This window comes from Homarus americanus, unplaced genomic scaffold (genome assembly GCF_018991925.1).
Source record: "Homarus americanus isolate GMGI-L3 unplaced genomic scaffold, GMGI_Hamer_2.0 scaffold54443, whole genome shotgun sequence".
Lineage (NCBI taxonomy): Eukaryota > Metazoa > Arthropoda > Malacostraca > Decapoda > Nephropidae > Homarus > Homarus americanus.
Genome location: NW_024750852.1, coordinates 4,455,695 through 4,599,873, shown reverse-complemented (window position 1 = coordinate 4,599,873; position 144,179 = coordinate 4,455,695). Strand labels below are relative to the sequence as shown.

The 144,179-nt window shown below is 39.6% G+C and overlaps 5 protein-coding genes across 13 annotated transcripts; 2 read left to right on the top strand and 3 right to left on the bottom strand.

Moving 5' to 3' along the window:
* The first annotated feature begins 34,255 nt into the window (after positions 1–34,255).
* LOC121854269 (mitochondrial import inner membrane translocase subunit Tim16-like) lies at positions 34,256–42,391 on the top strand. 5 transcript variants are annotated; one of them, XM_042348812.1, is made up of 5 exons: positions 34,407–34,762; positions 36,351–36,435; positions 38,089–38,297; positions 39,295–39,473; positions 42,017–42,391. In XM_042348812.1, exons 1-5 carry the CDS (start codon positions 34,760–34,762, stop codon positions 42,039–42,041), a joined length of 501 nt encoding a protein of 166 aa, XP_042204746.1. In that variant the 5' UTR covers positions 34,407–34,759; the 3' UTR covers positions 42,042–42,391. The 5 variants fall into 5 exon arrangements, 4 of the variants coding, with proteins under 4 accessions (XP_042204749.1, XP_042204746.1, XP_042204747.1 ...); XM_042348815.1 differs by lacking the exon at positions 36,351–36,435 and having other exon boundaries at positions 34,256–34,762; XM_042348813.1 differs by lacking the exon at positions 39,295–39,473 and having other exon boundaries at positions 34,462–34,762.
* Positions 42,392–44,981: 2,590 nt separating this feature from the next.
* LOC121854425 (collagen alpha-1(I) chain-like) lies at positions 44,982–45,848 on the bottom strand. The gene has a single exon (XM_042349096.1). The coding sequence runs from the start codon at positions 45,846–45,848 to the stop codon at positions 44,982–44,984; it is 867 nt and encodes a 288-aa protein (XP_042205030.1).
* A 5,901-nt stretch (positions 45,849–51,749) lies between these two features.
* Positions 51,750–52,866, bottom strand: LOC121854423 (tetra-peptide repeat homeobox protein 1-like). The gene is made up of 2 exons (XM_042349095.1): positions 52,797–52,866; positions 51,750–52,540 (listed from the first exon to the last, which is right to left on the bottom strand). The coding sequence occupies exons 1-2, from the start codon at positions 52,864–52,866 to the stop codon at positions 51,750–51,752; spliced, it is 861 nt and encodes a 286-aa protein (XP_042205029.1).
* A 649-nt stretch (positions 52,867–53,515) lies between these two features.
* LOC121854272 (dynein axonemal heavy chain 7-like) lies at positions 53,516–123,385 on the bottom strand. Of its 5 annotated transcripts, XM_042348821.1 has the most exons (73): positions 123,345–123,385; positions 122,897–123,087; positions 122,260–122,361; positions 121,235–121,360; positions 120,907–121,013; positions 120,302–120,520; positions 119,386–119,541; positions 118,767–118,977; positions 117,208–117,381; positions 116,373–116,631; positions 115,407–115,572; positions 113,740–113,844; positions 112,349–112,505; positions 111,774–111,878; positions 110,014–110,157; positions 109,602–109,721; positions 109,178–109,311; positions 108,420–108,695; positions 108,021–108,173; positions 107,551–107,663; positions 106,435–106,499; positions 105,655–105,741; positions 104,925–105,100; positions 103,930–104,155; positions 103,262–103,483; positions 102,703–102,989; positions 101,804–102,008; positions 101,507–101,647; positions 100,654–100,833; positions 100,097–100,262; positions 99,486–99,712; positions 98,534–98,668; positions 97,019–97,170; positions 96,507–96,681; positions 95,278–95,507; positions 94,569–94,765; positions 93,964–94,165; positions 93,096–93,270; positions 92,021–92,187; positions 90,568–90,790; positions 89,804–90,009; positions 88,136–88,292; positions 87,275–87,352; positions 84,942–85,120; positions 83,365–83,528; positions 82,013–82,203; positions 80,839–81,018; positions 79,862–79,980; positions 79,289–79,466; positions 78,024–78,116; positions 76,859–76,994; positions 75,120–75,274; positions 74,444–74,674; positions 72,824–73,040; positions 72,447–72,582; positions 71,903–72,082; positions 71,036–71,295; positions 70,130–70,322; positions 69,787–69,946; positions 68,559–68,764; positions 66,987–67,127; positions 66,471–66,628; positions 64,820–64,968; positions 64,436–64,696; positions 64,068–64,283; positions 62,958–63,086; positions 61,075–61,230; positions 58,859–59,179; positions 58,482–58,661; positions 58,063–58,209; positions 57,675–57,830; positions 55,626–56,116; positions 53,516–54,261 (listed from the first exon to the last, which is right to left on the bottom strand). In XM_042348821.1, exons 2-73 carry the CDS (start codon positions 123,065–123,067, stop codon positions 53,715–53,717), a joined length of 13,107 nt encoding a protein of 4,368 aa, XP_042204755.1. In that variant the 5' UTR covers positions 123,068–123,087; positions 123,345–123,385; the 3' UTR covers positions 53,516–53,714. The 5 variants fall into 5 exon arrangements, 4 of the variants coding, with proteins under 4 accessions (XP_042204755.1, XP_042204754.1, XP_042204756.1 ...); XM_042348820.1 differs by lacking the exon at positions 123,345–123,385 and having other exon boundaries at positions 122,897–123,202; XM_042348822.1 differs by lacking the exons at positions 87,275–87,352; positions 123,345–123,385 and having other exon boundaries at positions 122,897–123,202.
* Positions 123,386–124,162: 777 nt separating this feature from the next.
* LOC121854260 (enhancer of mRNA-decapping protein 3-like) lies at positions 124,163–134,586 on the top strand. Its single transcript, XM_042348800.1, has 7 exons — positions 124,163–124,328; positions 125,588–125,776; positions 127,843–128,181; positions 128,904–129,132; positions 129,490–129,658; positions 130,530–130,683; positions 130,966–134,586. The coding sequence occupies exons 2-7, from the start codon at positions 125,613–125,615 to the stop codon at positions 131,549–131,551; spliced, it is 1,641 nt and encodes a 546-aa protein (XP_042204734.1). The 5' UTR covers positions 124,163–124,328; positions 125,588–125,612; the 3' UTR covers positions 131,552–134,586.
* The last annotated feature ends 9,593 nt before the right edge of the window (positions 134,587–144,179 follow it).

Here is a 144,179-nt window from a genome sequence, read left to right as displayed (position 1 = left end):
GAGAGAGAGAGAGAGAGAGAGAGAGAGAGAGAGAGAGAGTAATTCTCCTCCCTTACGGATCAAAAAACGTCACCTCTCACCAGGCAGCCAGCGGGTGCCACTCTGCCTCACCTCTCCTAAGTTATTAACCAAGTAATATGACCCTCGCCAAGTTGGTGCCCCCCCCTCCCCTAGCCTGCAGCACTCTCCCCCCTTCACTGGCATCCCTATAGCCTGTAACACCGCTCCCCCCCCCATCCTTAGCACCCCTGGGACATCTGCCCTCCTGCCTGGAACCCACGCCCCCCATGGAATCTCAGGCTCCTCACCATCTTGAATTCTCTACCTCCCCTATCGTCTGGAACTCACCCTCCCTGAACATTCCTCCCCACCTGACCCCTGTAGACACTCCTCCCACCACCACCAGCTGACTCAGGGTGCCACACGCCGGGAAAATGTAAATTCTTATTAACTTTTTCTTGGTACCCGACCACTGAAGCGAGAGAGGGACTAGGGCTAATCTTCAGTAAACTCTTCCTTCCGTCCGTCCGTCCGTCCGTCCGTCTCAATCACGTTGGTTCGTCCGCAAGTGCCTCCATTGGCTATACACCTTCACATATACAAACATACAAACAAACACGGCTTCCCTTACATTACAAACTAAAATAATTACCACATCAAGTGAACTCATCAAGAGGTGCTATTTTTCGTTAATTTACATCGTATTTGATTTCACTTTCACCTAAATCACATGTTGAAAATTACCTAAACCAGAGGAATAACTTGAAGCACTTAAAACAAAAGAAACTGAAACACATAAGAGAAGACACCTAAGCACATAAAGCCACAAGAAGAAGAGGAGGAGGAGGAAGAGGAGGATGAGAAGAAGAAGAGGAAGGAGAGGAGGAAGAGGAGGAGGAAGAAGAGGAGGAAGAGAAGGAGGAAGGTAACGAGTTATTTTTCTCACGGGATCACAATATCGTTTAGCCGGAAGTAAACAAAAGAGATCAGCGCCCTCTTTCGGTACCAACTCAGGATTCATCTCTACCCCCTAACCTCTACTGGGAAATTAGGGAGTCTTACAGCTCATATGACAGACCCTAGGGATGAGGGGGAGGAAGGGGGGGTACGGAGGGAGGGAGAGAGGAGGGATGGAATGGGTAGTTAGAGAAGATGATGGGAGTGATGGAAAGAGGAATTAGGGAGGGATGGGAGGGGGCGACAGGGAGTTAGGGAGTGATTGTGGGGAGTGTGGGGGAGTCAGGGAGGGTGGGAGAAGGATAAACGGTAACTATGAGGCGAGTGGTGAGGGAGTTGATTGTGAGGGTGAGAGAGGTTGACCGGAGGGAGACTAAAGAGCAGATGGGGGGTGAAGGTGGGGTGAGGGAGAATGAAGGGTGAAGGAAAGGGGAGGTGTGAGGGAGCAGGGAGGAACGAGGAGAAGGGAGGAGCGAGGGAGAAGGAGGATTAGGGCGAGGAGGAGGATAACCGTTAACGTGCACCCCCTCCATACACCTCCCCACCCACACTACTAACGAGACTACAGGAGGCACTGGGTGTTAAGGGGTGACTGGTAAGCATTAATATTCTAAGGTACAGGTATGCTAAGTCTCAGCTCTACCCCGTCTGTTGTGTCTGAGAGAGGAGAGAAGAGGGAGTGATGAAAGTATGGCGGCTCTCTCTCTCTCTCTCAGGAGTGGAGGGGAGACACCACCAGGTCACCCAAGCCGGACTCCGAATGGCCTCATTTGCATATATGAAACTAGCGGCGAACATTAAGGTAGAGCCGACGTGTTACCGCCCAAGGCCGAGTTGGCTGACCTGACCCTGTTGGCAAGGAGTCAGGAAGGAGGGGAGAGAACACACACACACACACACACACACACACACACACACACACACACAGATAGACAGACAGACGCTAAAAATACCAGAGAATGACATAAATAATCCCGCTGTAGCAAAGATGGCGCAACTTAACCCAGAACAAAACGAAAATCATTAAGGTTCGGAAATGAAAAACAGACACACACGTCAGTCACTCAGTCGGTCGGTCTGTGGGCACAAATATCCGCCAACTTTGGGTTAAAATGTTCTGAATAATGAAGGAGTTGATTACACAAACCACAGACCCTCTTGTGTAATGGACGAGCAGACATTGAGGCGGCGAGCAGACAGATGGAAGTGAAGAAAGACGGAGGGAAGGACAGGCAAACAGACTGACAGACAGACGGATGAAGAGACAGAGGAAGACGACATTACAATTCGATGTATTTTTTAAACACTTATTACCCAGAAAATAAAGAAAGACAGAATGACTGACGTACCGAGAGAGAGAGAGAGACAGAGAGAGAGAGAGAGAGAGAGAGAGAGAGAGAGAGAGAGAGAGAGAGAGAGAGAGAGAGAGAGACTTCAGCCATTAGCCTACTCCTCCATCAACAATGCCACCTGATACTATTACCAACTACAATTCTGTGACAGCCAGGCGTTAACAAACAATCATACTGATTATAGTGTGTGTGTGTGTGTGTGTGTGTGTGTGTGTGTGTGTGTGTGTGTGTCAAGCAATATTCAGACAACAGTATACACAGTGATTCACAAACACTTCAAGACATCTACTACACATACACAGTATACATCTACACATCCCCCACCTCCTACCTCTCCTGGGCACCCTCCCAGTCTCTCCCCACCTCCTCACCCTCCTCACCTCTCCCACCTCTCCTCACCTTCCCACCTCCTCACCCCTTCCCCACCCTCCCACTTCCCACCTCACCCTCCTCACCTCCCACCTCACCTCACCTCACCCTCCCCACTTTCTCACCTCACCTCTCCTCACCTCACTCTTTCCCATCGTCTTATCAGCACCACTTTCCCTGCAACTGTTATAAGCCTTTTGTGCGGCGATAAAACCTGATGATGTACCACATAGGAGGCCAAGAGAGAGAGAGAGAGAGAGAGAGAGAGAGAGAGAGAGAGAGAGAGAGATACTGTGTGTGTGTGTGTGTGTGTGCAAATAACAACGTAGTTCGTGTGTGTGTATTGAGTTTGTGTTTTACAAATTCATCTGACTGATGTACGAGTGCAATTAAAAGCAAACTAACAAATAAACAATAAAAAACAACACCGTAACCCATGATTTCACACACACACACACACACACACACACACACACACACACACACACACACACACACACACACACACACACACACACACGACTGGTGCACGCCACACATACGTACACCAAATATATACACAAAAACAACAACAATAATAATAATAATAATAATAATAATAATAATAATAATAATAATAATAATAATAATAATAATAATAATAATAATAATAATAATAATAATAATAATAATAATAATAATAATAATAATAATAATAATAATAATAATAATAATAATAATAATAATAATAATAATAATAATAATAATAATAATAATAATAATAATAATAATAATAATAATAATAATAGTGAGCTGCTGTATTTAAAGCTATACCTGTACAGCACGTGTGTCAGCCTCATTATTTGTACTGTGTGTGAATTAAGGAAATACTGTACCTGCTGTAGGACAACTCCCACCTCACCCGGGCCATGTGACCAGATTACTCGAATGGAATTTGATCCATCTTGTCACTTAGGCAGCGGAGTTATTATTAAGGCTACAATTTGATGACGGCATATTGTCCGGCGAGACATTATCCACTGACTTTTCCTACTGTGATTTTGTTTTGTCCAGTTGAATTTCTCCCACTAGGATTTTGCCAGTTGGGATGTGGTTAGTTGGGATATCGCCTCTTATAATTTTCTCCTTTGGGATTTTCTGCAGTGACATGTTATGCTGTGAGCTGTTGTCTGGGTGTGTGTTGGTCTGTGCACCTGTGTCTCCCAGGATGGACAAGACAACCTTCTCCGGCGGGTGACGTGAGCAGCACTAATACTGATTCTCGGACTTAACTTCTCTCAAGGTTCTTTACTGGTAAACATTACGCTATTAAGGTAAGCTGACAGCTCAGTGGTGTTCTGTTTGTATATATCGATGAAAATAATATTTATTCAAATAAACAGACAGACATCTTAAATGCTATATCCCTCACCATTCCAGTAGGTATTAACAAGGAATCAATGCCTATGTAAATAGATTTCATCGTATATTTTCAGTGTTAATTTAGTTTAACCTAAAAATTACGGTTAACGTTTAAAAATTTAATTAATTGCACGTCCACTTAAAAGGTTTTAATTATGTAATTACCTGAATTTAGTTTATAATTAGCAAACTTTCCTGTGTAATTAAGGCAAAAAGAACAACCGACACACACACACACACACACACACACACACACACACACACACACAGAACATCAAGATGGGTGAGAAAGAGAAACAGGGCCCAGTGTCTCGTCTGTTGTGTGGGGGGAGCAAATTTGTGGCCAGGGAGCTTATCTTACCCAGGGAGAGTAGGGAGAGGGGGAGGGAGGGAAGGAGGAATGAACGAAGGTAGAACAAGGAGGGAAAGAGGTGGAGAATAAGAAAGGGAGGAAGAACAAACAACAACAATAACAACAACAATAACAACAACAATAATAATAATAATAATAATAATAATAATAATAATAATAATAATAATAATAATAATAATAATAATAATAATAATAATAATAATAATAATAATAATAATAATAATAATGACAATAATAATAATAAATCATCTCTGTTAAAAATTCTCTCTTTTTCCCTCCAGGTGACACACACACTGGAGCTACGACCCGCCTCACCTTGGCAGTCCACCCATCAAAAGGCTGCTCTTGTATCGGTAACCATTCAGGCGCAGTTTTCCTCATTCCCTGCCTCGACGTTTCAGGATCTATGTAGTGTTCTCCCTCACTTTACCTCGGGGATTATACCGGCCTCAGATCTTACCTTTCGCAGACATTATTCCCGCCCTCTTTAGTATTCTTTACATGTGGGATCTCTCTGCCGCTGCACCCATCCTTCACAGCAATACAAACATTTACATTCTTGCCTGCTTGAATCTTCCTCTCTTGACACCTCACACACACACACACACACACACACGCTGCTCTGTAACCAAGCGCCAACACTATCTAACGCATCCAAATTAACCGATGGCACTAAGATGGATTCCTTAAGCTTCACAAGCCAATAATTTCCTCTCGTTATTCCCCGCCTTTCCGAGAGAAGGACAAAGAAATACGTGAATTTCCGTACGTGTTTGTTATACTTGCGTCCGTGTCTCATATAAACACGACAAACAGAACACACATCAGAGTACAATTCAACCCAACCTGCTAATGAACGTCAATATAATCCTGAAGGACGGGTATACAGTGACAAACCTAAGTCGATGCGTAAGAACACCCTCTAAGACGCCACGCGGATGACAGCCAAAATATCACTGAAATCACACTAAGACTCCAGATACGTTCTCTTATCCCCAGTCGCTTACGTCACTAGACCTCTTCTCTTCCATCTCCGACTTACAAAAAAAAAATGACATTAAATTTTCAGGGTTTCAGATTTCATTCGCATTGAACCACTCAGAGAAGTTCCCTTGATAATGAAAATTTAACTTAGAACACCTGGGTATTATGACAACTTAATATCAAGGAGAGAGAGAGAGAGAGAGAGAGAGAGAGAGAGAGAGAGAGAGAGAGAATTTCATAACACAGGTGAAAACAAAATCCTCATTACACACCTGTACTAAAAACAAACAACAAAGCACATACGAGTAATGTAACAGGTGCCCACAAGATTAGTACAGTACACGATGCAATAGAGACAGACAGTAGTACAATAGAGGAGTAGCCAAACGGGATAGTACAACACGGAAAGTACACCGAAAGACAGTACATCACCAGAGTACACAGGGTACACCTGGGTATAGTGCCAGGTACACTAGCCAACACTAACTCTAAATTCCACAAGAAGTTTACACGCTTTAATGAACTACTGAAGAATGTTGGTCTCTGTGTGTGTGTGTGTGTGTGTGTGTGTGTGTGTGTGTGTGTGTGTGTGTCCTAATCTGCATGCACGCTGCCTCCTTCTCTTTGTTCTATTCAAATCTATGGTATATTGGCAGAGAGAGAGAGAGAGAGAGAGAGAGAGAGATTTCAGAGTACTCAGAAACAAAAACAACAACACAAACAACAACAAAAACAAAAACATAAATAAAACAGACAAGATCGACAATGGTAACACTTGGGTACGTTCTTCGACCTTGTGCAACAGAACAAAACAAAATCTTGTACGTATAGCACTTTCTTGGTCCTCCTTCTTTAAATGTATCAGTGCCATAGGTGATCCCCATTGGCACTGTTCCCCAAATGGCATATAAGACCCCTCCCCCCACTAGCACTTATCCTTTCTCCTCCAACACACACACACACACACACACACACACACACACACACACACACACACACACACACACAGACACACACACACAGACACACACACACACACACACACACACACACACACTCTCCTTCCCCTTCCTAAACTTTTCTTGCCTCCACTAAACACACTCCTTACCTCCTTCAGCCCCCCAACAATAGACTCCAGCTAAGAGCCTCTTCCCTCCCACTGGCCCCACAAACACCCCAAGACTTCTTTTTTTTTTCTTTTATTATCCTCCTCACGAACGATAAACCAAGTCACCACCTGTCTGTCTCTGTGTCTTTAAAAATAATTGAGTTAAAGACGGTTCTTATTGAGTGTTATCTCCTTGGGGGACAAGATTAAATTTCAGTGTTAAATCCCCCCCAAAAAGTTCGTCTGTTTGTGTGTCTGGTTTTTGGCTGTGTTGATCCTCCAGATCTTTCGCTGAGGACGTTAAAAGCTTTCATGGAGGGTGGGGATGGGGGATGGGGGGGTGGGGGGTGTGGGTCACGCTTGTATTTCTCGATAGTTCCTCCACTTCATAATTTTTTTCTTATTTTTATTTTTATTTTTTTAATATTATTCCATTTCTTTTCTTCCTCTCCGGGTATGTAAGTTAATATATCCGTCTCTTAGTTTTTATTTACACGTTTTTCTCTTTTATTCTTATCTTTCTCAGTACATTATCATCATCATCATCGTCTCTTCTCTAATTATCATTCCTCTTGTTATCTTCTATTATTACTTCTCTCTATATTTATCCTCTTTCTTCGCTTCTTGGTTCCTCTTCCTTATTGATTTTATTTTCTAACTTGTTGCGTCGGTGGCTCAACAAATGACCAATCAATACATGTTATATTTCATCTCTCTCTTATTACCTCTCCTCTTCTTTTCTCCTTTATTTTCTCTCCTATTATCTTCAATAGTTTTATTCTGAATTTATTATTCCTCTCATCTAACATAGTGTTCGTATTGTACTCGGCTCCTACTTCTTCTTCTCCCCGTCATCATCTTTCTGGTCTTCCTCCTTCTCACCCCCCCCCCTCCACCTCCTCTTCCTTCTCTGTCTCCCCCTCCTCCCCCTTTCTCCTGTTTACTGATGTTTCAATTTGTTGTGTGCCGCCGTGGGCTCAACAAATTGTGTTATATTGGAGGACAGAGAGTCGCCGGCGGGGTGTTGGTTCAGTCACAGGTAGAAAACACCTTAATAGCTTGTCAGGGCGGAATTGTCGTAACACCCTGTTGACTTGTGCTGCCACAGTCTGATGCTGGAAGTGTGATGGCTTGTGGTCATGGGACGAAGAGAGAGAGAGACACGACTACACACTGTTGATTTGTACTGTCACAGGAAGAGAGGAAGACAAGGGTGCAAGGAGAGGTCTAGAATGAAAAAAAAAATGGAGGGAAAAAGTTAAAGGGAGAGTGAAGAGGAGGAATGAATGGGAAGGGGGAGGGAGGGAGGGAGGGAGAGAAACACAGATAGACAAAGTCAGAGGAAGAGAGAAATACTAAGACGAATGTGAAGATAGAGACTTACAAAGACTGAGACAAAGAAACAAACAGACGTAAAGTGAGACACACAGCACCACTCACAGACACAGAGCCAAAGTGATGCAGCAACACTTGTTCCCCAGCCCACCCATTAACCGCCCGCCCACCCACTCATCACACCCTACCTGAGACACCCACAACTGCCAGGAAAATGCCAGTATCCGCGAAAAGTAGCAGTACTCCAACGAAAGTACTTTTGCTTCATGGAAAGTACCGATATATGGCGAAGAATACAGACACTCCAGAGACTGTTTTGGGGGGGGGGGGTGTTTGAGACAAGCGCCTTAGGGTACAAGACTCACTATATCTCGCAAAACACAAATCATCTTAAACGTTTGTTATGCCATATGAGGCAGTCGTCAACGGTCGCGCGCGTGTGATTCGATGCGGTACCTTGCCTGCCTTGGTTAAGAGGACAAATTAATGCAATACAGTTAGTGCGTCTCAAGCACGAGCAAGTATCATCTCCCTGAGCCGCCCACACCCACCAGCCGGGAATAGCGACCAATCAACTTTGATGGACGTTGTTTCCTCCATGGCCGCTTCTTCAGTTTTACACATTTCAGTTACATGAACTGGATCTATTTATTAACCGACCATAATCTCGTGTGAGTGTTGTATTAGTGGAACTTTTTAAGGTCAGCCCGCAGATAATGATACTAATATGAAATATCCTTAAATTACTTGTTGTTAAATATTATGGAATGTTGATTCTTATGCCCAGTATTATACGGCACGTTACAGAGATTACTATTTGGTATCTTAGGAGTTAGGTCAGGAAAATATTGTACGTGTTTATGATTTGTGTGTGTGGGGGAGCAACACCCAAAGATAACCACCACCACAACAAACACCAGCACCATCACAACCACCACCACCACCACCACCACCACACCAAACACCAGCACCACCACCACCACCACCACCACCACTACACCCAACACCAGCACCATCACAACCACCACCACCACCACTACACCCAACACCAGCACCACCACCAACCACCACCACACAGCACACCACAACCACCACCACCACCACCACCACACCAAACACCAGCACCACCACCACCACCACCACCACTACACCCAACACCAGCACCACCACAACCACCACCACCACCACTACACCCAACACCAGCAACACAGCTTTAACCCTAGGACATGTTGCCCTCACCACGCACCTCCTCACATCACACCCTCCACACGCACCTTCTCACCACGCACCTCGCCAAACACACTCATCACACACTTCCTTAACACTCATCCTCACTTGACACATTCACAACGCACCCTCACCACACACCTCACTACTTATCTTCTTCTCGCACTCTCACCATGCACCTCAACACTTATCCTTGTCACGCACCCTCACCACACACCTTCACCACACACCTTCTCTTTACCCCCATCAAGAAACTAGTGCATGGATTGTTGATCAACTCGCCACAATTGACATACAGTTAAAATTCAACTTAAAACTAACCAAAACAAGTGTTGACCTGGATAAGATGAGTGAGGCGCCAGACAACAGGAGAGGCGGGAGTGTTGAGACCCGTGTTGTGTGACTGAATACACTAGGAGGAGACCAAAGTACTACACCTGCCTGTTATCCTCTACAACACAATATTTTCAGTTAGGTGTTACTATAGCATGCTGTCTACCGAACTGGAGTTGTGTCTACCGGGATATTTACACTAGCATCTATTAACCCAACTTAACCTAACCTAACCTAGGTTCGGTTAAGATAGATTGGGTTAAAAGTTAGGTTAGGTTAAGATAGGTTGGGTTAAGTTAGGTTAGGTTAATAGACGCTAGTGTAAATATCCCGGTAGACACAACTTCAGTTCGGTAGACCACATACTATAGCAACACCGTCAGTTATTTAAAGTCAATCTGCATTTTCACTCCATGTCTTCATTTAGTAATTGAATCTCTTGTTAAATAATTCACTCCCCAATCCCTTATACCTAATAGTGTAAGCCATTTTTGCTCATTGTATATTTTCGGCCTCTGGCTGCTGTACTTTTCAATTAATCGTTAATTATTATTTATGATTATTCTACACACACTTGTATATATAAACACCATTCACTCCTCCTATACCCCAAAGAAGAAAGAGACAAACAGACAGAAAAGACGAGACATAGTGGATAGGTTGGTGGTAGTGAGGTCTCCCTCTGGTCCCACACATCAGTGCCAGGATAGTGTGGGGGGATGGTCGTGTGAGACAGCACCTGTACATCACTCTCTGTGTTGGCGATGCTCGAATATCTGTGTACACATGTAAAGGTAAACGTACATGTGTATATGTGGTAGTACAGACACACATTGTTTCCTTTTGTCTTCAGCTACGCTATGTTTAAAGACACTTTTGTATGTGCCTGTGTGTGAGACTGGGTGCCTCGTGGGCCCAGGCTAGACCAGGAGGGGATTTCGAAGCAGCAGTGGGCCCCAGAGGGACGGCGCATAGGCCCACTGTTATGTGGACACGTCCTGGCGCCTACCAACCACTGCCCCGCTGCCTTGCGGATTAACCTTGGTAGGTATAATGATACTGGAGTAAACCCCCGAACGAAAATTCTGCGGTGGAGCCCCGCATCAGGCAGACATGCTTACAGAGCTCCAACAAGACCCCAACGGCGGCGTAGGCGGAAGAGGTGACCACTTTGGGAACCCAACGACTACACCAGCAGAGGAAGGCAATGCCTGATGGACAGACTGCTAAGGCGAAACCCAACAAACTGGGCTATAGGCAGTCCATTGCAACTCTCCCTCTCCCCAGTCGTTGCAACACTTGCACCACTGGATCAGGAAAAGGGAGAGCCAAGATGTGTGGTTGCAGCCTGCGCTCCTGCTTCACCACATAAATCAACTCACGCTCAGCCATCATCCAGCTTATCAAACTTACCATCATCATCAATACCTCCAAAAGTCCTATGGTGACTGACGAGTGGCGACGGGGACAGGTAGAGATGACTGCCGGTAGTCTCTAGTCACATGGGCGGCACAGATAAGATGGTCGTTTATGCACTAGGATCTAGGCAGCAGTGCAACCCAGTCCTGTCTATGCGACTCAGCAGCCCTCTCGACTGCATAACGAGGCAGACAAGCACCAACGCCGGAAAGACGCTGCCGCCGCCCCTCCCGCACTAGATGTAGCCCTCTACATGTGCAACAACTGTGAACGACTCTGCCAGTCCCGTATCGGCCTCTTTAGTCACATCAAAACTCACCAACTAAGGTAACATCCTTAATAACTCATATACTTTCACCATAGCTGGATGATCGTCATACTCGATTGCGAGTGACAGCAAAGTAGTAGTAGTAGTGTGTGTGTGTGTGTGTTTCGCTTTCTTCCTAACAAAACGTCATTTTCATTTCCATGTTTTCCAGCAGGAGGTCGTGAGGTGTGTGGTGGCGATGGATCACGCACGTTATGTTGAGGAATTGGGTTGTGTTGTGGCTAGGCTGGGTTATTTGTGGAGTGGTCACCGCAGCCTCCGTCTTTCCCAGCACACCTGCACCATTACCTGTGAGCCCAAGGGATTAGGTGTAAGGTGAAGGGCTGGAGAGCGGGGTGTGAGTGAGTGAGTGGTGAGAATCATTTGCGTGATCGAGAGGTGATGGTCCAGAAACACGTCTTCGCATATGATTGTTTTATCTTTATACTCTTTCCACTGACGTAGTATTACTGCATTGGTCAGTTTATTTTTCTGCTTTTGGGATACCAGCAAGTTACAAGCAAGATCCATAGCTTACCAGGACAACTCGTCAGTGAACGAAAAAGCGTTCACCCTGGGCTGTGTGGGCCGTACCTTTTTGCCTCCTGTGTATACATTAAACTATCAAGATAATCTGAATTTAATTTTAAAGTAAAGAAAGCTTGTACTTAAATATTAGCTTATGTTTCTCCAGTATATATACGATATTAAAGCATTTAAGATAAGCTAAATATAAATGTATAATAAATGAAAACTTGCCTTAGCTTTCGTCTTTATTCAAGACATCTTCAGAGGCTTGTCATATACAAGGAGGTGTTAAATATTTGACTAAAACCTCGGTTAGATGATCTTTAAATGTTGAAGTTAGGTTTAAATTAAGGCTAAATAAAGCTAAATTAATGAAATATTCCAGGGCATCCGTTATATAGGAGGTAAGTACTGGGTTCCCGCAGAGAATTCTATTTTAGAAGCACTCTTATTACTATCCACTCTCCTCACCGCCCACCTTTTTCACATATATTTTGGGGCTCCACAAAGACAGGTAGAGGGAGGGAAGGTGCACTGAGGCAACATCTGCTGACCATCTCTTGGGATTCACAGACTAGGTTATATATACCGTACTTCCCCACGGCCAAGCTTGGTTTTACGGCACGTGCAGCTAGAGCAAGTATAGCTTTACGTATGACACTGTTAGGTGTTGCTTTACAACTGGCTACGTTTAGTTTTGCTAAAATATTGCTAGGGTTTATTTTCCTACAAACTGCTTGGCTTCAGTTTGCTTACAAAGTTCTAAGGCTTAATTCTGTCTACAAATAGTGTTGTTGATAACCATTAGGCTTGAACTACTTACAAAGTTTGAATATCATTGGTTGTCTTAGTTAATTTGTTTGGTTAGATTTAGTTAATGTCTGGTTTGCTTTGTAAATTTTTAACTCGTTTTTGTTTACTTGCCTGTTTGCAGTCTATGTATTTTAAAATATATATTTGTATGGATCCCGTTAAGAAACACATATAAATAACTAAAATAGTGGGAGTAAACATGACATTTACTGTAACATCGGCAAGAGTCAAAAAAATAAAAGCGAGCACAAACTCATAAACGCAGAGCAGAAGAAAAAATACTCATAACTGAAATGTATGCAAGGTCTCTTTGTCGGCTCATTCCCTTTTCACCAGACTCCCTAGAGTGTGGGCCCATGAACGCACCGTTACTTCATTGCTATTGCCTAACATGCAATGGGAAAGTTAGTCCACGGGTGTTAGGGGTGTTTACAGTATTACCGATGGTCATCAACTTATAGTACGATTCCTAACCTAACTCATTTAATTAATGGGATTTTGTGTAATTCATTAATAGATTAAAATAATTTGCCATGTACGTTAATTCATTCTTAGTTATTTGTTTTTTTTCAGTTTGTTTTTATTAGCGTCCACATTGTTCACCTGATCATTACGAGATTCTCACAGCAGGTCGGTCAACACCTGGATATGCATTACACTTATTTGATTAACATTACATAGGTCAAAGTCGTTAACGTTAAATGTTATTACTGTACTCCAACAGTTAAAGTATTTAAAGCGCATATATAAAACGGTTAGTAATTACTCCAGCCTATCATTGACCAACTTCATTTACCAACAGGCAACATGCACCCTTAGCAGCACATGTTTTTCTCGCGATTTTCACTGATATGTTTGTTTTAATACATCTAATATTAACACGATAGGAGAAGTAAGAAAAACGAATCCCTTTTATGTGAAAAGAAGCAAGTACTTTAGGTTTTGAATCCAGGAGGTCCGAGAAGTGCTTATTTGTCCAGTTTGTTTATGTAAAATTTGGGCGCCATAACTTGCGACAAATTGTTTCATTTGTTATTCAGTAGTTCGTTCGTAATAAAATCAGATATAGATCAGGGATGAAATTTGTCCATTCACCCCAGGCGTTGAAGGCGCGGAGGCAGAGGCCTTACCTGTCGTTTAAGTAAATTCAGTCATTTTGTTTCCTTGCTCATCCACCAGGTTAACATTCTATGTATTACAATAAACACTTCGGTAAAAATACTGAAGATGACCAAAATAACCAGCGCACCAGTTTAATAAGCGCCTTTAATACGAAGAAAAAATTTTACTTGTCCCGTGGAGTCGAGGTTTCATCAGGGATCGCTAAGTGAGCAGCCCTTCATTGTGTGCTGGTGGGAGTTGGCCCAATGGGAAAGTCAATAATACTAAAACTATTTTGCGTGGCTTTAATATTTTATGTTTAACCAATTATTTGTTTTAAAGAATTCTTAAATATTAATCCTTACTGCTGACACTAACTGTGAAAAATTATACAGTGTAGAGTATTGCTCCTTATATCATTGTCTTACCCAGTTATCCCGCACTTGAGTGGTCCCTCATACTTTAAGTTGAGATAAAAGATCATTCAGGCTTGCTGCTGTAAATGCTTCTGTTTGTGAGTCAAACGTCCCATACAAATAAAACTGAAAATCAACGATATTTTTTTTCCTTCATAATTCTTATCTAACTTCACAAAACAACGTGGTATGTCACGTCTCTTGGTAGGTTATGTCTGGCTTTACTATCAGCTACACTACCTTCGACAACACAGTCTACACCATCATCTACACTACTCTCTACCACCTACACTACACCATCATCTACACTACTCCCTACCACCTACACTACACCATCATCTACACTACTCCCTACCACCTACACTACACCATCATCTACACTACTCCCTACCACCTACACTACACCATCATCTACACTACTCTCTACCACCTACACTACACCATCATCTACACTACTCTCTACCACCTACACTACACCATCATCTACACTACTCCCTACCACCTACACTACACCATCATCTACACTACTCCCTACCACCTACACTACACCATCATCTACACTACTCTCTACCACCTACACTACACCATCATCTACACTACTCTCTACCACCTACACTACACCATCATCTACACTACTCCCTACCACCTACACTACACCATCATCTACACTACTCCCTACCACCTACACTACACCATCATCTACACTACTCTCTACCACCTACACTACACCATCATCTACACTACTCTCTACCACCTACACTACACCATCATCTACACTACTCCCTACCACCTACACTACATCATCTACACTCTATACATCATACACTACTCTCTACCACCTACACTACACCATCATCTACACTACTCTCTACCACCTACACTCACACCACTACATCATCTACACTACTCTACTACCTACCTCATCACACTACACTACATACATCTACACTACTCCCTACTATCTACTACACCTACACTACACCATCATCTACACTACTCTCTACCACCTACACTACACCATCATCTACACTACTCTCTACCACCTACACTACACCATCATCTACACTACTCCCTACCACCTACACTACACCATCATCTACACTACTCCCTACCACCTACACTACACCATCATCTACACTACTCTCTACCACCTACACTACACCATCATCTACACTACTCTCTACCACCTACACTACACCATCATCTACACTACTCTCTACCACCTACACTACACCATCATCTACACTACTCTCTACCACCTACACTACACTATCATCTACACTACTCTCTACCACCTACACTACACCATCATCTACACTACTCTCTACCACCTACACTACACCATCATCTACACTACTCCCTACTACCTACACTACACTCTCATCTTCCCCAATAAGGGCCTGAGTTTCAAGCTTACTTTAATAAGGTTGGTCAACTGACAGTGTACTGTGCAGGATTATGTCTTACAATAGGATAAAATAATTTTTGCACATCTTATTAAAATGTCTTTAGAGTGTATAACTTGGAGTTTCACGGTGATATTCGTTGCATTGGTAAGACTCAGTGGTCACCAATGCGCGGAATTAAGGATGGTTTTAGATCTGAACCACGAGAATCAGTCGCCCCTCCATTGGTGGACAAGTTTGCAATTGCCCATGGCCGACAAACAAAGGACAGCTCGATATTTTGGTTACGAGCTTAGTCCGATAAAAGAAGAGATGCAGGACTCGCCGTCAAGTGCTGAGGAGGACCTAACTCTTGAAGACTGCCAAGGCAAGGGGATATGGGATGAGGAGGGGTCATCCCACAACTCACTCGACGAGGACTCCAGTGATGAGGGAGACTTTAAATACCCGGACGAGGTCCAGGGACCATTGGAGGACATTATTGATACGTTTATCTTTATAGAAGAGAGGGTAACTAATGTGTCTATATGTTACTTAGAGTATATGGAGAGGTGTACCAGGGTACTGACAAGAATGTACGATGAGCTCCTCCCAAAGTTAAGTAGCAAAGAGATGTGGTTAAACTACGCTCTTGACTTGCTCCAATGCTACGTTATTCGTGAATGTTTATTGAACGAGTTGCTAATAGTATTGGTGGCCGTATGCCTTATCAACTTTTGCCGTTTAAAATTAAGAACCCGACGACTTTTGATAAGTCCCACTTCTCCTGGAACTGTAACCCGCCTCCCACCAGCCGTCAACTTATATAACGAATTTGGCTGGGAAGAAATCCCTACACGGCATGCAATATTATTGTACGAGAACAAAGAGGATTGAGTTGCCTGTGTTACCCTCTCAATCTGGCCTGTGTTACTCTCTCAATCTGGCCTGTGTTACCCTCTCAATCTGGCCTGTGTTACCCTCTCAGGCTAACAAAAAGCGCTTTGCGCGACTGTTTTTATAATGTTCTTATCTATGTAGTGATAAAATGCATAACTATCTTTAAAAAAAATCAAAAGCTGTTAACACTAACCTAATTTAACCTATCCTAACGTTAACCTAACTTAACGCTAACCCAATTTACCTGATTTAGCCTAACCTAATCTAACATAACCTAACCAAACCTAACCTAACCTAACCTAATCTAACCTAATCTAACATAACCTAACCAAATATTCGGACATTGACAACCAACCCACTACCAATTTATTCCACACCTGTACACCAGGCCAAAACCTCCACACCTGCTCTCATACTTCTACCTTGTCACACTTCTCTCCAAACCTGCCCACAAACCTGTACACTTTCCCTTACATCACCTACACTCTCCCTACACTTTCACCAACCTCTAATACAGTCTACACCACCATCTACGCCAGGGGTCCGTATGCGGCCAGCTGGGTGACGTCTAAATTACGGTTTATGTGGCCGGTAAAACTGTTATTATTCCTTATAATTTGTGTGAAAATACAAAGCATGGAATGATAAATGGATCAACATACTAGTGAGGAGACATTCACTATGGTTACCTTTGTGAAGAACAAGTACCGCTCTAAGACCACGAGAAGTCACACCACAGGACTTGTGAAGGCTGCTGTAACACTTTGAACCAACTTTTTCTTAAATTTCAAATCACATCCCGGTTCAGTCCTCACATTAGTTCTGGTATTGTTCTGTGTATTTGTATTTGCAATTGAAGTCGTTATTTTCCTATGCAAAAAGTAAACTTTATTTTACCTGAACATAACACATGGAGGAAAGTTTTGTCGTTTATAAGAACAACACATTATTATTATTATTATTATTTTATCATTTTTTGGGGGATTATTGAACTGTGCACTACTATATAAAGCAATTTTTCCTGTATGCTTGTATTTCATGTATAAATTGGTTATTAAACCGTTATTTTGTACTGCTGACTTATGTTGGCTTACTACACCTGAGGCCGATCACTGATTACTTATACCATAAAGTAGCCGACTAGTTTTGCGGACCCCTGATGTACACTATCCCTCTTCCTACAGTCTATACCGCCATCCACACTATCCTCTACAGTCTACACCATCGACTCCACTACAGTCTACACCATCGACTCCACTACAGTCTACACCATCATCTACACTACAGTCTACACCATCGACTACACTACAGTCTACACCATCGACTCCACTACAGTCTACACCATCATCTACACTACAGTCTACACCATCGACTCCACTACAGTCTACACCATCGACTCCACTACAGTCTACACCATCATCTACACTACAGTCTACACCATCGACTACACTACAGTCTACACCATCGACTACACTACAGTCTACACCATCGACTCCACTACAGTCTACACCATCGACTCCACTACAGTCTACACCATCATCTACACTATCCTCTACAGTCTACACCATCGACTACACTATAGTCTACACCACCATCTACAGTACACTCTCCTCTACTTTTGTACCAGACTTTAGGTCTTAAATAATCTCCACGAAAAAAGAGATATTAAGGTTGATTTTGTTTACAAATTAAATAACATTTTAATTTACTGTAAACAATATTATATCCTCATGAAAAATAGCTCTATTGAGAAGTGTCTTCTGGACAAGAATATCAGAGAAGTTACTTCAGGTTCATATACACATAAAATAAATAAGAACTTTTTTATCTTTAGTTTACATTTTCGTTTAAATAGTAAATATTAAAATTTATTCTTCATTATACTGTAGGTTACCAATTAAAAGTTCATTTATTTCACAGCCAACAACTTAACGGGGCTCAATGTTTTGACCAACACTCATAATTCGTGGGACCATGTGTTAAGTTTATCTATGGTGAGAGCAGCTTCCAGTATTATTTACAATTTACAACTGGGACTAGCATTAGCCGGTATGAAAGATGTCAGGAACTAACTTAATCTAATTAAAGATTAACTTTATGCAGTCATCTTATGTAAAGTGATTAATGTAGTTAGTACTGTAGTCTCAAAGATCACTAAAATTCGCGGGCACTGGTCATTATCGTCATTCTACGTATGAGAAAAATCATATGGCCACAACAGCAGCAACCTGTTTCAATTAGTAGTGATGATTAGTAATTATGTATGAAAAAAAATATCAGAAAAACATTAAAGCTTCAGGCTGCTTAAACAAAAAGTATCCCCACCACCCAAGCTTTACCTCATGAATCATCTCCCCAGCTTTACCTTACAACTTTTCCTGCCTTAATACACAACCAATCTTACCTCGTGACCCCTGCCCTCACACAAACAAATAAGACTGTCAGACCTTCGTGGAATCACTGGATTTCCATACGAAGCGGCGAGTTGCAACTGATCTTTGGCCCCGGGGGAAAGGTGGTAGATTCCGCTCTGGGGATCACTCAGGACGAGAATGTTCCTGGTCGACACGAAGACAAGATTTGTTCGTTATTATATGTGTGGATTTCATCAACTTGCAGGAAACGAAAATTCTAGAGCCATGAATTCAAATGTCTCCTCTATAGCATAATAGGCTCGATAATTTCCATTTAGTAGTGGCCTCATAGTAACTCGATAATAGCCTAGTAGTGACCAAATAAATAGCCATAGTAATAGTAGTAGTAATAGTAATAGTATGAAAGAAAATTGTTACTACTACTGTCCCAACTTTACGTTCACTCCACCTCGTCTCACTATCCACGGGGTTGGGGAATGAGGGAGAGAGGAGGGGGGGGGGGCAAACAGAGAGATTGAAAAGGGGAAGGGAACATGCACGCAGAGATGGAGAGACGAACAAAGTGAGGGAGAGGGACTGATATTTAGATAGAGGGAGAGCCGTATACACTACCAGTTCTCCACATTACCTTGGTGACTGAGGCCGTATTGAGCACCTGAGCTCACTAAGATCACATGAAACGAGAGCACTAACTGCTGCCACCCCTCACAACTCCTCCCTTCCTCCTTCTCCTCTTTCATTAATTCTCCCTATCCTTTCTCCCTCACCCACAACATTTCCAACCCTCCACCCCTCCCCTTACCCCCTCTCATTCACCATATACCCCTTCTATCTTCCCCTTCCCCTGTCTTGCCCTCTCGCTGCCCTCCCTCTCACGTATAAAGATGCGCTCACTATATAATCACTTCAGAGGATAAAAAAGTTTTAGCCCCGCAGATCTTGGTCAGGATTCTCAGAACTTTGTGCGGTATTTATGTTGTTGTTGCCTCAGCTGCAGGTAGAAGAACACATCGACTGTAGATACGATAGTTTTGATTCCATATTATGTGAGAAATTTATGACGTACGAACGTTTGGAAAATCGCCTCGGTGGTTGGAATATTGCCGCGTTTTTGGGGTTGGGTTTAAGCAGCCTGATTTGACTGATAAATGTTTTCGCACCACCACACCTCTACCACACTTCACCACAGCACCCCGGGGGTTTTCAAACATACGTCTGGCTGTGTGACTTCTGGCCAGTGAGAGGAAAAAGAAACACCTCGACTTTTGATATCTTTGTTTCTGCAGTATATTGCCCAACATTTCGCTACATTTCCTCTCATCACCGCAAGGGATTCGAACCCACGTATCTAAGCGCTTTCACCCAAAGGAGAGAAAGACAGAGACAGAAAAAGATACAATGACATAAATACAAAGATTAGGGATAGATAATACACAAAGGGGAGAGAAAGAGATAAATGATGTTTTCACTTTGATGTCAATTGTTGGTGCAGTCAATTACATACCATTTCACCACAACATCGCGGGAGATTCGAAGTTGTGTACCTCTCACACTGTCTTCTACCATAGAGTGAGGGAGAGAAAGAGATGGAGAAATCAGGAACTTTAAATCTAAATCTCACTGTTTTTGCAGTAAATCACTCGTGCACGCTATCCCACCACATCTCACCACACTGACCGCTAGGAGGGAGAGAGAGAGAGGGGGAGGGAGAGAGGGAGGGAGGGGGAGGGAGAGGGGATTTGAGGCTGCGTATATCTCATGGTATCTCTTACCAAGAAAGAAAAGAAGATTCCCATTTTTCATGTCATTGAGAGAACAGTGTCGTGCACCACACACACACACACTGACACGTCCTGGCACCTGCCGGGGAGGGGCCGTTCGCCTAGGTGGCAGGGAAGAGAGATACGTGTGGGAGAAAAACCCAAAAAGAGAGGTGACAGGAAGAGGAAGTTAAAGAGAACAGAAAGGTGAAGGGGATAACAAGGAAAGGATGCTAGAGAGGGAGGGAGGTGAGGTAAGTAGCAGGGAAAGGGGGATATGTGGGTGGAGTGGCAGAAAAGGGAGGTAAATGGGGAAAGAGAGATAGGGAGAAAAGGGAGTGAACAGAGAGAGGAAGTGAAAGAAAGGATAGGGGAATGTGCGTGAGAGGCGAGTGTGGAGGAGTGTGGGAGTGGCGGGAGAGGGGGAATAAGACGGGGCGTGGAGAGGAGTGAGAGGAAGATATAGAGAGTGAGTGAGAAGCGGGAGAGAGCAAGAGACATAAACAAAAATCACAAGGCAGTAAGAGAAAAAACATGAATCAAAGAAATGAGAGAAAGAGAGCAGAGAAACACTAAAATAGGAACAGAAGTCGTGGGAGGTAGAAGGTGTGACGGTGTAACAACAGAATGATGACAGGAGAGAGACGGCCAGGGGAGCACGTAAGAGGTCCAGGTAGGTGGTGTGGAGGTGCCGGAGGAGAATGGGAGACGGGGCCTTTTCAGGGGAGGTTCTCGGAGGTGTTAGGTAATATGCAAAGCCCACCCAAGAAAGAGTCTAAAAGAGGAGGAGGAGGAGGAGGATGAGGAGGAGACAGGGCTCTGGGACGTGTTACGTGTGAAAGAGTCCTCCTCAAGATAGGGTGTAGGGTGTAGGAGGTACAGAGGATCAGTGTGATAGGGTGGCTCTTCAGACAGGACCCACTGAAAATAAGGTCATGGAGGTGTAAGGCTGGACACAGTACGGAATTGGAACAGAGACGAAGAGCCGTGGCATAGACGAGATGTACAAGTGAGAGTGAAGGCGAAGGCGTTAAGAAGTACAAAGAGATAACAGGTAAGACGCTGAGGTATGGGCCGACATGGAGACAGATAAAAGGAGCTATGAGAGGTGTGGGTCTCTGGATGATGTTGATGTAAGGAGGTATGATGAGGCAGGGAGGGAGTTGAGAAGACATTCTGTGTAGGGGGTGTTATGTGTTGAGGGGTAAAAAGGAATTTTTTTTCACAATATATTCAACCACACACACACACACACACACACACACACACACACACACACACTGGCTTTACTTCTTCTTCTTCTTCTTCTTCTTATTATGTCACCTCTTCGTCATATCCATCCTCAACAAACCTTGCTCCTCAGTTTACCAAATACAGATAAATGCTTGAACAAAGACACACCTAAAGATAATAATCCAGTATGAAGTACAGAGAGAGAGAGAGAGAGAGAGAGAGAGAGAGAGAGAGAGAAGTATGAAAGAGATACATATAAAAAGAGAGATAAGAATAAATAAAGAGACACGGAGAGATATAATGGTGAAAAAGAAAGAGAGGAGAAACAGAACGAGAAGAACAGGGGAAAGAGAGAGATACGGAGCACAAGAGAGGGAAATAAAACAGATAATGTAAGAAAAAGAGAAAGATTACTAAACCAGACGAAGACAAAAAAAAATAAGAGACACGATAAAAGAGACAAAGGAAAATAGAATTGATTAAACTACCATCTTGTGGGTGAGATATAAATACCATATAGCCAGATATCTCCTACTGGCTATTACTAGTGTGTTATTTGGCCTACGCGTCACTCACATGTCACGAGAATAGAAATTTAATATCTTTTGTAGGGAGGAATGGTGGGGAAATATATTTATCATCCCGTCATGCAAAAAAAATAAGTTAGCGTTCAATTTCTTTTTACTCCTACAATCCAGGAATCATAAGTTGTTTTCATCCTCGCTTCTCATGTTTTTAGCTATGTGTGTGGTGTCCTCTCTCTCTCTCTCTCTCTCTCTCTCTCTCTCTCTCTCTCTACTGTATGAGTCAGAGGGGTAAAACAAAATAAGAACTATATATTACTTCTCTCTGTCACTGGTTTTCCCCTATATTTAAGAACAGTTGTCATACTTGAGCTCAGTTTTAAAATCTCATCCCTTCTCTCGCATTCATTCTGTCGCACAATTTCCCTCAACTGCATCACTGACTATAACCTCTCTCTCTCTCTCTCTCTCTCTCTACACACACACACACACACACACACACACGACAAGCAGCATCAGCATCTCTTACATGCAATAAAGCAATAGGGGTAGTCAGAAAATTGTGACATTCTATCTATCTATCTATCTATCTATCTATCTATCTATCTATCTATCTGTACCCCGCACGCCAGCACCTCTGAGTGTATCTCGGCAGTAAAGTGGTTAAGAGGATAATAATGAGAGGCAATAGTGGTGTTCTTAGCCAGCCAATTGAGCAGTTACCCACCAGCGTGTGTGTGTGTGGGTGGGGTGTATGGGTGGGGGTAGGTGTGTGTGTGTGTTGGGGTGGATGTGTTTGTGGGTGGGGTGTGTGTTGGGTGTATGGGTGGGGGTAGGTGTGTGTGTGTGTTGGGGTGGATGTGTTTGTGGGTGGGGTGTGTGTTGGGTGTATGGGTGGGGGTAGGTGTGTGTGTGTTGGGTGTATGGGTGGGGGGTAGGTGTGTGTGTGTGTTGGGGTGGATGTGTTTGTGGGTGGGGTGTGTGTTGGGTGTGGGTGGGGTAGGTGTGTGTGTGTTGGGGTGGATGTGTTTATTGGGTGGGGTGTGTGTTGGGTGTATGGGTGGGGGTAGGTGTGTGTGTGTTGGGGTGGATGTGTTTGTGGGTGGGGTGTGTGTTGGGTGTATGGGTGGGGGTAGGTGTGTGTGTGTGTGTTGGGGTGGATGTGTTTGTGGGTGGGGTGTGTGTTAGATTGTATGGGTGGGGGTAGGTGTGTGTGTGTTGGGTGTATGGGTGGGGGTAGGTGTGTGTGTGTGTTGGGGTGGATGTGTTTGTGGGTGGGGTGTGTGTTGGGTGTATGGGTGGGGGTAGGTGTGTGTGTGTGTGTTAGGGGATGTGGTATGGGTGGGGTAGGTGTGTGTGTGTGTGTGTTGGTGGTGGATGTGTTTGTGGTGTGGGGTGTGTGTTGGGGTGTATGGGTGGGGATAGGTGTGTGTGTGTTGGGTGTATGGGTGGGGGTAGGTGTGTGTGTGTGTGTTGGGGTGGATGTGTGTGTGTGTTGGGGTGTGTGTTGGGTGTATGGGTGGGGGTAGGTGTGTGTGTGTTGGGGTGGATGTGTTTGTGGGTGGGGTGTGTGTTGGGTGTATGGGTGGGGGTAGGTGTGTGTGTGTGTTGGGGTGATTCATACTGAGGGGAGGAGGTGTTCGGTGAGGAGTGGTTGGCCTCTACAGGTGCCCACCCCTCCTCCGCTGTTCTCGTCCGTAATCTTTGTATCTTCTTTATGTGTTCGTGTTTCTGGGTCACTCAGGTCTTAATCTCGTCGCTAATTATCATTATATTTTAAGTGTAAAGGTAATTTTCCCGTATTCGTCGTTGCTATTATTAGAATGTAATTATATTTATGTAAGGTGCTCTTTCACGGGCCAACAGCCCCAGTGACCTTTTGTTTCTTTTGTTGAGTTAATTGTTGTAGTAATTTTCTGTCTAGTGACTAATAATATAGTTTAAGAATAGCAATTTGTCTACGATTCTTTGATTCTCTTATCTTATTTATACAGTTTATTAATGGATCACACACACACACACACACACGTGTGTGTAATTTCGAAGAAAAAAAAATACTTAAAGATGAAAGGCAAGATAATGTTAATGAGAAAATAATCAGTAAAATTCATCACCATAAGTATTTCATCCTGGCAGTTTCCTGTATATTATTTATTACCCAACTTAGCATGAGTTAACAATGCTGTATTAATAATTATGAAAAAGAAATTAATGTAGGACAGCGACACAGCTTTTCATAACAAGCTCTGCTTTTACATAATATACAAAAACGCTTTTCCAATGGGAGTCATTATAGCATACACTAATTTTGCGTTAATTTATAACGAAGGTAAGGTATATCTTGTTTAAACCTTTTCTTACTAAGAGATATATGCTTATAAATGCTTACACTGATAATTGAAGCATAGTACAAATTATGATGATGAACTATGAATGGAACTGAATGATACGACTGTATGAAGATTTTTTTTTTCTGAACTCTCCAGGGATCTGGACACACAATACATAGAAACTTTTTTCCACGCCGAACTCCAATAGTTTTCGAGAAGGAATTTCAAGAACAGAAATGTCATTACAGTAGTTGTATAGATATAATTGTGAAATAATTATGTACGCTTTGTATCTTTTATATTTGAAGCTATTGGTGTAGAAACTACTGGATATTTTCTACTTCCACAGTAAATAACTTTCAACCTGAAGTGTTATAACTAAAAATAAACCATAATAATAAACATTCGCAGTGAGGTGAGACAAAAAAAAATATCTAGAGTGAGTGATGACCGAAAAGGTTGAGACAAGCCTAACGGAGGAGTGCGGTTTGAAAAGTTGTACAGTATGTGAAATAGGGTAAAAAGGGCTAATTTTGGCTCGGTTCACAAGATGGTAAGCCGTTAAGTTGTGAATTACGCTTAAGATATAAACTGAAAGACGCCTTTTGGCATTCCTACTTACGCCTAGCCAAAGTAGCCATCATGTATCGCTTCAACCTAGAATTGAAACTTCCCAGGTTAATTACGTTCATGATGTTGGAATTTGTTATAATACCAGCAAGTTCATTCTCGACCCAACATTTACTCTTTTCCTTCCCAGATCTAAATTTCTCTAATTTAAATTGGCTAGTAGGATTTATTTGAGTTTAATTCCTATCTTTCTAGTCATTAGGGCAGTACATTTAATCTCACTTCGTCGACTCGTCCGAATTATTAGGTACTTAAGCATTAAGTCAACTTAATAATCTATTACTTTGTATGAAAACCATCTACAAATCTACTTTACTCACTTCTATTTACATTTATCGCATTACTTTTCGCAACAACAGGGGTGGGGGACTTGGCACTAGGCATCGTGCCACTCTCCCACCCCTACCCCTGGAAAACACACCTCCTCCTGACCTTGTTACAAAACCCTCAATCGATATATTTTCCCCGTGAACCTCTAACCATTAAAGCTTTCTTACCTTCATCAAAGTCCACCCAAGCCAGTGACCTATTCCTTTTATTTGTCTTCATCCCCTACAAGTTTTCCTGACTACAGTTTTCTTTGCTACCAGTTGTGTTACGCCACTTCTGACCTCCTATCAGAGTTCGGTAGAATTATCTTCTACGCTAATCTCCTCCCGTCTCCTCCTGAGCCACACATTCTCCTCCTTCAACTATTCCAGATTTACTCTCAGTCACAGAGCTGCTCCAAGCTGAACACATGACTACACAATAACTTTCACTTTAATCCGGGTGCTATCTGGGCCACCAGGCATTGACAAAACTCAGCAGGCGACGCATTCATCCAGAATATATATAAGCAACATAAATCAGATAAAAATATAACTATTTTTATTCTCACCACTGTACACGCTGCCTAACTGCATAATCATCAACAAAATCAACCAGTTTACAATAAAAGCTCCACAATATTAAGCCCACCGAACGTCATTATTAGTGTTACATCCCTCTTGGCGGCGCAGACCTGGTAAGTCGTCAACTTGCATGCCTTTATCAGTTTATCATACAAATTAAGCGGAAAAGTTCTCATGTAGCTTAAATAGGAAACTCAGCTCAGTGGGAAAATTGATAAATCAGCATATCGATAGAACCTGGCGATTTAGCATGATATAACAAGGCGATAAACTTGGGGATATAACCAAAGGTAATAATCTGATGAGAGCATAGGTTAGTGTGATAACCTAATACCACAGCATTGTGCTGTTAAAGCAAAACCTAGTGACGAAACTTAGAAAATTGCAGTGTTATAACAAAACAACATAGCGTAGCAACATAACAGCCTATTGATGTATCAAAAAAATAGTGAAGAGACACTATAATAATTAGAATCCTGAAACGTTTATGTAGAAATCTAGTACACTAACAGACCAGAACAACCTGAATGCATAATAATGGAGGGGTGAACGAGAGCATTTGTCTCCACTCCTGCACGCCACACAAAATTAACTTCCAAAAGCTGTTGTGAGGAGGGGGGGGGGGGTGAGAAGGGAAGGGAATGAGGGAGGGCTACAGGTATATGACCAAAATTCTCGTCAGGTCCAATACCATGAAAAATGCTGACACCACAGAGGGTGCGCCGGTGCACAGTCAAACTCCCACCAGATAATTTTCCACTCCAGAAAATCCCACCACCAGAATCATAAAGCTGACAAAATCCCACAAGTTCAAGTTTCTGAAAGCCCTCATACCCCAATATATTAAAATAGATTAGCCCTTAAACAGTCACATTAGGTGAAGTTCTAACCACCACAGTTTAATTAATAATATTTCTAAACAATGATAAAACTAATGGTAATACAGCGGAAGCGCAATTAGCGACTATAAAACAATCTTGAATATTTAATTACAGTTACATTTGTATTTTTTATTAGTCATCTTGAGGAGGAAACTTGTATAGTTATCGGCACATCACACCCACTAGGACCTGTCTTCAGCGGCACTTGAGACGGTAGACACTATTAAATGGATACACAATCTTACATCTGCAGGAAGCTGAGAGAATCAATACGAAGCAAGAATTGTCAACCCTGCAGTATGCCTCCACCACTTCTCACTCGTAAAGGTTCATCCTTTGTGTTGTGGTGTTGTACCGCAATAATGGCGCCGCCGTCACCCCACCACACTCGAGATACTGTATACGTTCCATTAGGCTACACGATCTAAAACGTATGGAAAATATTATGATAGTTCCTTTTTGTGGAAGGAGTGTACTTTAAATATTTGGTTTAACCTTTTAGAATATTTTCAACGTGGGCACTAGGCAAAGAATGACTATAATAGTAACTGCGAAAAGCAAATCAACTGGAAGCAGATGTGGAGGAAACCCCCAAGAGGGTGTTTCCGCATTTACAGTCAAGCCCGCCTAGAGGATTTTACTCCTGCATATTTGAAATGGAGAATACTGACGAATATATACCGTAAATTTGTATCAAACTTCTTATTTACAACGTCTCGGATCCCTGACGGTGCTATAACCAGTAAATAATTAACAAGTTAAATAAGTCCCTGTATGTTTGCGTGACCAAAGTTATGTGACCCGCCTTGGTTATATTAGTGGTTTCCCTCCATTGTTTCCTTCGAGCTTTCTGCTGGCTGTTTACAAACCCCAGCTGATTCTGTCTAAAGGCCTTGGAACACGACGGGCATTGTCACATACGACCGATTAAACGTGTGAAGAATGACCAGACTCAACAAAATGTATGCTTAACCTGACATCTTTATGAAAAAAAGGTGCACCTAATCCACAATATAATCTTGAATATACTAATATACTGTACACTGTTACGGATGCTTAGATATAAATTGAAGCACTTGAAGATTCGCCACCAGCTTTTGCACCTGAAGATTAACTACAGTAATGCTAACCTAACCTATTCTAACCTCCAGGTAGGGTTAAAGGTTAAGCTTCAGGTGGAATAAGCTGGGAGAGAGGCGAACCTTCAGGTGATCTGTTCATTTTTCTTGTTGGAAAAGGATGAAAATGTCCCTATTTGCTCCATAAATAGAATCTCAAGTCCTACTTGTGGGTGGGAGCTCCGCCAGACTACCGTCTTCACACAGTTCTTTGTTGGTGGTACACGAGAGTAAACACAGAAGCCCTACATTAAACAAAAGCCATGAATGGCGCGGGTGGCCACTTTTGCTTTAGCAATTTCCAGTGAGGTAAAGCAACTAGTTTTTGCCAGAATTTAGTTAATGTTAAGATATATGAAAAATTATTTCGTACTTGGATATAAAGTAATTCAGCTGTAATATGAAGAGCGATGTGCCTCCAAAGACGACAAAAAGGGGTATAATATAATCATCCACATCGAAAACGGAAAAGAGGAAGCTAGCACTATACAAACACATTAATGAAGACTGAACGATATTTGTTTCACTCGTTTAACCTCAACAGCACGAATAATTTAAAAATACTAAATTACTCACCTGTTTATGTATGTAAGTGCAGTGGACCCGGGTTTGATCCCCAGGCAGGGTGAAACTATGGGCAGTAATTGGGGCTCTGAATGTTAATCGATTTGCAGATCGTGTTCCGGGGTAATGGTTAGCCAGTGCAGTTAGTGAGTTGTCCGGTCTTCTCGGACTATTCCTTGTCACTGGGTCATGCAACTCGTTAACTCAGGGTGTGGTTGTTGTGTTGGCGACAGCTTCTACACTTTAAATTCACGTCTAGGTGGCCGGCCTAGAGGAGCAACCATTGCCTAAACACTCGTACTATCTCCCAAATGCTGAACTACGTATAACGATTAACAACGCGAAAAAGAAGTGAGAGAGAGAGAGAGAGAGAGAGAGAGAGAGAGATCCCAACTATCACGGATAGATTAACACTTAGTCGGATTCTGGAGATGATAGAACGTATCTGGTGACGGTATTTTGGGTACAATTCAAATGCTCTTGTAGCTGTCATCATTTTCTCGTCACCTAAGACGTGAGTTAGTTAGATTCAGTCTTATAAACAATATACAAATAAGGAACCGTAGGGCTGATGGTAAGAACAGAACCGTATCATAAATTTAAAACAGTTATATATGAGTTCCCATGAACTGGCGTCCACATGGGCCTTGACGGTGATAATGTTTGTTTTGATATTCTAGAATTTCTGTAAAGACAGTGTTGTAACTGTGTCATGACTTGTGGTCATGGCACGATAGCGTTGTCATGACAGTAGTATAGTTATGTCATGGCTTTTGGTTGGCATGAGAAGTTTTGTGGTTGCCATGGGTGATATAGTTGTACCATGACAGTATTGTTGATGTGTCATCAAAGTCTAATAGATTGTCATAGCAATGGCAGTATTGTAATTGTGTTGACAAGTTTGAGTATCATGGTCGTGTCATGAATATTATGACTCATTTAGGTTTAACATGCTGCTTTGGTACCAACAACTTGTGTTATGATCACGAGTGTACTGTAGTAGTGTAGTATTTACATAAAGAGAGAGTTGTTCCGCCACTCAGTATTCTGGTGGGAACAGTGTTACGTGCTGCTCTATCAATTCAGTGAGCTTACCTGGAGGAGAGGAAGAAGTGGGTGACGGGGGGGGGGGAGAAGTATAAGTGCAGTGACACGTGGAGGACCCTTCGCTACCTCCTCACCACCACTGCTGGTCATGGGCCGCCCCTGTCATTAGTATGGTGGTGGGGTGGGCATGTGTGTCAATCTCGGCATAACAATGGCACCACCACCAGGGCACGATCGAGACACGACGCTCAGTCAGCTGCGGCCCTCCAACACTCACCCACACTACCACGACGCCCCCTTACCCACACTCACTATAATAAGTTATATCTACTCCCTACTATCACAAAGCTGTATAGGGCGAGTCACGCCGGCAGGTTATATTATTATGCACTTTGTTTTGACGCTGAGCACAGCTGGGGAGAGGAATTCCCTGTAGCGGGGTTGGGGACGAACGTGAGTACGCGAGGTCGGGTGCCAGCAGGCGATCAGCGACGCCAGGGCAGGAGTACTGGCAGCAGGAGCGAGTGCCGCCCTAGTGACGGGTCGCCACCGCCACTACGCATGTCCCCTGCCGCCTCGCCGTGCCATTCCTACTCCCAGCTGTGGCATTCCTACTCCCACCGTCACATTCCTACCCCCTCTTCCTCCCTGGGCCTGCGGTACAAGTGTCATCCTCAGTGACATTACTTGGCCGAGAGTCAGGGTATGACAGTCACGTAAGGCCTTGAACGAGCCGCCGACACTCCTGCACAAATGTAAAATAAGTTTACTACACCCTGCAACTCACAAGAAAAATACTTCACTCGTCGTTGTTGCATCTTCGTACACAGTGGCGCAAGTTACTAAACTGGATTACAGTATATTATATCACAAAATTTAAACCCGCCTGAAACATCTTTATTTATGTATTCCATTACAGATGTGTTTAGTAAAAGTGAATCTTCTATAAGTTGAGGGCTATGGTCAATAATAATAATAATAATAATAATAATAATAATAATAATAATAATAATAATAATAATAATAATAATAATAATAATAATAATAATAACAATAATAATAATAACATTAAAGTCTCTGGCAGTATGATCTTGACTAAATCTCAGTATAGTTACTAAAAAATTCACAAAGATCGATTAATAATGAAGCTTTTGATGATATTTGTCCTCTGACCGATTTTGCCTAAAATTGTACGTTGTTGACCTATTATAAAGGGCGATCCATTGAAATTTTCGCAAAGATCGTAAAGTACATACTGTTTTAAATTTGTACAAAGGATTTACTTCCCGGCCTGATTATCAACATCAGTCGCACATAATAATACAATTACATAATATCACTGTTACTTAAATTAATTTACCCCATACGAGCACCAAGATTAGGACAAATTATATAGTTACACCAACACTAATGGCAATATTTTTCGAGTATTTTAACTGATAAAATTACCAATAACATTATTTGTTCAAGGTGGGTAGGGTTTTGCAGTAGAGGGAAAATGTAGGGTAAAAAAATGAAAACTTAACTTAACCTTCATTACCCTTAAAAATCCTAAAACTGAAAGCTTACCTAATTCATGTTTTCGGTGTTTAGTAGGTGATGGTGTTTTTTTTCGTATTTTAGTATGTGGTGGTTGTAGTATCTTCCATGATTTAATGGGAGAATGGGAAGCCACATACTCAGAGCGTTTTATTCGTTGTTGTTGTGTACCACTTGCCTAAGACATTCGTGATTACACAGGCCTAAGCACATTCTAACTTGGTGAGAAGTAACATAATATATAATGTATATATAATCAATAAAGGCAGCATATAAACATACACATATATAACAGTGGTGATCATGGTGTTGTTTTCGGTGCTCAGATGAGATCCATAAATTCAAAAGCGATACTTAACATTTTTACAAGTTAGGAAAGGTTTTCAAATGTTTGTTTGGTTACCAAAGAAGGTAAACGTTTCTCTACGACGAGCCATGGGAGGAAGAGGATGTAGCAAGCGGGTGGTCTGAATCGCATTACCATGCTATATAATATATGTCCTAACTCCGAAATAAAGCATTTCCCCAATAGAAGACTATATCCAGGACCGGCTCTATAGGGGGCCCTGTGCAAGATAATGGTTGAGGGCCCCTCCTCCCAAGGATTTCCTCCCATCGTGCCAAGTCCCTCACTCACAAATATTCCTGATTTTCTATGAGAACATAATCTTGATACTGTTATACAAACATACGTGCAAATATATATAAAGGGAAGGTAAATCAGTATCAGTTGCCATGTTTTTATAGACAGAAACCGCCATAACCCAAACTTATGGCGCCAAATAGCTGAAACGTTCTTGCCTGTAGTTTTAAGATGGGCACGCCACACGACACCTCGGAATTGAAATAGGAATCCTACTAAACAACAAGTATATTGTTTACAGGAGGGGACCTCTAAGTGATGGATGGGGGCTCTGCACAGCCGCACACAGTTGGGTCCAGCCCTGACTATCTAAAAACAATAGAAGCAAAAATGATGGCGGAATAGAGGTGTGTTGTTGCCAAGAGCGTGGACGGACTGAAGAGTAACGTTAACCGAAACAACTATAAAAGGGAGGGGTTTACGCGATGGGTGCGACTGAACAATCAACAGTGACGGCTAACTTTTTCGGAGTGAGAGTTGTGAACTCGTGGAACAACCTGGCACAGTGTTGTGACAGCACCGAGTGTGAGCTCTTTCAAGGACAGACTTGACCAGGACTGGAGCAGGTTCAGATACATTCAGGAGCCAGTGCTAACGAGCCGATGAGTGGTGAAGAGGATAAAAGTAAAAGTAAAGTTCAAAACAAGTAACAAATAAGACCTGCTGCCCGAATGGCCAGTAAGCTAAGTGTTTAAATGATAATATAGTCCTCAAACGCGAACAAAATACTAAATTCCTCGGAGTTATTGTTGATGAGAAACTTAACTGGAGAAACCACATTCAAGCCATTCACAGTAAAATCAATAAACAGTGCGGTATCATGTATCACACTCGACAGTCACTCACTCTCACAGCAATGGAAGAAATCTATCATGATCTTGTTACCAACACCTGATACACTGTCACACTATGGGGGGCCTCTGGCTCTTCAAAAACACAATCTCTGGTTACTGCACAAAAGAGAGTTGTAAGGACAATGACATACTTGAAAAAAACAGATCACACAAACGAAAAATTTGCTATATTGAAATTTTTAAAATTCGAGGATATTAACACTTACTGCTGTGCCCTCTTTGTTTACAAATCTATCAATCACTTGCTTGACAATAATTACTTCCAGTTCCGGAATAATCAGAGATACAACTTAAGGCACCCAGAGCTACTAAGACCACCCCCGTGTGCTCCTCTCAGTCCCAGACCTCCATAAAATATCATGGTGTGAAGGTGTGGAACAACTTACCCCCACACATCCGAGCAAAGACTACGCTTCCTTCCTTTAAATCATCTCTAAAAAAATATCTATTGTCGAAGTATTAATATTTCTTGTAACACTTACTATATTTACAGTATCTGCTTTTACTGTACCACCAAATCCGTTTTATCGGAAATTACCATGTAAATAAATAAGTAATTACCATTGCAATAAGCATAATTGCCAACTAGACATAATCCTGAAAGCTCTGTCCTCTTGTTCAACCTTATCACTGTACAGCCCAGATTGTACTGCTCCCCAATATACTTATGTTTTTAAATTCCACTCTAATATATATATATATATATATATATATATATATATATATATATATATATATATATATATATATATATATATATATATATATATATATATATATATATATATATATAATAAAATAAATAAATATTGAAGTGATAACCGTGGTAACATTATGCGATGTACTTATTACTACCATGCTATTGTACTATTCCAGATGATACTAAATGTTACATAATACTTCCTTAAGATAAATGCATAGTATATATCAGGTGCCTCAAAGAGAGCTCAGGCTCTCAACTGGCTCAGCCATGTTAATATTGTTATTATTATCCACTCTGTATCTGTATTTTTTCTGGCTAAATAATATGTTTCAATCAATCAATCAATCAAACTACAATTTAATCGTCACTGCTTATGAATCAACCACATAACTGTGAACTTACCGTTTTCTGTCGTTCGGGAAGAAATGAAACCTTAGCTCTCGATTATTGCCTCTGTTAGTCCACAACGGTAGATGGCGTTTGGAACCATATTTATATCTACCGCCAGTCCGCCACCCACGGTCGCCACCTACCCAATTTTGAAGGGCAAAATATGTGGAAGGACAGGCGACACACCAGCGATTTTGCTCCATCTCTCGGATAAGCATATAACTAATAGGGATTGAGTTACTCCCGTAAGACTAATATTAGTTCCTTATGATGTTCCTTGGATCACGGTAAGAGTAAAGGTCAGCTGGTCTTCCGAGTGTTACCTTTAGTTATCAAACACAGTTTCCTAACATTACGCAACAATATATGGGTAAATTATATTATCATTTGGATATTTTATTAGAATAATTGAATACCATAAAAATTATTAGTTGAAATCTATTTACTAAATCGTCTTTCTTGTAAATAGAGAAAAACAACTGGATTAACTACCTAATTCCCGAGTGCGGTTTCTTATATCTTTATCGTACAATAGTCATTAATATTCCTTAAAAAAAGTGGGATTTATTTAATTAGCTAAAACATCAAATCTCATATATATATTTTAACATAAAACAACTTTTTCTCGTGCTGTTGTGCGGGAGTGAGTACTTTTACCTTTATCCTCTTCAGCTTACTTGAATCTTTTATTCTTTGTCTTATTGCTTAGCTAATTCCTAAATGATGACACCAATTATTTGCATTAAAACCTATTGAAAGCTAACCTTGAATTTGCTAGAGAAATACATTGGTCAACAATACTACAGTTACAAAATTGTCAAAGTCCATTAACTGTGTGAGACCGTTAGCAGACGACGTGCGGCCTTGTTAACATACAAACCGTGTAATTTCGACATGTTTCAATAGATTCTAAAGACTTATATTCGTATACTAAGGTTGGGAACCACGGAAACTTCTACACATCAGAATGGTAAGTATTTATATGTACTAAGACGCTAACTATAATTCAAGTGTACAGGTCAAGGCCCGTGTACTGGATGTTAGTCCTAGTAACTGTCTTGGAATTCATTACGTTATTTTAAGTTAAGTTTGTTAGATTTAGTTGATGTATTGTAATAGTGGCTCACTCGGGTAAGATTCGGTAGAGGACAATCATGGAACCCTATATTGATTTGTATTCAGGAAGATAAAGCAAAACTAAGAATCCTCAAAGTTTTCGTTGTGGATATTTTACTGTAACCAGCTAAGTTTCTTATGGTTGGTTAGGTCAGGTTCTATTAGGTTTTAGTAAATTTCACTTCTTTTATAATAAGTTTCCGTGCACAACAAAGATGATTAGGTATGTTTACAGCTACAAATTATCGACTTATGGCGAAATAATACCAAATGCCACCAGAGTCAGGCCAAATATAGTTCTTGTGTTGTTCACCGTTAATGGACAATTAGCCAGAGTGCGCTCACGGTAAAATAGCGGGAGGTTACTCTAAACCGAATAAAATCCTAGGTAAGTCATGTAAACTGATATGTGAGCTGTTAGGTTAGGTTTTTATGAACTTTTTGTTTAGCTAAACTTTATTTCCTCCACCATATTTTGGGCTGTTCTTGACAAACTGAAGAATTTTCTTAAATTGAAAAGTTTCTTAACATAGGTCTTGGCACCTGTTACTAAATTTGTTCGCTTTTTAAAGTTTTCTGTAATAGGTAAAGTTTTGTAAGCGATTTAAAAAGCAAAAGAATCTAAAAATATATATTTCTGAAGAAAATAAAGTAGAGTACTTATTGTTATTTTTATTTTCTGCTTTATATCCCTATATACCTGTGGCTGTCTACCTAATCTTTACCATTCATTTTCTCCATCAGGTTCTTACATTGAAATACAGCACCCTTCACCCATCTTTATCTCTAGTATTGTTGTATGAAATTATGAAAACTAAGGAAAACTGTAGCTTGTTATAGTGGGGTTTTGTATGCACTAGGATACCATAGCTCTAATGTTTACATCCAGGAAGTTTCATTTCATCCACAGAAGTGCTTCCAGGGCACTGACTGTTCATGCCATAGCCACAGTAATCTAATCTAGGTTAAGAAGCTAGAGAGGTTAGGTTGCTTCATAATATAACCAATAAATCATATAATGTAGGAGTATTTGTTACTTTCCTTATATGAAACAAAATGTCCTATATGTAAACAGTGGATATGGTGTTGTAACATGCAGATGTAGAACAGTGTTTGGGGAAAAAAATAATGTGTAATAATATTAAAAAATATTTTTCCCCCAAACTCTGGCTTTTTCATGGAGTGTGAAGTCACTTATATTCATTAGAAAAATGTCCTAAAGTTGCTGGTTAATGTGTACGACTGTCTTCCAGTTCACTGTGCAGTATTTACCTTTTTTTCATGAGTTACACTTGAAATATCTAACTTATTCTTCAGACCATTAACCATGAGTAGTGGCCGAAATAAATCCTGACCACTTGTTTTAACTTCAGTGTTGGAGTTCTATCTTAGTGCTAATCATTTACTTCAGGTGAACAATGCACTAATTGTCTATTCTGCAGGCAAAGCACATAGCTCAACTAGTCATTGCTGGTGCTCAAGTGGTGGGTCGGGCGTTTGCCAAAGCTCTGCGGCAAGAAATTGCAGGTAATATTCCTAGTAAAGGTACAGTATTACTTACCTTGAGTGTGCACTTACACCACCTATTTTTGATTACGGTAATGCTGTGTAAAAACATTTTTCTTTCCTCAAGAAAACTGTATGTCAAGTACGGTACAGTACAGTACAGTACTACTGGAATTGTAATTTTTCCACAGTACTGTATTTTGTTTTTTTATAATTTTTCTCCCTGTGTATAATGGACCACATCCAACTTATGCCATTTTGTACAATTCCCGTAATATTTACAAACAAATCTTGGCTAATATTGATGACTTAATCAGCTGATGCATTATTTGTTTTGATGTTTATTTTCTTACTATATTTTCATCAGTGAGTTCTGATATGATAATCATTTCTTTGGAAAATTATTCGTTTGGTAGATAATTAGGCGCCTAGGCACACATTTACTTTGTCTTCTCGGTGGCAATGCGACAGTGATGCGGTGTCCCGGATGTAAACAGCCAATCATATTGACGCTATCCACTCTAAGTCCAGGCGGCTGCTCTCACATCCACAAAATACTAAAATTACACAATATCTTAGTAAGTTTTTTCTGTTTAATATGCCGGGGAACAGAACCCCACAGCTAGGAAGTTAGGTAATGTTAGTTAGGTTGGTGAAGTCTTCCGACAACATTCTGCTGCTTGTTTTTCTTATCTACTAAGGCAAGGTTATGTTTAATTTTGAAATAACTACTTTTTAACTTATTTGCTATAAATGCTAATGTCCACTGTAAAACATAGTGAAATTGCGGCATTTTTAAAATCATTTTCTAAGAAAAATCAGCGGCGGGTCAGTCATCAATAATCACCCAAATCTTACTAGCACCCAACTACTTTCAAGATACCGGTAACATGAACCAATGAAACCTAACCCAACAATGAAACAAAGATGAAAAATATTTTATTTGGGGGTATGATGATTAGATTAGGATAGGGTTTGTTTTATTATCTTATTTCAGTGGTGGGTAGACATTTTGACTGACAATTGGAACATTCGCTGGTAAGCGTTGGTAGGTCTACAATACTTGAAGCACAATGATGGGGTGGCGGATTGATGTGATCCATTGTTGTGGATGGAAATCTTTTGAAAAATAAAGGTACAGAAATTGGAATTCCTGCACTGGATTTGTGGTTGTCTAGAGGTAAGAAAGAAGTTTTTCAATACCTGAACAATATTAGTAAAAAAAAAAACATGTTTTAGGTGCACACCCAAAGGAAGTACAGTATTACCATATCCCTGTTGTTCAACAGGTCTTAAAATATGTAACTGATAAGTTTTAAAAATTTGTGATGTTTAAGTTATTGAGGAACAACGGTAATCCTTCTAAAAACTGATTTACCTCTTAATTTGAAACAACTTGGTGGTTCCTCAAATTTAATTTAAAATTTTCTCTTGACTCATAATACTCCAGATTGGAAAGCCTATTCTGAAAAGAAATCAGTTAATTTTGTTCACTTTGTAAACACACAGGAGCGCAACTAAACACACAATCTGAGTAGATATCTCATGTACAGTATATATAGTCCATCTCCCTTACTGATTAACAAATAATTTACTGTCCTGCCTCATGTATTAAAATTTGAGTGTTTATAAGTACTTTGTAATAATTAATATGATTATTATTTTCCATTCCAGCTAGCCAAGCAGCGGCACAGAGAGCAGGTGGTGGAGCTGCTGGTGCCAAGCACTCGGCAACAAATCAAAAATTGGGGATGAGCTTAGAAGAGGCCAAACAAATACTTAATGTTGAAGAATTGGATTTAGAGAGAATAAAGAAGAATTATGAATATCTTTTCAGTATCAACGACAAAGCTAAAGGAGGATCATTTTATATTCAGAGTAAAGTAAGTAATGTTCTCTCTTAAGCTGCATGCCTGGCATGGCTGTACAACAGTCAATAAAGAGCCATGTACTTCATTTTTCCAGCCGGGCATATTCACAGATAAATAGAGAGCATTTCATTTACAGCGAATACAGAGCAAATGGAGCTTGGGAGGAGGGGTGATATCTTGTGCCTTGAACGAGGGTACTTTCCTGGGCATATGGTGGAACATAATTGTCGCCAAGCTGATTCCCAGGCTGCACCTCTCCGTTATTTAAATTTACGTTTCGGAGGAACATTTGGATAGAGTATATTAGAATAAGCAAGTTTAGAGATAAATCAATTTGATAGTTTGTCAAATTATATTGAGATTCAAGAACTGGTGATCTCATTTGCAGAGGAATACTTGTATTGTATACAGCAGTGGTCCCCAACCTGTAGTTCAGGAACCATATTATGGAACCCACAAGGGTTTGTGAGAAAATTGTGAATTATTTGGGATTCTTTGTAGAGTGAAATTAATGAAAATATGTAATAACTTGATACAACTGTCATGTACAGGACGTATGTATTTACCCCAGACCAGTTAGACATGTAAAAATGCAAATTGTTGATAAACTTAGCATAAGAGAGGTGCCAACTGCCAATGATGTTGAGTGTAAGTGCACTTGATCTATGTCATAAATGGTAAAATGACAAGAGTGATGAATATTCTTAATGTGTGAGTACAGGTATTGGTTGCTGTGCTTCCTTCTCTTGGTATAAATGAAAGTTGACTGAAATTATTTAGACTTAAGAGTAGCATCCTCATACAGAGGCATTAACTCTCTTTTATGTTTGAAGTATTTCAGAATATTTTTATTTGGTCTTGTCAGTGGCTGGCAGATATTACAAGTATAATTTTTTATGGTAGGTTTTAAATTAATATATGCAAAAAACGAAATTGCAATAAACCAATTATATGAGCTCATTCCTTAAGTAAGCAACTGGTTGTAGCTGATTCCTGGCTTTCCTCATAGATGTCCATGGAAGGAACGTGGAAGAGGGTCGGTGCCTTGGCCATCTCACCAGCAGGTTACTCAGGGTTGTGGGCAAGGGCAACAGAGTCTCTTATCCCAGTCTCAACTTACCCTGCTAGACAATTTGCCACATCTCCCCTTACTTGGGATACAGTTTTGTCTGAGGCCAATCGAAAGAGGTGTGTCAGCCGCATGGAGAAGACGATTGCTTCCAGAAATTTTGCTCATGATCCTGAGAAGTTTGCTGCTGTACTTATCCCTATGTGTCATGTAGATGGAGAATTGTCACTTTTGTTAACTGTGAGGTGCAGAACCTTAAACAATCATGGGGGAGAAGTAAGTTTTCCAGGGGGCATGGCTGATGTAGGTGATCCTGACCTCATTACTACTGCTCTAAGGGAATCTGAGGAAGAAATTGGTATCAACCGATCCACTGTTGATATTTGGGGAATGATGCCCCCTCTTCCCAGCAAGTTAGGAGAGACTTCCATAAGAGGAGTTCTAGCTTATGTAGGACATATTGACCCATCTTCCTTAAAATTGTCTGAGGATGAAGTTGAGTCAGTATTTGCAGTCTCTGTCAAAAGCCTTTGTAATTCTCGGAATGCAAAACAAACTCAGTTCCGTTCTAAAAGAATTCCAAAAGGCTATACCTTACCAGTATATATTGGGTCTGAACCACGCATTTGGGGTTTGACAGCTATTTTAATACATATGACCCTTATTTCACTCCTTCCAGGACTTTATAAGCATAAACTTGTACATTTACCACCACTGACAAAGTAAGTACATTCTCAGTAAGATGAAAACTCAGTACTTTATACACAAATGTCAATCTCTTATTTACTTGCTTGCACTGTTTTTAAATTACAGTAACATATCTCTGGTTAGGGGATCAGCCATCCAAGGCATCATCATTCAACCATTGTAAGGTAAATCTATTGGTGGCGAGTCAACAATAGGGAACTATTACATGGGTAGAGTAGCCTTTTGGCTATGCATCTCAGAACGGTTGACATTGTTTTTTGATAATAGTAATATCCCTGATAGCTGGAATATTCATTCCCTAGAAATATTCATTCCAGGAAATTAAAAAAACCTCTCTATTTTGGGCATGCAAATGAATTTCCGAGAGATTGCATCATGTGCTGAGTGTGTGGGCGGGCTAGTTGCATGGAGAATGTAGGTTGTAAGCTCAGAGTTCTTGTATGGTGTGATTGGTTACTACTGTCATGTGACTGTATGGGATACCTATGATTGGCTGATGTATCTCGCAGCTTATCTCAAACTCTAGCATCATGACACGCTTTTGTTCATTGTCTGCTGCCATTTCTACTCTTGTACAAACTTTGTTTGTTTGCTTATTGTTGCTCATGCACATGATCTGCATTGTGCAGTATTATACATTACTGTACCAGGATACAACTGGCAAGGATACTGTTAAAGCAGCATTAAGACGTAAAAACTTATTATTGTACTGTAGTTACGAATGGGTTCCATTCCTGTGGACGTTCTTAAGTTGAAAATGTACGTAAGTCAAAACACATGCAATGTGCTTGCCGTACTTACAGAACAATGTTTAATATCCCATTATATCATAGCCTAAGTCCTTATTTACATCTAAAATCACTTAATTTAAGCGAAAAGAAGATATAGAATGACAAAATACAGTAAATGAACGTAAACAATAAGTCCTCAGGTAAATAAAATACTGTATATTTAAAGTTTAACCTCGTTCGTATCAGCGTTTGTTCATAAGTTGGGGACCCATGTTTACTGTACATTCAGTAAGTGTGAAAGTACTGTGCATACAGTATATAGCAAAGTGAACAGTGTACTGTATGCCTAATGTAGGCTAGTGTGTAGAGGGTGTATGTACAGTATGCAGCACATGTACAATCCCTCCTTCATGGAATATAAGTGACAGTTAGCAACACCTAATACAGTACAGTAGATGGTACACCACAAAGACAAGCCATTCTGTATCATCATATCACCATTTGGCCTGCCTGAATTACAAGCTCAAGCATCTGCATCTGCTGGTGAGTGCAGTATAATGGATACATTAGTATATTTTGTTTATTTGAATACAGCTATGTGGCTGTCTGACTGCACTTAACCCTCCCTAGCAACAGTGCTCCATACCAGATGTATAGTTTAGCTTCAGAAACATTTAGCAGTGCCGAGAAAAGTTCTGTAAAGTGATTTTTTCTCGGGATAAGGATTCGTCTCAATACCCGGAAATCTCTCAAACACTGAAACTTTCTTCACCAATTATTCTGGCAATCAGGGATATTACTACAATATTCAGTGATACCTGTCTACAGTATATATTTTATGTTTGATTAAAGTAATTTAAATAATAGTTTGTTAACTTTGTTGCATTGACTTAGGTAATGCATAGATATCGATACATAATTAGTAAATTAATTGTGCCTAAATTTGATTGGAGTGATCTTACACAGAACTGTTTTCAGATGTTCTTTCAGCAGCCGTACGTCAACTAGACGTATGGATGCTAATCACTTCTCCAAAACCTTCACATAATGTAGTTGCACATTATGGTAAATATTGATGTGTTCTAGGGACAATCATATCAATTAATGCCTCCTCAGAATATCCACCAAAGGATCATTGTTTCATGAGGATGTACAATACATTTACTATACAGTGCATTTACATGAATTTATACTTGTAATTATTTTCAAACTTATTACTGCAGATTGTGCGTGCTAAGGAAAGAATAGACTTAGAAATGGAAAATGTTGCTGAAGAAGTTAAGAAAAAGGAAGATAGACAAGAAACTAACTTGTGAGGTTTGCCCAAACGTTAGACCTATTACTGGGTATTGTATTCCATTTAGTGATAAAAATGCAATGTCATAGCACAAATGGCATTATTTACTTTTACTTTTGTTAACATTCTTGATTCCCCACATCATTCATACACAGAGAAAAAAACTATGGCTTGTGTTGTCAAAAATATGTAAATCCAGTTTAGAATTTTGTTGTAATTTAACATTTTATTTGTTGTTTCGACGATACATACAGTATGATGTTTTCAATTGTGATGACTTGTAAATAAAATTAATTTTGTAGTGTGGAAATGTTTTTTACCAACAACTTTGTTTTATTCTTTCAGTTTTGTCTTTGAATGAATTTAGTTATTGGAATACTGTAAAGGTATTTCAGTGTTAAAAATTAAATATTTTCTTTATTCAAAAAGGACTAATGGTAGCAAAAATAACTGCATCTAATGGTAGCAAAAATAACTGCATCTCATTCCAGTACTTTTTAATTACACACATTGTACTTTGGCAGAAATACTGTGGAGCTCAGCCCCATTAATACTCCTCATATATTGCAGTATCCATACTGTGTGATAGCCTGTTCGGTGTAAACAAACTTTCTTTTATAAATTAAAATTAAAACTAGTAGCTTTACACCATACACTGGTGTTTAATATGTTAAAGTGACTCTTAGTTCAGAGTAATTTTACACATTTGGAAAAAAAATGAACCAATTTAAAAAAAAAAACAGGCCCTCATAAGACATTGAATTCAAATATGATCTCAGGCCACTGTAACACCCTCAGTGGTCATGGGCCACAGTTTCCCATCCATGTACTGAAGTAGGATCATTTTGTAATGTATGCGGTCACACCATACAAAAGCACAACATTTCATCTGTATATGAAGAATTAATTCCATACTGTGAAGCAAAGTAATCAATGTAGAGCTAGCTTTGATATGGTGAAAAGATTATGTACAGTTCTTATTTTATGTTATTTCTGTTTTGTTGCTTTCTAAGCTTTTTTCCTTTTGTGTACACGTTGTCCACCTATCGACAATATTTCTGTACCGTATTAAATTTTCATCCATAAACTATTAGTAATTTTATAACTAAATACAAGCAAATAGTATTCAACGAATAAAATAGTTGAGTATATACACCAACACGTTCAGCACTAAATAAATGATGGCAGAGCTTAGCAGTACAGTACAGTAAACACCCAATATAATGGATTAATTGGGTGGAAGGTTGGTCCGTTAAAGCCGAAAGTCGTTATGACCACTTGGGTCACTTTTCGCCACCAATACTTACCATCACCAACACTCACTTCCACCAACAATCACCATCACCACCAACACTCACCATCATCATTAACACTCCCCATCACCACCAACACTCCCCATCATCACTCACCACCACCACTAACACTCAATACCACCAACATTCACCATCACCACCAACACTAACATACTCACCACCAAAACCCACCATCATCACCACCACTAACACTAACCACCATCACCACTCACCATCACCAACACTAAGGTCCCCCACGCACATGCAATTTTTAGTCAGCCAACAGTTTAATTGCATAAGTGAGAACCATAGAGCCAAATGGGAGCGCTCACACATGCAATTCAATAGTTGGGCGACTGAAAAGTGTGATATGCTACAACTTGTCTGCAAGGGAATAGTTGGCCAACTCGCTTGTGTATGCAGGTTTCAACGTGTGCGAGCACATTGGCAGTGAACTGTCAGCCGATTCTCACCTCATTCCGAAGGCGAAGTCTTCACCGTCTGTACCTCGATAGTGTGTTGGTTTGTTTGAAATGGAATTTAATGCAGATAAGGATTGTATTGAAAATTTAATTAGTATGGTACAAAATAGACCTGCTTTATATAATAAGTCACTGAAAGAGTATGTGGATAGAAATTAGAAAACTAAATTGTGGAATGAAGTATTTGAGGTGTGATGATCTCCTATTGGACTGATTGTACACCTCAAGAAAGAACAATGAAAGGTAAGTAAAATTCTCATTGTATGGTTACTTTAATTTTAATTATACAAAATAATTATATGTACAGGTATTATGAACAAAGACAGACAAAAACATTGAATATCTGAACTCGCCAGTCATCCTGGATCTTCTTCCTATGATGACAATGATGATTAATACAGATCCCATATATGTAATGAATGATATGATGATGGGCATAAGACAATATGATAAACATGAAATAACATATACTGTACTGTCCTAAGGTGTCGACTCCTCTTGATCCTTGCCAACTCTTCCCTAGCTGGACGTAAGGTGATGACTAAGAAGTTGATGATGAAGTGGCAGAAGATTGAGTTAAAGCTAGTGTTTTGGGAACTCTGGAGAAGAATAGTGTGATGGGGAGCTGAGATCTCTGTCGCTTTAAATCCTTGTAGATTTCATTGAGTGGTGATAGTGCTTGGTCCACACATCTGTTTATCTTCAGTGTGTGGCGTAGAGATGGGTCTAATTCCAGAAGTGCTTCTTTTCCTTGCCTGAAGAATGTCAAAATTTTGTTAATTTTTTCTAATGTCCAGATGTTTTCCTCAAAATCAACTGGACCAAGTTCTCGTTCCTGATCATCTTGTTCATCTTCTTTTAGTAAAGAAGCCAGTTCTTCATTAGTTAACTCTTCTCCAGTGTTTCCAACCAGCTCTTCTCTGATTTTTTCTGGTTTCATGTCACCAAAACCCTCCCCACCAACCTGCCTTGCCACCTGCACCGTGTGTGTCATCTGGGGCTCCACTGAGGGGAAGCCAGTGAAATCATTCACCGCTTCAGGCCATAGGGCCTTCCAACAGGAGTTCACACAGTTGCTAGTGATTTCATCATGAACCCCACTGCCCCTGAAAGGGTCCTAGCCACATCTGGAAGGGTCCCAGGGGCCCCCGCCACCACTAGGAAGGTCCCAGGGATCCCCGCCGCCTCTTGGAGGGTCCCTGAGCCCCCCACTGCCTCTGGGAGGGTCCCAGGGTAAGTCACATGTCCTTGGAGGATGCTGGGGGCACTGCCACCCTTGGGAAATTAATAAGGGCCCCCATCCACAACTGAGAGAGTAATAGGAGCCAATGCCGCACATGGTAAGGTCCCAGGGGCTGCTGCCACGTCTGGGAGAGTCTTTGGAGGCCCAGTCGCCGCTTGGAGGATCCCACAGGCCCCCGCCGCCCCTATTAAGGTTACAGAGGCCCCTCTGCACCTGAGAGGGTTGCAGGGGCCCCCTACTCCCCTGAGAGGGTCCCAGGGGCCCCCGCTGCATCTGGAAGGGTTGCAGGGGAACTGCCGCCCCGGGGAAGGAACCAGGAGCCCCCGCCGCCCATGAAAGGGTCCCAGGAAACCCCGCCGCCCCTGAAAGAATCCCCGTCGCATTTAGGAGGGTCCCAGGGGGCCCCGCCGCTTCTGGGAGTGTCCCTGGGATCCCTGCTGCCTCTGTAAGAGTCCCTGGAGCCCCGCTGCCCCTGAAAGGGTCCTCTCCGCATCTGGAAGGGTCACAGGGGCTCCCGTCACTACCAGGAGGGTTCCAGGGGTCCCCACCAACCCTGGGAGGGTCCCCGCCAACCCTGGGAAGGTCCCATGGGCCTCCTGCGCCTCTGGAAGGGTCCCAGGGGCCCCTGCTGCCTCTGTGAGTGTTCCAGGGGTCCCCGCCACCCCTGGGAGGGTACGTGGGGGCAGTTGGTTTTGCGCTATTTGGAACTCTGGTAGAGATGCCCACTACAACGCCCGTCATATTTCAAATATTATCGCTAACTTAAAAACAATGGAGAATAATATCCAACAGGAAAACATAAGTTGGGGTGTTGTGCTGACTGACTGCTCTCTTCTCCTATTGGCTGTAATTTGGTGGGTATACATTTTAGTCCACCAATCACATTTAAGTAAGGAATTGATGGAAGTATGTAATATGTACGACACCACGACCAAGTATGCTATAGAGCCCCTGGAGGTGCGGCCCCTGCAGTGTCCCAGGGGCCCCCACCGCCTCTGTGAGGATCCCTGGCGACCCCGCTGTCTATGGAAGGGTCCCAGGAGCTCTCGAAACCTCTGAAAGGGTCCCCAGCGCACCTGGAAGGGTCCCCAGGGCCTCCGTTGCCTCTGGGAGGGTCCCCGTCTCATCTGGAAGAGTCTTAGGGGACCCCGCCGCCTCTGGGAGTGTCCCATGAGGACCCACAGCCCCTAAAAGGGATTCTCGCCGCATCTGGAAGGGCCACAGGGGCTCCCGTTGCTCCCGGGAGGGTCTCAGAGGCCCCCGACGCCTCTGGGGGGGTTCCTGAGGTCCTAGACGCCCCTGAGAATAACCTCACCGAACCTGTGTGGGTACCAGGAACTCCTGTCACCCCTGCAAGGATCCCTGGGGTCTCCAACAGTCCCTGCTAGGGTCACAGGGGCTCTGCCACTCCTGGGAGGGTCTCTGTCGCACCTGGGAGGGTCCCTGTGGGCAATTGTTTTTGTGCTATTTAGAACTCTGGTAGATGCTCACTACAGAGCCCATCATAACATTTTCAGTATTTTCGCTTCCTTAAAAACAGAATGGAGAATAATATCCAACAGGAAAACATAAGTTGGGGTGTTGTGCTGACCGACTGTTCTCTTCTCCTATTGGCTGTAATTTGGTGGGTATACATTTCAGTCCACCAATCACATTTAAGTAAGGAATTGATGAACATATGTATTATGTACAACACCACGATCAAGTATGCTATAGGGCCCCTGGAGGTGCAGCCCCTGTAGTGCCCCAGGGGTCTCTGCCACCTCTGGGAGAGTCTCAGAGGTCCCTGCCACAGCTGGGAGGGTCCCTGTGGGCAATTGTTTTTGTGCTATTTAGAACTCTGGCAGATGCTCACTACAACGCCCATCATAACATTTTCAGTATTTTCGCTTCCTTAAAAACAGAATGGAGAATAATATCCAACAGGAAAACATAAGTTGGGGTGTTGTGCTGACCGACTGTTCTCTTCTCCTATTGGCTGTAATTTGGTGGGTATACATTTTAGTCCACCAATCACATTTAAGTAAGGAATTGATGGAAGTATGTAATATGTACGACACCACGACCAAGTATGCTATAGAGCCCCTGGAGGTGCGGCCCCTGCAGTGTCCCAGGGGCCCCCACCGCCTCTGTGAGGATCCCTGGTGACCCCGCTGTCTATGGAAGGGTCCCAGGAGCTCTCGAAACCTCTGAAAGGGTCCCCAGCGCACCTGGGAGGGTCCCCAGGGCCTCCGTTGCCTCTGGGAGGGTCCCCGTCTCATCTGGAAGAGTCTTTGGGGACCCCGCCGCCTCTGGGAGTGTCCCATGAGGACCCACAGCCCCTAAAAGGGATTCTCGCCGCATCTGGAAGGGCCACAGGGGCTCCCGTTGCTCCCGGGAGGGTCTCAGAGGCCCCCGACGCCTCTGGGGGGGTTCCTGAGGTCCTAGACGCCCCTGAGAATAACCTCACCGAACCTGTGTGGGTACCAGGAACTCCTGTCTCCCCTGCAAGGATCCCTGGGGTCTCCAACAGTCCCTGCTAGGGTCACAGGGGCTCTGCCACTCCTGGGAGGGTCTCTGTCGCACCTGGGAGGGTCCCTGTGGGCAATTGTTTTCGTGCTATTTAGAACTCTGGTAGATGCTCACTACAACGCCCATCATAACATTTTCAGTATTTTCGCTTCCTTAAAAACAGAATGGAGAATAATATCCAACAGGAAAACATAAGTTGGGGTGTTGTGCTGACCGACTGTTCTCTTCTCCTATTGGCTGTAATTTGGTGGGTATACATTTTAGTCCACCAATCACATTTAAGTAAGGAATTGATGGAAGTATGTAATATGTACAACACCACGATCAAGTATGCACCACAGAGTGCCCCAAGTATGCTATAGAGCCCCTGCAGTGTCTCTGTGAGGATCCCTGGTGACCCCGCTGTCTATGGAAGGGTCCCAGGAGCTCTCGAAACCTCTGAAAGGGTCCCCAGCGCACCTGGGAGGGTCCCCAGGGCCTCCGTTGCCTCTGGGAGGGTCCCCGTCTCATCTGGAAGAGTCTTTGGGGACCCCGCCGCCTCTGGGAGTGTCCCATGAGGACCCACAGCCCCTAAAAGGGATTCTCGCCGCATCTGGAAGGGCCACAGGGGCTCCCGTTGCTCCCGGGAGGGTCTCAGAGGCCCCCGACGCCTCTGGGGGGGTTCCTGAGGTCCTAGACGCCCCTGAGAATAACCTCACCGAACCTGTGTGGGTACCAGGAACTCCTGTCTCCCCTGCAAGGATCCCTGGGGTCTCCAACAGTCCCTGCTAGGGTCACAGGGGCTCTGCCACTCCTGGGAGGGTCTCTGTCGCACCTGGGAGGGTCCCTGTGGGCAATTGTTTTTGTGCTATTTAGAACTCTGGTAGATGCTCACTACAAGCCCATCATAACATTTTCAGTATTATCGCTTCCTTAAAAACAGAATGGAGAATAATATCCAACAGGAAAACATAAGTTGGGGTGTTGTGCTGACCGACTGTTCTCTTCTCCTATTGGCTGTAATTTGGTGGGTATACATTTCAGTCCACCAATCACATTTAAGTAAGGAATTGATGAACATATGTATTATGTACAACACCACGATCAAGTATGCTATAGGGCCCCTGGAGGTGCAGCCCCTGTAGTGCCCCAGGGGTCTCTGCCACCTCTGGGAGAGTCTCAGAGGTCCCTGCCACAGCTGGGAGGGTCCCTGTGGGCAATTGTTTTCGTGCTATTTAGAACTCTGGCAGATGCTCACTACAACGCCCATCATAACATTTTCAGTATTTTCGCTTCCTTAAAAACAGAATGGAGAATAATATCCAACAGGAAAACATAAGTTGGGGTGTTGTGCTGACCGACTGTTCTCTTCTCCTATTGGCTGTAATTTGGTGGGTATACATTTTAGTCCACCAATCACATTTAAGTAAGGAATTGATGAACATATGTAATATGTACAACACCACGATCAAGTATGCATAGGGCCCCTGGAGGTGCAGCCCCTGTAGTGCCCCAGGGGTCTCTGCCACCTCTGGGAGAGTCTCAGACAGCTGGGAGGGTCCCTGTGGCCACATTTAGAACTCTGGCAGATGGACAACCCTGTGGGCAATTGTTTTTGTGCTATTTAGAACTCTGGTAGATGCTCACTACAACGCCCATCATAACATTTTCAGTATTTTCGCTTCCTTAAAAACAGAATGGAGAATAATATCCAACAGGAAAACATAAGTTGGGGTGTTGTGCTGACCGACTGTTCTCTTCTCCTATTTGCTGTAATTTGGTGGGTATACATTTCAGTCCACCAATCACATTTAAGTAAGGAATTGATGAACATATGTATTATGTACAACACCACGATCAAGTATGCTATAGGTGCCCCTGGAGGTGCAGCCCCTGTAGTGCCCCAGGGGTCTCTGCCACCTCTGGGAGAGTCTCAGAGGTCCCTGCCACAGCTGGGAGGGTCCCTGTGGGCAAGTGTTTTTGTGCTATTTAGAACTCTGGCAGATGCTCACTACAACGCCCATCATAAAATTTTCAGTATTATCGCTTCCTTAAAAACAGAATGGAGAATAATATCCAACAGGAAAACATAAGTTGGGGTGTTGTGCTGACTGACTGCTCTCTTCTCCTATTGGCTGTAATTTGGTGGGTATACATTTTAGTCCACCAATCACATTTAAGTAAGGAATTGATGGAAGTATGTAATATGTACGACACCACGACCAAGTATGCTATAGAGCCCCTGGAGGTGCGGCCCCTGCAGTGTCCCAGGGGCCCCCACCGCCTCTGTGAGGATCCCTGGTGACCCCGCTGTCTATGGAAGGGTCCCAGGAGCTCTCGAAACCTCTGAAAGGGTCCCCAGCGCACCTGGGAGGGTCCCCAGGGCCTCCGTTGCCTCTGGGAGGGTCCCCGTCTCATCTGGAAGAGTCTTTGGGGACCCCGCCGCCTCTGGGAGTGTCCCATGAGGACCCACAGCCCCTAAAAGGGATTCTCGCCGCATCTGGAAGGGCCACAGGGGCTCCCGTTGCTCCCGGGAGGGTCTCAGAGGCCCCCGACGCCTCTGGGGGGGTTCCTGAGGTCCTAGACGCCCCTGAGAATAACCTCACCGAACCTGTGTGGGTACCAGGAACTCCTGTCACCCCTGCAAGGATCCCTGGGGTCTCCAACAGTCCCTGCTAGGGTCACAGGGGCTCTGCCACTCCTGGGAGGGTCTCTGTCGCACCTGGGAGGATCCCTGTGGGCAATTGTTTTTGTGCTATTTAGAACTCTGGCAGATGCTCACTACAATGCCCATCATAACATTTTCAGTATTTTCGCTTCCTTAAAAACAGAATGGAGAATAATATCCAACAGGAAAACATAAGTTGGGGTGTTGTGCTGACCGACTGTTCTCTTCTCCTATTGGCTGTAATTTGGTGGGTATACATTTCAGTCCACCAATCACATTTAAGTAAGGAATTGATGAACATATGTATTATGTACAACACCACGATCAAGTATGCTATAGGGCCCCTGGAGGTGCAGCCCCTGTAGTGCCCCAGGGGTCTCTGCCACCTCTGGGAGAGTCTCAGAGGTCCCTGCCACAGCTGGGAGGGTCCCTGTGGGCAATTGTTTTTGTGCTATTTAGAACTCTGGCAGATGCTCACTACAATGCCCATCATAAAATTTTCAGTATTTTCGCTTCCTTAAAAACAGAATGGAGAATAATATCCAACAGGAAAACATAAGTTGGGGTGTTGTGCTGACCGACTGTTCTCTTCTCCTATTGGCTGTAATTTGGTGGGTATACATTTCAGTCCACCAATCACATTTAAGTAAGGAATTGATGGAAGTATGTAATATGTACGACACCACGACCAAGTATGCTATAGGGCCCCTGGAGGTGCGGCCTGTGCAGAGTCCCAGGGGACCCCGCCGCCCCTGGGAGGGTCCCAGAGATTCCTGCTGCAGTCTGGGAGGGTTTCAGGGTCCTCCTCCATTCCTGGGAGGATCCCCACCACACTTAGAAGTGTCTCAGGGGCCCCCTCCACCCTTTTAACGGTTGCTGAAACACTCCCGCCCCTGGGAGGGTCCCAAAGGTCCCTGCCATCTCTGGGAGGATCCCAGGGGTCCCTGCCGCCCCTAGGGGTGCAGCTGTCCTTAGGAAGAGGTGTCGTTGCCACCCCTAGAAGGGCCCCTGGGGGCGCAGCCACCTTTGGGAGGGCCCCTGGGTATGCCAACGCCTCTGGGGTCATATATGCCCTAGGAGGGCCCTGGAAGCACCGTAGCTCCTGGCAGGTCCCCTGGCCCTAAGGAGAGCACCTGGGGGTGCTGTATCCCCTAAGGAGAGCCACTTTGGGCGTCATTAACCCTGGAAGGGCCCCTGGGGCCACCACCACCTCTAGGAGGGCCCTGGGAGTGCCACTGCCCTTAAGAAGAGCCCCTGGCAGAACTGCTGGGGGTGCCGCTGCCCCCAGGGGCACCACAACTTCTAAGGAGAGCCCCTGGGGGCCCAGGGGCCCTTCCAAGGGCTGTGGTGACCCCAGGAACCCTTCCAGCAGCTGTGCCGCCCCCACGGGCCCTCCCTTATTTAGAGGCGGTCCTAGGGGACTTCACAGACGGCAACGGCCACAGGGGCTCTCTTTAGGGGTGGCGGCGACCCCAGGGAGCCTGCTAATTTATGTGGTGCCTCCATGGCCAGTCCAGGACGTTGGCACCCCCAGGGATCTTCCCAGGGACGGCTGCTACGCCAGATGTTCTCCAAGAGGCTGCAGCTCTCCCAGTGCCCCTTCCAGAGGCTGTGGCGCTCCCAAGGGCCCTCTCAGATGCAGAGGCGCCTGTAGAGGACCTCATAGGGGAGGTGGCACCCCTAGGAGGCCCTCCCAAGAGTGGCGGCGCCCTCCTTTGGGGTAGGAGGGACCCCAGAAGCCCTGCCAGGGGCTGTGGCGCCCCTAATGGCCCTTTCAGAGGTGATGGCATTCCCAGGGACCCTTCCACGGCGTCGGGGCCCTCCCAGGGGCCCATTAATGGGTAACGACGCCCCCAGGAGCTCTCCTTAGAGGCTGCGGTGTCCGTAGGGGCTCTCTTTAGGGGCAACGGCATCCCTAGTGGTATCTGCGACCCCAGGGGCCCTGCCAGAGGCCCTCTCAGAGGTGGCCGCGCTCCTAGGGGCCCGTTCTTTAGGGTGGCGGCGACACCAATTGCCCTCCCAGGGGCAGCGGTGTCCCCAGAGGCCTTGCTAGGGGCGGTGGCACCCACAAGGGGTCTGCCACAGGCGGTGGCACCCCCAGGGGTCCTATCAGGGGAGGTGGCGTCCCCAGGAGTCCTCCAAGGGGCAACGGCACTCTCAGAGGACCTCCTAGGGGTGGTGGTGCCCCCAGGGGCCCTGTCAGGGGTGGCGGTACCCCCATGGGTTCTGCGAGAGGCGACGGTGCCCTCCCAAGGGCAGCGGCGCCACCAAGGGCCTTCTTAGGGGCGGCAGCACCCCAGGGGCCCTGCCAGGGGCAGTGGCACCCCCAGGGACCCTGCCAGGGGCAGTGGGGCCCCCAGGGTCCCTGCCAGGGGCAGTGGTACCCCCAGGGGGCCCTGCCAGGGGTGGAGGCACCCCGAACGGCACTCCCAGGGGCAGCAGCGCTCCCAGGTGCTCTCTTTAGGGGCAGCGGTGCCCCCCTGTGACCCTTTCTATGCATGTCTTCCGACTTATGTGCAAATCCGACTTACGAAAGTCCTTAGGAACGGAACCTGTATGTAACCCGGGGATTCCCTGTACCAGGTCGTTTCGTAGTACCATCATAGCATCGCTTATAATGCTCTCTAGTACTTTACACACTATGCTGGTCAAGCTCACCTGCCTATAATTATTTGTGGAGAGGCAATTGTCCTATTTGAATATAGGACTCACATATACCATTATCCAGTGGCTGGGTATCTTTTGCTCATCCATGCATCTGCAGAGCAGGATTTTAAGGGACTTAGTAAGCTTGTTGCACAACTGTCTTAGCACTCTGGGATGCATGATATTAGGGCCTGGGCTCTTATGAACCTTTAGCTTTGACAATTTGTTCCTAATACACTCTTCTAAGCACTTACCATAATATGCATCAGCACTGTGTCAAACTGTCTTTCCTCAAACCACTGTTTTACCATTTTCAAGACTTTAGTATCTCCAACTTGTTTTCTAGTTTTAACATTATCTCTGGTTTCTTTAGAGGTACTTTACTTGTAGAAGAGCTAGAAGGATGCTTTGCTGGGGAGACACTATTAATGACAAAAAGATGAAGCAGTCAGTGAAAAGAACAAATGCTTACACCTTACATGCAACAAGCTCTAGTAGTGTTCTGGCAGGTTAGATGTTTATTGCAGATGTATTTATGCCAAGGAAAGATGAAAAGCACAATGTACAGCCATGTCCATGTAAATCTTAGGCAAAATAAAACAAATTTGAGTGGTAAATTATACTGTGTCAGTGCAAATCCACTTAAAGTACCGGTGAACCTAGTACAGTATAGTGATCTACCCTTCTTGAAGTTCCTGTTATCTTTTATAACCCAATGTATGTGAGAATGAAAAAGGGATTATTGATAGAAAAGATAAGTCTCTTACTGTATTTTGAATGTCTAAATGAATTAATATAATAAATTAGTGTTTACTTAGGTACATAGCCACACGTCTCTGTACCCAATAATTTGCTCCTCTCTCCCCTGCTGAAAGAGTGATAGTTAGTAAAGGTGATCCAGGGGTACTATCTGGTCCTCCCTCATACACTGGACACTCATAATATCTGGATCTGGTTGTAGATGGCAGTTCACTCTTACTGCTTAGTGCCATCTCATCCTCAAGACAGATATCTAGAGAAGGATTTTCATTCAAGTGCTCCAGAGCCTTAGCTGAAAAACGAGTGGTATGTTGTTTATCTAAGATTTTCTGTCCATCATGTCTTGAAAATGGCAGAGTGGAAGGCATTTCAGTTGCCTCCAAGGGATTTGATTGTTGTTTTAAGCCATCTACATCGTTACTCTCTTCCGAGTGAGTTGCTGGTGGTTGAGATGACGAGCGTGCAGTAGTGCATGAAGATATTAGTCCTCTTGCTGTGTAAGAACCATTCTCTGCAGTAACTGTGGGAATCAACTTCAGAATAGGCAACTGTTCCATCAGTTCTTGTGACGATGGCTCCTCTAGTTCATACCTAGAAATAGAAGAGATTGTGAAATTCAAGGAGTATAAATGGTTCTTTAAGTAAAATTTTAAAGTTTGTAATGAGAGGCCCAATTGCCCAACACTATTTAACTTAAACAATTATCTTGAACTATGCTTTCTTCTTTTTTAAATTTCTGTCTACCATCTACCTCATGTACAGGTGCAGAAATGTGTTCCTATACCCTGTGGTAACCTGTGTCTCCAAACGCCCAACCTATATGATCTATAGCAAACCTATTCACCAATCACGTCTGTTGTTACACGACTAATACCCATTCATTCATAAACAGTGATACTACTACTGCAACATTGCTTTTTAGAGACATGGGTTACCACAGGGGGCGTAGAAACATATTTCCGCAATTGAAGAGTAGATATTTTAATCAATACTATATCTTCAATTCTTAAAACCTTCCTGTTCCTCATCATTAGTATGTAGTGGTTCTATGGTACTTCAAAATTAATCATTAAGCTACCATATGCATGGCCTACTTAACTTTCTTACATTTGTTCTTATTACTTTTAGTATTATACAAAGGAACAAAAAATACAATATGTCCAATCCTCTGATAGCTTTCCACTTCTCATGTACCTATTTTCCACATTTACAGTATTTCAACAACCACACCATCTAGACATATCGACTTACCCATTTTTAAATTACTATATCATATGCCTTTTTTCCTCTTGTATAATGTCCTACACTATACAGTACCATACAGTATTTGTTTTCCCCTAATATCTAGTCCTACTGTACTTATACCTCTCATCTCATACATTCCTATCAAATTTCTACAATGCTCTCCAACATTAACATCTTTCATTCTCAACTTCCCTCCTTATTTAATAGACCTCACCTAAAATTTCCTTTCCCTACATTTTTTTTTATCTAAATCCAAAACAGTTTACCATGTCTCTGAAATTTTCATTTACCCTCAGTCACTCATACCAGTTTATCTTTACCTTCTAATTCAAAACCTTGTACTGTACAGTACTTTTCATTCTTTTATCTTCCATTTTCCATGATCTGCAACCAATGTCAACTTCTTTTGCTCAACTGATGTTTTTTATCTTCAGTCCATCATATTGTTCCTCTCTTTCCATAACTTGAAAGTTTATGTACTACAGTATTAATTATAAATAAAATGTGACAGGAAATTTGTCTCTGTGACTTGTTGAGAATGTGAATAACCACAATAACATTGTTAAATAGGTCATAGGAATACTTTCATCTCTGTTAAATGATATATAGAATGTCTCTATAATACAGATAGTACAGTTTGTATACTGTTAAGCTTTAAAAATTATTTTGCCTCATTTTGATAATTTTGAGCACTGTGTTATGAAACTTACCTTGTAGAATTCCAAGAAGCACCAACAAGCCAAACTCCAGACACAAGCAGTCCATATTGCCCAAGCTCCTCCCATTTTCTCATGGATTCTTCAGTATTCAAGCCAATAACTGCCTTGTGAGCTTGCTCCTGTCCACTGTCATCTTCACTGGGCAGTGCAGCATCTGCATCAATAACTTCCTCTGTAGCTTCATGTTGTTCTGCTCTAGTTTCTAACACATATCTTGTGTTATCACCCTGCCCGTCATCTGAAATGTTTTCTGGGTTTTTCTTATTTAAGGATTCTACCTCATCAATAATTTCAGGAACCAAGTCAGGCAAGGTGTCAGGGGGAACATCAGAAACATCAGTGATGTGGAAATTCCAATTCAGATGATGCAGAGGCCTGGAGGAAGTACGAGCTGCTTTGCGCAGCACTGTTGTCAAAAATGCTGGCAAAAATTGAAATGTACCAAGCCTAAAATATAAGGGGCAGCCTCTTTCTATCCAGTTCTGAAAAAAAAAAAAATATTCAATATCAATCAGAGATTACTAACCTTATGACACTAGGGTGATCGTATGTTTTTTGTTTTTTTTATACGCTGGTATGTCGTAAAATAAGCAATTTTGTTCCACTTTCTGACTATCCAATGGACTTCAATGATAGATTTTACATTTTCCAGGAAACAAGTAGAGAAAATTTATCATTACTTCTTAATGGTACAGTCTCACCCAAAAGTTCGTTAACTCTCCCAGCCAGCTATTGTTGCACTGCCTGCTTCAGAACTTGAGTCTGTTACTTCGAACCTTTAGATTCATTCATATGGGTTTCATGTTCTGGTTGGTACTGAGACAGTTTCAAACATCTCAAGCAGGCAGTGCAGCAATAGCTGGCTGGGAGAGTTAATGAACTTTCGGGTGAGACTGTACTACCCTTAAAATACCATATATTGAACAGGGTACATATGACCTACTATTAAATGAGATCTAGCAGGTGCAAGGCAATATTAAAGGAATTCATGTTATCAAATTTTTTTTTACTTGTGTATCTATTTATATTTAATATTTAGGGTCAAAACGGCAGATTTGTCTTCTCTTTACCTTTAAGCCCTAAATATTTTATGTCAATTAACTTCTAAGATTTCCTCCAACAGAGTAAAGGCAGCCTTTCTTTGAGGGTTGATGCATTTGAGGCATGGATAGGGTTCTAAATAGATCAGAGTTGAGGCTGCAAAAACTCCAAGGATCACTTGGGAATCAGCAATATCGTTTCCTATACAGTACTTTCTTTTTCTCACATGTACAGTGACATTTTGCATGCAGTCTTTGGTCTAGTTTCCATTTTAACACGAGGCAAATGTTTTGGTGGCAAATGTACCGTAATCGTTCTAGTACTGACTTTGTTGGATTTCTGATGACATGTTAGTTGAAGGACTAGTTATCCCAATTAATATGCTTCAGTCAGAGCAGCATTTCATATCAGCTCATCTTTCAATATCAATGAAATTGATCAGATGATGGGCCCTACCACCATAGCAGTGAAGTGAAGCAGATTTTGTAATTCATTTAAATGTGTGTAATTAACCTGGAACGATTAAGTTCTCCAGTGTCTTCATTGGAAGCTATTGTTTCCCATCTTGGGAAACAAAACTTTGGGAAATCTTAAGAGGGTCTCAATTTTGGCCACTATTAAGCCGACTGTACACTTCTTAAATGCCAGGTAGCGACGTGTCCTCCTAATATTACGTATCTAAGTAATTATTAGATGTTTTAATTGCCTGTATGTTGGCCTGGCGAGTTAATGCTAGGCATTTACATACCTACTGTAGGTGTAAAGCTAGACGTCGCATTCTGGACTATATCACAAAAAGTGGTTTTTAGAAAATTGGATGTTTTTAATAATTTTTCTTTTCCCAAGCACAAGATTATCATTTCCTGAATGGGGGGAGGTTAATATGAAAATATTTATCAGACATCAATGTGTTCTCAGAACTGGTATTTGGATTAAAATATCATACTGTAATTGGCAAAAGATTTGAATAGGACCAAAAATGTATATCAATGCACTTACCCTGAAGAAGTGGATCCTGATATGCAGGTCGTGAAGGAAGTGACGGAGCACAGTTGGGACAGGGTAAGTACACAATTGTGTCCAGGCAGGTGGTGTGTGTCCTAGTGTAACCGCAGATATCACTTCCTCACACCCGTAGCTCCAGCTGCCAACCCCCTGTTACCAACAAGTCAGTGTACTGTAGCTTATTTGTTGGCTACTTCTGTCAACAAGTTTTTAAATAAATTCAATTTAACATTACACAGTATATATTTTGTTAAATTTCCTCTGAGGTTGTTTGTGTATTATTTTATTGAATAGCTGCTGGTATTTTATCTTATACAGTATAAGTTTCCTAATCTCTTAATATTGTTGATGCTGGTAAAGAAAGATATCAGATTTTACATACTGTTGTGGCTTGTACAGCAGCATCTAAACTTAGCAAGATAGTCTGCAATATACTGTTGTAGCAATGAACTTCCCGCTTCACTACATCAACCAACTCCTTATCCTCACATTGTTTCACTTCCTCCAATTGGAGAATTGGCAGTGGCAGCTGCAAAACAGATACAGGACTTATAGATTAAAGACTGAAAATTAGTTGCAGTATATCAATAACCATGTATAGGTATACAGTAATTAGGGAAGACTAGGTTGCAGTATAAGAAAATAAAGAATAATAAACAGAAAATGTTTACATATCTTACATTACTTTAATGAAACACAGTAGATCATCAGCACAAGACTGAGGTATATTAATTAACACACAAAGTAGATGAGCATCTAAAGAAAAACGAAACAAACATATTTTTAGTACAAATGAGTTACCATTTTCTTCAGATTAATCAATTCCTGAGCCACGCTCCTCTCTGTTGATCCTTGAAGTGTCTGTGCCCCACCCACAGTTGCTAGAGATGTTAAGAACTGCTGCCCAGTTTCAATCTCCTGAAGATACTGTACTCCTAAAGGCAGCCCAAATATCTCAGGTCTCTCCAACCCTGTAATGCCCTTTTCAGGATATCATATCTCTTATTAAAATAACTAAAGTATAAACTAAAATACTGAAATTTGGTGAATTTACAACACCTGCAAAAATTTTTGAGAGGGAAAGATCAAATCAAAATGAAGAGGGAATATTATTCATATTTACTCACACATAAGCAAGTATTCCAAATGTGTGAACTCTTTATGAGAGTAATTCTTACTTTAACAAATTCCTGAAGATCATCAAGTTTCAAAATATAATCTGGAAACAGTATGGAGAGCCCCAATTCATCATTTTCATCAGTGGCATTATTTTGCCTGCCATCCCCCATGTCAGTGTCTTGTTGATCCTGTGAATCATCTGGCCACCTGGGACTTTCATCTTCCTCTGGGAGTTTAAGAGAGACTGTGAGTACATCTTTGAGGATGCTGGTGATGACCTGCTGGTCTTCAGTTCTCAGCACACGACCACCATAAAACACCTGCCCAACCAAGTACTCCAAGGTCTCTGGGTCAACCTGACGACCCTCCTCAACACTGGACTGTTGAAGAAATATTACAAAGAAAAATTTATAATACCGCACCTGTATTTCATATAAAATAAACAATTAAGAAGTTAAGCCTGTTATTCTGAAGTATTACAGGGTCCTGACCACCCTCCAGCCTTCTATTTCCAATTGTCATGTACATTATACCATGGTAGCGGAGACAAAATTTGATCTAAAATAGTAAAATGTTAAAATAAAATAAAGTTAAATACATTTATTGTCTCAATCATTCAGACTACTGTCCTCATATCTGAGGGTTGGCGACCACAGTCCTCCACTCTAAATGTTCTCGGGCAGTTTTTACACCAATCCTCTAAGGTTTTTTTTTTTATCCTCTGGGGACCCAGTTTTTACTTTTATCCATCTCAGTCTCTGCCTTCCCCTGGCCCTCCTACCCTCAACTTTGCCCATTAATATTTCTGCTATTATTCCCTCATCCCTAAATATATGACCTGGCTTTTCCAGGTGTAATTTGAAAAATTCCAGTTCTGTTTTCAATAATATGTCTATACTATTGGGAAATTTAAAGATAATATATATATTATTAATCAAGAAATTTAAGACCCTTTGGGGAACCAACCTTAATTTAAACAGCCAATTCTCTGTTGGGTCTCAATATTGTAGGTCACTTGCTCATAAATTTTTTTATTGCCACTGGCTATTGGACTGACTATTTTATTTAACCAGCTATGTATCAGGATGATCAATAGGCCCAGTAATGAACATCGGCAAAGACCTTGACCCCCTCCATATTTTTCTCCTCGGATTTGCACGATTCATGTGGGTCGACCTGGGTATATACTGTATTCCAAAAAAGCCGGAAATACGGCAAAAAACGAAAAATCACACTCCTGATCCTCCTCTATGACCTATGATAAATATGTGGAATAATTCGCGTAAATAAAGTTACTTACCGGGTAATTATAAGAACAATTCATCTCTGACAATACTCATTGCAGAATTAGTAGGTATAACCTGTAATATTTGGTCATTTGATCACTAACATGAAATATGACAGGAACACAAACAATTCAGTTATTGGAGTGGACTATTTACTGGAATATTTTCCTAAAAGTTTAATAATTTACCTACTACAACATTAATTTCTGGTAAGATTGCTGTCAAAATAACAATATTTTGAAGATGATCTGAATTCACATAAAATTCACTGGCTTTTCCAGGTTTTCCAGACCAGTAGACACCCTGATATATGACAATGAAAATGTGTTCCCCTTCATCTATAACTTTTCATTAATAAAGGAAGAATGGAAAACAAGTTCTCATGGGTTTGTAGATAAATGACAAGAGTGGTTGGTCACAGTATAAAAAGAGGCCAACATGAATGAACAACTGGTGGACAAAAGGTTTGATTATCTACACAAAGTGCCATTCCCTATATTGGATAAAAATACAATTAAGTAAGAATATCAGATCCTATATTTGAAATTTTGCTATGCACACTGTAATGAAAAGACAGTCCCACCCATAATACTGTACATGTATAACCTAACAACTGACCAATCAGTACAGGGATATGAATGTATGTTATCTAATGAAGTTTTGTTGAACTGTACTGTATAGTACAATAGTGTGGTAACACTCAAGATACAGTGTTAAAGTTAAATGATAATGAACATGTTATGAACACTGTCATACTTCCTTTGGGTTTATTTAAAAAAAATGTAATTTGCAATAAGGCAAACTTTTTATATTCATAAACAGTACCACTTTAATGGGGCAACAAAGCTGGTGGCTCGTTTAATCCCCCAATGTTCCAAATGAGTTTACCCTTTAATAAACAGGTTAAAAAGTATATACTATAGAGGTTTGTGGCCAGGTAGAGGTTCTCAGTAAAACTAGTGAACAATATTATAAATGAAGTGACTCACAGTAACAACACTGATGGATAGAGTTAGGTCAGCATTGGTGAAGGTTGGAGGACTCGCCCAGGCAAGGTGACCATGGCGTCCTCTCTCACTCACTACTGTGTGGAAGATCCCCAACCCATGTAGCAATCGATACGTTGCTGCCTCTTCCTCTTCATCCTGGGACAACACAACAGGTGTTTACTCCAGAGTTCCACAAAATATTTACATTCGTTACACCTCCCTTTTCTGTAATCTCTATATTTTAGGAATGTTTGATGGTACAGGTTGGACCTGGCTAATCCGGGACCTGATAGTCCAGCAGCTTTGATGGTCCGGGATGCATATCATGAATACGTACTTAATCTTATGGGGAAAATTAGGATATGTTCCACAACTACTAAAAGTCAACAGTAATATTATAAAAGTTGTGGAAAAACATTACAATTATCACAACCTGTACTCAAATGCACTAAGTTAATTAATAAATTTTTTATGTCTAGTGCAAACTATGGGATGCTTATACTCAAATTAATTGCCATCTTGCATGAATTCCAGCAATACGAGTTATATTCTGCTAAGTCAAGTCGGTGACATTTTATAAGCAATAAAATTAAACTCCCTGCCTTTTATCCCATGTCCCTCCTGACCCTTCAAGTGACAACTACGCACCACCACAGCTCCCGCCCCCCCTCTCCCCGAGCCAGCAGGGGAGGCAGATAGCGGTGGGTGGTAACGATTAATGGGATGAAGGTGATTTTAAATTTAAAGTTTTTCTCTTATAAGTGTTACGGACTTAACTTAGCAGTATATAACGGACACTGCTGAAATTCTTGGGAGATAACGATTAATTTGAGTATAAACATCCCATAGTTTGCACAAGAGATAAAAATTTTAGTTCATTTGCATAGTACATTTGAGTACAGTAATATGTTGTTAAAATTTGTGGCTTTTCCAGGGGGAAAGTCTTTAAAACTAACCCCCGTGGTCAGGATATTACGGCATTGAATGTTACAGAGTATTTCAAATAAATTATTTGTTTAGTTCTGTACATAGTTAATATGCAAATTCCCATACAGTGAATGGCATAAAGTGATGGTCAAGTGTACAGTGAATGTGTGCCATAGTACTAACACTTTGTCATAAAGAGGTCCAGTAAGCCTGGGCTAGATTTATGCTGGTGTAAGTTGTATTGGTACCAGCAACAGCACATTATATGCAAACAATTTCCTAAATTAAGTGTTAGACATACTGTCTTATTAAGATTCTTTTACAGCTGAGTAGTTATGGAGAGGAGATGATATACCGGTTGTACCTCTCTAGTCCGGCAACCTCGGGACCTGACCGGTGCCGGACCATGGAAATTCACCCTCGAAACATCCTACATAAAGCATAAAAACATAAGATCGGAAATAAATAAATAAGAAAAAGTAATACTGTTAAAATACTATTTCATTTACCTTTAATGCTACCATAATTCTGCCTCCAAAGTGAAGTGATGGTACTGTAACTAAAATTACATTTGAGGTACATCAGGGATGTTGGCTATTGGGCAAACTAAAATCGTTCCGGACCACGGGAGTTTCCGGACCACAAAATGCCGACTAGAGAGGTACAACCTGTATAGGAGTGGCAAACTAAAGACTTAGGGTTGACATTAATTGCTGCTCTTAAGGATAATGCCTGCCATCATGCATTTTCCCAGTAATAACAGGGGCTCTAAACAAGCCACAGGTTACATCATATATAGTAGATGATACCCCTTATCATGCTCAGTTATATAATTTAAACATGATGGATACAATAAAATACACAAGTAATAAAAAACACTACTGTACACAGGTACCAAATATTTTGTTCTTAAAGAATTTGGAAAAAATACCCAGTATACAAGGATGATAATTTACCTCATCATCAAATTGGAGGTGAGAAGCATGGCGGGCCAGGGTTATGACAGCTTCCTGCAAAGCGTGGCATGCATCTCCAGGACTGTCAATGTACACCTTCTCCACACCACGCAACAAAGATGTGGGAAACTAGTGTGGAAAATCAGATAATATTGGAGTAATATTCAGGCCACCTGAGACCTTACTTAAATTAAACCTACACCTATTTGATAAACCCTAAAATCATGGTAACGCCAGGCAGCTACCAAACAGGGAGCTGCTACTGCCTGGGAAGATATTGGAAGCATAATGTATTGTCTAATGGTGGACCCTACTGTAGAGGAATTATTAAAATAATATCTCACGGAGTATAAAAAAATAACAAAAGCAGAGAAAGTATTGAGAATCAAATTTTCAGTTAATCTCAGTGCTTGTGTACACAATACACATCCCTCATGAACATCAGCATATGGTATGTCTTTGTGACCTTGGTCATCTTACTTCACTGAGTATCACCATCAATATTTGCTACAATGGTTCCTAAACAATTTGAAGTGAATTTTAGTCCTACTACAAGTACAAAGAGGAAACAAAGTACAGTACAGTACAAAACTTACTCTGTTGACATGAAAGGTGAGAAATCTAGATGAGTTACCAGTTTGAGTCACTGCCAACCAGGATTGGGAGTGTTGATTATTTATTATTGTGCATGTATTTTGTGGAATTTTTTTTTTATGCTTCAGCATATTTTTATTCAATCCTTACTATAAGGAAGTACAGTAGTTAAGATATATCATTAAATTTAGTGGACTGAGGGGAGGAAATTCAAAGCCCAGAACTTCAAATTTCTTTTTTTACCATAAGTCATTAACTTGGTTCCTGCAGATTCAATATCTGTGGTAGTCAATGGGAAATTGAGAGTTTACTGTCCTAGCTTATTTAGCCAACAGTGATAAATAAAACTACCCTACAAAATAAAAGTACAGTACAGTACTTAATAGAAAGTTCTTAAAATGACTGGCTTAATCACTCGTGGCAGCCCTTTTTTAATTTCCTTCCATTGTTAAATAATTTACTATAGTACAGTACAGTTCTCACGCAACCAACCAGTATACTCATATAATACACTACCTCATCTGTTGGCTCAGTGGTGAGAATCAGCCTAAAGTTAGGGTTAAGAGAGCCATTACCAGAACGTGAATGGCTCTTTGTAGCGGTTTTACTATAGAGCTGTGTAATTATGTTAGCCAGGGTTGGTAGCCAATCCAATGCGTGATGGAGATTCTGCAGCACCACCCATCCACCTTCACAAGCACTTATGTTGAGAGCTGCCTCTGCCACACTGGACTAAAAGCAAAAAGAAAAAAAAGAAAATTGAGAAAGTAACAATGAGTTAGGAAAAAAGTCAGTGGAACTGAACACTATATATTTTGAGAATTTAATGATAATTAACATTAAATGCAAGAGGAAAATATATTTTTTTTTTATTTTTATTTTACCTGCCCTTGGCCTAGGGACACATTTGCAAGTGTTATTTCTGATTTCCGACTTGCTAGCAGCAAAACTTCCTCCAGTGCATCAACTCCAGCTGTAGTCACCAACAGAAGGGGAACTGGGGTTGGAGGAGTACCACCAGGGATATGAGATGACACACTCACAGTTGTGGGAGCATCTAAATATTTGCCTATGCCTGCAGGGGCAGCTGATATAAACTGGGGACCAAGAACTTCCTCAACAATTGTTTTCACTGCCCAGGTAACCTGAAAGGAAAGAAATATTGTACAGTAGTACTGTATATGTTATGTAATACAGTACAAAACTTGTACAGCACCAATTCTACTAATTGCATAATACATTTGAATAATGTTAAGTTCTACTTGTACCTTATCTTGCCTGAGAGCAGAGATGAAGATAAGCCAAGGTATGTGTGGAAGACGGTTCCATGGCCGGGGAAGTAAAGATTTCTCAGGCAGATTACTGGCCATGAGATTCCCCCAGGATGTTGCATCTTCTTTAAGGCTTTCTTTAAGACCTATGAGGGAGATAAAAGTATGGTTATCCAAAACTGTCACCCAATTAGGAGTCTAATAGTTTTTTTATAATTTCTAATCATTAGCTAGCCAGATTACATCTTTTTGAAGTGCCAGATATAGCCCATGGGTTCCTTTTTGCCTACCTTGGTGTAAGCAATCAATGTACAGTATCTGTCATCAGTTTGAAGGTTTACCTGGTTTTAAAACTGAAGACTTGATGATGAATACACATGAGTCACCTAGGTCAGGCATGAAGCAATAAAATTCCACCTAATAGTTTGGTTAAGATATGAAAAAAAGCAATTGTCACTTGCCTGCACAAAGAATTAAACTGCAAGAGTACGGGATTCAGGAAAGTGTCCTCACATGGATAGGAGACTTTCTGTATGATCACATGCAATGTGTGGTGATTAATGGTGCGAAATTGTCATGTGTACCCGTGACAAGCAGGGTACCACAGGGCAGTGTATTGGGCTCATTGTTGTTTGTTTGTTCCATAAATGAGCTATACATTCCTCCATACAATGGAGGAAATTAAGAAATAAACTGCAGAAAGATCTATGTGAGCTTCAAGAGTAGTAAAAAAATATAGTTGCTAAGACTCAATGTCACGAAGTGTAAGAGGATGCACCTGGGTCATACCAATGGTAAGGAGGCATGTCATAATTATGTCCCAACGGGAAGAAGAAAATGCATTTATAGAGACCGAATTCGAAAAGGACTTGGATGTGTAAGTTGACAATGAACTAAAGTTCTCGGGCCTTTGTGAGAAGAAGATGAATCAAGCAACTAAATTAATAGGTCTTATAAGATGATCGTTCAGATATCTTGACGGTCCGTCCCTCGTAACGATCTTCAGGAGTGAGGTGCTTCCCCGCCTGGAGTACTGTCACCCCGTGTGGCCCCCGAGGTATGCTATAGACTGTCAATTGATTGAAAATATCCAAAGAAGAGCCACCAGACTGGTGTATGCACTACAGCACCTCAATTATGCAGAGAGATTGGAACACCTGCAACTGCCTTGCTTATACTATAGATGGGCAAGGGGTGATCTAATTGAAGTGGACAGACATCTCAAAGGGCACTACTCAGTCAAGCATCCATACCTGGAGCTGGCGGATGCCCGCTCCAAAAGGGGTCCCAGCTCGAGGTTGAAGAAGCCACAAGTCCAGAAAACTGTAAAGGCAAACTTTTTTGGAGTGAGAATTGTAAACTCTTAGAACAACTTGCCAAAGAGTGTTGTGATGGCACCGAGTGTGAGCTCTTTGAAGACCAGACATGACCAACACTGGAGCAGGTTCAGATACATTCAGGAGCCAGTGCATGCCCAGTACTTGCCAACGGCTAACAAACCAATCAGTGGTGAAGAGGATAAAAGTAAAAGTAAGAGCAGAATTTTGACTTTTGAAAATGAAGGGGCAAGTAAGAATTAAAGAGAGCTGGAAGAAAATTTTGAGATACAAGAAATGATGGTAATTCAATATATTAAAATCCAACTTGCCTTTGAAAGAGGGAAGAGTCATGAGGTGATGAAGGGCTGGCCATGAAGGAATCAGTGAAGGATGCAGCCAGTCTGAGGGGGGAGGAGCTCCACTATTATTGGTAGCCACCAGGTGATGAAGCCAGGCCTCTTCACCTGGATCCACTCCTCCTGAAAATCTGTGGTAATGGAATAATTCTAATATTGAAAGACTATATCATCATCATAATGAAATAACTGTATGGTAATATAGTGCAATGAGTTGAAAAAGTCAGAGTTCTGTAACTGAATTTGGATGGTAACTTTATAGTGTAGTAGTCTGTCAACTGTTGTGCTTATTTTACTAACCTATTTGTGTGTCATCAAATTCATGGGTCTAATTGGTGACTCTTTCATCAAACCCCTCATTCTCATCAAAATGTTCTCTACTAAGGGTCCACCAGAACTGTACATGGAGCCTTAGCACATAAACATATTTTTCCTACTATTTTTACAAATAAAACTGCATAATATTAAATTACTAAAGTAACGACTGACCTCAGGACATGAAGGGCAATGAGGAAAGTAAAAGGCAGCCTATGAGCAGCAGCCAGGCCACACACCACTGCTGAATGGACGTGACTCACTAGTGATTCCTGCAACAGGCTCAGGCGACGCTCTAATACTGAGCTCTTCCCACTAAGGAAAATGTAATTTAATTTTATTATTTGCCCAAATTTTTAGTAAAGGACAAGTAACTGACCTATATACAGGGGCAGATCCAGGGGGTCCTGGGAGTAAAGAACCCCCCTTTTCGTCAGAATATTCCAATACTTTTTCTGTAATACAACTGTAATACAGCATTGTGATCAGGTGTCTTTGTATAGTAAAAAGTAATTACTATTGACCTCAGAATAACTCCTAATATCAAGTGCACATGGCTTCAAAATGGCCTCAAATGCCCATGATATTGGTCAGGTTTCAAAACAATTTCTGGGGGCTTACAGCACCCCCCAAAACCCCCCAGCTGGATGGGCTCACTGTGCTCACCATGTTCCCCCACCCATAACTTCTTGGACCCTTTTTTTATATATTGCTGGATCTGCCCCTGACACATAAACATTCATTCAAAATACAGGTAATTTCAAAACTTAGAATAACTGTACAATTACAGGTAATGTGTAAGAAATGAAAGTCTATGTATTGTTAGATGACTGTCATAGAAATATAATAAATTGCATACTTGTAGACACCTGATACCTTAGATTAAGGGTCACCAACCCATTGGTCGCGAGCAGCAATGTGCTCCCCGATAGTCCCGCAGTGCTCTTCTACAGTTGAATTACAAATTCTGTGAGTAAGGGGGTTGGTTTTTGACCCCTCTTTGGTAACACTAGGGGAGAGCGCCTCAACCAAATCCATGTGAGGCCCCCTTTGATTGTCTTGTATGCCCATATGGAAGAAGTCCACCTGTTTTCCCAACCCCCTAGATGGGATTTTGCACTGAACTGATAGTTTGATCTTTAATGTGATCAGCTGATGTCAGTTTTTGGGTGGAGTATACATGTTCAGTACATGGTAGCGCTCTGGCATCTGTGGACTGTGAGTCTGTGACATCATGCATTAGTCCAGCATTGGATATGTTGCAGATTGGACAGTTGGTGTGATGCTACTCACCCCTGATGTCGTAACAGCCTAGCTCCATGAACTGTTTTGTTATAAAGCAGAAAAGATGGCTAAGTGAGGACAACGAACCTTCCACTAAACACTCTGTGTAATGCAATTATCAAGTAATGCAAAAGTAAAAAACAAAACAAAGCTGAATGCATTAAAAGATATTTGAAATAATGTTGCAAACAAATGCATATATGAGAGGTGTCAATTTTGTTTCGTTTATGAATCTTTTGTAAAAGTAAATGTACATTTAAGTTTTTTAGTGCATTAACACACATCTGAAAGAATTTGGACTGGTTCCATTATTCCTTATTTTTACAAATATGCAATGATGCTCCATTGACCATCTAAAAATAAGCTGGGTGCTCATCAGGTATAATGAACTGCCTTTTTCCTAATTTTGTGTATTCCAGCACACACAATTGAAACTTCAGCAACAGTGTTATGTATACTTACGTTGTCTCTATAACATTGATGTACAGATTAATGTACCAACTGAGAGAAAACTGGTACATGTGTGAGAGAGAGCAGAGGCTTGCCAGAGTCATGTAGAGAGCAGCTGCAGGTCTTGACACTGCCTCATACTGCTGGCAGCAAAGAAGCAAGGCTGCCTCTGTCTCCACGCATTGCTCCTGTTTACGCTTGATCTCATCTGACATTTGCTGTTCATTAAAGAAACAATGAAATTAATGATTTGCCTCTTATAGATGAGAATGACTGGCATTAGTATATTTGTTTAAGGTGCAGAAGCTGTTGTAAATGTACGGTTTACTTTCTTAATTGATGAGCTGCATATTAAAGTGTCTAGGGAGCACCCATAAAGAATGGACAACTTGACACAGGCACTGACTAATCACTGCTTCCACAACCTGATAAGTTACTGCTATTAAATTAATTTCTGTATCCCAAAGTATTGTTGGATAGACCAGGGTAGGTAAATAGTACAGTACAAAGTAAATAGTGCAGAGTTCCATCCTTCCCAGGAATGATCCCAGGATCCCAGGTCCTCTCACTTGCAAGATGAACATACCATCCAGGGCACCAAGGGACACCATTACAGTAATATATATATATATATATATATATATATATATATATATATATACTGTACGTATATATGTGTGTGTGGGAGCCTCGACTTATTCTTTCTATGGGTTGTTGAAGTTCAGTCTTTGAACTCACTCATATTTTCACCCAAATATGATTTTCTCTCAGATTTGAAATTTGGTGGGATTAACTACAGTACAGTCTTTGAGTATATCCAAAAGAACATAAAAACACCAACCAATCACCTCGGAAACCAATAGTTGGCGAGTACAGTAATAAGCATTGAGAAAAATTTCATTATAATTAAATACATGATTATCATTTTTAATGAATCAATTATTATTTTATAAATATAAAAGCTGGATTTATAACTAATGTCCTGATGATGATAACCCGAGACGATTAACGCCCATATGGCAGACGCCCAACTCTTCAGGGATTACCATTCACAATTTTAGCTTTTACAGATCATCACCTAGATTTACCCCAAGTTTACCTGAACTTTCACCATAAAGCTTAACCAGTTTGAGGTTCTACCACCCCAAAACTAACTGGAGGGGCTAATGTTTACATGATTCATAAAACTAAAATTTAAAATGGTCTCATTCATGGTCTCAACTACATCACTGTTATCCACCTTAGTATCCTGAAGTATCATGATGGCTTCTTCAGACTCCAAGATGTTCCCCTGCACAGAAGACAAAGTATGCAAGATACGTTCCTCAGTCCCTTGCAAAGCACGTTGGTATGAAGATGTTGTCAACACTAGTTTCTGTCGTTCATCCTCCAATTCAGGGCTTCAAATTTAATTTATAAAATATTAGTAATGTTTGCGTTTATTTCTTTACATTGCTAATAATAAATTTCAATATGTAAATGCATATAAATTAAACATAACCTACAATTTATATGATATAATCATTAGGGCAGGGAAAATTCTCCTTGATAGCAAGGACACAGAACTCAACCACAATACACACCGCTCTTTCCTGACGAGGATCTGTCGCAGGTTACCATGTAGACCATGAACAGTAACAGTGAAATTGACAACAGTGAGAGCAGCAGCAGTCTCCAGGGAAAAATGAGGTCGCGGTTGTCGAGTGGCTAGGTACAGCCGGAAATCATTGTTGTATCTCAACGTGAGGGTCCCAACACTCACCACCCGGACACCACCTTAAGGTAAAAACAAAAATACAGTGTTAAACATAGGAGATAATAGTGCATCTCCTTTCTGTAAAGAAAAGCAGTATACAGCATGCCCTTCAAATTTGAGGGAGGGGGTTAGGTTCTCAAAATGGCCGCGAATTGCCAAATCCGCTAATAACATTTGCTGATCAGGGGGGTACATTTTTACTTGTGAACAAAGAAATATATGTATTTTGTTGTATGTATATGTGTGTGTGTAGACACACACACACACAAAACACATACAAATGGTAAATAATAATGGGAAAAATGCTCTCAAAAATAATCAGAAACAAATTTATTTAAAAATGTGACAATCTACTCCATGCTTTGTTATTAATAAGGCACGGAGTAGACTTGAGGGAAGACTGTCACATTTTTAATAAATTTGTTTCTGATTATTTTTGAGAGCATTTTCCCATTATTATTTATTTGTATGTTTTGTGTGTGTGTGTCTACACACACACACACATATACAGTATAGTACAATACAGGTAAAGGAAATTACTGTCTAGAAAGAATGGCTCCCTGTCCCAGCCGCAAAAATGACGGCAACTTTAAAACTACCAGCAGACATTCTTGGGTACATCCAGGGTGTCATCCTTGAATAATAGAGGACCACGAAATAAAAATCCGTGAATTATCCGGGCATACTGTACATTATTATACATAATTCTGAATACCTAAGTGAGAGTTTTCACCTTCTTCTGTTGTAGTGTGGTTGATAATGTTGGTGAGAATAGACGGTGGATCTCCAGACAGATCAAGAAGAAGGACTGGCCGACCCTTTGGAACACAGCGAGTCAGCACATCCTCTAAAACAGTTACCCGTGCCCCACCCACAGCTTTGGGAGACAACTTGTCAATATCCTGTTCCTGGATGATTTCTAGGTTATTGGCAGCTTCATGCTCTTGGATCCAGCGTGTACCCTGGTCATCAGGATCTACAAGCAGTGGCCACCTGCAATAAGGAATACTGCATAAACAACTGTAAAAAAAATTACCTAACTGGTATCTTTTTTCTGTTCCTATTTGCAAAGGGTGGACCAAGAGAAAAAGAAACTTCAAGAAAGAGAGGAAATGGTAACTTGCAGTGAATAAACAAAATGGTATATCAACAAGAGCACATCACTCACTTAAAAATATAAAGTTCTACAGGGTGTCCTAACTGTACGTTGTACTGATATACTGTACAGTACATCATTTTACACATATACATCGCTAACAAATATAGTAAGAAATTTTCATCATACGTAGATCAATTGTTTCACATATACGTCATCTACAGTAGGCCAGAGACAGGTAATACATGAGGAGTGATGTCTGTATCTCAAGTTTGTGAATGTGAGGTTGAAATCACAAAATTGATGGAAGGTTGAAATGCTGACTTTCAAAGCAACCACTGAGAGCAGGTTTCACACACTATGGTTCAACTGGGCAATCATGTAAAAACTAAAACATTAATATACTTTACAAAACAAAACTATCAGTGATATGCAAATGAAGCTTTTGAGAATGAATCTAAAATTCTGGAGAAAGTACTGCACTTTATAAGAAAAGAGATTTACTTCACAGTGTGCTTGATGATGGTGGCATTCTGAAGTGAGAAAGAGTCAGTGGGAAGTCCCTCAAGGCCCCATGCACGAATGTCTAGTGCTGGGGTGAGTGTGTCCACCAGGCTGAAGGAATCAGTTACCTCAAGCTTTGCCTCCTTCACTGCCAAGATCCATTCTTCCACCAGTCGATCTCTAGGAACACCAAGCACACTAAGCACCCGAAAAAGTTAAATCACTTGGGTATGAGTGCAACAAATTTAAAATTAACTTCTCTTTTACCCTGATTTATCTAAAAAGAAAAAAAAATCTGTTTTCCATTAATTTATACTCTTTTAAAAATTCTAGCAACATCTATAGGATTTTAGCTATGTTCAACATTATATTCACACTGGTCAGCATAAAATAAGCACCATTCACTAAGTATAATTTATATTGGAAAATTTCAAAATAAAAGAATATCTATGAGGTAAAATTAATTACTGTAATCTGAATACTTTTCTCCAAACAGTACATCAATAGGTGCAACAGGTGATGATGTTGGGGATGTAGGACCCACCTAACATCAGGCTGGTGAGGTGGAAGATATGCTAACGATGCAGCAGCAAGCAAAGTGTCACCTGGTAAGCGTGCCAGGTCTGCAGCAGCATTGTCTGCTGCAGCCTCCCAACGAGTCTGCTCCCCTCCCAGTCCACCTGTAACACAACAGAGTAAAACAGTTATCTAGATCACATCTTACAATTACTGTACTGAAAATTAAACAAAATATCTTACTTAAGCATATAGAATAAAAATTGCTAAAAAATTCTTAATAAAAAACAAAAACAATTTAGTACTGGATATATAAAAAAGGTGTTATATGCAGTATTCCAAAAACCATAATACAGTATCTTGGGTAAACATGAAAATCATTAATTGAACAACAGATGAACATACTTATAAGTTTTCTTGCCCTTTCTAATTTGAGTGCACAAAGTTTCTGCTCGGTCTCAAGGTTCTCCTTTTCACGACATGAGAGCGAGAAGCGACGCTGAAGGACTTCCAACTTTTCTTCCAATTCCCTGAGCTGTCCTCTCTTGGCTTCAACTACAGACATGATGGCAGCCACTTCAGCCTCAGCTTCTACCAGACGTTCTCTCTTTGGAGCTACAACCTAACCAAATCATTGGTGGTTTGAATTATGACACTAAACCATTCATGGGCTACACAAACAAGATCATGCATATAATTCAAGGGTAGATCTAGGGGCGGTCCTGGGGATCTGGACCCCCCTTTTCACCAGAAAAATCCAATACCTTTTTTTTAATGCAGTATTGTACTCAGGCATTTTTTATAGTAAAAAGTATTTACTATTGACTTCATAATATCTCCTAATATCAAGTGCACATGGCTTAAAAATGGCCTCAAAATGCCCATAAGATTGGTCAGATTAAATCTCTGTTGGGGGCTTACAGCGCCCCACCAGAACCCCTTAACTAGGTGAGCTCGCTGCACTCGCCATGTTTCCCTACACACAACTTCTTGGACCCTCCCCCATTTGATATTCATTTGATATTACTAACCAAGGCATTGTCATCTTCAAACAACAACCTTATTCCCTCCCATATCCCTATTTACTGTACTAAACTTGCTTCCCTCTCCATTACTATTGCCTTCACTTCTCATACTATCCCATACAAAAAACAATATTGATGCTGGTTACAAAATTAAACTTTTTTTATGTTAAAAATGCAGCCCGATTACTGCCCATCAAATTTAATTGAGAGCAAAATTTTGTATCCATCAACACATTGGTGCCTTGAGCCCCCACAATCAGTATATTTATCTGTATCCTGGGGTGGTTGCATTTTAATAATGTAATGGAAAATACACATGCTATGCTGTCATACTAGCTCAATTTCCCTGTCAATTTTGTTCCACCTTGGAAATCATCTCCTGGGAGAACCAGAAAGACCTCTAAAGCAACTGACATGCTTATGTGATGAAAAATGAAAAAGAATCTGACAATACTTGCAGCAGAAATGAAGAAAAGCCATCACAACCTTAGGATGTTTCAGACTGGTTCAACTCCAACTTCAAAAGAAGCTGAACCTGCCAATTCGTCATACCACCAAAAATCCACTCCTAATGAAGCATAAGCAAGATATTCAAGTGCTGGAATGGCCTGGGAAGCCATCAAACCTAAACCTGATAGAGAGTGTCAATACAGAACACATCATCAGTACCACCTGCTGAAGATCAAGTACATCTGGACAATAAAGATGGGTCGTGATTATTTCCAAACATTTGCTGAATCCTGACTTCAGCTGGTGTTAAAATCAAATGGAAACATGAAAAACATTATACTATACCCTGTAATATAGAAATTAAAGAATGGATGCATTTTTGTTAAAAGTCTTGTAAAATGGTTAGAGGAACAATAGGAAGCAGTCTTCTTCATTATGACATTCTAGTACTGTACGTACATAATACGTTCATCAATCTCTGCGTTAGTGGGAATCAAACACTTCACAAACTGATGTTTTTTACAATATTGCAACTACTTTTATGGCTCACCTTAGCAATTGCATTGTATGAGGCCATGGCACGGACCCATTTACACAGTCCTTCAGCAGCACTTGATGCTTTAGCTACTGATGTTGGGTCAAACTCTGGTAGGCGAACATATTCCTTGTTAATCTTATCCATGACAGAGTCGGGGATGTCATCTTTGTCATAGTCTCGCAGCTGCTGCAAGAAGCTCAGATCACTCAGGAGACGTTTGCTTGGGCCCCAAAAGTCAAATGTCTGACAGAAAAAATATATTGAGGGGAGATAAGAGAAATGAGCTACTCTTGTGACAAAAAGATTATGCCACAGATCTTTCTGGTGCAAGTTTTATTTATCAAGTAAACTCATTAAATGCATAACATGTAATCCAAGAATAAAGTAATTAATCTAAGTGTTTTTAGTTTTATACTTTATATCTTAATGATTTCCAATTAAATGCTGTTTGCAAAGAAGAAAAGTTACATCCAGATACATAGGACCCTATGCAGGGTCCGTTGCATTTCCCATTTTCTATTCAATAATCCTGTTTCAGTGAAGCCCCTGTGTATTCTTTTATCCCTCCACTCCCCTTCACTGTCCCTCATAAGGTTACCTTGAATCCCTTGTTATATACAATGCACTTCAGGATATTACATCCTTCTGGTAAGTACATGTCCCTCTTGCTAGCTATATAGTACATTACCGCTTTAACACTGCTGTTTTTTAACTTTTCAGGCTTGATTTCCAACATGACACAGACTGCAGCCATGACAAGCTTAATTGCATGTGGAGGATTCTTCATACTCTTTACAACTGTGATGTCTGCAGGCTTGAGTGTGTTGAGGGCCTCAACTGCCTCTGTAGATCATAGATGACTCTATTACAATATGGCTATTTACAAATACATACAGTAAAACCTATTACAGTACATTGAAATTAGTGGGAACTACTGGTGTTCTGAAGTAAATAAATGGCAGGGTTCAGGAAAGCCACTTGTTCTACAAAGCAAGCAGTGCAAAAATTTTAATCATCCAGCTGAACTTTCTGTTTGGCTGCAAGTCCAAATTATCTTAGATACAGTGGTCCCTCAACAACTGTGGGGGTTAGGTTCTCGAAACCACCCTCCTCCCCCCCCCCCCCACCGCAATCATCAAGACATGGGAAATAGGGAGTTAGGTTCCATGGCCGTGGATAACACTCATCAAAGCCTAACTAAGTTAGGTTCGGTATATATATAGCGATTTTTTATAAAGATTTTTTTTATATCTTGACTACCCGGTTCCAAAATTATCGACATATTGACACGTTGCCAAGCCTTCTGGGACAACAGAGACACCTTGAAGGACGCAACAAAACTCGCGTGCTCCCCGTCCCGCCCGCGAACATGCCACCCACTTTAAAAGTACCCGCAGACATTCTTGGGTACATACAGGGTGTCATCCGTGAATAATCGAAGGCCACGAATTAAAAACCCGCGAATTATAAGGGCATGCTGTATTATTTTGATTCATTCCTCATATTTACTGAAGAATACATTAGACCACTGAGGAATAAAGATGCCACACTAATCCTACAGATATTCGAAATTCAATGCCAAAGTTGGTGAAATGGTATACACCTTGTACAAAGTAAAAACCATAGATACCCAGAATCAGAGGTTGGAGAGGGGTTACTGTACAGGCAAGGCCAACTATGTAAACATTGAATGACTGGTATTTCAACAAAATGTAGTAAGACTGCATGATGAAAAACCTTAGAAGGAGTTTTTATTAACTTCTGACACAAGTTATTCAACAAATGAATAAATATGCACTAGTTCAGGCATATGAATACACAAAGGAAAGTCACATGTCCTTACAGGTATGTCAGTAATTAATGCAAGAAGGTGAGAGGGTTTATCAAGCCTAATGCAGTATAAATGTACAGTGAAGGTCAGGAATTTGTAATACAGTTGGGCCGTAGGGTGAGCATATCATTTCACCATTAATTGACAGCAAGTCACTCTGCCGAACCTCGCTTACGTCACAAACATGAATCGCCAAACAACCAATTCACAGGAATATACAGTTTAAGTTATTTTAACAAGTCAGGACATCATCATTACAAGAGGTATACCCAGGTTAATATTAAAATTATGTTCCAATTAGCTGAAATAATTGGTGCAGAGCTCTTCAGGGATGAGAGATTTCCGGGTAATGAGACGACTCTCCAAAACCCGTAAATTTCCCATTTCCCTGGAATTTTTCCACATCCTGACGATATCATTTTTATTATCTTGGGGTGAAATCTATGTATAAAGATGCCTTGAGTGATTCTGTTACCAAGAATTTGCAAAAATCTTTTGGGGAATGTGAGTTGCTAATACAGTACTGTAGATTATATAAATAATCCCAAAAGGCATGCTAATTTAAAACCTGAACAGAGACAGGTGATGACACTTACCCTGTAGAGCTGGGAGTGCCTGGTTCAGTTCTGTCTGGCACTCGTCTTTCAATGCTTGGGCACGTGCTGCATGTACTCCAGCCTCTGTCTCCTCTGCAGCCACGAGCTTTCTTCGAGCCTCAACCTCCATAGATTCCTGCATATGATGAAATGAGTTTACTTTATTTACCGTTACTTTATAGTGACCACAAATATTAACTGAGAAGTAGGAAAATCACATACAGAAATTTAATATGCCTGAAGAAATATCAAAGCTTTTAATATATTAATTTTTGCTTATCAAAATACTGTTTTGGTAGAGGCAATGATCATTATATAATGGATCAATATGTGCTTGATTAGTTTTATGATGTAATGACACTGATGATAAGGAGGAAGGAGAGGAAAAATTCGACTTGAGCACCTCATTCCTTCTGCCCTGCTATCTGAAACCATCACCAACCATCTCTCCTATCAGGAACCCTCTCTGCTATAACTTGAAATTAAGTATCTCTTTATGCAGCATTTTTTATACCTGTCCTCCTGGCACTCACATTAAGACAACTCATAACATCGATACATGGTGTAGTTTAAAGAGGTTGTGCACATAGACACACCATAGAATGGATTGTTCACATGTTCAAGGTGTCAAGCAGATGGTGTAGCACGGCACGTGTGTGGGAAGACATTTGTCTGTACAGGTACTTGTAAATACTGCACAGTGATTCTCATCGTATAACAGTCACTGCTGTTCTGAATTGCATCTTTATATATATCAGAAATAATGTGTATTACCAAATAGTTCCTATACTGTAGTTTATAAATACAGATGTTAAGTATTCCATATTTCCAAAGTGTGTTTCTCTATTTACTATAAAATTAAATGCTCTGGTTTTCAAACTTGATGTATAAGATCGACTGCCAATTTAACTCAAATTATATATTCTCTCCCTAATTTATGACCTTGTCCAATGGTGCAGGATTTTATGTATTTTCAATTGGAGTAGTGATAAGACACCTTTATATTAAATAGATGTAGATTCTATGCTCTCAGTGAATCTGCCTGTAGTGAATAAGAATGAATTAGGACACTAGAAACTAAAAATAAAGATAATTAAATCTTAATTCTCATTTTTGTGTTGATCACACAAATGTCCTCTGGATTATTATAAAACCAAAGAATGACCTGTTCAATCAGCTCCATCATCTTGGACACATCGTGGGAGGCTTCTTCTATTTGGGGACCAAGTGATGCCAGCATCTCCTGCATCACTGAGATCTGTGATAAAAAACAACAGATGAGAGACCATTAAAATTAGTGACACTACCTACTGTACTAGATAAGAAGGGGTAGAATGTGATCATATTATGAAGTCATAAAAGAACAAGAGTTTGGGTTTACTGGTAAACTGAGAATTGTATCAGTCCTCTCATTAACCCTTTAACCCACTGGGTGTCAATCCCGGATATATCTGTGATAAACAATAGGTGTCGGTTGGCGCTGATCACGGATATATCCATGATGAAATGCTACCAGTACCTCATGGCATTACATGCAGTATAAGTAGTTTGATTTTTATGAAGTGTTTCAAGAAACTCTAGGCTTATGTTCTGACAACACTGTCAGCCCGGCAGTGCTGCCACCCATCACAGGATCATGTGTCAATTGCTGACACAAGAACCTAGCATGTCACATAGGCGACCTTTCCTATCCCCTGAAAAGGCTGCTGAGCTCATTCTTTTGTACGAGTCTGACTCAGAGTGTGAATGTGTGTGTGTGTGTGTGTATTACAGAGTTACTGTGCATCGATCGCTTCACAGTCTAAAACAGAGCAGTATCTGAATGATAATGGTTTCCTCTCACTAATAACGGCAGAATATCACAGCGATCACAAGGTTACACACACGCAATGATTAATTACGATAACGTTTGTTACATGAGCAAGGGTAGTTGCGATCACATTGAAACAAAGCCCAGGACTGTAGTTCGCATGGTGGCTGTGAGGTGGTGAGCAGGTTGGTGAAGCTGTGCGGAGGATGGTAAAGCAGTTTCTGTGCATATTGGCAATCTTGGATTTGACAAGTGAAGGGAAAGATGTGCTTCCCCAGTGTTTACATTCCACATCAGAGAGTTTATGGTAATGATAAATATCATTAACGTGGATTTTGCTTCACATAAATCGCGAGAGGGTGTTAAAACTCAATTAACGTTACCACAGATTATCATAAAACTGATGATCGTAAATCAGGGGATACCTGTAGATGGAAATATAATGTGGAACTTTAAGTAAAGTACAAGATCAGAATTCTCAATTAAGTTTCCTAAATGGTTTGATAAGTTACTAGGCCGAGACTTAATAATTTTTAGATACACTTACAGCATGCAGGCACACAAAATAGCATTTTATTTACCTGACACAAACAAAATAAAGATGACAACAAGAAACCTACCTGAGAGGCAGCAAAAGCTAATTTATCAAGCCCAGAAAGATATTTCTTTTTGAGGGAGGAGGTGTGAGCCTGCCGGGTGGTGAATAGGCTACGGAACTCCTGCAGAAGGTGGAGATACAAGGCAGGGGTCACAGGAAGACACCATTTTCCTTCTGCTATGATCTGTTCTGACATTTGTCTGCAAGAAATAGAAGATAACGGGACAATTTTACAGATTGAGTGGACAAAAAATAGTACAGACATGGATATGAAGGGTTTCTTGCTGTATTTAATGGGGCGAGAAGCAAAGTCATCAGAAGGAGAATAGTAACCCCCTTTTTCTCTTGTTATACATTGGTTCCAAAGATAACCCAGGCAAATTTTGAAGTATTGTAGTACCTGTACTCCAAAATTTTCATAACCCCAACAAAATGAAAGCCACAAAAAAACACATAGTAATTACACAGTACAGTTCCTCTGTCTATTTTCTCATGGTTTGTTAAGCTTATACGTATAAGAGAAAACCCCTTAAACAAACCACTTGGAAGCTATGTCCTATGTGAAATGAGAGCTGAGAGCATATTTTTTACCTACCTGGCAGTCTGGTGTGTGGCTGTAGCAGCAGAAATGACAGCATCTTTAATAGATCTTCTTAGGGGAACTTCTGCCAGATAGTGCTCACCCACTTTTACAAGTGCTTCTTGTGGCCATGGCTACAATAATAATGACAATGGAGTGAACATATGTAAGCTCCATCATGAGGCTATTCATGTATGTCTAGGAGAAACAAATGGCAAGACAAGGATAAAGTAATATATTTTCTGGTGGGTAAAAATAGTGATTTATAAACCATATTACAGGTAATATTTTTGTTAAATACAAATATCATAGGAAGGAAGTTTCAGAATGAATATTACTCAAGCTCTTTTTTGGGGTAAATTTGTATCAAACAAAATAGTACCTTACAAAATATATTTCCACTTTTGTTGAATTCAAAAGTGTTAAAGGGGAAATTTACATAACTGTATTTAAATACAGTGCTTTATTCAGTTAAATGGTATTAATCAAACATGTTATAATTTTCACTATGCTGATTTTCTTAACTGTACATTATATGGTTGGAAGCAGTGAAGGGAGGTGCAAGGATAAACATAAGTTTCATTCTTTTTTTTCTAATTTTTATTATACTGTATGCTGTATATCGACCATTTTTGTTCCTTTTCTTTTACTTAATTGAACTCTGATGGATAAATGCAAAACAGCATTTTTGATGATTACCATTTATGTCAAAATGAGTGAAGTCAACATAATATGAAGACTTGACATGAAAACTAGTGATATTTTGCTGTTATCTATACTTTTGTTTTTTCTTCAATTGCTACTAAATTTAACTCTACAAATTTCTTTAATTTAATCCCCTAAAATATCTAAACAAAATCAAAACTGTTTTCATAAATAAGAGTGTTAATTTATGTGTGTTACATAATGGAACTAAGACAAATGGCTGAGGGAAAGACAACACCTATTGAATAACAGCAATAGGTGACAGACAGTCATTTACCATGATTTACCTTGAAGTAATCCATGGTAACATGGGTTGCAAAGGCAGGATATTGGATGAGGGTGTGGCGGAGCACAGAAGAGGGTGGACAAGTTATTACCACATGTACAAGATCTGCTACACGTTGTACTTGTTCCCGCCACAGGTCTGCTTCACTTACACTGCGATCCTCAGTGGACAGACGTAGGCGCTGCAATAATACAAATTCTGAAGAAATTTTAAAATTACATATCCTATAGACTTTTAATTTTTAAATATATTTATTAAACTAAACTTTTAGATAAACTATTCTGAATTATTATAGTAAAGAAATGAAATTTCTAATTTCAGTAGAACTGCATTTACAGACTCCGGTAGTTTAGACTCAAGGAAAACATCCCCAGCACCCAGAAACATTCTGGGCAAGTGGGCTAGTGTCCGTCTGTGAAAGATGTCTAATTTAGACACTTGGAAACTTTTCCCAGTAGCCAGAAAAGGTTCCGGGGACAAGGATTTTTTCCGGATTTGAGAAAGTCGTCTAGTTATCCGGAAATCTCTGATCTCCGGAAGTGCTCTATACCAATTGTTCCGGCTAATGGGGATATCACTGAGATTTCGATTTATGCGAGGGTTTTCAGGAACGCATCCCTCACATATGTCAAGGGCCTACTGTATAGCAAAATACGCTCACGTCGATCACTGAGTTCTTTCTCCCCTATACTGACTGTATCAGTATTGGTTTTGATTTTCTCCACACTTCCCCAGTGGTCCCCTAGCTGTTGCATGAACATCACTGGCCCCTCAGTTTGCATATCCTTGGGAATGACAGTGTGGGGAACTTCATAAATTTATGAGCTAACAAAGGACATATAATGCGGGTACAACACACCTGAGGACCATGTACCCAAAATATCTGGTATGTATAGAATGAGAAAGAAGTCCATTAATGTGCATGTGAGCTCTCTAGTTATTAAAGCATAGAACAATACAGGGTACATAACTATGTTCTGTGTGTCATCTTTCACACCAACTGCATTGTAATTGTTGCAAATGCAGCAATAACAATACCTCTCAGATGTCTGATTAATGTGGTGCAGCAAAAGGTACAGTGCATCAGTCATTAGGATTTCATCTTCTCTATATGGAGATGAAGCGGAGGGTAATAATGGCTTCATACCTTGTACACAATATGCCCAGTAACTGACCTCCATTAGATAGCTGTGGTCCTCTGGAGGCAGCAAGTTGGGTGCATCACCAGTAAGAATTAGTGTATTAAGCAGGTGTAGAACAGTTGGATGTTGAAGTACAGCATCCCCAACCACCACTACTGTGGCCTTTTCATCAACACCTGCTCTGATCAGGGATTCCTTCAATACTTTCCTTAGCTCTGCATACCCTGTGAATAATCGCTATAATGTACAGTCGCAAACCTAAGTCCTGTCTCCTCTTCTGCTGTTCTGCGAACCCCAAGATTCAGACTCATGAATTTGAAGCATTTATGGACAGAATAATGCATCAGTGTCTGCTGCTTCGGGTTCACGAGTCCGAATCTTAGGGTTCGCGGAACGGCAGAAGAGGAGACAGGACTTTTGTACATGACTGTATGTGTATCATGTAATGAGGCATTGTGAGAAATACATTATCCTTTATCCTGCTGCAAAACTTGTGGCTGATCAATTTAATTTTTTTCTTCATAATACAGTGTATGTACAGTGAAAAAAAAAAATTCTGCACCTTTACGGTGTCGCACAACATGACACACCAGACCAAGAATTCTGAACAACAGTCATTTACTTGGGTGATTACAGTCCTGTATTAACTATACATAATATACAGAATACATTGTATTCATTGCACAATGCATCACACAATCAGAAGTACTAACCTTACCAAATTAACACGACCTCAGCCAGTGGTCATTGTGAAGGCTATCAGACCCAGGGGTGCAGAATATTTTTTTGTTGACTATACATAATGAATGCAGGTGTTAACTTTTAATTTATTATTATTATTTTTATTAGTTCCTCACATTATACCGGTACAGTATATATTAATTTGTGTACAAGGAATAACTTCTCCCACATGCAAACATCCTCTGGGTGAGAGAATCAACAATTCAACTGCCCAGCCAGGCAGTCAATCACCTGAGGCAGGCAGAGTCTCTCACGCAACCCATTTGGATCACACGTGTTATGCCATTCCAAGATTGCGTCATCATATCTGAGAATATTGTGAGTTATTGCCCATAATTTTTCATAGCAGTGACAATGCAAGAAAAGTATTTGGGTACCCACTGAGTAGCATCCATATTAAATCTGATCTTCGCCATCGCATAGTGGTATTTGGTATTAATTTCTTAACATCATAAAACTGAACAATTGTATAATGGTAAACACCTGTACATGTAGAGGAAAAGGGATAAAACAGTTGAAATATGCAACTGAATCTTTGTGACAATTGGGACAGGCAGTTTTTTTTTATTTTTTTGTATTACATCACTGAATGAAGCTGGCCCTGCTAATATACCCAAACATCAACAGAGTAACATGGCACTAACCATCTTGGGCATTGATGAATGGATAAGCAAGCTTATGTCCGCAAATATGTGCAGCTAGGCGGGCCAGGGAACGTCGGCCTGACCCACCCATGCCCACCAGCATAAGATGACCACCTGCTCGTCCTAGTACACGACATATCCGGGACACATGATTAACCACATACCTTAAATAAATAGAAAGATACACTCTTAATTAAGTGAGTAAATAAAATAGTCATGTGTGAGAGTATGTGTGTTGATGGTAAATCCCTTCTATAGTACTGTGACAATGGATACCATGGTTCAAACTAGTGTGCCCAAGGTGGCTTCTTGCTGAATTATGAATGTTTTTGTTCAATCCAGAATGCGACGTCTAGCTTTATACCTAGGTATGTAAATGCCTAGCATAAACTAGCCAGGCCAACATACAGGCAATTAAAACATTAAATAATTACTTAAATACGTAATATTAGGAGGACACGTTGCTACCTGGCATTTAATTGCAATTCTCAAAAATTCCTCCCGCACCCTCCGTCACACGCATTGCTACCATCATCTTCTTGCCTGGCGAATCAGCCGTAAACGTGCACAAAGAAGGCTCCGCTAATTTAGGGAGGTAGGAATGACTGTTGCTGCATTCACCATTTTTGTTTTTGTTTTTATTCATTACAGTATTGACACATTATAAAAATAAGTACGTCAATCATTATATGTTTACGATGTGATGGAAGCTATCAGAGCGACAGGGTAATCCACTTCACTAGACGACATTTTGTTTGAATTTGAGGGAGCGGAAGGAAGTGTTGGTGGTGTGGAGGATCCAGAACAAACTGAGGGAGGCATGACTCAGCGGCAGGTGATGCAAGTTCTCAGTAAGGTTGAAGAACTGAAAGATGCCTTAATGGGTGCTAAGTCCAGCCTACAAAGCAGTGACAAACTTAGTGCACAGTTAGGCAGTATGGTGGAACCCTACAGGCAATGTTACCAAGAGTTTATTAAATGCCACTGCCAAGCTCTCATCACAGCCAATTTTCAGCCTCAACAATGTGATGAAAATCAAGAAGAATCCAGTGACGATGATCCTGCCATTCTGGAATTTGGTGATGAAACTGAAGTCGCTTTACAGGTGTCTGTAGTTGATTTTGAAGGGTTTGAATTTGACTAGCCTTCACTCTCTGCCTCGGACCCCCATCATCTCCCAGAGCTTCCCACACCTCCACTATTTGGTGGAGTATCACATAATTAAATTCCTGGGCTTTCTTGAAATATTTATTTAATAATGTAGATGCATTTTATGTGGCACTATGTGTCATTTATGGAAGATTAAGTTGGTCACCCAAAGTTGTTCAAGAGTAAAAGTCTCGCGAGTCCAGTACAATACTGTACAGTATAGCAATTTTAAAATGTTAAATGGTATCGTGTGCACGGATTTCTGATGCACGGAAGTGTAGTAATTATGATATACCCACGCAAAATGAGACCACACTGTGTATTAAACTTCAGATTGAAAAATAAAGATCATAATTATTGTACTTCATAATTGAAATAACTTTTCATAAATCATATAACAATGCATGATATTGGGCCATCTGACTCACTTGAAAGTGACAAGATTTAATGGTGTGCTGTTCTCATTATTGTACTCATCAATAAAGAGAGTGATTGTTTGATGGAGCTGAGCAGCATCTGTGAGCTCCTCATAACGCCTTTCTTCTGCTGTAGTGTCTATGCTGCCCATCAAGCCCCAACATGCACGCTCGATGCAAGCCTCTGTCACCTGTAAGAACAAGGGGTTGGGAGGAATATGATCCTAAAATTTAGAGGAAAAGCTTGCAGAATTTGCTAAAAAGTACACTGTAATAGTTCCACATTTGAAAAAAAAATCAATGATATACTATTACATAAGAGTACAATTTAATAAAATCCTTCCCCAATTAGTCTAGGCATGTACTTTCATTCCTGCTTGTTCAGGTCTTTAACTGGAGAAAGAAAAATATTTACAGACTACAAAAAGTATATCTAAAGTACAGTATACTATATATATATATATATAGAAATATACAATGAAAAAAGTACTAGAAATACAAAAAATATTAAAGTAAAAACATATTTTCCTCAGTTCACAAATTAATATTATTTCATTCAATAAGCAAAAAGATCTGGACAGCAGAAAGCACAACAACACTGAAAAATAAGATTTTGAAATAGGAACATTAAATCTACAGTAACATTCAAGGTGTTGTGTTCAGAATATGTAGACATGTATACAGTATACTCAACAGTACTACATACTGTACAGTCTCTCTCTGACAGCAGGAGCAATAGTCTGCCTAGCTGGTAATCTAGCTTCAGTAGTCCCTACTGTTTCAGGGAAAATGGATAATTCTGTGTGTCTTCTCCTTGAATTAACCAATATGAGACTTAATGAAGCATAATAGCATTATAAAAAAATCTAGATTATAAGGGCATATAAACAATGACAGTTATAGAATATTAGGTAGAACTATGGAAATACGATAGTACATGTCAGTCACAAGCTTCTTTAATGTAACTGGCATTTGAGGTATAATGATTACCATACATACTCATGTATAAGCCTATCTCATGTATAGTTTGACCCCAGATTTTTGGGTAAGAGAGCCCGAGTTTTTCATATACTGAGCCTCATTTATAATTTGACCCCAGCCTTTAAGAAATACTATACTATGTACAATCCTAGTCATATTTTATAACCAGACACCAGACTCTCACCAACGAGTTATAACCGTGAACCACCGCCACAACAGTTGATGTTATGAACAGTTACCAACTCTGAATTTGAATTCCTGCCAGTGCTTCACTGTTCTCCCTCGTTTAGTGATAATTTTGCTTAACATTAGGTTTTTAGGAGCACAACCCCATCGTTAAATGAGGAATACATGTGTTGCTTTTATCTTTTTGTACATTATGTATGTAGGATTGTGTATGTATGGAATTGAGAAAAAAAGAAGAAAGTTACATAAACCTACCTGAAATTACGAGTCGAAAAATAACCACAAAATAGCTCACAGCTCAGCCTGATAGCTTAAGGGCTCAGGGGATGTGGCTACAGTAACAAAACTAACTTGGCAACAATGCCATCAGTGATGTAGATTTAAAGTGGCATATATAGTGAATGTTGTTCTGCTTTTCATGTAGGAACATGAAAAAAGAATCTAGGGGTAGTAGGAAAGCACAGGATAGAAGAGCTTACAGATAAGGTTAGTGTACTACGAACATGTACTGGGTATCGATCATTCACTGTAAATAACTCTAGGAAATGCATGAATTTTAACCCCTCAAAAATATTACACATACAGTATATAGTTTGACCCAGTACTTTTTGCATAAAAATTTTCTCATAAAAACTCTAACTATACTCGAGTATATATGGTAGACATATTTTCCAAACTACGTACACAAAAGCCAACACAACACCTAAAACTGTTACACAGAAAAAAGCTAAATGAAGTTGACCGTCTTATGAGAAGGTTATGACATTTAGCCGATTACTGTATTCTGCATCATTACTGTACTTAGCAAGGAAGCTTAAACAAGTCCTTTATAATGACACAAAGAGACCCATGGAAAACCTGAAACTGGTTAGAAAAAACAAAATTTAACAAACCCAAATGTGTCTCAAGGGAAGGTTGTGAAGTAGCTGAGGCTCATGACATGACTGCTGCTGCCTCAATACAGATGTCACTCACTACACCAGTCAATGATCAAGACAACAAACTAATAACACATTAGGTCCTCATTAAATCCCAGGTCACAAAAGTATTGGGTCACAGAATTATCATGTGTGACACTGGTTTGATCCAGTGCTCATTACTAGCCATATTAATACAGTACACAGGAAAACATCAAGGTTGAAAAAGGACTGAAATATGAAAGATTCACTTATGATGACCTTAGGTGGATTCTGTTGGTTGCTGGTCTTCCCTTGATGATTCAAAATTAATTGATTTTGGCTTGAATTGTTTTTCTCCTGACAAGGGGAAGATATGGATATGTGACTAATAACTTTTTTTCATAACACAGATCATAGTAAAAATAAAAAAATAATTGGCGTCACAAAAAACATATTTTCTGTCCATTAGACATACCTAAAATATCTAGAAATCTGGAATATCAAGTCAGCAAAAGCATTTAAATAATTAATTTTATGATGTAAACCTCACAACTTATTGGATCATTTGCTCCCAAGAGCACATGAAAGTTCCTGCCAGATGATTGTTATACACATGAACCCAACCACACAACAACTTTACTGAACTCTACAACAAAACTTAATAAGATTCTATCTGCTGAGTTTTGACATTTTGATGTTAGTTCAAGGGATAAATATACAGAGAAATAAGAAAAAGCTGTTCTAAAATGGGAGTACAAATATAAGTGAGCAGTTCTTCATCACTATCTTCAACACTAAAAATTATCACCATGCAGATCTGAAAAAAAGGAATATGGGAATCATGCAGTATTAACATTCTTGAAAGTATAAAGCACTGTATCCTTACATGACTACACATAAATTCCAATTATTAGAGTTCCATGTATTCTGAATAAATCAGTAGCAACTATCAAGATGATGAACTATGAAGCCCCTGACAATTTACTCTCTTTATGTCTCAAATCATGTTTTCACTCAAAACACAAACTACGAAGCTTTCAAAATTATTGTACAGTTTATTACCATAAAAATGATCTTCATCTATTAAAATGGTTTCCTCAAAAATCTTAATAACAATACTGTACAATCTTATCTCCATACCGATCCATCTTCATTGCAGAGTTTGTCAAAGATTACATGAATCTTGTCTCTGAAGCTAGTCTTAATGGTATTGACAAGAATGTTGTAGATGGGTGTCACCTCTGATGCGTCTGTCAATCGATCACAAAATTCCCGGTATATCTCATGTACCCACAACCTGCGGAATAACAGTTATTCTAAGATGCACTTAGAGACAGGTGCACCCAGTATTTTCTAATTCTGTAATCGTAGAACATAATTCAGGGAAAGTGAAAATATCTGTAGAATATTTTGATGATTTGTTGTTAATATAAGACCTAGTGAGAATTACAGGCGGTGAAGAAAGGAGCTGGAATATGTGTAAGCTATGATAGTTGAATGTACGTACAGTATGCGTCAATAAAAGTTAAATCACTATGCTTGAGAAAAGTAATTTAAGATTTAGATCTATTTGGTTTAACAAGGAAAGGGAGTTCATCAACTACTAACACTAAGTAAGAGGAATAGAGGCTCATTACTTAGTTTCTGTATGGATGGGTCAGATTTGTATAGTGTACTACTATACAGTATAAGCCTTTTACTTTTATAATTAAAACAGTGGTGTAGAAATATTTTGGGAATGTTTTATCAGTTTTGAATTTCTTTATCCCCTCCCTTGATGATATCAGTAATGTGTTAAGCAGTAGAAGGATAATCAGAAAACGATGACTGAGGGAAAAAGAAAGAAAGAAAAGTGAAGAAAAATTTGAGGCAAACAACCGGTACGAGTGCTTGTAAGAAACCAAAACAGTTGCCAAACTTTAGTGGTGGAGGTGGGGGTGAAGGATTAGTGGTCTCATATTAATGGCCATGTCAGGTCACCCATTGTCGGGGTGAGAGATTAGTGGGTCTCATGACCTGAAGATATCTTGAATAAAGACAAAAGCTAAGGTACTCCATTGTTTCCCACTTACTGAATGTACAGTAAAGTTTACATAACTGTAATCACTTTTTGTGTCTTAACATTGTATTCTTGGCTGATTGTGTCCTGGTACAGTAATGTAGAAGTACCGGCACTGTATAACACAAATTGTATGCAAAAACAGAAACTAGTGAGGGAACAACCTTCTACAATGGCAGCAGAATATGAACTAAGCATTCCAAGCAGCTAGGCCACCCATGAGCCCTGCACATGGGGATGCATTGGAGCATGATGCCATCTCTTGGAGGTTCCGGAAAATTTATTCCCAGGCCCAAAACGGAGAGGTTTGGAGAGATATTCTCGGAAACTTCTCGAAAATTTCCCCCCAAAATGCGCCAGATTTTCATTCTTGAAATTCATTCGCAGACCCAGAATGGAGAGAGTTTTCCCAGAATATTTCCGGCCCGATTTCAATTCCAGCTATTGGAGAGTTCCGGGGATTGGGGAGGTTACTTTACCAGGAGTAATGAACTAGAATATTCTGGTTCATGAAAAATAACTGTAAATTCATGCTAATAAATGTTTTATTCAGATTATTCTCTTAGCTTCAAAAAATAAATAAAATCACATTAATCATTAAACATTACCGGATACAGTACTCCACAGTTGTGTTAATATACAAAAAGAAACAAATCTTAAAATACCGGTAATTAATTATGTGGAGCCAGCTCCTGAAGTTGTTTATACAGTATGTGTACTATAAAAAAAGAGGATCTTGTTGGTACTACCTGACAAAGTGCCTCTTTGTTTCCATGGATTCTTTTCTCAAGAAGCTAACAGAGTGAATTACACGAGCAGCAGTGGCCAAGTTAAATACATAATGGCTCTTGGTAGGTGTTGATGGTAGTGATACTTGGGCATAGTGCAAAACATCAAGGGTACCAGCCACAATGCCTGCCACCACAGTAAACATGTCTGGTACGAAGCCTCCAGCCTGAAAGGGTGGTGTCAAGGGTTAACACTTGTGCAGGTACAAGTATGAGATTAAGACAACACAATAAAAATACAGATAATCCCTAAGTTTAAAACAAAAATGTGGTAAAGTTCTCTATTGGTTTATGCTCAATGCAATTTTTCCAGATGAACAACAGAGATATTTATGACCAACCTCTTTCAAACATTAACTAGACTGCAAGTTTCTACATAATTCTCATTAGGTACAACAATACCACTACACATACACTTACTCTGTTCTTTCTCCACTTTACCTCTAGACCTTCCTGCCTAGCCTCCCTCGTATTATCTACATAATGCAAATCTACATTGTAAATCTTTTTAAAAATATCCTTTACTATGCAACTAAATGTTATTAAAACTCCTTAACCTCTAAGCCTTTATATATTTTCATTTTATTAACTCATATTTCTAATAAATTGTATATTACCAGTTACTGTAATTAAATATTCATAAAATTTAATTCACACATTACAGTATGTATTCAACATTCTGATGCACAGGGATGAATAACTACATAGGCTGAACAGCTACTAACTCGGAGAAAAACATTGAGTTGAGTGGTGAAGATTCGATTGATAGTGTCCTTAGAAAGTGTGTGGGCAACAATCACAATAAAGCCAGCCAAACACCTGGGCTCCAACAAACCCGTCCCTGCTGCATCATCATCATTTGCGGCTTTATTTCCTAAGTTCAAGGAGGTACCACCAATCCATGTCACATCCTCCAAACACATTTTTGTGGTGCTTTCAGTACTGACCCTGGAAAATATGACCATATGAAATGAAGAAATACTTGTATACAGAAAACAAAAAGTAATGTCTAATGACAATCAAGTTCACCTGCAGTGCACAATTGGAAGAGGAGTAATGGAAATACATATAACTAATTAAGACAAATTAAAAGGCTAACAATTGCTATTGCCACTAACAACAACAATCTTTAATTGCAAATAACAGCAAAATTGTTACATCGATTTACTCATTCACATGACAAAGACAATCTTGATGTTATGAATTCATTGTCCAATTTCTGTCGCTCTACAATGAAGGCCCAAGTATCAACACGCTTTCTTACAGAGATGCAACACGACACAACCCGCATGACCTAACTCTAGTATCATTGTTGTCAAAGAATTAGGGATGGTAACTATCTAGCATCTTGTCATGTTCCATTGTATTACTTTCAGCCATTATCTGCTAATATGTAAATACAGTGATCCCTCGATTTACGAGCACAATTGGTTCCAAGGAGTCAGTCGTTAACTGAAAATTTCATTTACTGAATCTATTATTTCAATGGGATATTGGGTAATTGGTTCCAACTCACATTTCTCAATATTTACTCCACTGGAAACAAGTGTAAACATAGAACCGATTACTGTATTGGCAGACTAGCCGATCAGCTATTCAGCTGAAGCGCACACCAAAGCGTATTTCTCGTAAGGCTGTCGTTAATAGAAGTTGTACTCGTTAATAGAACTGAAAATCCTTAGGGGAGCTAATTCGTTAACCAAAATCTCGTAAATTGAACCGCTCGTTAATGGAAGGACCACTGTACAGTACTTTGTAAGGCAGAGCGTGGGACCACATGGAGGACCCAAGTTGAGTTCTCACCTCAATTCATGTTTACATTTGTGCTTCAAGGCAAAATACAATACAAGATTTTGTGTTTTTTAGATTTAAACCCCAACTTCATGCTTCCAAAATGTGTACAAAGTGCAAGTGCAACACCCAGCTCCAAGGAAACAAGAAATACAATCAGTTTGGGTACAAAATTAGAAATCTTAGGAACTTAGCCCTCTAAATTATTTCTTATGGGATAAATTGAGTTGCTTATCAGAGTTTCATTTAAACTACTGGAACACATTCCAGGAATGCATCTACTGTACGTATAACAATAAGTGGGGACCCAATGTGTCTACAGAGGAGGACATGTTTTCCTACCAAGACATTTAAGTGCCCAAGACTCTATTGCCTGAAATGACTCACCAATTGTTGTGGTGCATCGCCTCCCTCACTGCTTCATGGACTGGCTGTGCATAGTAATTGTCTTGAGCCGCTAGGTGAAGATCATCCACAAACACTACCAGCCTACGACCTTCCTTGGCACCCCACTTCCCACACTCCCGTGGTGCCATGCGGCTCATCACAACAGACTGTTTATCAAAAGTAGAACTGTTTTGTTTATTTGCTTTTTAAAATAAATTTCAAACCTGTTACTCTCACATTTGTTTACAAATGCATATAATTGATAAGTGAAAGTGGATTCAATAGGTATAATAGGAACAATGTAGGTACAGTTCACTGGTTATGTCTAGAGACTTGGCCGATTAGAGTAAATATTATTGATGCTATAATATTATTACTGCTTCAACAACTAAGGTCTTTAACCCCTAGGCTTCAGGTCAGGTCATATGAAGTGCATCTGTAGAGCTTCAAGTCAGGTCATATTGCACAACCAACTGAATGAATAAAAATGGCGGGCCTGGATAGATTATGTTGCTAAGTAGGTATTTATCTTTCACTCACTCACACATGAGAGCCTCCCAGTCACTTCTCAGCTATTGTGATGTAGGAACCTTGCCCTTAGACTTTACTCACTTTACCATGTGTTTCTACCCCCAACCCCCAAGCACAAGTCTAGCATCGTGATCAATTACTGTAGCAGTAATGATGAATGTTAAGTGTAAATAGTAATAAAAGAGTAAAACAAGTGTCATGTACTTCATACTGCCTTCAAATAAGTGTTGTTTACCTCATACTATTGTATTTCACACGTGCCACTTCATGAACATTCTCGACTCTTCCTAGCCCGTGTTGCCAACCTGTGATAAAGACATGTATTTATTTCCTGCTTATATCATGCATAGCCAGTTTGCGAGACTAGAATTATTTTTTATTTGTTTTTTAAATGTTCCCAAATACACCCAGGTGTAGGGGGGGGGGGGGATACAGACCATAGCCCAAAGTCCAGGGGTTAAGTGTGTAACAAGGTTAGTTATTACACTAGTCCATCAACAGTTAAAAATTATGTGAGACAGAACTGTCTATATTAGCCACTCACCTTTAACATGTGTGCTGTGGTAACTGGAGTGATGGGAATTATGACTGAATCAACAGTTGAGGTGGCAAGGCCTTGTAGGTAGTGCTGTGTTATTACTCTACGTCCACTTTGACCCTCACCAACCACTAGTATTCCCCCAGTGGATCGTCCACATACATCTAACAGGTAGTCTAATCTGTTAGCAATTATAATTTAGACACATCAGCACATTGTATATCTAGCCTTCTCCAGTGGATGAAATGAGTGTCAAAAATGTGAATGTAAGAGAAGCGTGAAATGTGCAAATATGTGTAGGGCCTGTGTAAATAATTTCTTGATATAAAGGTGTGTTGTTGAATTATTATTACGTGACCTCGGTTGGTCCGGCAAAACGGATAATCTAACAAGGCTTTGGAACCAAGTGTGCTGGAAAAGCGGTGGTGTGTATATATATATGTGTGTGTGTGTGTGTGTATCTTGTGGTACAATTTTATATAATACTAGGATGCTATTACAATATAAAACCTAGCACTATCAATAATTAAATATGCCTTTTGGATGCCATTACGAGGAGAGAATTTATAAAAACAAAAATTAACTGAGAGAAATATGGAGCTTTACCACCATCTGTTCAGACAGTGAAAACAATCACTAAGTGGTGGCATGAGCTATGACAACACATAGTAAACACAGCAGCAAACTCTGGAGGCTCATGCTCCTAGTTGATTGGAACCTTGAGTGCACTGGACCAAAAATGTTGTGAGTTTATGGTCTTTAGAAATATAGATCTTTTATACTATACTGTACTGTACCATCACTCTATTTTCATGCACATCCGTTCATTAAAAAATTATTTTGACCAATATTTCCTGTCACTAGTTTGCCTCACCTGGCAGATTCTATCAAGGGAACAAGAACGGTTGAGATTTTTGAGGTTTCTGTGATCTCAGCATGTTTAACAACATCAGTCCAAGGCCGCCAGAAAGACCGCTGTTTGGCATCAAACATCACATCAAAGACACTCCCCTCAGTTGGATATGGACAGCCAATTTGTCCTATAGAGTTTGGTGGTGGATAAGCTGGAATGTAACCTGTAAGAAAAGGTTTAGGCAAGTATGCTAATATCCAGCCTTAACTTGTTATACCAACAAGAATACTGTACAAATATAATCAAGTACAGGGTATAATATACACTATGCATGTGCATGGCTTTAATTTTTCTCTGAAAATAGCTTTGAAAAAGGTGTTCATAAGAACAGTGACACAGTGATACATGTTATACTATGAACTACATAAGAGTACTGTACAAGTGTACAAGCATATGCTTGAGCCTAAAAATTTAATTCACTAGTATTATACATTATCAGGGATCTTAATACACTCATAAAAAAAATTTCTCCTAAAAACAACAGACAACATTCCTTGTTCAGAAAAATATTTAAACATGGGTTACCCAAAATTCAAGAAACTTATCAAAATTATGAACAGACTTACCCATTACAAGTCTTCTAAAGAAATCACTAAAAGCATCTTTAGTGTCCATAGTCATGGCACCAGCAAGGGACCAGGTGAGGGAGAAGAGAAAAGCTGCTGTGGTCCAGATGGGGCCCACCTTGGCAGTGTCCTTCTGCAAGACAGAGGAGTCTTGCAGCACATCCTCTATCATTGTTGCCGTAAGTGGAAACACAGACCTGAAAATAAAAATCATAATAATCATTTCGTTAAACACAAATGCTTTCCACAAAATTATTTTACATATCTTTCTATGTCATGTATTCTTCTTCTTTAGGGAAGCAGGATGACTCAGACATTCTTATTTCAAACATCAAAATTTCCACATATACAGTATATAGCTCTGAAGAGTTGGATTATCATTATCAGTACATTAGTTATAAATCCAATTTTTATATTTACAATACCCTGTAATTAATTTTTAAAATTAATTAAAAACAGTAATAATGTCATAATAACATATTTTTAATTCTGGAGTTAAGTTAGGTAGAATTTAGCCAACCAGAGACAGCAACTGTGGGATTCATTAGCTTTCGAGAGACTGGAACTTCACATATAGAATGCAGGCTAATTTTTTTAGCCATTTTTCAGACAAAAAACTGTGTCTTATATGCAGTAAAATACAGTGCATGTGGTGGAGCAGAGAATAATGAAGAACTTTTCAGCATACTGTACCGTATTTCTTTAATACCTGATAAGTGAAACTTCGATGATGGGCACCAAGAAACGACAGTGTTCTAAAGCAAAAGTCAAGGATGGCGGGATGAGCCAATTGGCAAGGTCTTCCAGGATATGGGAGTATTCCTCCCACCAAGTGTCATGAGCATGGGCATGGAGCCATGAGTGTAGAACAACATTCCACGTAACAGTGCCACCACCTACGTACACCATACCGCACCGCGACACAGTGGCGGGGGAAGCCTGGCAAATGATAAAAAAATTATATATATATACTGTATAAACAAAGATGATGATGACACAAACAGATTAATTCTTGCATAAGCATATCAGGAGGACCAAAACTAAGTTTACCTTTAACCCTTAAATGACAGCCATCATCAGTGGAAATTAGTTGTAGGGATGGTGGCCATCTTTAGTGGATGTTTCATGATCCTTGCATTCCTTTTTTCTGAATATGGGGGGTGGGGAGGGGGGACAGGAAAGCCATAGCTGCTGTTTAAAGGTTAAATGGCATATCTAAGGATCATGGAAATTGAAAACAACAGGACAGGTACTGTACTCTAAATGGTTTATTTGCAGTATCTATCTCTTTTTGGAAGGAGTCTTGCTTAAATGTCGATGTAAAAAACAGATGCCACACACAGGATAAGCAAGTATAGAAATCATCCAAACTTGGGCATCCCCTACTGAACCTTTTATAGTTTAATTACCTGCATTTCTGGGATATTTTGTAAACAATAAAAGTTAACAGAGGGACAAAGTGTGCAAAAATGATGGGTGGACAGATGGCAAGGGTCCTGACAATGCACATCCAGCTCTAGTGGCCAAGGGGTAAAGTTATGCTCATGGCACTTTACACTGTCATATTCAATACACAGCCCAGAAGCAATGATCCCTTATTAATCTAATACAGGAGGTCCCTGGGTTACGAACATATTCTGTTCCTGAGGACGTTCTTAAGTCAAATAATTACTTAAGTCGAAACAATCTATATGCATTATTTAAAATCCCATTATATCATAGCCTAAGTCCTTATAAACATCTAAAATCACTTAATTTAAGAGATAGGAAGAATTAGAATGATAAAATACAGTAAATGAAAATAAAAAATAAGTCAATAGGTAAATAAAATACTGTAAATTTAAAGTTTAACCTCGTTCATAATGGTGGGCGTCCATAAGTCGGGGACCCCCCTGTACCTACATACCTACATACAGTTCATACAATTGATAGATTCACCTGTGATAAATCCAAAACCTCAAATATGACTGCCATGTCAGTAGGTAAAGGAAGAGTCTCCCCCGAGGGCAGGCACAGCTTGCGAGAGTCATCAAGTGCTGTGTTGAGGTTCTCTACCCAGGAAGCATCAGCTGGGCCATCCAGCACCAGCCAGTACCGTTGTGCTCTGCCTCGCCTGCCATCATAATAGTGTGTGATAATATCAAGAGACATCTATACTCTTCAGAATATAGCTATTCCTTCTCTGAGCAATGTGAGAAAAAATAAAAAATAAAAGTATTTTCATCATTCCAAACACTAATTACAGAGCGTATAGTAATCTTATAATGCAAAAAGCATTTATATTGTAGAGATATTCCGTTAACTATGTTCATATTAAAGAATGAGTATCATCAACATTAGAATGTTTTATCCTAAGCTATGGTAATAAAAGTTCCAAACTGTATAACTTAGCTTCAGTATTAGGATGACTTGAAACTATTCACTCTTGTCCACCATAAAAATTGACATACCTAATAATCTGTGCCAACAGACCATCAGACCACTCTCGAGAGACCGGGCTCAGGGAACCAATTAACTGTCCCTGTGCTAGTGTCTTTGGGTTCAAGGCCTCAATGGTGATTGGTCGATCACTTTCCATCAAACTCAGGGCCGAGGATAGTGTCTGTAGGTAAAACTTGAGTTAACAGAACAAAATACATAATTCATCTACAATACACTGTACTTATTTGTCTAATTCTTCTTGCAACAAATATTTCTATAACCTTATTTCAACACAAAAACCATACAATCATTTGATCAACCACTCCATTTACAATGTCAGATCTCCTCTGATCATTATAATAATCCTTCCCCTGTCATTTCACCTTATCCTACTTTTGTCAATGAAAATGATACAATACAATACAAAAGTTGTTTGTATTTTATTGACCAATTATTCTTACTCCAGGCCTCGAATTCACAGGTAGACATAGATGATGGGGGCATTACCTCCAGTGAATTTCACCAAAACTATAAATTTATTTTCTTCTAATTCTCTTTGTGTTATAGCAATTAACCTATCCTGCAGCCCATTTTCAGCAATGATTCTAAATTTCTACAAGACCTACGCCAACCAGCCCACACTGATACAGCTTTTTACCAATTCTTGCTCATCCTTGGTCTTTCTGAAAACTTACTCTCCTTCCACTGATTTTCAAGAATATTCTAATGTTCTTCTTGAGAAACCTTTAATGATGGTTGGATTAACTTCAAAGGAGCAGTGAATGTACAGTCTCATACAAGATTCTTGGAACACTGCTGGAGACAGCTGGCAACTCAAGGCCGTTTGTTGACTATAGTACGTAGTATAATATAATACGAAACAACAAAACCCAACCATCAAATTAAGCAACAGGAACTAAGTAACCAATCACCGATCACTTTTACATTTATTCATAATTTTTACTACGTACTATTGTAATCAAACGGCCTTGAGTTGCCAGCTATCTCCAGCAGTGTTCCAAGAATCTTGAATGAGACTGTACAACAAGGATAATAAGGTCTGAAAATGGGTAATGCTCATCTGGAAAACTAAACTACCTGTAACAGTTACTTTAGTGACATCTAATAGAGAACCAAAGAAAGGAAAGAGAACACAGTCATTACAATTTAACTTACATGTCAGGGCCTTCGTTTCCTTTATATACCTTTGAAGGTGTTTACATGTATGTACAACCCTCCTGTAAGTTTGAATCATATGCATAACACACACACACCTGTGTATTATAATACAGTAATAGTGTAAAACCATGATAAAACTACTCCTAGGTTTCAGAAGGACTTCATCACCGTCTTATATCAAAAGTAAACATTATTATAACCATCAATTTGTCTACACTTTCAAATGATTCCTATTAAAGAACATTGTATGAGTCACAATAAATAGCATTCTATTAAAAAATGATCATCTTTCCATGTAAATCCTAAAACCTCAATCACTTTTATTCCCTGAATATCCTACTCTAATATCAATCATTCACATTAACCTTGATGATGGTAGTTTTGGCAGCACAGGGAGGGCCGACCAGCATAACACCATGTCTCTCCTTTAGTGTCTCAAATAGTTGTAAAATCTTCAGCACAAACTCATTGGTTACCAACAGTCCACCATCAGCACATACCTGCCAAAACATCACCACATACAGAACATGCACATATAGAGGTGATTACCATATACCAATACAGTATACATTCTAATATGGTTCAAGTGACACTAAGTTTTATCATACATAATACAGTATAAGGCATACTTGGCAGCACTTCATTGAATACAGTAATACAGTGTACAGGATCTAGCCTTCATATGGAACTTACCTACTTAACCAAATAAAAAATATATAAAGGGGGTGATTTGACCTGTGCCCGGGTGGGCTAATTCCCGTAAAAAAAAAAAAAAAAGCTACTGAAATGTTAGGAAGGTGGCAGCTATACATAAATGCAACATATGTGAGAATTTTTATGAGCCTGCATTTTTAAATCTTTTGCTGTGGGATTTATAAGGGAAATGTCTGCCAAGTACCCAAGTTTAAGTTTTTCCTTGAACCTTTCTTTGAAATATACCGGTAGTATTTTCTGGTAAACACGATGAAAGATGATTCCTAATCTGACGTGAATTAAGCCATTTTGCGAACAGTTGATTGGTGAACATGGAAGGTTCTACTGTACACTTATAATTCATGGGGACTGAAAACTATAATATGGTTTTCTGAGTCAATAATTATCTTCATTTATGACAAATCTAAAAGACAAAAATGTTAACAGGTGGATGGGTGAAAAGATTGAAGGATCCACAGATGGTATGGGTCATGATAATATCCCTCCAGATATAATGGTTAAAATAGGTTATTCTGTCAATTATTCAAAATGACGTAATGATATTTTCTGATTTATTTATCATATTTATTAATAATTAGATTTTCAATCAAAGGAAAAGCATACCTGCTCAATATATTTAGTGAGATCGTCATCAGGTGGTCTTGGTGTGGGTGGCAGCTCCAGAAAGAAGTCTACCAAGATGTCCTCAAACCTGCGGAAGTCTTCAGTGACCAGCTTTGGATGGTTGACCTCTCGTAAGGCCCGGAGAATAACTTCTGTCTCTGACCACTCAGGGAAAGAGATACGCAGTCTACCAGTGACCATCAGTACAGTTTTGACAGCTCGCATACCTTTTGTAAAGGATATTATTTTCATTTGAGGAAAAATGTACAGAACTGTATTATAAAGTTTCATATTCAATTACAGAAGAAGAATTAACAGCCATAATACACCTAGCTGGATCAACTGTACCTGTTATTAGGATTAAAATAATTATATTTTTCATGATTTTAGTCATAATATTGGAACTGTTCCATTAATGAGAGAGAAGAAGATGTAGTGTGCAAACTTGAAGTTAAAACAATTATGTGTTAAAAATCTAATGAAATGAACACTAATGGACACAGTCATCTATAGTATATTCTAAACAAGGGAGTAGTAGTATAATTAGTTGAAGGTCAAATGTAAATCTTACTCATGATTACAAACTTATGAAGGTCCTTATAAACACTGACCAAAGTCATAGTGGTGGTGAGGGTGAAGCATCTGCTGTGCATAATGCATGACACTGACGATACGAGCTGCAAGGGCACGGGCATGCAGGAACCCACATGACAGCAGTGAAACTTCAGCAATGGAGTGGTAGTCTGCCATCATCATTGACACAGGCCGGAGAAGCAGCTGGTTATACCAATGTCATCAAAATTGCTATTATGTTACTTAAGAAATAAATTTATTGCAGATTACCAGAAAATCATATCTCTCAGCCTATACTGTACATTGCAGCTGACCTGAATTTCAAGTGTAGCCTACCCTAAGTACAGCACCTGTTCCAAATATGAAACATCCACAGTCAAAGGGTTAATTGATAAAGTTAAAAATTACCAATGTCAGGTTTACCCACTGATTTTTGTGTGTTGAAAAATGCAAATTACTGTGAATCACAAATATCTTCATTAAACTGGAAGTTATAATCTCAAATTGGATTTCATACAAAGATAAAAATGAACAAAATAAAATTAATTAAACATAAAGAAACACCACCAAAGTACCATCTTATCAGTAATTTTACCTTAAGATTATCAGGAAGTGTGACACGGCCCTTGTACTGAGGGTTCATTGTTACAGTAATGAAGCCCTTTGGGTTGAGGGAAAGGGGTTGGCCTCCCTCCATACAGAATGTATCTCTGGCCTCCCTTCTAGCACTCACTACTGTTAGGATCTGTTGGGCTGCCACACTTAACACTCCTACCTGTAAAACAGTACAGTAGATTCACCACTAAACATCTAGATACCTGTAATACAAAGGTTAACAGTAAAAGAAGCCCATAGGAGTGAGACCAAAGTAAAAAAAACATACAAGCTGAGGAAAGAAAATGCTATTGAAAGATTTGTAGACATGATAGAGATAAATTTTCTCAAGTAAAGGAAGTTAAATCATTAAGATGAGTTAGTGGAATAGAGGCAGTTGAAGAATGTTGTCCTGAAGTGGAGATCAAGGTATGTGGTCACAAGTGGAATAATGAAATAAGATAAAAATATGGAGAGAGTGGATATGGACAAAATGGCTAAAGAACCCCAAATAAGGTAAATGAAGTGATAAAATGTATGAAAAACACATTAGAAGACTTTATGTAATCAATTCTAAGGTTAAAAGCAAATTTATTTAAAGTTTTGAAATTTAATTACCAGACAGAATGTTTGTTCAAATGAAATAATCATATAAATTCATACATTTCTTCATTTTGTAATTTTAAAATAAAACATGACTATAATAAAAAAAATGATGGCAATAAAACTTAGATTTGTATTTTGAAATCACAAGGGAAAAAAGTTTAAAAGAGCAACTCTGAAATCAGACCTACAAAAACCTGATGAGCCTTACAACCAGACTCAAACATTAATAAAACATCCACCTTACAAACCTCAAGCCTGTTAAATTCATCAAAGCAAGCCCAGCTACCAGATGCTGCCACTCCAGAAAAGAACTTGCCCATTGAAATATAATCCAAGTCATCAGAACAGTTGAACACTAAGCAGTTCATGGCCAGTGAACGGGCAAGATCCTGCAAGAGAGGAAATAAAATGCAGGTGGATGCCACTCTTGCTTTTGGCTTTGAAGGTCATTTTTTAGGTAAAATTGTACAAAAAAGCACTTTAGACTCTCAGAAATCTTTCCCCAGCACCCTAAAACATTTTAGGAAGTTGGCTAGCATCCTTACCTTGACTGTCTCTGTCTTTCCAGTGCCAGCAGGGCCCTCTGGTGCTCCTCCCAGGTGTGCATGATAAGCAGTGACGAGTGTATGGTGGGCACGGGCAGTGAGGGGTGTCACTACCAAACGTCCTTCTGCTCCCACATACTCCCAGCCCCATGGTAAAGGACAAAACAGCATCCTTGCCTCTATCTCATCCTCATTCAAGTAACACCTATCACAATTTTTGAAAGGAATAAACATAATTACTTTTTATTTATGGCAAGCTTTAATATTTCAGAAAGACTTTTACTTATACTTTACTTACACTAAATTATGTTTCATTTATTTGTCACAGAAATCATAGACAAAAAATCAAATATCTTGTCTGCATCAAGTGACAGAGGAGCTGGCTCTATAGCATCTCTTTTTAACTTTATTTAATAACTTGTAGACTGAGTCGTAATACAAAAATATTAAATAATCCCTCATATAAGAAGAATAATCTTGGTCTGGCTATCACATCAGTGAAGCAGTTAAATTAGCACCCATTTAAAATGAGAAAAAAAAATATAATAAATGATGAGGGTTGTCTTGTTATCAGCATGCATATTTAAATGGCAAAGTAGAAATAAGCCGTGTCAGTGGGAGGCTCAGGCAGGACAGGGCAGGAAGTGTGGGATAGGGACTTGGGATGGTAATCCGCATATGATTATTATATTTAATGCTTTCTGTGTAAAGATGCATACAGACAATGAGGGTGTCCTAAAACTTGTTGACCACAGAAGTTACAGTCAAACATGCTCTGAAACACTGTGCACTGTATGCATTCATTAATTCATATACTGTTGTTAACACATACAACATTCTATTTTCTCAAAGCAGTAACAATGTTTGAAACTACTGAGCTTAAGAAATAATTGGCTTACCTGAGCTGAGACAGCCAGGTAAATGATTCCTCATCACTAACACCTTGACGAATCAGGTCTCTGAGTATGTCCCTGGCATAAACTGTGACCAGTATGAGGGTAGAGAGGGCATGACGGGATGGACTGGGAGGAATGATAGAGGTTGTGCTCACCCTGGATGATGATACTGGTGTGGATGGGGTACCTGGGGTTGATGGAGTACCAGGGGAATGAGGTGTACTGACAGACTGACTATTGCCATCTAAATTGTTCTTTCTGAGGACAGAAACAAGCAATCGAACCTCCTTCTGTAAATATAAACACAGAGTCATCAGTGTCAACTTTAAAAATGAAATGCAATGCAGGAGTTGATAAGTTATACTACAGTATTAAAAGAAACACTATGAGATCAATAATACAAGATGAAAATATTCAAAGGCACTTTAATTCACAAAGAATGTCAAACTACTTTTCTGTACAGAGTACGTATATCTAATTTCCAATAAGATCCTTTAATAAATATCATAGTCATATCTATTAACACTGTAATTAGAAAGTACAGCAGAAACTGAAACTTCACCTCAACCCGAGTTAGACACTCTTGCAAAGCCTGAGTTCCTCCACAGATAGCTTGATGGACCTCAGCTGTCCAAAAGATGTGTCTCACTGTTAGCGTCACCTGGAGTGGCCAGGGTGGTAGGAGAATGTCAATATCCCCTCCAGAACTACCACCTTGCCGAGACCATGTATCAGCACCTGAGCATGTCTTCATCTTCAGTGTAAAGATAAGAGATTCCTGAAACTACAAGAAGAGAAAATAATACTGTTGATGAGGAGTGATCCTTCATGTGCATGTTGAATACTAATTTGAAAGTATATTTAAAGGCTTCCAACAGTTAGGACAAAATAGCTTGATGATTAATTAATAAACTATAAAGGCAACTTGAACTTGGTTAACAAAATAAGGGGAAAAGTGAAGCAACCAAACACTAGGAGCATTCTAGATCTTGTTTCTTAAAGTGGTGGCAGAGTGCCATAAAATAATTGAAAAATTAAGCAAACACTCTATAAGTGAGTGAGAACAATATGCATGATTTAGCTGGTGATAATGTACCTGGTCCAGAGTTGATCAAGGCTAGATAAAGCCACAACAGTATACTGTACTGTACTAAGTCCGGAATAAAAGTTATGTTTACAAATTCAATAAATAATAGACTATACTGCCTCCCTAAAACTTGGCTTCCTTACCTGGAGCAGCCAGTTCTCAATGCTGTGGTGGGCTTGAGAGGTTGGAAGCTTTTTGATGAGCTGGACAACTTCACCTTCTTTGCTCTCCACAGCATAAATATCACAGCAATCATCCAGATGGAGCAAGTGAACACCATCGAAACACTTGCGGATATGCTGCTCCAACCTTAAAACATCCTTTTCACACAGAAGTGCTACCAGTTCCTCATTAGAAAGGAAGTACAGTCTGAAAGAAGTAGTGTAGAAAATTTAAAGAAACTATTCAGCAATTATTCTAAATGAAGGGTAGTTTTCTTACTATAGTATCACTTAGAAGTCTTCCATTTTTACTGTTATATTAACAATGAAATAATTTACTTTAAACAGTAGAGTCTCAATTTACGCGGATACCATCATAAAATTAAGATGTTATTTTTACTATAATGTACATATTGTCGGAAAAAGTGTGGTTTGGGGGTCGGCCCAGTCTCTATTTCAATTAATCCCATATGTTCTGTTAATTCGTTTACGTGTTTCTCGTTTTACGCGGACCTCCACGGGTTCAATTGACCGCGTAAATGAAGACTATACTGTAACATAAATAAAAATTAATCTTATGCTCATCATCAGTTTTTCAGTTTATGGTCTAATTTTCTTAAGACTTTCAAAGTTTGAAGGAAGTATTTGATTAATATCTTACTTTTCTTCAAGAGGTTTCTTTCCATGTCTGGTAAGGGTAGCTTAAATAAAATTAATGGCTATGTGTAAATAATTAATGCACTATTATTATTTTTTTTACAAAGATAAATTTGACTTTTTGTTGGATGTGAAAGAGACAAGGAGGATGAAGTAGACAGACAGAAAGACACACTAATGACAAAGAATGAAAAACAAAAACAACAAAGACACATACTGAGAAGATCCTTCTCTTGCTGTTAAGGGAAGCAACCTTGGCCCTCTGAATGAAAATAAAGGGAAACAAATACAGTATACTGTACAGTACATACTGTACTTACCTTGGGAAGATCCTTCTCTTGTTATCAAGATAGGCATGAACAGCCTTCTGGATGACAGCAAAATTATTGAGGCAATAAGACACCTCCTCAAGAGCATCAGCATCCCCAACTACATCTAACAACTGTTCAGTGGACACAGTCTCCTCCATCACTGACACCCATTTCTCATCCAGTTCCTGTAATCACCAAGTGTCAGGGAGTTAGAGCAAGAGTACGTGTGTTATGTCACAGAAGTGTAGTACAGAATTTAGATTGTTTTCTGTGACTTTTCCTTTATTTTCAAGAAATGATATTATTCGGTAATTAATCATACTAAACTCATAATTAATTTTAATGGTAATGACTCATATTATGCAAAAAAAATATCTTCATCATGATATAATCTTCATAGGGATGTTATTATCCATGTAAACTAATCTTTTAAGTGTAGTATGTACTGAACAGTGTACAGTAACTTGTTTTATGTCAACTAAAACTAGTAGAGTAAGATAAAGATAAATGACCTACAATACTTTAACTGTTGAGCAAGTGTCTCAGAGATTCAGTTTGGATATCTATTGAAACTTCATGTAACTAAAGTGTTAATGACGATCTGACATAATGTAATGAAAAGTTTCCCATAACTTTTGAACCTGGTTTTCTGTTCAGAGGCCAATTAATTTGTTTGTTATTATGATTAAGATACTTTTTTAATAGGATTGATGTTCTGTATAAGGTAAACAAAACAGACCTGAAATAGTTTATGTTCATCTGGCAGTTGGAGTGGCAGATCAGGAGTGGAGAAGACAGGAGTCAGTTCTACCCATAGTGTTTGTACCTGAAAAAATGGACTACATTTTCCTCCATTAATATAACAGAGAAATGTCCTATACAGTTAAATCCGATACAACGTTTTGCGAGGAACCACCGACCCGAAAGGACCTGTACACATGAATGAAGCAACTTGAGGAGACAGACCACGTGCACATAGACATGCTTCAGCTGTTTGTGGCACCACAGGTAGAGGACCGCCAATTGAGCCTCATATTCCACTGGTCCAGTGACGCCTGCTCCTTCCTTGATGGCTGGGTGCCAGATCACTGACTGAGTAGAGACGGACCCGTTTCTTGGCCACCGAGATTGCCTGACCTTCCCCCAATTTATATTTTCATTGGAGTTATGTGAAGTCCAAAGTGTACTCTACAAAGGTGCAGGACATTGTTCAGCTGAAAGAACGCATCACAATGGCCTACATAACACACAAGATGTTAAAAAATGTGTGGAGGGAAATTGAGTACTGTTGTGACTTAGTCCATGCTATGAATGGTGCACATGTTGAATGTCCACCCTTACGTACCCGGATGACATCCATACACCAAATGAAACTCAAACATATTGTGCATTGTATATTTAAAAATAATGATAGGGCATCAAAGTTTTTTCATTTCAAAATGGACACCCTGTATTAATGAGATATTAAATTTTATGAACAACCTGCTGTCTATAAAGTACAGTATAAGAAAGTCCTTACCTTTAACCACACAGTGAGTGTCTCCTGCACTGTTCGGAGGATCCTCTCCCACTCCTTCACATCATCTGTTAATGCAAATGGCTCATTACCTAACAACAAACATAAAACCTAACAATAACTGCCCAACAAACTTGCTATTCTTACAGTATAATAATGTTGCTGATCACAACAAAGAGTTAAAGAAAATTTAACAATTAGTTGACAGCTTTTACAAAAAATTTTAAGCATGTTTCACTGATGTAAATATACTGTAGCTCATTTCAAACATAGAACAGTTATAAAATTGAATTTATACCAACATAAATTGTTGATTCCTACAAATATTACTACAAGACAGTACAGTATTTGTTCATAACTGAACCATATACAGTAGTGTACAGCATAATGCTTTTAAATATTAAAGATTTCAGTTTGATTTCTACTCACCCTACATTGTCATTTATTGTGGTACAAATTTTGCAGTACTGTACATCATATATAATATTAAATCTGTCAAGGATCTTTCCCAGAAATATTCAACAAATCCAAATCTTTTGAACAAATTTGGGTAAAATTAATTAATTACAGTAGATACATATTGTTGCATTTTCCTGTATTTTAAACAAAGTATAAAAAACACAACTGTGGAGTCATATGATTATCAGAACATGGGATCAGCACTGATTTCTGTTTGATAATTCTATGGTACAGTACACAAATCCAAGTACCTTAAAAATAAAGTCAATTTGACTCAAGCATTGGATTGCCCCTCTTGAATGAACTAAACAGTGACAGTGGCCTGTCAACCAGTTAGGGACAATATGGATACAGTAAACTTTATACAAAGCCACCAGTACAATAGGACACAGTGTGACCAGCACTGCAATGCAGAGGAGTTGGGAAAAATACATTCCTAACCCTTAAGCATAAATAACATAAAGGGTCCACTCTCCAACAAAGGAGACATTAGTCTGATTGACTCTGGAGCTTTTTGTGGCAGCTTATCCTTCTTCCTGTTTAGCTGGCTTTTGATTATGAGATCTGTCTGGCTGTAGGCTGTGTCACAAAAGGGATACCAAAATCAATCCTATACTATATGCAAATGTCTCCCTAATTTTTAATAATTCAAATACTTACCAACAAATGGCCCAACGAACGGAGAATTTTTAATAGTATGGGTAATAATTAGGTGATCCTCCACCAGCTCCCGCACCTCTTGTAGCCCTGCTAGTACCTCCACATCCACCTCTCTGTGACACCATGTAAGTGAGTTTTAATCAATATCCTACAGAAAAGACTCCTCAAGCTTGACTCTCACAACAACAAAAACAACAACAATAGTAATTTTTTGATTTTACAAAAATGGGATTCCTCATAATCATTGCTACATTAAAGTGACCATTCTAGTATGCCAGACCATGTAGATGAATCTGCCTTACATCCTAATCTCAGAATAATATATGCAGACTAGTTTAGGTGACAGAGAAGTAAAGGTTTTGCGTAATTCTACTTAAATGGAACCAAACATCCAATAAATATATTAATGGGGAGTGGAAATTGACAACAGAATAATTTGAGGAGTACTGAAAAATGTTAAGTGTACTCACTGGTGTGGGGCCTTGGTAAGTTGTGCTGACTCCCATGCACTCCGCATGTTGGCCAGTGAGAGCTCTAAGCTATACTCCCGAGATGCACCGCTGCTTACTACCTCAAACTCTTTCAGCAATCCTCCAAGCTGCATCTGTACCACCTTTCGTAGACTGAGAAGAGAAAGTTCCACATGTGTCTTATTCTTCATGTCAACCAATATCAATATCAAATAAATGAACCGGATATTCTTTTGCTGTTTTATTTGTTAATTATCATTCATCAATTCAAGGTAGAGTAGTACAGTACACAGATGCCATGAGAAACACAGGAATATTACCAAATACATAAAAAAAATACATTCTTTTATTTTGTTAAAGTTTTGTAAGACATATTTATGAAGCAGAGAATAAGCTAACCTGGTGCCAGCATTAGGAGTAATGTCAAAACCAGCTGCTTTATTTAGGTTTTCCCAATGTCGTGGTCGTAACCCTTTGTTACACAGGACAGACACCAGAGGTAGGTGCTCCTTGAAGTTTTTGATCTGTGTGAGGGCAAGGGCACACACCCGCAGTGGTCCTGGCAGATTATCTGGATTTGGGTCATCCAGGTTCATCCTGGCCTTTCGTGGGTCACCCTCTAGAGCTTGCTGCTTAAATTTCATCTTGAAGGTTTTACGAAGTCGAAACAGTTCCCTGGTAAACAGTGAGATACTGTCTCAACTGAGTTGCAATTCATTTTATATGATTTAACACAAGGATGTTATCTAATTAAATTTAAATCTAAGCTTTTAAATATAATTTGCATCCCTTCAATATGTTGAACAAAACATTAGCATAACATCTAAAAGACTTAGGAAAATCTAAAGTTCCAAAGCAAACATTTTTTACTCTTTTTCCCACCAATTTTAGTACATTAACCTCAAAAATGGGCAAAATACCAAAGAAAAAGACAAGCATAAAAACAAACAAGATTTTTTTTCATAAAGTTGTTTAAAAATATTACCTGGACATTTCTGTCTTCTCAACTGGTCCCTAACACTCACTTGCCTCTCACCTAATTCTCCAGCTCACTTACTCTCTCGCTCTCATCTGGTTCCTCGTTTCCTTCTGTCATTTACTTGGGCTCTCAATATCACCAGCCAAGTCTCCACTCTCATATGACCCCTCACTCTTACCTGGCCAGTTCTTCTGTCTCACCATCTATAAAATCTGGGTCGAGGCTCGTGAAATCACCATCCATCCAATACTTCTCATATTTACGCCACTTCATCACTAGTGTAAAGAGCTCATCGTATGGCACCAAGCAGTCCTGTTAATGAAGGGCTCTTTTATTCTTTTACAAGCGAACAACTTTTTCAGTCAGTTAAGTGTATTAATTGAGAGAAACACTAGAAACAAAACACTAATTTATCAAGTTATTGGCCACTTGAATTTAATTTATGGAAATAATAACAGCATTCCATGAATGCCCCTAACCTGTGAACAAGGCCAGATGAACAACAATATAGGGTATTATGAAATATGTTGTTAAATGTTCATAATACTAAGTACATACTGTAAGCTGAATTATCTTAAACCAAAATTTGCTAAATGGCTCACCTTTAGCTCAGCAAGAAGTGGAAAGGATGAGAGCTGGAACTTGAAGAGTGACTCCTCCTGGTTGACCCATGACACTAGAGTGCTAACTTTCTCCAGTCTTCCCTCCAATTTTCGCACCTCCTGAGGAAGGACTCAAATCACATTTCTACAAAATACAATATGTCTTAGTCATCTAAAATTTCACATCAAATATAAAATTAATATAAAAAAATAATCATTTCCTCCTAGAGGTATGTATGAGACTTATTAATTAGTAATCTAGCAAAAAAATAAAAAAATAAATGTCTAAAATAAATACAAATCAAAGGAAACAATTATTAGAAGATAGTGAGGCATACACAACAAATAAAAGTTTGAGATATGAATAAGTTACATAAAGTGTTGGGTTGGTTTATATAAATTGTGATATTACCCTGATGTACTTGTTGACATGGGAGACATCAGACAATTCTTCCAACTCTGTCACAAACTGTTGGATGCGCTCCAAGGTGTGGTTGACTTCCCCTGATCTCTCCACCAAAGTCTCCTCAAACTCTTGTTTTAAATCCTCCAGTGACTGTAGAATTCAATGACATCAGTAAATGACAATAATTCCCCAGTACAGTACAGTACAGTACTTAAAAACAACAAAAACTGAAAAAGTTTTACTGATAAAAATCTCATAAATTCACACATATAAAAGACAAGAGACACATCCAGTACAGTACAGCATTCTTTTCAAACAAAACTGGAGCTGTAAATCCCCACCTAAACATCTGGAACTTATTTATTTTCAGGCAGCATCTACCTAGGTTTAATTTCAAGACTCCCCCCCACACCATTCTCCTTCTTATTCCATACTGTATTTTAAAATGTTAAGTAACATAATGTTGAAGGAATACAGTACAGATATTAAACAATAAAAACAAATTGATAAATAATTTTTATAAGGATAAGAATATTTGTGGTAAATTGAACAAAATCGAACAACTCCTTCTGGTAGTAGCGGTTTCCTCATAAATTACCTACTAATGAATTATAGGAATAGAATATGAACTATATTAAGATACTATACAAAACTATGCTTGGTGTACAGCTAAGGAGAGGATTAATGCTGTAACCCGAGTGAACTTTTCAACTTATCTTATGATTTTTCCCTCTGAAAAAGCCATAATTTTGAGCAACATATTTCTCTACTTTAGTGTATAACTTGTATGCAATGTTTATACTGAAATTAATCGCTATCTTGTAAGGATTCCAGCACATAGAATATCAAAACGTTAGCTGATATCATCCCATGTGTTATGAAGCATGTCTAGTGTGATGGAAGTGGTGGCCTCTTCAATCCGTTGTCTTAACTCTGTGATGTCATTCACCTTTTTCGCATACAACTTGTTTTTGACGTAGCCCCATAAAAAGAAATACATGGGCATGATGTCCGGGGAACGAGGAGGCCACGGAATGGGACCGTCACGCCGATCCAACGAGTAGAGAAGTTTTCATTTAGGAAATCGCGCACTTGTAAGCCCCAGTGTGGCGGTGCTCCATCTTGCTAAAAGATCACACGAGGCTGCATATCCTCCAGCTGAGGTAAATGTATTCAATGCATATTATATCATTATGTCTAAATCAAATGTAAGTCTGTATATTTTCAGCCACCGGCTGCAACTCTATAAATAAACCGTTTATTATTATTATTATTATTATTATTATTATCATTAAAATTCAAACATATCTATGTAATTGGCAGAGTTCACAGTGTTCTCATGGAAGCAAAATGGTCCAATCACACGGTTGTAGGAGAGTGCGCACCAAACAATTATTTGGGGACTGTCACGCTCGTGTTCAAAAAATGAATGAGGATTTTCTGATCCTCATATGCGGTACGGTAATCGTGTCTGTCGACTTTACCAGACAGGTGGAATGTTGATTCATCGCTGAAAACGACATTATTAAAAAAATGCTGTACTGTCACAATTCACATTGGTGGCAGTCCTGCCAAATACATGTTAAAAGGAAACCCAAGTTGCTTTATTAATTGCAACAAACCCTTTTATGCTATCTTTTCCCCCCCAAAAAATTATTAACCTTCATAATCATATGAATAAATTATAGATACCCTGTATAAATAGCTATAACATTATTCTTAACATCTATAAACCTAAATTATAAGACATAAAGCATAATACTGACCTCAACAGCACGGTCCACAACAGGCTTGAGCTTGGCTGGCCAAACAATGACTGCAGCAGTGGTGGCAAGGTCATCAGGGGTCAGGTGGACCACATCCAAGATCACCTGTACCACATCACCATTGTCAATTGTGTCACATGATACAACAGTCTCTTAAATATTATACCACATATTTTAAATCATAAATTAGGTAGAGTTATGTCATAACTGTTTGGTTGTCCATTACATCAACTAAGTGATAGCCATACCAAAAATTCAATATCAGTACTTGATGATGTATTTGTAGGTTGAGATACCTATACAGTACAGGTATAAAGATGAACAGAGGGAGAGATGGGCAATAAGCTAAGTTTTTTTTTTTTTACATTTTATAAATAGCACCACACTAGTCCTGGATGAAACATGGCATCAGAGGCATACAGAGATGGGCAGTATAACTTCAGTAGCAATTTTACACTGTCATTATTCATCTCACCAATTGTAGTTAAAAAAAATTACATAATCATGATCATATTAATTACAGTACTACAGCATCAACTACTACTACTATCATTACAGTATTATTATTAGTTTACCTTCAGCCTAACAACCATATCCGCCACTTCCTCAGCCAGTCGGTGGATGGTAATGCGTCGCACTTCCTCCACATATTCCATCAGCTTGAACAGCTCATCTGTAGACTTGGGAATCTCATGGAGACGTTTATGGATCATTCCAAACTGTTGATCAAGTCTGAAAAAAGTGAGACCAAAAGTTTGTGATTATTCTGAATTTCAGTTTGGAATGCTGAATACCCTATCCCCTAATACTGGAACAATAATACTGTACAGGGATTCCTCGGGTTACGTAACACTTGATATATGTAAATTTGACATAATATGTCACATAGAAAATAATTAAAATATCTTAAATTAATAAATTTTCTACATAGTTTAACACGTGGACAAATTCAGGTTCTACGCGAGGATATGAATACTTACACACATTACAACACTGTGTTACAATAGTCTGATGAGAGAACTAGTGGTGCATTTACAATTATTGATACCCATGTTATTCAGTTATTCTACTTTGAGTAATGCAGTGCAAGACATACCGGTACAGTACAGTATGTCATTGTCACACAGGAAAAGACAAAGACCCATTGCCAAATTCTTTAAAATTGTGCTTAATCAAAATGAAAGTGATTAGGAAACTGTGAAGGAAATATCTTATGTTCTAATAATCAACCCGTATCACTTCTTGCATATCATAATCAACAAGCAGTGCATGAAACAAGTGCTGGTGATGATTGTAGATACTGACACAGGAAATGAGAACTCTGATGTTGATGAAAATGAACGTGGCTCAGACAGCCAAGCAATATTGGCCACCCTCAGTTTATTGCAAACAGTGTCATACCCATTTAATGACGATTAAATAAACTTACTAATGCATTTAATTAACTTTTCTATAATCATTGTTTGCTAACACTCATTACCGCCCTCAAAAAAGGTAATAGAAATTATGTAAAGTGTCATTTTATTATGTTTCAGGGAAGATTTATTTTTGTTCATTCCAGAATGCGACGTCTAGCTTTATACCTAGGTGTGTAAATGCCTAGCATTAACTAGCCAGGCCAACATACAGGCAATTAAAACATCTAATAATTACTTAAATATGCAATATTAGGACACGTCGCTACCTGGCATTTAATTGCAATTCTCAAAACCCCCTCCCGCACCCTCCATCACACGCATTGCTACCGTCATCTTCTTGCCTGGTGAATCAGTTACTTTTAATAGTTTCAAAGGGGAGCACTATGCATTTTTTGAGCAAGTTAAGTGTTTTCAAATACTTTTTTACAAAAATATAAATTTACAAATGATTTTTTAGATATGCAGTACTGTATAAACATTTTATAAATCAGGGTCTACCAGTAATAAAGCAGCTGAGGAGTGGGTGCTGCACACAGGTGAAGTCTTACCCTTGTGTTGTTTCACGGTGGTCAGCTATCAGTCTGTCTCGTAGAACAGACACGAAGGACGAAGACACTAACAGCAGACTCTGTCGCAGAAATTTGTACTCCAGTCTACCCAAAGATAGGAAACCATTAGATACTTAATTCATCCTTCTTATTTTCTGATTATATTATTAGACTAAGTTTAACAGATCATATCATGTATTCTTGAGACTATGAAACTACTGCACAGGAAATGATTTGTATGTAGAGTACAGTATGGGAAGTTGCCTATTTATATTGGGATGTATTCCTTGCAAATGTATTATAAACAGGACAGCAAGCTACAGCAAGGAAAGAGAGTAAGTTTCTCTATTATTAGCCACAGAATATTGTGTTATTGATATGATCCGCCAGCCTCGGATAGTCCAAGTGCAATGTAATGCTTATTGAATTTATTGAAAAACATTTTATGATTATTCTTACAGATATACAGTACTATTACTGATTAGAGACCAAGCCAATGCCTAAGCCCAAGCAAAGGACTCTCCTGGAAATAAGCATCTGACAGCTTTATCAGCTATCCAAAGTGAAATTGCCTTACTGTTTACAATTGTTGTTTACCTGCAATGTCTAAGCACATAGAAAACTGCATACTGTTCTCCCATGGCCTATGTGTACCGTATATCTACAATGTTTATATTCACGCTGACCTGTATAAATGCATAGATTATATACATGCCTATCCAATGACAATTTTACAGAACAAATATTATTATTATTATCATTATTATGACACATTTTTACCATGGACTTAGTATTATAATTGGATGATGTGCTCCCAGGACAAATTTTCAAACACTTTAAATGATATACATAAATGGACAACTAAATGAACACATACTGCATACATGGGTACTCACTATATCAAAACTGAGATTGTGTACATCTTGGAAGGTGCAATTAAAGGAGTACAGTACAGTAATTTCAGAATATCTTCCACTCACGAGTAAGGATCTTTGAAAGAGTGGGGCAAAAATAACCTCAGGGAATATCATTTGATACTCTCTGGCTGTGGCAAATTCAGTAGTCAGGGTGCAACCTTACTGCTTCAAACAGTCGGCTGTTGGCTATGGTGCCACATGATGTTTTTTATGGTAAACAGCTTGAATTTTTTTAATGGTCACTGCAGTAAACACCACATTAAATCAGACAAGAATGATTTACCTGATATACAGTAGATAGAAAATTGTTCCATAAATTGTTAATGGCCATAAAACATAGATGATGATGCTGATTTATTGAAACAATGTAAATAAACAACTTGCTGGAGTGCAAATTTTGTTATCCAGTACTTGCAGCATTTAAAAGTACACCATGCCCTGACAATTCGTGGATTTTTAATTCACGGTCCTCGATTATTCGAGGACTACACCCTGGATGTACCCTAGAATGTCTGCGGGTAATTTCAAAGTTGCAGCCATTTTTGCGACCGGGACAGGGAGCCATTCGCTCTAGAGACAGTAATAAGAAACAAGACAACAAAATGTCTCAAAATGTAGAAAACATGTGAATCTACCCTCAAGTCAACTCCGTGCTATGTTATTAAAGTACTTTGATTGATTGATTGAAAGACTTATAAACTGCATCTATTTCAAGTATGTTTAAATGAAAATGTTCTTCAAATTACAGACCTGAAGACATGTAGAGTGGCAGATGTGGGGACATGACTGGCCTGCTCAATATAAGCCGAGTAGTGGTGGATCTGACCTGCATACTCATCCAGCTCAGCGCCCAGACTCAGAAAGTGATCCACCTCGGTCCTCACCTCTCCACGCAGCACAGTCGACCACTCACTGGCTTCATGATAGATGGGCTTCATTATACTGCACACTCCACTCTTTTGCAATTTATTTCCGGGGATGAGAAATTTGTCTCAATACAGAAATCTCTCATTCCCAGAAGAACTCTGCACCAATAATTCCGGCAAACGAATAACTACATATAAGAAATGAAACTAGACAATATTTTGCGACTGTGAGGTACCATAAAAAAAATCACAAATTGATCATCTACAAACGGTCAGCTTAAACAAATAACATGAGATGACATAAAAGTAGGTAAATTCTAAGTCCAGAGAACTGTACAAAACTACTTGTAATCTTTTAATTAGTTCCAACATCTATTTTGGGGGGCAATCTGGGTTACAGTAATGTACTACAGATTTTGTTGGTTATATAACATGAGCCACACAGAATGACGGTTCAGCAATAAACAGTTACATTAATGGACTCAGAAGTGTTTGGTTATTGTATGCTCTATGGGTCTCATAACTCATGCTGAATTTTGCATAGCTCTTGTTAAAAAAATTGGCCATTGTATTTTTAATAAAATACTTTCTAGGCTTAATTTATATATTTAGTGAATATAACAACTTGTAATTCTTTTCTGGATTTAAGTGCATTTAAAATACTATACAGGTATTATTTTAGGACCTGGAACATAACCCCATTTTCCCCTAAGGTGCCACTGATTTACAAGTCATGATACAGTATCTAAAAACAGTGAGGTCTGTCAAAACTTAATCCCAAAAATTACATTGAACTACTGTATCATCATCTAGCCTAAAACTGACTCTTCAGACAAATAATGAAGCTTACATATTTGGTCCAAGAACTCTCCAGCCTTAGTGAACCGAATTTGAATGCTTGTGGTGAGCATGTTCCGGAAGGCTTCCCACTGAGGCTCAGAAAGAGTGACAACCAGAGTTTCCCGGCGGGGTTGAAGAGGACGCAGTGGGGGAGCCACTTCCTCTTCACCTGGGGGTCCCATCTCTGCTGCACGTTGACGCCATTTGGGTATCTTGGGGGGTTTTGGTTCATCCCATGTTCCACGATACAGTTGTACACACTCATCCAGCTGCACCAAAAAATATATTTATTAAATACTGTACATTACATACCAGGGACTTCTCTTCAATAACTTCTCTACAGAGTCTGAGTTGCCCACAAAATGGAGGGTGAGTGTGAAGGGTGGATTGAAACCTTCCCCAGATAATATTGCTCTTTTTCCAAAGCAAAATAGTGTCATCTGGTACATTTCTTTAGGATGTCTTGTGATGAAAATAAAAATTTTCTTAGCATAGTGCTTATAGCATTCGAGAAGCTTTTGGTGAGTATGTACAGTACCTAAAACTAACCAATGATGTAAGGCCCATATAGTAATCCAGGAACAGAAGGCACTGGCAGGAAGGCAAAGCACACAACAAGTTAGCAAAATATCCCTTAGTATCTATTATTACCATCTCTCTTCACTTTAGCACTGTTAACAGTACAGTACTGAATCATGCAGTATAGTATATAGTACCGGCAGTTAAAACCAACAGATATTTAAAACTGTGCAAACGATTAAAAAATAAATAAAATAAAATAACTCACTGAGCACTGATAACACTGAAAGATGCCTCACAGTGCATTGGAAATACTAAACCCTGACCTCCTTGAAGAGATCCATGAAGGCTGAATAGAGTGCCTCCTCATCTGGGTTCAGGACCACCTGGTTATCATCTAAGACCAGGTACAATTTGATCCTGGGACCCACCCATGGCTCCTCCTCACTTCCCAGCCATTTGAGGACGCTCTCCACACTGCGAATCAGCACCTCTTGCAGCTGAGAAGAAAAAATCTTGGTCAAGTTTTGCACAATAAAGCAATTAAAAGTATGACAAAAGCTTCAGCAATTTTTTGTTCATTCTTTTGTAAACACAATAAAAATACTTGAATAGTAAGTTCCCATGTCAGATCAGACTTCAGTTACACATTAACTATGATACCTAAATACTGTATATTTACTGTATCTGCTTCACCTTAACAGCACTACATGTTTGTGACAGATATAGCTACTGTACCTACTGCTTATCTGTGGTTGCTGTTGGAGATGATTCAGTTTGCATTGGAGGTCTTAAAGTTTAACTCTTTAAGGACAACCTGTTGCGTTATGCCTGCCAGGGCAGTTCCCACAACTGTTGTATTATAATTTTACCGGCCCACATTCGAATGATTAATGGTATATGTTATTGTATAGGTCTGTATCCAGTCCACCACACATGCAAATTTGCCCGAGGTGCACATTTCAATATTAAGCAAGTACAGTACAGAAATGTAAGTGAGTATTATCAATCATCAAAATAATGTTGAATGCTATCATAGTTACCCCTTCACAAATTTGTATCACATCTTTATAATTCTAACAATAAGTCAATAAGTAACTGCTCAAAAATCATCCTTAATAAGATAGGTGACTGAAAACATCACAGATATGAAACTCAAAATACTCTTACGTACGAGTAAAATTTAGATTTCTTTGAAAATCGCAAAAACTTGTTGTCCAGGAAGTCACCCAAAATTTTCAGACGATCAACCCTAAAGGGTTAAGATTGTTGGTTAGACACCTAGTCTTGGAAGTCCAGGAGCCTTAATCTGGTTTAATTTTCTTTTTCACTATGGAAGACAGTGGGTGTACCTGTAACACTTATGGTATGGTACCAGGGGTACTCAGGTATTTTTGTATAGTAAAAAGTAATTCCTACTGACCTCAGAATATCTCCTAATATCAAATGCACATGGCTTCAAAATGGCCTCAAATGCCGTGATATTGGTCAGGTTTCAAAAAAATTTCTGAGGGGCTTACAGCCCCCCCCCCTCCCAAATCCCCCAGCTGGATGGGCTTGCTGTGCTTGCCATGTTTCCCCACCTACAATGTCTGGATCCGACCCTGGGTACCCAATAAATGAGACATAGAGGCTTACTTCTGTGATTAAGTGGCATTCCTTGTAAGCCAGGAAGTTTACTCCATAAATTAAATACTTTCCCTTTGAGCTCGGAAGATTTACTCTTGTGGTAAACCCATATGTAGGAAGCCAACAAATTTACCTTAACATAAAAAACCTTATTAAGAACTCCAGAAGTCTTATTCAATTGGTAAAACTTAAACTAAGAAGCCTGAAGCTTTAGTCTTATGGTCAAGAACCCAATTTAATAGAAATCAATGCTTACTTTAGAGGCCAGGAGGTTATTGAAGGCATGCATTACAGTGTGTCTACGAGAAGGAGAGAGGTTGGTAGCCAGAGCCGCTTCCCGAATGGATGAGAGAGATGTGGGGAACCAGTTGTTACGGAGATGAGAACGTCCTGCCCTAGCTGCTGCCCGCCACCTTGTGATCAAAACGCTCAGCTCCACACCTTCACCCACACCTACACCCCCACCTCTGTAGTGAATAATACATAAAAAAACAGCCACATACAGTATTTGTTTCTCCTTATCTTCCTCTTAATGTAATAAATGATACATGTTAATAAAACCTCCATGTCCAGTTTGGCCTGCAGTGTTTTGTAACATATAATACTTAGTCATGATAGTGGTCCATGCCCACACCACTCCTAGCAACATGAATCACCCTCATAAATGTTTCTGCCTCTGAAAGATTGCCCATAACCTTATCACTGATACACAGTTGAAGCAAAATTTAATATAATGTACAGCACACATCTAAAAAATTCATACAGTACAGTATCAAAATGGCATATATTATCCACAACTATTATCCTTGATTATCCTTCATAAGTACAATACTGTAATGCAATAGGAATGAGGTAAATTAGCATGTGATACTGACCCATCATGGCTGTCAACCAGACTGAGTGTGTCTAGTGGCCTCAGGGCCTGGGCCATGACAGTCCTCACAGCTGGGGGAAAGCTGGCCATGGCACGACTCAGGGCACGCCTCTCCCGCCCCACCCATGGCACCCGCTCCACACCTACCACGTCATGCCTGATGAAGTGGAGAATTCATCATACACTAATACCTTCTCCCATTAAAATAAATAAAATAAACAACACAATCTGGTAATAAAAAACCTGAGCCCTTGTATCCTTAACTACTTATAGGGAGGAACTGTAATAAGAAAACAGTTGTTAACTAGTGTGCATCCTGCAGTGAAATAATAATTACTGTACATAAAAAATGAGATGAAATAATGATATCAGCTCCTCGAAAAAGTACCAAATATTCAGGTGGTATTGAAAAAGCTACTTTTACCCAAGATAGGTTCAGGGCAGTTATCATATAAAAAGGTTTATTTTCATCTCAAGTAATAATTTTCATCATATAACAATAGGTGTAGTGTCGTGAGAATGTGTGGGAATGGCGTTCCCTCACTTTTTGATTTAGCAGTACACCACTGCATATAACATGTTTATTTTCATCCCCAAAATGGCAAGAGAATACTTATTATTGTAACTAATCATTATGCCTAAGGTGAAGCAATCCTATTAGGAATTCATAGCTGTAAATAACATTAAAATTCTAAATTTAGCTGACTCCACTGATCAAAGATTTGTGCACTTTGTTATTTATGGTCTTCGATACAGTAATGTGAAAGAGAATCTACATCAACATCATGTAAATTCACTTTAAGCCTTAACAGTGGATCTATGAGACTCTTAGCTCAGTGACAGACTTTGTACAGGTACCGAGAGCACCACAACACAAACTGTGAAAACTCACATCAGTTTATCACATTCTACTAAACCTTTCAAAAGTTCCCAGAGGCTGCATTTGCACTGGCTGCACTTCTCTCCCCTGTAGTTCTTGGAACAGTTCCTTCAGGATGCGGTCATATTTTGTTCTGAGGATGATGGGTATGCGGTGGATGAGGGTTTGGACTAGGTCTGGTGGGCTGGGGCGGTGGGTGGCCCTCAGCCTGCGGCACGAATTCATCACTAGGAGGGCAAACTCTGCACGACGACGTCTGGTGGATAAACCATCTAAAATTGTGTGTATGAAAAGAAAAGGAAAAAGATATTAAACAGTACAGTTCTTTCATAAGAGAACAATTACTGTAGAGTTTGATATTCATAAAAATAAGCTCATTGATTGTAGAATCAATTCACCAAAATCAGTCTAGGACCTGTGGAAGTTTTACAGTTCTGCTGTACAACTGCTAGACCAATTCATTAACTGTTGGAGCATTATACGTACTTTACTATGAGTAATATAACATCCACACCCATTCAATACTTGTGACTGCAACATACTAGTACTACTGTACAACAACCACACAAGTTCAGTAATTGTGGAAGTATCATACTACAACCTCTGTCACACTACTGTAGAGAGCATCAAGCACCCCAGCACCTGTGGAAGTGTGCAGCATGGCGTATCCTAGCGCGGCGTCTATGTAGCAACTGACTGTAGTCCCAGGGGTTGGACCCATCCCCTGCAGGAGCTGGCACTGCCCCGTACTGGTACACACATAGTAAATTACCTTAAATGTTTAGGTTTTATTGTTTAATGAACAATAGGCTTATAATATAAAATTAAGTTATACCACTATGGTACACAAATTAAATTATACACACAAGAGCTGAGATTTTCTAGTTTTAGATTTACATAACCCTGAGCTTATCTGTGCGATTTGTTCAAGTTTCTACATACTTTTTAGAAAACATCCACAACAAATTACCTTCTTGGGTTGTGTTAGGGGCTTCATGCGGTTCCGAAATTCAGCAGCTACCATGGCAGGCTCCATCATGGTGGCTGGCGTCATTGTTGAGTCTTGCCGGATCCCTCCTCCACCACTACCACCCTCCTGAGCAGGGAGCAAAACAACTGGGTGCACATACAAATTACAAGTCAAAATATACCTAATTGCTAATGAAAATGAAAATGGCTAGCAATTACTGTAAATCATTATTTTTGCCACACAAGCAAGGTTTTACAATAGTTACCCAAACAATGTTCTACAGCAGACCTGTAAAACTCTTTGTAAAGCGTGTGATCCATCGGCACCTTCTTGTTCCCAAGTACTGTACAATACTGTACTAAGTAATGGACACTGGACACTACATCTGTTACCCTTACCCCTACTTTAAGCGAAAATTGTCTAAATTTTAGTCAAATGTACTAAATCATTATTACAGTGGGGTATGCTATAACGAATGGATCCTACTACGAATATTCCTATAAAGAACGGTTTTACCTATAAAATTGATAATGCTATAACGAACGAAACTCGTACAACGAACATTATAATTTTTTTTTTTTTTTTTACTAATTTATTGTTTCTGTATTACAAGTATTAATGATATTCTTTATTTCAAGGGTTTAGATGCATATTTATGCACTTTTTTACAATTTTTACAATTTAATATTATATTTTTCAGTGTTAAGTGGTTGTTTTTGGGGGCCTGGAACGGATTAATCCTATAACGAACGAATGCTATAACGAACAAGGTTCTAGAACCAATTAGATTCGTTATAGCATACCCCACTGTATAATGAACTGTAATTATTAGTACTAGCTTACTGCATGTATGTGTGTGTGTGGTAACTGTTTGTCACTGCTTACTATGTGGTAATCCAGGAGATACAGTATAATGTAAGTGTAGTACAGTAACTCTGGCATATGCAGTTTTCCGTGTGTGTGTGTGGTAACTATGGTGGATGCAGCTTACCATGTGTGTGGTAACCGTGATGAATGCAGCTTACCATGTGTGTGGTAACTTTGAGGTGTGTGGTAGAAGCTGTTCTCAGGCGTGGTGACCTTCTGCCTACTAGACGACGACCAGAGCCTCTACCCACAAATCTCGGCTGTCAGAAGAAATAACCACATTTACATTAGTTAATACATTAGTTTACAAATGATTATTTATAGCATTAGAGCAGAGTGATAGCTTAAGCCTAAAGAGCTGGCAGCTGAACAGAACCTACATCATATGCAGGTCTGGGATATGCTGAGGTGCCGTAGTGCAGGCACCAGTCTGGTGCCCCTCCTTTGGACATTTTCAATCAACTGACAGTCCCTAGCATATCTCGGGAACCAGATGGGGTGACAGTACTCCAGATAGGGAAGCACCTCACTCTTGAAGATCGTTACGTGGGACGGGCCGTCTAGATATCTGAACGACCTTCTTATAATATCTAATAATTTAGTTGCCTGATTCACCTTCTTCTCATAATGGTCCGAGAACTTCAGCTCATTATCAACCTACACACGTATGCCTCACTTTCCTCTTTGCCACTTACCAATTTATTAACAATTGGTTGGTTTTGTGGTTTATTTAATTAGGCGTACTGTACATTATTGGGGTAACCATTTACATAACATTACGTACAGTCAACATACCATGGGAGGGACCAGTATCTCCGTGGTCACCAAAAGCTGCTGCAGGGTGTACCGAGCTATGTCACTGGGGTTGTGTCTGCCGGTACCAGTGAGGGAAGGTAGGGTGGGAGGACCTGTAGGTTCTTCTCTGCCACCCACCGACCTCTGCCCGCCCTTCCTGCCTCTGATCATGGTCTGCTACTGGAGATCACCTGGCAATAAATGTTAAGAGATTAATGATGGGTCTATAACACCCCACCACAGGGTTGGAAATAATCAGAGTTATTAATAAAAATCAAAATAATCGATGAACCTAACTGAACAACTCCTTATGGTGTTAACAGTCCGCTCCACTATTACCTTTCCATTATGTTATTAAAATACATAAGGGTATTTTGCATGTCTATTGTGTTTAAGAGTTTAATTTGATATCTAACACTAAAACACTTGCCTCTGAGGACTGACTTACCTGTTTAAAGGGCTCACTGATAGCTTTGTTTACAGTTCCCATACGAGCTTCTTAAGTTAACTGTCATTGGTCGAGTGACGAGCATCAACCAATGACAGGCGGCGTTATATATACGATGTTACTATGGCAACGCGTCTGGTCCTCTCAGATTGTAAATAATTAATTGAAGCTTAAGGTCTATTTAAGTTTAACTATGTGGACCACTTACTGTATATGTATAAAGAACTTTTGAAACATCATAAAATCAAATATTGAGTTAATTTTGATTGTGTTTGGGTAGAAAAGTCTCAAAAATTACCAGTTACGTTGTTAACTTTCGAGACTTAATTTAACCATCAACGGATAATGATTCCAACACTTACAGTAGTTATGTATAATTTCCAAAGATAATTACACAAAAAAGGTCAGGTAGTTATTTCATAAATGATATTCCTTACTCCTCCACTCAAGGAAGATAGATATCCTTTACCTCCACTGGAGTTGTATTCAAAATGTTTTAATATGAACTTTATTAAAATTCTCAAGCGAAAAATATTCCTAAACTGTTACGGTTCCTTCTCTGATTTTACCGACATAATAAGCTAAAAGCACGACTATCCAGCTGAGGGACGACATAATAAGCTAAAAGCACAACTATCCAGCTGAGGGCCGACATAATAAGCTAAAAGTACGACTATCCAGCTGAGGGCCGACATAATAAGCTAAAAGCACGACTATCCAGCTGAGGGACGATATAATAAGCTAAAAGCACGACTATCCAGCTGAGGGACGACATAATAAGCTAAAAGCACGACTATCCAGCTTAAGATGAGTTGCCACGAACGACTCAAGTAAACAACATTGACCGTCACCATCCCCAGTACAGTATTGTGTTAATGGGGCCAAAAAATTCTCGTTTTTTTTCACACTTTATATCGCTAATAACTTTTAACTGGGATACAATCTGTGGCCTGGGGAGTCATAAACACTGTGTCTACTTCATAGGTAAAATATAGGATGTAACTGTAAATTAAGTCATACGAGTTTTTTCTCTATTAGTTGAATGTTTGAACTGGATATATACATATTTTGGGATCATTTTTTTTTAATAATATATAGGGTTTTAAAATTATATTAAACATAAATAAGTAAGAAATTTTGTTATATACGAATCAGTTTTCTAATGAAAGTTATGTAGGTTAGGATACAGTATGGTTTTTTTTTTTCACCATTTCTCAGGTTATTATCTATTAGGGCAGTTGATCTATCCAGTAAAACAGTACCCGATAGACTACCTGGATAACCTTGGCCTTTGCTCTTTAATATACCAGACAAACTAACCTTTTTTTATTGTTTTCCTTCAACTTTTGTACAGGTATCAAGGATAAATGGAGCAGATGGTTAGCACTTGAATGTGTTTCTATATTTCATTCATATTTTCCAGTTCTTTGGATGATAGTTAATAAAATTGACACAACTTTTTATTTTAATTATCAGTATTTTTCCTCTTTCTCTCTAGGCAGTGGATATTTTGCCGTGACCGACTAACTTCCTACTAACATTATTTTACCTTGAGTGCGCTCTGATTGGCTAATCATTCATTACCGATGAACAACACGAGAACAACATATGACCTTGACTGGCGGCATTTGGCATTTATTTCACCGTGAGTCGATCATTGTGTAGCTATAAACATACTTAACCATATTTCTGTTGAACATGAAAATTGCTACGTAACAAAACTAAAGGTAAAGATTCGTTTTAGGTCGAATATGGAATTTCATATTTCAAATTTATATAGGAAGAAAGCAAAGAAAAAACTATTCTATTACGTTTCCAGTGTAAATTTATATTTTTCGAGTACTTTAACCGATATGACCTCCCTAGTTACCAACAATATTGGTTATTCAAAGTGGGCAGTAGAGGGAAACTGTGGGGTAAAATACTAAAATGAACACCAAACAAGCTTTTGAAAAGCTTACCTAACTTGTAAATTGGTTAAAAATACAGTAATGTCTGAGAACACCAGTACCACCAGAAGGAGTTGTTCGATTTTGTTGATTTTTTCCACGGATGTTCTTATCATTATAAAAGAGGCGACATTTACTTGAACCAAATAGAACCTTACCTAACCAACCAAAGAAACCTACCTAAACTTATCTAACTTCCTAACTGGGGGCGGACCCCCTGTCATATGAGCGTAACCTAAATGTTAAAAGTTCACTCTGTATTTGTAATTTAAAACTGCAATTCTTGTTTTCCAGGTAACAGACCACACCATAGTACAAAATGAGCAGTGACTATGTTGGGTGTCAGGTATCGGTGGAAGTGGGAGGTGGACTTGGGTGGTACCAAGGGCGAGTGGTAAGTATCAACTCTGAGAGGCAGACCATCACCATCACACAAGTTCTTCACAATGGTCGACCGGCTGCCCTCTCAGAAGTTACTATCAAGTAAGTTGTTGATAATATAATACATTTCTAAGCCTTTGGGGAGAACTTACAGGGTGTTCTGGGGTCTGTGATGCATGATTTTAAACTGAGACACACTGGATAATATATATTAACCCATGTGTCCAGTAGGATGCATGGAAATTTTTGAGAGGAATGCTCTTAGAAAGGGAGTCCTAGCATTTAGCACAGCAGATGTCATGACTAAGGAATGGGGAAAATGCATCCAAGAGTATAGGTTCCTGTGATGAGTATAACTTAATACCCAAATGTCATACATGTCCTAGTCACTAACCCCATAATCTAACACTAGAATTGTTACTACCAATATTATCTAGGTCACTCACAGAGGATGAGTTATATTATGTCAACTGTGGTCATAATGGTGGCACTGTTCCCAGCGGTGGAGGGTGTATACATTGGAGCTGTAGGCTGCAGACTACAGTTTAACCATTCATTGCATCATCACAGAGCAGAGCATGGTGACCATTTGTTGAGATGCAGAGTACAGGGGGTCCCATACTTACGAACGCCCGCTGATACGAATGGGGTTAAACTTAAAATTTATAGTACCGTATTTTATTTACCCGATGACTTATTTTTTTACTTTCATTTACTATATTTTGTCATTCCATTTCTTCTTTTGTCTTAAATTAAGTGATTTTAGATTTATATAAGGACTTCAGCTATGATGTAGTGGGATTTTAAATAATGTTCTGTAAGTACAGTATGCACATAGCATGTGTTCAGACTTACATACAAACCCGACTTAAGAACGTCCTCAGGAATGGAATCCGTTCATAACCCGGAGACCCCCTCTACAGTACAGTGGCCCCAAACTGAACGTAAGGTTAGGTGCCAAAAAGGGATTGAGATACTGTAGTTCAATTTTGACTGACAAGTTAAGATTTTTGGGGAAATAGGGGATGGTAGGATGAGTTCATAATTTTCTTCTAACTCCACCATGACTGTGAGAATATTTTCTGTGGCAGCCATTTATCAAAATACAGTAAACCCTTGATAACTTGGCACACATGGGGCTCTGGCCTTGCTGAGTTATCCCCCCTCCTACAAAAATACAATAAAAAATTATCGACCCATATATATGTGTACATGTAATTACTAAATGTAAAAAAAGTAGTACTTACCAGCACTGCAGACGAAGAATGAAGCATCATAATAGGTGACACAGAGGCATGGTAGGTGACACAGAGGTATGTTAGGTGATACAGGTGGCAGAAATGATGGAGGCACTTATGTACTGTACTACTGTACAATAATTTGTTCACTTATATAAAATAAAGAATTTTACATGTACAAAGTATTTTTGTTTAAACACTAGAGTACTGTACTGTATAGTATTTTCACTTAAACACTACAGGGTATTTTCACTTAAACACTATGAGATGTACAGTACACTGTATAATCACTCGCTGTTGGATGACAGCAAGACACATGGTACTTCTGGGGAAATACTGTGTAGGGAATTTGCACTAGTGGAAGTGTCTGAGGAAGAGTATCCTCATACTGAAGCTATCACTAGGAAGGCTTCACTGCTGGAGGAAGGTCGACTGGTTCTTGGGACCCTCGGTCTAACACTTTATTTTTCTCGTGAAGACTCAGGGACTTAAGCTTCATACCCTTCCTATAGCTCCTTGAAGGGGCAGACACCATATCAGTGATGTTTGATGAGGGAGAGGACAAGCAGAGAACAAAGTGTGGAGAGACAAGCTGCACACACAATGCCACAGCAATAACAAGCGCCAGAATAACCCACGCTTGAAGCGCGGCCTGGCAGGACATCCCGTGTAGCATTACTCTTACTCACGCAGCCAGATATGCTGAGATTTTCCTAGATAATTTTATATATCTTGGCATTTCCCGAGTTATACTATAATACATTCCGAGACCATATCTGTGCCGAGTTATATGAAACTGGGTTATCGAGGGTTTACTGTACCTTGTTATCTAGCTTAAAGAACACATGATGGGGATTATAATATCAGTGGTGCATTTTTTACACCTTTCTTTATTTCCATCTTTTCCTGTAAAATGACTAATAATTCCAGTGCTGGTGATATCATAGATTTGACGATCCTATCACGTCCCAAGGCAGACAATGATGACCAACAGCAACAAAAGGTTGATTCAAAGCCAATACAACAGCAACAACAGGTAGTTCAGCCACAAGCTCAACAACAGTCCAGCCAAAATCCACAAAGCTGTGCAGAGCATGTATGTATTCATCAACAAAAAGAGTCCAGATGTTCTCCACAGCCACAAGCAGCAGCTACTGCTGATGTAACTTCAGTAGGAAGTACAACAAATGCTCTGCAGCAACCTCGACGTAAGCCTCGCACATCTGTGGGGGAGACCTTAGCACATGGGTCCCATTCCTCAGCTGCCAGGTGATTTCCAGATCATTATATCACATTTATGATTCTATTTTCTAAATGAGCAGTGAATGGAATCCTTCTCTTGGAACTAAGCAGGCAACTTACTTCTTTGTCAATAATCTTCAACGTCTTTGCTTTGCTCTTACTGAAGAAATTGTGTAATACCCCCTATATCATTGAACAGAAATCTACTGTAGGGGAAGATAAAACACAGAAAAATGAGAGCACAATATATTTTGTCTGTAACCTATGGTAGGAGTGTACAGTGCTCTCATTTTTCTGTGTTTTATCTTCTCCTTAGTGGAATTGCTGTGTTATGATTTAGATGGTATAGTACTGTATTACATAATTTCTTCAGTTACAGGAACAGGTGATTGGACATTAAAGATCCAAGATATGAAGATTCAACTTCATTAACCTGAACTCTATTTCTGTTTCATGTACAGGTATTAGTAGAGTAGATTTTTTTTTCTCCAGAATTTAACTGACCTTCTGTGGTTCAGAAATTTTTATGATCAGCCACTGGTCAGGTCCTGATTTAGAAGGGTTTGACCTGTACTCTTAAATTTTCTTTACTGCTTGTTACACATACAGTACTGTACAGGTATTTCATCCCATTTGCTTGAGAGTGAATAATAATGAGCTTGACTTTTTATGATTAATTCTGGTTCTCAGTTATTGTCCACCTATGGGGTTTTCAATACTGTGCAGTACTTGACTTACGGTATTTACAGAGAATCTGCTGCTGACTGGCAACGAATGAACCAAACCATAGTGACAGCACAGGAGTACAGTTCTCCTCGCCGTTATGACAGATATGGCATTGATGTATCTAGAACTCCTGGGAAGAAAGAAAGAATGAGAAGGAATAGGGATGAAACCACTTTCGGGACTTTAATAGATGATGATATGCTCGCCACTGAGTTTGACTTTGAGAAGAATCTTGCTCTTTTTGACAAACAGGTAACAATGACCAGGAGATTACTTATGATATCATTTGCTCTTCTGGGAGTAAGGTGAGAGCACTGTACCCTTTATGTACTTTATTTTGTTCTGTTTTCATAAATATTAACTAAAATAGATGCATTATGTGCTGGTTAGTATTTTGTTTTTCTTTACAGAAAACTTTAAGTAACTCTGCAAAACGGTAATTACGGTACTACAGTACAATACTTCGCTGGGAAAGAGTACAGTTTTCTTCTTGCCCTTGTCATGTGTAGATGCCCATTTTTTCTGTATTTCTGTACTGTTTATACATACAGTATATGTTTATGTGTTATAGATGGCAATATTTTTTGATGTTGGTTTTTAAACATACAGGCTGTGATAGAGGAAATACAGAGCTTGAAGCCTGATGTTGTGCGTCAAGCTGACCGCTATACTGAGAAGAAATACAGATGTGATGAGAATGTTTTGCCATCTAAACCTCCTGTTAAGAGGCAGATTATTGTCCCCACATCAGGTGCTGCTGAAGTCATATATGCAAATGGTTAGTAGGTTGAAAATAAAAAAATGAAGGAAGTTTTGTTTTCATTATTTTAACATAGAGTCACAAGAACTATGATATTTCTTTTGTTTTATTAATTTTTTTTTTTCATAATTGCACGATGGACTGGAGGAGGTACCTATCCCATTATATATCCTAGGAAGAGCAATGTGACTGACAATTAACCTATATCTAAACAAGACTTGTCAATACTGTACTTCATGGATTTGAAATGTAGACGTAGGGTTCATCTGCAATGAGAGACAAGTGTATGCCCTAAATTTTAAGAATTGTAAATTGTACATGAATACAGAATAATGATGTCAAATGTCAGTGAATTCCTTAAACGAGAATTATGAGGAATGATGATACAGTTCATCTGCAAGGAGTATAGGTGTCATGATAAAGAATGATGTATTGTAATGGATTGAAAGGACTAAGAATGATGGACTGCATATCATTGGTATACTGACTATAGAACTGGTGGTAGAAAAAATGAAGTGAGGAGACAGGTTGTGAGTTATGAAGGGGGTAAGAAGAGGGACTGGTTACTGATGACATGAATGACTTTTGACAAATTTTTTCCAATTATTGTAAGTAGACCTGTTATATGGTGGATAAGTATATTATGCTTGATTAGTTTAACGATGTTAAAATATTAAAACATTTACCGCTATGCAATGGCTAAAGATCAGTTTTACGATGGTCACAATAACTGGGATATCACCGTAATTAATGCTATGGTTTTAAATAATTTTATTTTATTTTTTTTTAAATGTCCATTAATCATCTATTGAATTTTGACAAATTATGTTTTAATGGATATCAAATTAAACTTATATTAATACCAATATCACCAATTCTGTCCCACTAGATAGCGGACTTCTTGTACCCTCTGTAAGCAGTGACCTACGTGCTGCCTTATTGTCTACAGCAAACCAACACGGTTTGACTAATTCTCGTCAGCTGGAAATGATTGGTCGAGCTGCTACTGAAATTATACTCTCTCTCAGTGGTGGCAGTCATAGGTAAGGCTTTGAGTTGATATAATTGTTATAAATTCTTTCTCAATGTCTACAACACTTCAACAAAAATTCCAGTTTACCTCTTATGAATCCTCTCTCACCTCCATATCTTGTGTATATTGCAATTATATATTATAATACAGGGTATTTGTTTTTCAATTTCTGTTTTTTTTCCAAAATATTATTTTAACTCCCAGCCCAATATTTAATAATTCTGTCTCACTGTGAGGGGATAAGTATTTTCTAAAATTCAATCTCATTTGAAATTACGTTTGTTACTTACAGGTTGGGGACAGGTAACAGCCATCAGCCTCTAGTGGTGGTAGTATTGTGTGGATGCCATTTGCAGGGTGCAGCTGGAGTTAATACTGCCAGACAGTTGGAGAGTCATGGTGTGCAAACTGTTGTAGTCACCCTTCAGATGCCTTCTTCACCCCAACCTCCTCTTCTGTTTACTCATGAGCTACAATTGTATACGCTCACCAATGGCCGTACAACCTCTGATCCTAGAGGCATTCCATCCACTCTTGACCTTATAGTTGATGCTCGATTAGACCACAGCGGCCGAGCATGTGAAGGTGGCGTCGGTCATACTTGGCTGAACTCAACTAGTGCTTGGGCATCAACCTCACGTGCACCTATTCTTGCGCTAGATCCACCAAGTGACTTGGCAGCCATTCCATCAACTCAACCACCTTTGCCTGCCCGCGTTCTTTTGTGTCCAGCTCTTCCATTAGCTTACACACCTGCCCGTGGTAAAGTGTATCTCATAAACTTGCCCATACCGCAGCAGACTTTTAATGCAGTAGGTATCAAGTATGTGTCTCCATTTGGGGCCAAGTTAGTTATTCCACTTCATCCATGTGAATAATATGTTGTTGTTTTTCTCCTATGATTTCCCTCTTTAATGTTGGGGTATGAAATATAGAGTAAACACATGCACACGGACTTTCCCATTATTCATTCATTCATTTTTCCCACTCTTAATATGTTTTCTGGTATGGAATATCTTGTATTTTGTCAAAGTGCTTTAACATCACATTTATATGGTTTGTCAAATTTGTAAGTGATATTGATATCATTATATATTTTACTCTTAGTGATAATATAGTAAAAAGAGTATAAGTGTTAAAGTTTATATATTGTATACTATAAAGTATGATGTTATCTTATGAAATCAATAATATAATCATTTTGTGTAATATAGTTAGTACAATATAAATACTTAATAATACTCATATCGTGTGTCATACAGTATATAACAAGTGTATGAATTGATTACTGAGATGGCATAAGTAATCATTGTAAAGTATCTTCCTCAGTATTTATGATAGCTGACGTATTTATGATGAACTTTAGTATGAATTTCTCAATAAAGTATATGCATCTTGGTGTTACTGTATAAGGAAATATTGTCAAGTTCAATCTTTTATAGGCTGAGATACAGTGGAGTGTACGGCAAGTTGAAATTTGTTTGTTTTAAATGTTAACTCTGTTTTTGTTTGTTTGTTTGTTTTATAGGTTCATGCTTTTCATGAAATGGATAAAAACTTTAAAATTTATATTTATACTAATTATAGTACAAAATCTATTTAAGAAACGCTGAAAAAAATCTTGTATGATGATAATGATGATATTGAACTTGAGGGTCATGTTGATGCCATGGATACTGAACTTGAGGAGTGACATAGCTAGAGATATCCATGAACTTCAGCAAGACCCACATTTACAAATGACATGGTATAAAAGTTGCCACAGTAACATGTTAAAATTTTGTTATAACAACTTTATACAACATAAACTTTTATAGAAATTAAATAATATATTATAACTTAGAAATAATAGCCTACAAATTTTATATTAACCTCACAGATGTATCCTCTACAACAGCTAGATAATAACTGATATCCTGTGGTCACTGGTCAGACTCCCTACAAAATACTCTGGTGGTTACCAAGTGGTCTTCTATTGCAATTCTTATATACCTTACGAATGAAGCCACTTTCTTGTATGCATATTTTTTAAATGTTTATTAACTCGGGCATCTTTATAACCTGTGTATTCTAACAATTTGATTATTAAATTATAAAATATATTTTATTTTGTTTTTAGAAAATGTGGGACTGGCACACCACACACTGTCAAGGTGCAGTATCATAGATCTGGTCAAACCCCATTTTTGGCAGGGATTTATTTTATAACTTATGCATGGACTGAAAACTCACATACAGTGAAGTAAGATAATAGTTTGCCAACAAGGGTTCCCAGGACCTGATTGTATAACTGGGACTAAACTCCAGAAATTAATTAATAGTAATAATAATACTGTACAGTAGTAATCTTCTATCACAGTCCTACCCCTGTAAATTGGGGAATGTGGGAGGCATCAGTTGCCATTGAGGTTAAAAGTTAAGTCTTCACATGTGCTCTATACTCTACAGCTGTAGATTAGAAAATGGACATGGCCAACCTACAAACTAGATGGTAGACCTTATGTAGTTATTGCACTTTGTAGAACCCTTTATAAAAATGAAGTTAGAGATTCGCTAATATGAAAGCCACATTTCTCACATGTGGTAGAAGTGTTCCTGAGATTAGTGTTTTGAGAAGAGGCGAGAGAGTCTAAACTTTGACCCTTCCCTTTTGTGGACTAAGTCCAGTCCAAGTCTAAATACTGCCTCTTCGTCAAAGGAAATTAATTAACATAATTATAAACGAAACTTAATCTCATCTATTACTTTATCCAATGAAGGCAGTCCTGAAGTACTTGTAGTTAACAGACCAGTTTAATCAACCACTTGGCTCCTACCCCAATCAGTCTAAGTTTGGAACCTTTTAGGGCTATTCTCCTGCACAGTGGACATGGCCATTAAACTCGGCTACCTTGTACATAGATTGAGAGATATCACTGAACTCAATCATTTAACCTTTTGTGTATATGGTTCTTTCTGTGATGAATAAAATCTTCTGACGTCAGCTAAATTAAATTTTAAAAGCAACGTCCCCTTAGTGAAAAGGTTAGTGGAAACAGATTGTTTACTACCATAATTCCTTGTGCATGGGGTCCTCTCTTAAATAAAATTATATAAGTATCTGGCATTAACCAAATAAAGTAATAAGTGGTCCCCATAGTGAAGGGGTTAAGGGGATGCATGAGCATTGGCAACTTTACCTTTGAATTACTGTATGTACAACTTGTGAGCTTGTAATGTTAGTTGTCCTAATCCGATGAACATACATGGGTGTGAGTTGTGCTAAAACCTGGAGCTTCTGTGTCTCCATGTTCTCTTCTGTACTAACTGGTTTCAAATAATGTACATGTATTGCTTGATCCTTGCTTAAGATATTAAAAAGGGACCGATCCTGAAATCCCACTGTACAGCATAATCAAGCATAGGTGCCACTAATTTACAATTTGTGGAATTCATAATCCTCATGGTCTGTTGGAACATAACTTTGTGGATTAGCCAGGATTTTGTTTACTATAAGTGGGGTATATACTGATACTTGTAAATTGTAAGGCTAGTTTTGGGGTGCAATGTTCGAGTAAATGTAGCACTCCTCTCCTGAAACAAATGGTCACTGATTTGAGTTCTTTGACCAACCACTGTGGGGTGTCCCCCAGTCAACCCAGCCTATGGCAACCACTTTGACAAGGCTGATACTAGAGTTATTTGTAGTTAATTTGTTTATCGTTACATGAAATTCACTCTTAGGATTGGCAATTTTCTGCCAGAGTGGAAGTATGATAGACTAATACTGTATTCAGCAGATATTGTAGTGACAAACTGTACTATGTTATAGTTACTTACGCTAATAGCTGATGATTAAGAAATTACATGGATCTTTGTCAGTGATCCCTTTATTTTTTGTAACGATAATTACATGTGATATATTATACTGGTACTACTGAATTTTCTTAATCCTTAATGTGAATACAATACACTTGAACCTTACCAATTCGACATCCTCAGAGCTTTACCACCATTCAAATTACCCAAAGAATATGAATTAGCTGAATTCACTTATTTAATATACATTATTTAGGTAATGTGTTGCAAATGACGGATTTCATTGAAAATTTCATATTAAAGAAAAAAGAATGTCAATACATATGATTTTCACATCCCCCCCTATCCTCCTACCATTCTCACACCCCCCAGTTTGGAAACCACTGCACTGATCTAAGAGATTCTAATCAATGTGGATACTGTAGCTTTATTTTTTAGTTTTACTTTTATCCTCTTAGCCATTGATCGGCTCATTAACCACTAGGGCTGTCGGTAACACCCCTGTTATGCACAGTTGGCAAGTACTGGGCACTCACTGGCTCCTGAATATATCCGAACCTGCTCCAGTGATGGTCAAGTCTGGCCTTGAATTAGCACACTGGTGCCATCACAACACTGGCAGATTGTTAAAAAAATATCCCAATTCTCACCCCCAAAAAGTTTGCCCTCGCTGTTTTCTGGACTTGTGGCTTCTTCAACCTTGAGCTGTGACCCCTTGTGGGGCGAGTGTCCGCCAGCTCCAGGTATATGTACAGTCGGCCAAAGATGCACCGACCCCACCCTGGGTCTCGTGCTCGCAATTTTACCTGGTAATACTTGGTAAAGGTGATTGTGATTGGTGGATCTGTTTTCGGCTGTATCACTGTCAGGATAATTATTAAACAAACCAAAGGTATAATTTTTATAATAATAAACTATTCATTGTTATTAAGGGCCTAAGAAGTTTCCAAATTTTCGTATACGTATTTGCTTAAATAATGAACAAAATTATATTAATGACTTGGCAACTCAACTACAACCACAGCTGCCACAAGATTCTGCATTATTTAAATAAATATATGAACATTTGGAAACTTCTTATGATCTAAAATAATGATGAACAGTTTACAGTGATACAGCCGTAAACAGATCCACCAATCACCTCTAGACTGGCAACCTACAAGGATCCAGCTTCCTCTATTTTCGTTTCTAAGTTTTCCTCTCCCTTATGATCTGCAATAACCTCGTTTACCCTTGTTATACAGTAAGGGCAATACCATAAACAATTGTAAACAGTAAGGCAATTCGACCAAGTATGTAAGTCTAATTAATGAATATAGTTCACGAACACGTTGAAGGAATCACAGTAAATCACCATAGAAAATGAATAAGCCTTACAGTATACATACAAAGATAATCAATTTATTGAGTAGCAACAGAAATACGTGTTTAGTGCTAAGAATATAGGTAAGAGCTGTTTGTGAGTACATTAAAAGGAAGGACGCACTGTGTACCTTTTCTAATTTACTTTTTTGCCGGGTTAGGAAGCTGGTGTCTTAAGTCGCCTTTAATTTTATCTGATATAAGGAGAAGAATGATTTATGGGAGCGTGAATGCCATTGGCGGATGTGAGTGTACGGTGAAAGCTAGGTTCATATAAGGAACAATAATCATAACATAGAATGGGAAAACAGTTTAGAAGTGTATAAATCATCGTGTGTCACAGAAAGACTTCTGGTTGAATCAAGTTTGATTAGAGAAATTAATTCTACAAACCTTAGTGATGGTCAGTACAAAACTGATATGTTACACAAATTTATTTGTCAGTGGCCCAAGGTTAAAAATGCTTTGAAAGCATATGAGGTAGATGTAGGATGATGATTAGTGGGTCTCATATTTTTGACCTGACTTAACATGAATAGTTAACGTCGCCCTTTCTTATAAGCTCCTCTTGTGTTTGCGGTGGTGGTGGTGTGTGGATTAGTGGATGTCATGTTTTTGACCTGACCTCATGATTTGTAAGGTCACCCCGTGTACATAAGCCTCTCTCCGTCCTTGTAATTCACTTGCCTCTCAAGATTCGTCTTGAATAAATACGAAAGCTAAAGTGCTCCATTGTTTCCATTTTTCCTGTGTGATTTTATCAATATATATATATATATATATATATATATATATATATATATATATATATATATATATATATATATATATATATAATTTTTCTCTATTTAAATTTGGGTGACCCGAAAATGCGGGGGCCTGTTCGACCGCACACTCTAACACTCCTAAACACGACACTGATCATGGCAGTCTACAAATGAGAGCATTTTAATTTTCCCAGCAAGGAATTACTGGAGTATCTCTAACTAATCACCTTGTATGAGACAAAAAACCTTCAACACTGTCGCTTAGCTAACGAGGACGAACCCAAAATCTCCCTCCCGCGGAAACAGCTAAAATTAATGACAGCTTTCATCAAGCTTCATTCATTATTCATTCACAACACCACTTTACACTCAGGCGCTGTCTCTTCCATTATCATGCTTTAATCTCTAACTAACGCAGGCAAGACAGCTGATAAATTCATTATTTTATCCCTAAATCCTGTTTATTCCTCATTTCATTGTAGACATAATGTCCGGATTTTATTTTGTTTGCCAGTCAACAGTTACGTGTGTTTTGCTTGGCCGTCGAGCCTCGCAAGTGTTAATTTTCTAAATTGTATACGAAATATACCAGGAAGAAAATTAAACGGTGAAAGGCAAAAGTCAGGCATCGAAAATATTAATAACTTTGACTTTACTTTTTGCGTCTATCCTCTTCACCTGTGATAGGTTCGTTAGCCGCTTGGGCGGTTGGTTACTTCTCTTTTACGCACTTTTTACTTTTTTAGCACTGTTGGCGAGTACTGGGCATGCACTGGCTCCTGAATGTATCTGAACCTGCTCCAGTGTTGGTCAAGTCTGGTCTTGAAAGAGCTCACACTCGGTGCCGTCACAACACTCTGGCAGGTTGTTCCAAGAGTTCACAATTCTCACTCCGAAAAAGTTCGCCCTCACAGTTTCCTGGACTTGCGGCTTCTTCAACCTTGAGCTGTGTGACCCCTTGTGGGGCGGGCGCATAATTTAGACGACCAGTAAAACGATTTCCAATGACAGCTTTGAAATGAAACTGATATTTGATTACACAGTACTGTAATGGTGAAATGACACACACACAAAAAAAATCCATTCGCTCGTGTAGAATGCTAACTTGACTGGTGGGCTGAAGTGGCTAAGCAAGAACAACCATTTAATTAATCAATCAATTTATCAGTTCATAAACAAAAGAACTGACCAGTATGAATTCTTAAGATTAAGGCTGGTTTCTTGAAAGTGCAATTGGATCTTTTACAATACGTTTGGATTATAGTGTACAGTTGGATTATATAACTTTTTCACGAAAGAAAATTTGAATTCCTTATTTTTAAGAATCAAGAGAATGGATTACGTGAAGTACTACATTCTGTAAATTAGGATTGCACTTAGTAGAGAGACTGGATTGAATTTTGCACAACAGGACTGAATTCTGTAGAGTAAGATTGAATTTTCTACAGTAAATTGGGTTTCATAGGGTAGGATTTTGGAACAGTATGATGGTCAAACAGCTTTAAGGAATTAAATCATATACAGAGAAAATTATGATGAACACAGTGCAGAAACTAGACATTTTTGGTGGAGGCGATCGCTGGTACAGACTTAAAACTATCGTTATGTACAGAATATCTTGCTTAACTTAGTTGTTTGGTGGTGTAATAATTTAGAGGGGTGAAACCGTATAAGATAGTGAAGAATTATGATAATGCAGAGCAGAAAGTTATTAGTTTTGATGGAAGAGATGGCGTGTGCTGACGGTCGTAATCTTTGCCACTGCAGCACAAGTGCAGAAGGTAAGAGTCTACTGTTGACAGACAGTGTTCTAAGGACAACTTCGACATAAAAATAATCTTAATATACACACTACAATTATAGAACATTATTACAAACTTGACAAACCTTACTTAAACTTACCTAATTTAACGTTACTTGTTTCGGGTAAAGCTTTCTTACGGTTACGAAGGATTATTTTAAATTTAGAAACTGTGTCATTCATAACATTCCCATTTACCGTAATATATTTAAGAAACCCCTTATCATAAACAGTGAAGCAATGGCACTAATGCCTTAAATCAGATTAAATGCAGACCCAAGAACGCACACACACACACACACTTGAACGGTGGCCAGACACTACAAACACAGACCATTTATACTCGTCCGCGTCAAAAATATTGACAAGTTAAAGCCCGGGGTTATTAATGGTTGTGGACCATCGGCCGATACAGATAGACAGACAGACAAACACACAAATACTTCCCTGGGACGTCCTACTGGCTGGACCTGGTCAATGATTCTGATGGGGAGCACAGCCGGATGCCTCACTTGTGGAATGTAGCCGAATGCTATAAAAATGCTTAGCTTTTATATGGATCAGAGTGTGGTTGAATGCCTTAAAAATCACTCGCTTGTTACTGAGTGGAATGATGGGAGTGGAGTGGGTCAGGGTTACCTCCTTTCTGGGTGAGTAGGAGTTTGGTGACTCGCTCTACTCGACACGACAAAGAAGCATCAGATGTACTTATGTTATGATCACGTGGTTCAGCAATACACAGAGAGGTGAGAGTCAATTGGTCTGTCCGTCCCTTCGTCAGTTCGCCCACCCATGACAACAACTGGTTTATGGCACGTTCTTGTGTGTGTGTGTGATGACAACAGGGTAATGGGGATAACTTATATATTTTACATGGTTGTATTTTTAGAAAATTTAAATTTGTCTATTTTATAAGGACGATCAAACCCCGATCTCTTGGTCAGTACTGTAGGAGGCTTTGGTCTCAGGGAAACTATTGTTTTCATTATATTTCCTATATAATTCAATCTAAAGCTGTAGTAATCCCCATTTTTTTCGCTGGCTCTACCTCAGGCTAATCGGAAATCACCACCCTCGTTACACTTTCATTGGTTCATTCAACTATAACGCAATTCTTCAGTGAGAAACATCATTGGTTGTCTGAGCAGTATTGTTATGCGTTATGATTGGGGGATATCAGTTGATAATATAGCTGTGACGCAACAAATTACGAGAGAGGGCAAGTCATTGGTTAACAGAGCTGTGACGCAACAAATTGTGCGAGGGGGCAAGTCATTGGTTAACAGAGCTGTGACGCAACAAATTGTGCGAGGGGACACGTCATTGGTTAACAGAGCTGTGACGCAACAAATTGCGCGAGGGGGCAAGTCATTGGTTAACAGAGCTGTGACGTAACAAATTGTGCGAGGGGGCACGTCATTGGTTAACAGAGCTGTGACGTAACAAATTGTGCGAGGGGACACGTCATTGGTTAACAGAGCTGTGACGTAACAAATTGTGCGAGGGGGCACGTCATTGGTTAACAGAGTCGTAGCGTAAAGTTTATTAAAGAGGTGATATCACTGGTGAACACACGACCCATCTGTTTTATAATTCAATTGTTTCCATTTGACACATTTCACCTTTTAGTAAAATAATAATATGGCTTGTATACTGTTAATCTGAAACCAACCTAATTAGTAAACACACACACACACACACACACACACACACACGCACACACACACACACACACACACACACACACACACACACACACACACACACACACACACAAAATATGATACAGAAGATTAAACAAAAAATAAAGCACAATACCAAATTTTTTACAGCAAGCCAATTATGTTTTCATTACATACTAGACCAAGCTGAGATTCAGGCAACATTCCAGTTAAAAAACAAAATTGTTTTTCGTATACACGTACGTAACATAAACGTAATTTTACAACTATACCTGACAAGAACAAACGTAAAACTCAAACACTATTTTCATCTTAAAGGTCAATATGAAACTGTGTTCAGTCCACTACAAACTTGCATTTAACCACTGAAGAAAACGTGACAGTATAACCCTTGAAGGTGAGAACAGAATGTCGTCCATGGTCCTGTAATAAGGTGAACGACTGGGTGGAGGAGGAGCAACTTTAAAGGGTAATGGAATCTCATACGATTAATTCTTTAGTCAGACCATTAAGCTCCTCCACCCTGGCCATATCTGAGGTGGTCCAAGATAATGCCGGCGTCAAAGACCTGTGTCTCTAGTACTAAGTAATTCATGTATCAATGCATGGGATATTGTCTCCTCTCTGAAGTGTCTGGGTATAGCTTGTAGGAGAGAGAGGGGGGGGTGTAGCTTTTAGGCTCATATTAAATTTCCACTTCTTAAGAAGGATGCAAATAGATAGCAAGGCCAAATTAGCATCAAAAGTACCCTAAATATGTTCAGTAATTGGATGTTTTCTCTTATTCACTGTTACCCGGAACAAGGAGAAATTCACGAGCAGATCTTTGAGAATCCGAGGCCAGAGTTCTTGCAGGGCACTTAGCCCAGATGAAGGATAGCACCCCAGCTAATGCACGAACACTCACTAAGTTCCCTCTGATTTGTTTTGTAAGTTCTGCACAAGAGAGCAACAGCGATAGTTGCATTTTGTACCAGCTCTCAGCGTTCTGCAAGTTACTGATCTGATTTACGGCCTTGGTTTATGTATTACCGATTGAAAGGTTCGCTATTTGGGTTCTAATTTTACAGTCTATATCGGATATTTTTAAACTTGGTTGTTAGGCAGCTATTTTGATTTTAGGTTCCAAGTTTCAAATTGTTGTATGTCTGCAAGATTCGCAATTTTGGCTTCACGTATTATATTTTACTTCTGATTTTCGCGTCTCCATTTACCGACCTCCAGTATCGTGACTATATCTTCTGAGGTTCCAGAACGTTCATAACAACATTTCCCAAGCTATTAGTTGGTGGTATAACAATACCTGTAAAGACGCCCACGGCTGAGTAATGTATACGGTATCATTCTCCATAACTGTAAACAAAGGACATTCAACGGAAGACTCAATAGTATATGACAATCCGTGTTTACTCTCGCGGTTGTATCTCCAAGAGGTCCATTATGAGAAATGCGTTCCACTTTATGGCAGACAGAGTATTAAAGCTGTCTGCTGGGAGGCGTATGAATTCATACAAAGACTGACACTCTCATTCAAGACACTGTAGTCCTAGTAAAGTATCATACATGTGTCTCCAACGTTTCAATTACGACGAAATGTGAAATCCTTGACAACTGGGAAGCATCCGTGTGTCCATACCGTCAGCTGCGACACACACCACGAGGTCCTCCCCTCCCTGTCTTAGTGGTAATGGGATATCTGGTTCCTCAATGTGTGGCTCACCACTGTCTTGCCTCTATCCTCATTATGCCTTAGAATACGCCCTATGCTAATTAGTTCCTGCAATACGGGGAATTATTGAGGACTTTTGGCGCAGTACATAATGGAGGAACGTGACAGAAGAGAGTTGGGAATGTAAAAGTTTTTGGTGATAGGTTGCAGGCTGCTGTCTTCGATAATAAAGAGAGAGTTAGAGAAATACAGGATGAAGTCTTAGAATTATAATATCTTTGAAATTTGTTATTCGTATTGTCAATTTTTGGCAATCTGTATCGTTTATGAAAGATTGATGTAAACTGACTGGTTGATATGGCTACCTGTTTATAAGATATCTGTGATTTCGTTTAAATTTTATAAGATATTCTTGGTACAGACACTCCTGAGGTATTTCCTGTATGATGAAACCAAACTGTAATTCAATCTTTCATCTTATTGGATAATGAAATTAAATTTATGAATCACCAGCCATAAGTATATTGATGAAAGCAAATGTACAACCAAATTTGTGTGATCAGCACACACACAGATACATACATACATACATACATACATACATACATACATACATACATACATACATACATACACAAAGATTTGTACAAAAAGAAAAAATTTTCTTCACACACAAACACATATGCAACACCCACACTCACATACACACTGACTTACCTGTCAAACACACCTTACAGTAATTAGGGTTGGCACGTCTTGTGTTTAATCTAACGCACCACCCTAACCCCTTGAGTACGACGACAGCCCCTTGAGTACGACGACAACCCTTGAGTACGACGACAACGACGTGACAACCTCTTGAGTACGACGACAACCCTTTTGAGTATGACGACAGCCCCTTGAGTACGACGACAGCCCCTTGAGTACGACGACAACCCCTTGAGTACGACGACAGCCCCTTGAGTACGACGACAACCCCTTGAGTACGACGACAGCCCCTTGAGTACGATGACAGCCCTTTGAGTATGATGACAGCCCTTTGAGTATGATGACAGCCCTTTGAGTACGATAACAGCCCTTTGAGTATGATGACAGCCCCCTGAGTACGACGACAACCCCTTGAGTACGACGACAACCCCTTGAGTACGACGACAACCCCTTGAGTACGACGACAACCCCTTGAGTGAGGAGAGAATTACTAGACATACAATAGCTCTACATCGTGTATCTACGTCAGCAACTTATACAGGCATCTGAATAAACTTTTTAAATCTAATGAAGATGAGATTATTCCTAGATATATATTGAACTCCTATCTGGGAAGACCTGTTTATAGGAGGGAATTATAAATTAAAACACATATATAATTCTACAGACACACACATGTACCCATATATCGTTATCGTCCTCGCCATGTGTGTAGTAATGTAGTATACTATTTCGCTGGCTTCTCCGTCCGTCTGTGTGTCTGTTTATCTCCGTCACACAACAGGGTACAAAACATTTGTCATCAACTCCGTCTCTACTTTTCAGAATTCTATTCCTGATCTGCCAGAGAGGTCGGTCGGCCACTGAAGACATGCATGTGTGTTTACTTCTTCAGGGAGCCTTAGGTCAGAGGTCGTATTGCTGGAGGCGGGGAGGTAGAGGCGGGGGTGGAGGTAGTGGAAGAGGAGGGGGGTTGATCCGACACAAGGCTAGCTTCCATGACTCACAGTACTGGGTGGGGCCAGTTGGCTTGATCCATGTAAAGTAATAATTTGACTTGTGTTTTACAGTAATGAGTTTATGCGCATTGTGATATGAGTTATTATTATCATTAATACCTTCCATATATATATACAGTATATATATATATATATATATCAGACCGACACCTGTTATCGCAGCCGTCATTTAGTCCATACATGAACGCACTATACCGGACACTTTTTACTTACAATTATTTTAGGTGATTCCTGCCTATTAATTTGAGGGAAGGATCCGGTTTTTGTAATAGAGTGACGGATCTGCCAATCAGCTCGGAGCTCGGATAGAGAGATTGATTCTGGTGCAAGTTGATTGGAACTGACGGTCTCACTCTTTATATTTTGTGGGGTTGTGTAGTTCATCCGCGAGTTGAGGTTTTTGTTCTTTTGTTTTACCTTTTGTTGCATTTTTCATAGTTTTACACAAACTAAGTAACAACAAAGTGATTTAAAGATGGATATATATGATTACTAAATTGGGTTAATTCATAGTTTGTTTTATGAGTTACTCGACGAAGAGAAGAACAGAAAAATACCTGACAGTTAAAGAACCAGTCTCAATGACGCCTCGATCTCCCTTAGTGAGTTATAAATAGTCTCAATAAGTGGCGTGGTAGAGAAGGAGGCGTGGGTGGGTGGCGGGGTGTAGGAGGCGTGGGTGGTGGCGGGGTGTAGGAGG

Coding starts and splice junctions, on each gene's coding strand:
- LOC121854269 (XM_042348812.1), top strand. Junction 36,436..38,088: donor TCTGCGGCAAGAAATTGCAG/GTAATATTCCTA, acceptor TTTCCATTCCAG/CTAGCCAAGCAGCGGCACAG. Junction 38,298..39,294: donor CATTTTATATTCAGAGTAAA/GTAAGTAATGTT, acceptor CTTTCCTCATAG/ATGTCCATGGAAGGAACGTG.
- LOC121854425 (XM_042349096.1), bottom strand. CDS start 45,848: ATGACGGGCGTTGTAGTGGGCATCTCTACCAGAGTTCCAAATAGCGCA.
- LOC121854423 (XM_042349095.1), bottom strand. CDS start 52,866: ATGGTACTACGAAACGACCTGGTACAGGGAATCCCCGGGTTACATACA. Junction 52,541..52,796: donor TTCCGTTCCTAAGGACTTTC/GTAAGTCGGATT, acceptor GCCCCTAAGAAG/GCCCTTGGTGGCGCCGCTGC.
- LOC121854272 (XM_042348821.1), bottom strand. CDS start 123,067: ATGATCAGAGGCAGGAAGGGCGGGCAGAGGTCGGTGGGTGGCAGAGAA. Junction 110,158..111,773: donor TTGTGGACCGTGCTGTTGAG/GTCAGTATTATG, acceptor TGAATTCTACAG/TCACTGGAGGATTTAAAACA. Junction 76,995..78,023: donor TGATGGAGCTGATTGAACAG/GTCATTCTTTGG, acceptor CATCATATGCAG/GAATCTATGGAGGTTGAGGC.
- LOC121854260 (XM_042348800.1), top strand. CDS start 125,613: ATGAGCAGTGACTATGTTGGGTGTCAGGTATCGGTGGAAGTGGGAGGT. Junction 129,133..129,489: donor TTGCTCTTTTTGACAAACAG/GTAACAATGACC, acceptor TTAAACATACAG/GCTGTGATAGAGGAAATACA. Junction 130,684..130,965: donor CTCAGTGGTGGCAGTCATAG/GTAAGGCTTTGA, acceptor TGTTACTTACAG/GTTGGGGACAGGTAACAGCC.